The sequence below is a fragment of the Phaenicophaeus curvirostris genome, chromosome 1, assembly GCF_032191515.1.
Source record: "Phaenicophaeus curvirostris isolate KB17595 chromosome 1, BPBGC_Pcur_1.0, whole genome shotgun sequence".
In the NCBI taxonomy this organism is placed as follows: Eukaryota; Metazoa; Chordata; class Aves; order Cuculiformes; family Cuculidae; genus Phaenicophaeus; species Phaenicophaeus curvirostris.
In genome coordinates, this window is record NC_091392.1 from 110,901,314 (window position 1) to 111,020,520 (window position 119,207).

Genomic DNA, 119,207 nt, shown 5'->3' on the forward strand with positions numbered 1-119,207 from the left:
TTGAGAAGGGATTTGCAGAGACTTTGGAAAAGTTCAGTTGGTACTCAGCTACTTCTGTCAGAACTAAGTATGTACATCATATGTTTTTAGTAATCTAAGCTCTTCATTAATATATTCCTTTTCTGCCAAGAGGCAAGAGAGAAATCTGTGTTATCAACATTGTATATTACGTGATTTGTTTATCTAAATAGCTCTCCTTTTCTAGAAACCTTTTCAAGATAGCTGCTACTAATCAATAACGAAATACTTGAGGATGTCTGGTTCAGGTATGGAAAATTGAGAGAGAGCTGGAAAAGGATTCAAAGGATTCAAAAAAATTATTTACTTTTAGTTAAACTGTTAGTGTTTACTACCTGAATTGCTGACATTTCCAAAAATATCACCCATATTCCAATGTCAGTGTGACATTAGAAAAAAAAATTTGAAAAAAGGAATTTTTAGATAAACTTGATGCTAGTGAAATGTCATAAAGTCAAAAGTCAAGATATACTAAGAAAAAACATTTTAGTTTTTGTCAGGGGATGGCTGGAACAATGCAGTTGTCAGCTGCACATTTTCATGTTAAGTTCTTTCAATCTCCCTGAAAATAAGTAAAAATCTACATCTTAGCTAGTAATCCAAGATGTGCATCAAGCTGCCTGGTATACCAAAACAGTGTTGCAATCTACTCAAGATGGAGAGTGCCTATTCCTTCCCTTACTTATTCATCCACTCATTCCTCTTCTCCTAGCACCCAGCCTGGGTGACCCCTGGACGTCTTCAGCCTCTTGTCCCTTGTTATGGCAACCAACTGCCACCTCCAGCACTCATCAATGTCCCCAGCAAACAAGTCTTTAGAAGCATTAGGCTATTTTTCTGAACATCTTTTTTCTGAACATTTCTCTCCTTACCTCACCAGACTACAGGTCTTCACAATGTAAACTCACTGTTGGTTCCTGACCTTGTTTTCTCCTCCTTCCCCTCCATCACAAGACGCTATATTCACAGTAACCCCAGGCTCTTGACTAACTTCCAAACTTCTCATTTTATCTCCATAAAATCCTCTTAGACCTAGAGGAAAGACAAATCATTTGTACTTTTGTATTATGAAAATACAGTAAGGAAATTTTCAATAAAATGTTAACTTTTTAGAGAATTAAAGTATTTTTGGATACAGCTTATGTTGCATGCAAATAGTTCAAAGGGAGGGTTTATAAAGTTATATATAGTATGTGAAGAAAGATGACTCTTCTCATTAAAAAGTGCTTTTGCTGTAACAACAGTCCTTATAAAGTAACTAATTCTGATGCTTTTGCTTCTCTTCTGAAAAAAACTCCTTCGCTTGCTCCATCTGCATCTGCACAGAGCCAGAAATTACACTGGAAATAAAACATTTAATAGCTTTTTCATTTCTGTTCCTGGGATTTTTTTCCTCTCAGAATGGCAGATCTGGGGATGCTGGGAAGACATTAAGATCAATTGTTCATGGGACAAAAAATGCCTCACATCTTTTATTGGTTATCTTCCTACTTGGTTAAAATACAGCAATTCCACAACTTCTCATGCAATTTTCTTCAGTGCTGGTAGGCAATGCAGGGCCTAGGTTGGTAGAAAACTGAAATGGAAGCATGGAAGATGATGGAGTGTTCCGTGCAATTTTAGATCAACTAAGATCTTGTCTCCTTAGCAAAACTATTTACAAACATTCCAGAAGTAACGAAGGGTTAAGAGCACAATACAGCTTGGGTTTGGGACTGGGTTTTTTTTTTATATTCTAATGGGTGTCTCATTGCCACTGAGTGAAAAGCAGCCAGCTTCAGAAGACCTGCAGGGAGGTTGTCACCATCCCAGGTGGAACAGGGGCTCCATAGTGAAGCAAATCATGCCAAGCCTGGCCTCTGACTGCTACCAGTATGATGCAAAGCTGGGCTGACATTATTGAGTTTGCCGATGACGGGAAAATTAGTTTCCTTCTACCTTTCCTGATATAGAATCATAGAATAACCAGGTTGGAAGAGACCCACCGGATCATCGAGTCCAACTGGTCCTACCAAACACTAAACCATGTCCCTCAGCACCTCGTCCACCCGTGCCTTAAACACCTCCAGGGAAGGTGAATCAACCACCTCCCTGGGCAGCCTCTGCCAGTGACCAATGACACTTTCTGTGAAAAATTTTTTCCTAATGTGCAGCCTAAACCTCCCCTGGTGGAGCTTGAGGCCATTCCCCCTTGTCCTGTCCCCTGGCACTTGGGAGAAGAGGCCAGCACCCTCCTCTCCACAACCTCCTTTCAGGTAGTTATAGAGAGCAATGAGGTCACCCCTCAGCCTCCTCTTCTCCAGGCTAAACAACCCCAGCTCTCTCAGCCGCTCCTCATAAGACTTGCTCTCCAGCCCCCTCACCAGCTTTGTTGCTCTTCTCTGGACTCGCTCCAGAGCCTCAACATCCTTCTTGTGCTGAGGGGCCCAGAACTGAACACAGTATTGGAGGTGCGGTCTCACCAGTGCCGAGTACAGAGGGAGAATAACCTCCCTGGACCTGCTGGTCACACCGTTTCTGATACAAGCCAAGATGCCATATGGAGTGCTGGAGATGCTCACGGATGGATAGAGAATAAGCACCCTTGCCCAGGTATGAATTTTCATTGCAGCATTAGCAGCAGGATAAATTTCAAATTGATCTTTAAATACAATGTGTCACAGATGGATATCTATTTGTGAACAGTTTCTGGAGGGGAACACAAACTAGAACCTGCTACCTTTTCTCTTTGTACCCAGAGTGTATCTACAGTGTAACCCTAACACACCCACAGCACACCCTTGCTGCAGCCTGTTTCATTTACTGAAGAAAGGCCGTGTTTCATTTCTGCACCCCTCCATGTCTCTAAGCACCAAATGCAGGAAGTAGTCTGCAAATCAAAACCGGTATTTTTGTAAAGTATATTCCATATACCCTGTTTGAGGTGTTATGACTCTTTCCTAAAGGAAGGTAGTCTGCTCTATAGTGATCAGTCTACTTGGTCTTTAAAGCCACTAATTTGCAAAGAGAAGCATCTTTGCTTAGATAAAGGTGACTTTGCTTAAATTAATTTTACAGTCACTAGATTGCTAAAATATTCTAAGATGTCTTCTATTCAAGTTCCTGGTTTCTTGTGTCTTTATTTTTTGAAGGAAAAGGAAGTTTATCTAGATCCAAATTCAAGAGTAAACCCTTTAACACCGTGAAGTATTTATGCCTTGGATTACAGTCACAGGTTTTGTGTTATTTGTTTCCTTGGTTTTCCTGACTTGCAGGTTCAAACAGCTCTAGAAAGGAGCGTCATCTCACTTATTTTTCTTCCTCTTTGTTTCTCTATTTGGAACTCTAACAATGCTCGCAGGGCTAGGAAAGGCAACCTTGGTTTATATACCATCATCAGGAACAGGATCCTTAGCATAGAGAAGGAAAAATTATCTTCAGGAATGAACACTAACATCAGCATTAACTAGAAAAAAATTCATCTTCTAATTATAACTCCATAAATAACAGTTTTTAATGTCTTAATTAAATCACATCTTATCTCTGCCTCATAATCTCCTTCCATAAAATGCAGGTAAGTGCAAGAGTTAATTACATAACAGGAGGGTAGGGAAAAATAATTGATGAGCAATCCCCTTTCCACTCATTTTATACCTTTATAAAAGCATTGTTCTGATTTGCACCATTTCCAATGAAATGAGAATGAATGGTACTTTGAGGAATTACATCAAGGCAAAATATTGTATTTGGCATTTAAATTCATAGTAGACAGCTGTTTTAGAAATGCCTGAACCATACAGTCAATGCCAAATGCTACATATTTTGTATTGTGTAATATTCTTCAATAATTTCTCCAAGACTCGTACAGAGAAAAGAGCACACAGTGGAGGCTGTTACTAATACTTTAATCAAAGTCATATAATTTGCCTTTGGTTTTTGAAAGCTTCAAAACCTTTCTTGCTTTGTTTTCTGTTGAAAGAGCTCTCAGTGCAAAGTATCACTTAAGTATTCACCACAATTCCCGAGGTTTGTACGTGGGCTATGTAAGTAATAACAATCAAGGTGCAGTAATTTCCTGGGAGGAGATGAAGGTCAGCAGCACAGCCAAGGATCATTAACCCAAGCCGGTCATTAATCTAAAGAATTTACCTTGAGAGGTAGAGAGTTGTAATTTTAAGCTGGAAATTGAAAAAACTTGGCCATATGAATGTTTACTTGATAGATTTAACTGTAACATCTAGCATATTTTAGAAAAAAAATCCACCATCCCACCTTTCAGTGTTTGATTAGTGTTGCTTTCTTTGACACATGTACTGGACTATGACAGGCAGAAAGGATTTATAACATTTTTCTCCCATGCACAATTGCTGTGGACCTATTAAGTACTGACATTATTTATATATCTATGTACAAGTTTTTATTTCCATCCCAAATATTATCTCCTAGACCTTACTGACACCTCTCATAAAATATTTGTTTGACTGAACATCTGTTCCAGTTACTAGAGTTTTGAAAGCTATGTTTCAAAATACTGTTGCTTGTAAAGTGAGGGTATTACAGACACCTAGAGGGTGTCTACAATTTAGGGAACATTTACTCCTTTTAGAAAGCAATACTTCCTTCAGAAGAAAAAATAAAATAGAAATTCTGATATCTAACTAATAATCACATTTGCATTTATTGTCATCTAGTATTTAAATTAACACTGCCAGTTAATCCTTTCTGCAGCTATTCACCCTATTTCTAAGTCTGTACAGAGATGCTGGGCTTAAAAGACTTTAGACTCTCCCTGATTAGGAAGCACCCAGCCACTAGCTCAGCAGCACGGTTCATGAGGGCAGATTCCCCACACCCCTTCCTGAAATAAGTCTCCAAAATAACAGGTGCTGCTAGTCCTTTAGTCTAGTTACTAAATGTGCCCCAGGAGATGAAATGTTCCTCAACTCTTCTGGCACATCCCTGTTGAGTATTGAGTTAGGTGACAGCTAACGAAAACACATACAGACTTAGCAAAGGGAAAACAAACTGCAATTTATCTTATACAATACAATAAATATTTATATCTTTCTAAGGCAAGTAACATATTACTTGTTACAAGGTGAAGCTTGTCTTTCCTTTTATAATGTTTTTTCTTGCTAGGAAATTTGCCCCTGGGAGTTCCTCCTCAACTTCACAGCCTTTACCGTTTTAAATCTCCACTGTTTTATTTCCCTCTTTGCTCCAAGCTGGGGATTTGGTGCTGAAAGAAACAAAATGGATCTTTGAGTTCACATGCGACTGCAACGGATGCAAATCTACAGAGCTTTGACTGCATTTGACCCAACCCACCATAGATGAGAAAATATTTTCCAACTTTTCTTACAAACTTTAGCTCCACACTAGGAGACTAAAGCAAGAGTGTGTAGAGTGATACACAAAAAAAGCAGGAGTGACAAGGATCTGTTGCAGCAATTTTACTTGCTTGGCTATCTCCTGTCTCCAGCTGAGGTCAATATGCAATGCTTCAGAGCATGGCTCATCAAACAGGCACCTTGAAGATTTTAATGCAATTCTAAATCACCTCATTTATTCTTACTGACATGTGTTATGTCTCTACTTGTAGCATATTTTTACTACTTCCTTTAAAATATATTAACAGTTGTGCATATGAAAAATGGACATCTTAAGGAGGTTGTTGTTACTGGACAAAGACTCAATTTGAGTGTAGTCCAATGCAAATGTTACGTTATGTAACCTTACAAGCCAAAAAGAAATAAAAGTTCCCCAAACCTCACATTCTGATTGTAGATTAGGCTAACTCAGCCAGAAAGAAGGTAATTTCCAGGCTCCTTCCCATCATACATTTAGTTTCTTCTTTCAGTCATGCTTTTTGTGCATCTTTCCCTTCTTCTTTTGCTTAAAAATCCCAAGGAAACATATTTAAAGAAAAGTCTTGATGCAAAATCATTTGAAAACCTGCATAACCAATGAAATATAAGATTGCTCCAGTATTTATTAAGTGCTTGCAAATGTTTGTTGCTATGGAAGACCATAGCAAATGTGGACTCCCATCCATAGTCCCTAGCACGAAGTGAGACTATTTTCATGGCTGTCTTACCTTGACTGTCTTGTACTCTGACAAAGTCCTTCATTACAGGCCAGATTTTGCTATTCTTTTTTTGATTGAATAATGTATGATTTCAGAAATTATTCTATTAAAATAGCCATATGTGAATACCTATGACCTGAACTTTTTAAGTCATCTCATCAATCATCTACAATATATAGAGCTATAGACAACATATATTTTGTATAACATTAGTGTCTTTTTCCTAAGTCTCTCAAGGTGCTTTATTTATACAACCCTCAAGAAAATCTTTCTTCTGGGGTGCCAGATGACATACTCTATCCAGAACCTATCTAAGCTTGCTTGCTGCAACATCCAGTGTTTTGGTAGACAGCCACACGCCCTCCCTGCTTTTGTAGCATGACTGTAATGGAGTATAAAATGTCATTACAAAAGACAATTCAATCTGTTTTGAAATGAAAATCCTTTTTAATATCTCTTTATTAGTTTTTCATTCTAAAATACACAGAGGGAAACCTGCCACCCGAAACATAGTTACATGTAGATTTTGTTTAGTTTCCTAATAGTCATACTTTACTAACCATATAGACATATTAAAATTGTCCAAGAAATATTACAGATAAGAACATGCTGGCAAAATGTTCATAATATATCCAAACAAAAAGAGAAAGAGAGACATAACATTTACAAATGCAAGAATCACAGCCTGACTAGTCTAGCATCAGTCTCAATGTAATTGTATCAGCAGTGTCAGCTAGAGTATGATACACAAAACCTTCTACAGGGTGGGTGGGTGTTCTCCTGACAGTTTTATAAGCAGAACATATAATAAAGGACTCACAAGAAGCAAGTTTGCAGATGACTGGGAGAACCAGTTCCCTGGTGGAAAGACAAGAAGCAGTGGACTCAAGTTGAAACCAAAAAGGTTCAGGCTAGATAAAAACATTCTCACCCTGAGGACAGTCCAGCAGTGGAACCAGAGAGGCTGTGCAGGCTCCCTATTTGGAGAGTTTCAAGACCTGCCAGGAGAAAGGCCTGAACTGCCTAGTCTGATTCTAAAGATGGCCCTGCTTTGGGCAGAGAGTTAAGACCAAAGATCTCCTGAAGCCCTTTCCCAACCGAGTGACTTTTTGATCCTATGTTTAAATGCCTTTTAATGTAATAGAAATAGTATGATAAGAAAAATAAGCTCAAACCTTCTCACCATGTTTGGTTGTTCTTAGGGAACAGTCCCTAAAGTCACTGTGCTTAGTAAATTTCTCCTGGTACTCACGTAACCTGTTTCAGCAAGTCAACAGAAAATGACATTTTTTTTCTAACAACTCTCAGTAGGCACTCTTAATGTAGAGTAACCCCAGCAGAACTAATACTAAGTGCATAATGTTTGAATAACCTGACCATTAGGATGAGAGGAAACGGCCTCAAGTTGCACCAGGGGAGGTTTAGATTGGATATTAGGAAAAATTTCTTTACTGAAAGAGTGATGAAGCATTGAAACAGACTGCCCAGGGAAGTGCTTGAGTCACCATCCCTGGAGGTGTTTAAAATACATATAGATGTGGCACTTAGGGACATGGTTTAGCAGGCATGGTGGTACTCTGCTGACAGTTGGACTTGATGATCTTTGAGGTCTTTTCCAACCTGAACGATTCTATAATTCTACGATGTAATAAATCTTACTATAAATGCTCGTCTGTGCAAAACTGCTTTTTATTTGAAGTGAAAGTGTTAGTGTCTTCTATTGTCTGTTCCTTAAATAAATTGCTTCAAACTGTTGGCTTCATTTACATATTTTAAAATTTAGTTCAATTACTTAATTACATACTGTGAAAAACTTCATTTCTTGCCTTTAAGTTTTATGAGTTCCTAAGAACTCACTTAAAGTTTCAGTTTCTTCAGTTCATTCAATGTAGTTTTCAGCATTCACTGCTTTAAAAGCTTCAGTCACACTTTATTCTTACTCTTCCCTTCTCTAGCATCCAAATATATCCTTCAGAAGGTCAGAGTCACTCCCTAGCTTTGACAGCTTTCCCTCCTCCGTTTATGTGTGCCTTTACAAAACAAACACACAATAAATATGATCATATATGCGCATATAAAAAAATACATACACATCGTCAGGTAACATATACTACCTATACACAATACCATTTTTATATAATGCCATTATAAATATATGTATTATCATATACATCAACACCAACATATATAATAATATTATAATAGTTCCAGTTTTATTTTCTCTCCTATTCTAACCTAAACTATTCCTATGCTATCTCTAATTTGTTAAACAGATTTTCACTGATTTTCCATGACAGTGATGGATTTTCTGAAAAGTGACTACAAATTTACTCTGAAATTTATATGGACAATTATAATTGTTCTGTCCAAGTTTTTTATCTTCTGTTTATGAACACTAGAGTAGCTATGAGTCTGCTGAAGTACAGAAGGCTATAATAATTAAATGGGTGAAGATTTAATCTGCTGTATTTGTAACTACACAGATGCCTAAGATAAGACTGGTGTTTACTATAGTTTTCTCTACCACTGACTAACTTAAATAACCAAATGACTGTAGTGTTGCTGCTTCTCTATACAGTCCTGTTCAATGTCAGAACTATTTCAGATCATCTGAGCAATTTGTCAACCTGGTTTTGTCCTGAAAATTGAAAACATATTATTTTATTTCCTTGCTAAATGTTCTCTAAGACAAAGAGGAAGGTGTTATCTCTGGCTAGCTGATAGACCTTAATGTACTATCAAACAAGGAGAGAAAGATTTAGCAACCAAAGAGCTTTCTAAGAGATACACGGGAAATACTGCGTCTCCTGGGATAGCTTTTTAATTTATTCAGCCAATTCTGCTTAGCTGTTCAGTAAGTTCTGTTTCACTCCAGTTCCAGTGGACTGACACATACAGAAATTACCAATTACTCATGTAGTGAAAATGTCAGTTCAACCTGAGTTCTGAAACAGGAGAGATCTTTCATCATTTTTAAAATGTGTTTGCTGAACATGTATCCTATATTTTTTCTATTGTACACAGTCTTGGGAGAAACGCCTTTCTCCTGTGTTGCATTGCTCCTTGCAGATACATAAATGTCATTAATAGTGTAATTAAAAAACAATAAAAGCCTATATTGTGTATTGTACATTCAAAACAGCTATTTGTTTGGTAAATTCCTTGCCATCATCCTGCTGAGCTTGACTGCATTGCCATTTTGGTCTTTGTAAGAGACTGCAAATCAGCCCCTTACGTTTTCCTGTAGATGATGGTTCTAGCTAAAATGTACAAGGAATGCAGCTACATTTTAACTTATCATGAGTGCTGGTGACAGACTAACAGTGATTAGAACAACCTACATTATATTCAACCTTTTTAAAAAGGATTCCTGATCTTTTATAATTGTCAAGAAGGAATATTGCCATGTGGCTGGACGTCATTTTCCTGTTTTCTCTCTTTCTGTCTGAATTCTCCATTCAAAGTCTTTGGAGACAAAATAAGAAAGTACACTCAAAACTAGCAGTCACAATAGAGACTTCTCACTATTTGGGTAGGCAGAAAGTAAGGGAATCTTATCTTGCTAGGTTGTTGGTCAGAAACCAATGCAATAAAACATTTTTTTGCCTTATTTACCTCTAAAAACTAACAGTTTAAAATGGCAAGAAAAAGACAAAATGCCCTGAAAATAGTGGAAGGAGCTAATTTGCCTGCAGACACATGGTTGTAAGTTCTTGGGAAAACCAGGCATCATTCCTACCTACTGAAGGAGGCAATGTTGGTAACTCAGTTATAAAGGAAAGCTCTGCTATGATTCTGTTGCATTAGGTGCTGTGGGTTTAGATGTAAATATAAATTGAGGACTTGATCATTTGTGACTTAAAAACCCCAGTTCCATGCTTTGCATTAACAGTAGGTTTTTCCTAGGTTTTTGGCCTACATCCAGTTAAAACAACTACATATGACTACTTACCTAAATATTCTCTTTCTGCTCAGTTGGTTGTGATATTATTCATTTTCTCTCATGAAGTGCTGAAATACTTTTGTACACTATTAAAAAGTTCCTTGCCTTCTCCCTGAGGTAGCTGCAATTCAGTGATGAGTGATGTAATTCCTTCTGCAGAATGGTTGGTAATTGGTTTGTAAACCACTCTGGGATCTTTTCAGGAAGGGCTATAAACAAGTACCCATCATTCTTATTCTCTAATACGCCATCCCTGGACCATTGCTTAGTAGGTATAAAAATTCCTCAGCCGTGATTAAATATTACCACACCACGGTGTACTGAAGCAATGCAATGATGTAAGGGCAAGAATTTTCATCAGTCAGTAGGGAGGCAGGGAAGCAGGGAAGTGAAGAGAAAAAGATTCAATCTATTCACCTTAGAAATATAAAGAAAGAGTAGTGTGTAAAAAACAGCACTGACTCTTCCAAGAGTATGCATGAAGAACAGGGAGTGAATATGTTTTATTGGTGTATAAACTCCAAGGTTTGGCTTGTATTATGGTTAGGAAACCCAGTAATAAGATTAGAAAGGGAAATGTAATTGGCAAATGTGACACTTGGAAAAAGAAGTTAATTATCCAAAGGCTGGAAATGCGTGACATCCAAGTGTTCTTCACATCAACAGTAGCATAGTTCTTCACTTAATAGTCAGAGAAGCAGTAAAAAGATTATACTACTTTTGACTTTGCTAACTAAGGAGTATGTTACTTCAAGGATGTCATGGAAAACAACCTTACACGACTGACCACAGAATAAACGAACATAATTAAACAAAGAATAAAAAAAAAAAAGTCTGTAACTAAAACTCACTGTTCTAAAATGACATGCTTTAATAATTAAGAGAATAATTGGATGAAATAAATAAAACTATGGAAGACATTTCAAGATGTGAATGTGAAAGAGGTCTTAATTCAGATGAAAAGGGGATGAAAATGTCTGATCATGGTTAAAGGTAGAAGCACAGGAACGAATAGCTGCAGGAATAGGCTTCAAACCGAACTGGTTAAATAACGATCTCAAGCAAGAATATGAATATGCTGAGTTTCAAAAAGTAATAGAAAAAAAAGACAGATCCATAAAAAAGTCATGTTCTATAAGCTAGAAAATACAATGTAAAATGAGAATTGTTAAAATCAATTTGAAATAGTCTTAAAGTAGATATCAAAACACAGAACAAACCATCTTGCACCTGTGTTCAAAAAGACAAAACAGAAAGGAGCAGGACCACTGTACCATTAGCCTGGAATAACTATTAAAAACAACAGAGAGATGATGCTTTTGGCCATGATGGCAATGTCTGTACATCTTGCTACATTACTGCAGTGTCCATCTCCATTTTTAAACAAGAAAAATGAAGCACAGTGAATCTACTTAGACTCCCAAGGAGCTTTTGATGTGATGTCATGTGTAAAAGTATGAACTAAGCTGGAGACGATGGAATTGGCAAAGGAAACACGAGGTGAACATGAAACTGAATGAAGGTTAGGTAGTCATACATCATATTGAAAAGGAGTCGTATCAGGTTAAAAGTAACTAACTAATGGCTACTTCCTGAAAGATTTACGTTGGGGCTGATTTTACTTAATGTTTTTATCAATATCCTTGATATCATTCTGATGACAACATGAAGTGAGTAGACATCATGCAGGGGGAACAAAATGATCAGAACATCAGCAACAAGCATGCAGAGTGGACTACTGAAAAAGCAATAAAACATTACAGAATTCTCACATTATAGACAGATATTTGGAAACCATTGAGGAAAAACTGAGGAAAAACAGCTGATAAGAAAATGGTGAGAAACAATATTTGTGAGGAAAATGTAAACATGAACCTGGGATGTACCAGGAAATTTCCAGAAGAGACAATGAAGCCAGTAAATTCTGCAAAGCACCTGTAAGGCGTTACCTGGATATATTATACGAATCACATTCAGGGTGAAGTCATTCACTTAATCCATATGCAGAAAGTCTAAAAGAGTCATGAGAGAAATTAAAAGAATGTTTTATGACAGGAAACTTCTAAGAGCTTGTCTTATTTAGTCAGGCAAAACAAAGGCTGATGAAAGCCTTCCTTTGTCTCCAAATCCATCAAGTAAAACTATGAAAAGAACTGCTTAAGCTTACATACTTGTTCAAAGAATAAGTGAGTATAAAACCTATTACCACCGCATTTAGGCTGGGAATTACAAGCTTTCTAATCATTAGAGCACTACATGTAATAATAGTGTTTGATTAGAAATATTAATGGCAAGAAACCTAGCTGCTCTTAGGAAGGTAAATGCTCAGTTTAAGGAAAAGATTATATGATGCAGTTGCCCACTGGACTACACAGGCAAAGAGATTTCTTCCAGATCTCTCTTAGCAGTTCGGTCCTTGCAGTGATCCCGGTGGCTCCACTTCCCCAGATGCACCAAAAGAGGAATATTCACAGGTCCAGCACAGGCCTACATCTCTTCTAGATTGCAGAGGACCAGACACGGCCATGAAATGTTTGAGAAGTTTACAGTGGAGACCTCAGAGGGCTGACAGGCAGCTAGGAAGTTATGGGTTAAGCATCACTGGGTGAGAGCAACAGCACTCAATTCCAAATGGGACAGAGCCATACATCTTAGTTAGTGTAAACAAATGGTTATGATTCCTGTCAAGAACAATCTTTAATTTCCATAAAGCCTAGTTTTAATAACATGGCACAGGCACCACTGAAAATGGGAATATGAGCTTTCCAACAATTCCCCAAAATTGAAATAGAATCTGCTTTGGCAAAAACACTATGGTTGTCTACCAAGAAAAACATTTTAGGTAGTTATATAAGCAATAAAAATAAATGTTTTATAAAATTCACCCAGAAGGACTTATAAGCATTAAAAAAACAATAATAATTAACCAGATTTCATGAAGTAGGAAACAGCCAAAAATAACAACCAGTACAGCTGAAGATGGTGAAGTCATTTCTTCTCCTGCACTCCAAAGCCCGACCACCTGTAGAGATTAACAAAATATATCCGAAGAATTCATTTTCTTAATATGGACACAGTGCAAAAATCTGTCTCTTAACATGACTTCATTCTACCAAAGTAATGGAATTTTATGCAAACTTAATATGTTTTACAAGTACTTGTTCCTCTGGCACAGCAGCAAATCATTGGGAAGATGGATGAAATGAAGAAGTATCTACTGGGTTTCCTTTTGCTTAAATAAAAAGGTATCGTCTCCAGCTCCTGCTCACCTATCTTGCTCTACTGATGATGGAGGTAATTTTGGAAAAGTAAACATTAACCTCTATCAGAACCCATCATTCTACACAAAAGTGATAATCCTACTCTGCATCAGCCACCCACCTTCCAGTCAAGGAAACCAATAGTATCTTCTCACAGGCTAAGATCTCATCTGGTCTGTGTTCAGACACCATGCTGAGAGACAGAATAACTTCTATCAGAACAGGTTCAGGAAAGAGGAGAATAAAGATATAAATTAGGAGGCAACAATGGTTAATTTTCTTCACAAAATGAAGGTTGAGATGGGTTATAACAACACTTCATACAGGGGAATAAATTAAAAGAAAATAACTTTTTAAACTGAAACGTAATGCTAGTTCAAGATCAGGTCCGTGAATAAACTGCAGTTTTCTGAACCTCTGAGTTTCTAGAATTGCTTTACATGTGAGACAGTGGACCAAGGAACTTTAACTGTTTTAAACATTAAGGTTGATGGTTTCAATTCTGTGATCCTTGAAAATCTCCTTAAAATCTCCTCTGTGGATCTCTGATTATCAGTCTCTGGCTGATTGCACAGACTGATCCCAAAAGACTGGATGTAAAGGACACTTGCTTCCTACTGGCTGGTCATAATTATTTGCATTTATTTTTGGTATATTAATTATGATTCTCCAGAATTTCTGTTGGCTACTTGAAAAATACATTGGCTTTGAGGCTAATGAGCAGCATGTTGATTTTATTTGGAAATGCTGAAGGTGGGCCACAGCTAAGGGCAGCTGTAAGGCAGGATGAACCAAATTTTCAGCTAAGCATTCCAGACATCTGACTGGTGAGCTGGTATCCATCACTTGGGTCAGGCACACTGGGCACCATACCTGCAGTGAGAATGGAACTGTTCCCTGCTGTAAGAGTCCCAGAGATTCAATGTTTGCTGATCTTCTTTTGTCTGCAGTGTGCAGGCATAGTCCTTTCTCTAAGAATTTACCCAAACAAATTTCTTGTTACTGTAAGGACTAAGTATATTGACGACATCTTTTTTTTTCCCTCACAGGGGTATGTGGATTAGATGTTCTATGAACTTTCAGGACTAAGTATCTATTTGACAGTTCTTTCAAATCAAAGGTAAAGGGTAAGAACACTTCATGAAGCAGAAATTCTCATTCTGTGTTCTATATTCCTATGCAAAGCTGACCTACAGTGGATACAGAAATAAACAGAACAAACCTAGCTTCAAAATGAGTTAGCTGCATTTAAGAGCTATGGGCTGCTCAAAAACCAAGTTGTTCTTCTGTAGGAATGGAAGACACCTTCTGTTTTACAGAGGCCATTTACAGTCACAAGTGTAAAATGGAAACTGGTTATCTTTCCCTAGTTCCAGAGTCAAAACCAGAGGCTAGCAAACAAGAAGCACCTCAACCCGTAAGTTTACTTAAGGCAACAAAGAACAACCTACTAGATTAGTTCTGGGTTGGTTTTTTTTAATCCTTCTTTTCCCCCAAGTTGACGTTCTTTGAAATTATTATAAAAATAATGTTTTAATATTCTAACCTGTTTCTTAGCATCATTCTTTTCCTTTCATTGACCTAGACATTCATCTCCCTCTCAGAATTTGAGTGTTCCATGCATTATAATTGAACACAGACATTTCATGGGAATTAGAACACATACACATCTCACTCTCCTGCTTCTGACCAGAATCTGGTTGCTCATTCGTGTTTTGTTGTGCAGAGAAAATTATTAATCTGATCTGTACCGTGAAATTTCTCCTCAAGTGTTGGTTTTGCAGAGCCTCATTTTTGTTCAGATTCTGGAGTACACAGGGTTTGACCTACGGATGCTGTCAAGTGTTGCTGGCAAATAATCATAGGAACATGTTCTTTCATAACTGGAGGAAAAAAAAGAGCTTAATTTACTTTCAGTATCATACAATAATAGAGCAGTTTGGGTTGGAACTGGATGGACTTTAAGGTCCAAACCCCCCTGCCATGGACAGGGACACCTCCCACTGGATCTGGTCACTCAAAGCCTCATCCAAACTGGCCTTGAATACCTCCAGGGATGGGGCAGCCACAACTTCTCTCGGTAACCTGTTCCAGTGCTTCACCACCCTCACAGTAAAGTATTTTTTTCTAATATCTCATCTAAATGTCCTCTCTTTCAGCTTAAAACTGTTACCTCTCATTCTCTTCCTGCATTCCCTGATAAAGAGTCCCTCCCCAGCTTTCCTGTAGGCCCCCTTTAAATATTGGAAGGTCGCTATAAGGTCTCCCCAGAGCCTTCTCTTCTCCAGGCTGAACCACCCCAACTCTCTCAGCCTGTCCACTCAGGACAAGTGCTCCAGACCTGTGATCATCTTTGTGGCCTCCTCTGGACTCGCTCTAAAAAACCCATGTCCTTCTCATGCTGAAGACTCCAGAACTGAAGGCAGTACTCCAGGTAAGGGCTCACAAGAGCAAAGAGGTAGAATCACCTCCCCGGAATTGCTGCTTATACTTCTTCTGATGCAGCCCAGGGTATGGTCAGCTTTCAGGGCTGAGAACATAAGTCTTAGCCCTGTGTGCTTTGCTGTAGAATCACCACTTAGAAACTTCCTCGACACCTCTGTTGTCGGGCTTCCTGCGAACACGCTGTGCGAAGCTGGTACTTCTCACCGTGGAGAAGCAGTTAACTTGGGAAGCAGACGCAAAAATAATTAGCAAGAATAGCAGGTCCCTTTCACACCAGTCTTCAGGGACAGCGAGGTCACCTGCTCTGAGGATCACTATGCACACTTCATACTTGGAAAGGACCACCTCCTGTCCCTGAACAGGACAACCCCAACACTCACACCGTGTGTCTGAGGTCTTCGTCCAAATGCTCTTGGAATATAGTCAGGCTTGGTGCTATGACTGGTTCCCTGGGGAGCTGTTCCAGTGCTCGCCCACCCTCTGGGGGAAGAACCTTTTCCCAATATCCAACGTAACCCTCCCCTGGCACACCTTCCTGCCATTCCCTTGGATCCTATCATTGGTCACCAGAGAGAAGAGCTCAGCGCCTGCTCCTCCTCCTACCCTCGTGAGGAAGCTGTAAAACAGTCCCTGCCCAGGCTTCGTACTAGAAGGTCGCTATACGGCCTCCTCAGAGCCTTCTGCAGGCGCAAGAACCCCAACTCTCCCAGCCCGTCCCCACAGCAGAGCTGCTTCAGCCCTCGCACCATCACGGTAGGAGGGCACAAGTGTGTCTGTGGGCTTTGTCCTAATGCTTGGGGAATACTGTCAGGCTTGGCGCTGTGACTGCTTCCCTGGGGAGCTGTTCCAGCGCTCCCTGACCCTCTGGGTGAGGAACCTTTTCCCAGCGTCCCACCTAACCCTCCCCTGGAACACCTTCCCCCCCCCCACACACACGCTTTTGGTACCGCCCGCCCTCCCCGTGCCGCGGGGCGGGGCGGACGCTCCGCCCCCTCAGCGCCGCCAATGGCGCTGGGGGCGGGGCCACGCGGGCGCCCTCCTATTGGCGGCGCGAGTGTCGGGTCGTGTCCCGTCTCCTCCCTTCCCCCCCTCCCCGCGCTTTTGGTACCGCCCACCCCGTCCGTGTTCAGCGCGGTGGACGCGCCCACGCGGCGGGGTTGGGGGGGGGAGGGTGGGAGTTGAGGAAGCGATGGCGACGCCGGCGCTGCCCACGCCGCGCTTCGAACACGTGGGTCCGCAAGGGCCGTTCCGCGACGTGTACGAGCCGGCCGAGGACACCTTCCTGCTGCTGGATGCTCTGGAGCAGGACGCGGCCGGCCTGAGGGAGGCTCGGTAGGCTCGGCGGGGAGAGGAGGGATCTGCCCGTCCCCTCTGCCGAGAGGACAGGCTGAGAGAGCTGGCGGTGTGCGAGAAGGGAAGGCTCCGGGGAGACCTCAGAGCGGCCTCCCAGTGCCTGAAGGGGCTGCAGGAAAGGTGGGGAGGGGCTTTGTACGAGGGCATGGAGTGATAGGATGAGGGGGAATGGGTATAAATTGTGAGGGAGAAAATTTAGGTTAGACACGAGGAAGAAATTATTCCCGACGAGGGCGGTGAGGCGCTGGCACAGGTTGCCCAGGGAAGCTGTGGCTGCCCCATCCCTGGAGGTGTTCAAGGCCAGGTTGGATGGGGCCTTGGGCAGCCTAATGCAGTGGGAGGTGTCCCTGCCCATGGCAGGAGGGTAGAACTGTATCATCTTTAAGGTCGCTTCCAACCCAGACCAGTCTATGATTCTGTGAAACGTTCAAGGCCAGGCTGGATGGGGCTTTGAGCAACCTGATGTAGCCAAAGATGCCCCTGCTTCTGCCGAGGGGTTGGACTAGATGACATGTAAAGATCCCTTTCAATCTAAATCATACTATACTGGAGCACTTCCCGTAACAGGACAGGCTGAGACAGCTGGGCTTGTTCAGCCTGGAGAAGAGAAGGCTCCAAGGAGACCTCATAGCAACATTCAAGTGCCTGAAGGAGCTACAAGAAAGCTGAGGAGGGGCTGTTCACAAAGGCTTGTGGTGATAGGACAAGGGTGAATGGGTATAAACTGGAGAGGGGCAGATTTCGGCTAGAAAGAAGGAGGAATTTCTTCCCGATGAGAGTGGCGAGGCACTGGCACAGGTTGCTCAGGGAAGCTGTGGCTGCCCCATCCCTGGAGGTGTCCAAGGCCAGGTTGGATGGGGTCTTGGGCAGCCTGGTCTGGTGGGAGGTGTCCCTGCCCATGGCAGGGAGGTTGGAACTAGACGATCTTTAAGGTCCCATCCAACCCAAACTATTCTATGATCCCCACAGCTGTCACTGTAATTATAATCACCAATGCTGTTCATCCAGAGCTAGCTGAAATGCTCGAGGTATATTCTGTATTTAAGCACTGCTTTCATTGTGTGGCTTCATGGTGATAATAACACCTGTGGAGTTTAGTCTTGCTGCAATAAATGTGTAATAAATGCTGTAGAAACGTAGCCTGTACTATTGAGGTTCTGTATTTAATGTAAACTTTAATGTTAGGCACCCAAAGTGGCTTGCGATACCCAGGAATTGCCTGTATGAGCACAAGGAGACCTGGCAGCCATCATAGAATCACCAGGTTGGAAAAGACCTCTTGGATCATTAAGTCCAACCATTCCTGTCTGCCACTAAACCATGTCCCTGAGCACTTCGTCTACCCATCTTTTAAACACCTCCAGGGATGAACGTGAAACAGACAAGATTTTTTGGGACATGGTTTAGTAGGCATGGTGGCATTGGACAGATGCTTGGAGTTGATGGTCTTGGAGGTCTTTTCCAACCATTATGATTCTAACATGACTTGGGCTTTCAGGGCAATGGGAGCAGCATTTCAGCCTCTTTGGGACAAGAGCTCTTTGGCAGCAGGTTTCATAACACTGTCTTTACTAATTCTGCGTCTGTTGCAGGTGCTCTTACATTTTACCAATAAAAGTCACCCAGAGTCTTCTCTCTTTAGAGTTGAGATCTGCCTTGAAATAGGATCTGGATCCGGTGTGGTTTCAGCATTTCTAGCTTCTTCCATTATCGGACCCAGTGCACTGTACATGTAAGTACAATAGCACTTAATTAAACCATTGCATGTGACAGTATGGAGTACTTAGCCCTCACATATATGCTTCTGATTTTTACCTTTTAAAAAAACTATTCACAAAAATGATTAGCTCAATTCTACAGATATAGAAATCAAAGCAAAAAAAAGCCTGAACTACTTACTTCAAGTTCTCTATAAAATAAAGAATTGTGTGATTAAATTCCATTTTCCCGCTTCTTAGACAAATAGCTAAGCTTACACTTGTGTTTGCTGGGTTGACTTCTATATTTTAGCCACTGACTAGTCTTACTGGGTCTGATGACATAGTGTTAGTTACCTGGGTGTTGGCAGTAACTGAATTTTATTAGAGACTTGTATGCTTATATAGTTATGCACAGTTAGCACTAAAAAGAAAATCGTATACTTCTGCTTTCAAACATTTAAGTCATTAAAATTTCCAGTGTAGTGTTGAGTGGTTTAGCTGTTGATATATCATGTGTATTTTATTGGCTTTTTTTTGCTATTTAGTTGCAAAGTAAAGGATTATGGGGAGGATATTTTCATTGAGAGCACATAAATTAGCATGTGGTTCACAGGTTTAAACATCTAGATACGGCAGCCAGTAACTTAAGACTTCATAATGTTTTGCTTTTAGCTGTACAGATATCAACCCAATGGCAGCTTTCTGTACACAGGAGACAGCTCTGCTTAACAATGTTCACCTTCAGCCAGTCATTACTGACTTGGTAAGATCGATGTTTCCATAATTTCTTTATAGTTTTTGTAGTTTGTTTTATAGGGTTTTTTAAATTTTTTTAATTAGAGATACTGAGAAGTAACTTTAAAGTCTACAGCAAACATTTTCTTAATAAGCACAGATGGAAAAAAGAAAGAAAACAACAAAATCCCAAAGTGTTTCTGAAAGAAGGGAAAAACAAACTACTCATGCTCTAGAATTCAAATATAAGCTTTAAAAAATCAATTTAATTTATTTAAAAATTAAATTATGTAAATACTGTTTGGGAAATGCTGCACAAAGAACTCTGCCGTGACCTTACATTATCATAGCCTTTCCTCTAATGCTATGTAGTTCTTGGTTTTCAGCTCTTCTTGTTTCTTATAAAATCTTATATGGCACAAAGCTTAAGTTTCTCATCCCTTTAACAAGATACTTGTTTAAAGTACCCTGAATATATATGTTTATCAAGGGTGATTAAGATGAACAATAATAAATGTGATCTAAAATGGATGAACAACTGCTCATACTTGAGAACTGAAAAATTGGTTATTCACTTTGGGCAAAAAATGTTAAGTTCTTTTATATCTAACTTAAATGCTGAACTGCATAAAAATAAAGTACTGTCTTTGTGTGTGCATTTGTGTCTCTTGCTCTTCTACATCCCATATATAGTCTTAAGATTATTGAAATTATTCTGCTGTGCCCATGTACTACTTCTTGATTCTTCTCTTACATATAAAAAGTAAAGTTTAGTGTTCCTGAAATGCTTGGAATATCCAGGACTATGTTAACTGTATTTTTACAAAGTGTTTACATTCTTTATGTTTAAAAAAAACAAACACAAAAGAATCATCAACTTCATCTGTAGGTTAAAGGACTGTCTCCAAGATTAAACGGGAACGTCGACCTACTGCTATTTAATCCACCGTACGTGGTAACCTCTTCTGAAGAGGTAGGAAAAGATTGAAATACACAATAAAAATGGTATTTTTACTGCCAGAGGCAAGATGGTAAATCAAATAAGCTCTGGTATGAAAACTGCAGGTTTTTTTTAAATAGCAGAGGATGTTGTAGGACCAGCACTGTTTTAACAGCACTGATTTAGTGAAAGTGATTTACTAGAGCTGCTTAAAAAGGCTATATGGAAATAAGTGTTGGTAGCTGCTGCTTCTTAATACTCAGTTTCTCCACCAAGTGTAAGCCCTGTAATGATTTCTGTTAGGCATGCTAAGATATTCTTATAGAAGCTGTCAATGAAAAATGCATTTGTTCTTTGCAAAGTAAATATGCTCTGCTGCTGTAGGCTCTGAATCTCAAAGCTGGACCCAGGAACACTTAAAAGGCCACCTTCCATTTGGCAAACAAGCTCATGAAACATCACCAGAAAATATATACAAAGCGAATGACAAAATGTAGCTCTTTTTGTTTGAAGTTCTATCTTAAGCTGAATTAAAGTACTACGTTCACCATCTAGGCAGTAGTTTTGAAGTAATTTTGCTGCATAAACTAACCTGCTGAATCAAAGTTTGTCAGATTTCTAATGGCAGGCACGTAGAGGTAGACATTATGGTGATCTTGCCCTTTTAAGCACCACTGACACTTCTATCATTCTGTATTAAGACAACCTTTGCATTCATTCTTCCTAGGTGGGAAGCCATGGAATAGAAGCATCCTGGGCCGGTGGCAAAAAGGGCAGAGAAGTAATGGATAGAGTTTTTCCATTAGTACCAGAGCTACTTTCACCAGGAGGATTATTCTATTTGGTCACAGTTAAAGAAAATAACCCAGGTGATCACTTCCCTTGGACCATTAAGTGTGCCAAACCAGATTTAACTGTATTAAAACACTGATCACATCAGTGTTGTGTATGTTATCAGACTTCAGTAAACAAGTAGTACAAAGCATCAGTTGAATCTAACATGTGGCAATAGCCACTAATTGAAGATTAACAGCATGAATTCATATAGGTGCTCTAGGTCATTTCTCAGGATTGCTATAGACAGCTTGAGTATATCTGCATGCTTCGTACAAAACAGGGCATCTCTGTGGACTCATGCTGCTCATCTCTCAAGCTTGCCTGGGTGTTCTGATTTACAGAGCAACTTTTACATAACCTCATGCCCCTTGGAATCCTTTTTGTGAATTATGCATCCAGTGTATTGTAAGCTAGACCAAAAATAGAAGGAAATTTATCAAAACGAAAAACTCTCTGGGCTAGTTTGGATAATGATAATATGTAGATCCTTAACCCAACAGCTCTGCAAGAGTTTAATTCCAATTCTGAAGGGTGACTGTTAAATTTTCTGAACCAAGTAACAAAGCCAGGGCAACACTTTTTCTTGAAATAGAATGGTCCTGTAAAGCCAAAAGGCAAAAGCATATAGTTGGAAATGTGAGGCCTTTTGTTTTGACATGTGTAGACAAAAGATTCAGACTTGTTCCTTCAGATCTCATTCTTAATAGCTATACATTGTCAAGTAGTTTCAAGAAGATTCTTCTTTCACACTTGATTGATAAGGCAGCTTTTGGAGAAGGCCCTACAAATTTCAGTTTCTCCTACAAACTAGCTTCATAACTGCCATTGCCATTGATTCCAAAATACAGAACTTCAGTTAGTAAATTGTAAACTATTTCTTCATGGTGGAAGACTACTTTGCATAAAAAATTACTGTTTTAAACAGTAAGAGGACACAGTTTGTAGTCTTTGCTTTACAGCTTATATTTGGTAGATAGTGTAGCGTTGCCTCTTATAGCTGGTTTCTATATAAGTTTGGTTCTAACACTGCACTTTCAATTACAGATGAAATTCTGGAAACAATGAAGAAATGTGGCTTAGAAGGCAAGCAAGTACTTTCCAGGCAAGCCGGACAAGAGTTGCTTACTATTCTCAGATTTAGGAAGTGTTGATAACTCCTTTTATCCTTCAAGCTACTAGGCATGCAATTGAACACCAGAGTATTGAACTTGTCAAATCAGTTTTTACGCCAAGATTTTCACTCGTGTAACGTGTATACTCACTTCTCAATTACTGCAGTGAAACTGAACAGGACTTTTATTTATTTTTATTCTGGATGTTAACCAGCTGTTATCTGTTGTCAGAGGTACAGTGATCCTCTGGCTCTCCACAGAACAGTTGTGAGGGAACTGTGAAATACTCTACCCTGCTGCATTTGCACTTAAGCACTGAAGACTTTCCTCTGTAAATAGGTATTTGTATATTTGTTATTGTGGCTTATTAAAATAATGTACTTGGTATAATTCTTTCTGTTCTAATAGCTACTCTATACCTATTCTAGGTTTATATTTTGAATCAATGTTACTTATTTTGATATAGTATAAAGCTACCCAAAAAACTTCTCTAGGAGACTGAGAAAAGGAGTTTCTGGACAGGCAGGGTAACACATAAGAAAGGTAGGTACTGTTTGCAGAAATGTGACTGCAAACCGAGCTGGACCATTTGAAGTATATTGCCACAGTGGAATGTGAGAAGCTGCTTTTGAGTGATAGCAGTCAGAAGTCAAGTCATGCTGGTCTGGCATAAAAGTTATTCCTTATACCATCCTGTAGAAAACACAAAGAGGACTGGATAGCCAGAAGCGTACAGTGGTGATTGTTTTCCATCCAAAGAATCACCATTTCCCATCATAGAAGACTACTGAAGAGCAACACTATAATTCAATTCAACAATTCAGAGTGAATACATCTGCTTAAGTAACTTTTCTGCCACTTTGTGTTTGTATAGACAAACGTGAATGAGAACACAAACATGCAGCAGCAGGGGCTAGAGGGAAAACTCAGATGTCACGTGACATTTATGCTATATACAAGAAATTCTAGTACTTGAAACTACTGAATCTGAAAGACGTTTCATTGACCAAAATTAGGTTAGACTCGGGACTTGCCTTCTGAACAACTTGTCTAAGGAATGCCAGAGTTGGGAAAATAAGAGAAAACTTTGCGGCTACCTATGGAATAACATGTTTCCACAGTTTTCCACTGAAGAATTCAAGCAAAGTTTTGTTCTTGCAGCACAATACCAGCTCATCAGTTCTGAGAAGTCACGCTTCAGGCCAACTACTTCCCACTTCCAGCACCTTTTTGACTTGATGACAGACCCTTTGTTAAGCCTTTTTTTTTTTTTTCACTTACAAAACTGTTAAGGAGGGGACATTTTATGTTTAGCAATTTTGCTTTTATGTTAAGTCATGGGTTTTGAGGTTATAATTACAGTCGTAGGGCTGTTTGAGTAAATCAAAACGCTGTGATTCTTAGACCACTGTAGTTTTATGTTAACCACTTGTGTTTACAAAATTAGGTTGCTGAGCAAGAATCACAACATAAAAAGACAATTTTAAGATGTAATCAATATACATGATAGAATCAAACTACAAGTTTAACAAAAGGAATTTTTGGTTAATCTGTCTAGCATTCAGTTACAACTAAAGAATTCTTCAAAGAGGTAATCAGAGATAAATGGGGGACGGTCATCTGGCACAGTAGGCCACAATGCTCAACAGCGTATGCAGTGGTTTGTAATTTAATAAAGGACAAAATAACCAAAATCAGAACAGAAGATTAGAACAAAAAGTGTAATAAAACATAACATGCTTTCAACAAAACACAACTGCACTGAATTATCAAACCAAACAAATGGGTATTTGGACAAGGAACTACGTGTATCCACTTTATCCTGGCCTCACTGTAATGCTGTCTGCTGGAACTTTAGTGCAAGTACTTATCAAAATGCAATCCATGTTCGAATGTAGGGGAGTTCTGTAAGAACAGATTCCTGTTATGCTACCATCACCCTGGTGAAGACTGGGAACTAGTGACAAGCTAGGTAACTTTTTAAGATTTTGAAACTTGCCATGCATACACTGAGGTCTGCTCATACACGTTCGTGTTTGCCAGGGCACACCTATTGCCTTCTCTAAGAAGACCAAAGAATGCATCACTGTTTCTGGAGAGTTTTGGGAGACATATTGCTGCATTCAGTGCACATGAGAATAAGCTGCATAGTAGGTAGAGACTTTCTGTCATGTCAAATTTCAAAGAAGAATGCAAAAAAATTCTCTTCCCTAGACTTCTAGGCACTGCTTTCTCAGCAAGTATCACTGTCAAAAGACACACTGCTGATTTGCAAGCATGTGCAGTTCTAGCAGAATCAAGGCAAGAGCTCTCCACCAGGCTGGTAGTAGTTGACAATTTGCAAATTAGGGTCTGTGAGAAGAGGTCAAGGTGGCTCTTTTCAAGCTATACCTGGTTAACCACAATTGGCCTTCAAATCAGTTCTTGAACTTGCAGTTAACTATTTTAGAATAATTGGTCTTGTCTGAAATAAACTGATAGAACAGAGACGATCCTGGAATTTTAGTATCAGTAATTATGAAAACAATACAACTTGCTCCTTAATCTCTGTTTTGAGTTGCACCTTTTCAATACCAGTATTCTTTCTATTCTCTCTCAAAAAAAAAAGGCAAGAAATTTCTCTGGAAGCTCAGTGTTTCCTGTTAAAAATAGACTTACATTATTAACAGCTAAAAATCATTTCTAGAGCTGTCACCTCAAAAGAGACCAGCTTTGGGAAAACACAGAGAATCTAAAAAAATAGCTACTGAGGTACAGCCAATTGACTATCCTATAAACTTGGCATGTGAAATTTTATGCTCTTCTGAAAGTCCATTACATAGAGGAAGAGACAGCAATCCAGAAACTAGAGATTGACAAAATTCATTTATTCCCCCTTTATCAAAGAAATACGCCACAAATACCATCTAAGTTAGAATATATTAGTATGCTACTGCTGTTAAAAAAAAGCATGAAAAAGTGCATAGTTGAAGACTTAAATTCAGATACATGTCACGTTCACTTAAAAGTCCTTATTGTTATGGGACAGTGGAAGTACAGTGTACGCTCAATGACAGTTAACTTGCCAGTTAATGAAAATACTAACTGAAATAATAAAAGCAAGAATTGATTACTGTGTATGCCTTCTCTTTAAAAACCAGTTGTCAATAAATAGGTAGTGTTTTCCATTGTCATGCAGGAATGATTGTATTCTCTCTCTAATTACTTGGGCTTCCAAGTTTTCATGGTTTTAGGGCACTGGCTGGCTGAGGGCTTTTTTTGAAAAACGAGACTAGGAAAGGCGAATGTTCAGTTTATAAACATGTTAATGTAGAGCATGCTTTGTTTAAAATGTATGCTTTAACAGATGGTTATCACCCTAGTTCCATGCCTTAATGTCTAACAGCAACAACATTCCTTTTTCTCCAATAAGAGGAACTATTACAAACCCATTATAACCAAAAATTAAGTCTTTATGCCATATAGGTTAAATTCACCTGTTATATTAAGAGGCACGATCCGAGTTAAGTGCATAATACCATGTTAGAATATACCTAAAATAAGAGGTTTTAATCACCTATGCAGTGGCCTAAACACAACTTCTCAGATATAACTCTGCATTATGTCTGCATTTGTAACATATCTCAATGCCTTAAAAATATACAGATTAAAATAAATTACTCTTCTATATTTCTTTATATCAAAGAAAAATCTCCAAACTTACAAAAAACAGTCCAGAGGTAAATATGTGTCATATCCCACTAGTCAAGAATTTAAAGTAACTGACATTATTCCAAGTTAGCTTCTTTCAAAGTACAGTTTATTGCCTCCTCTTCATATATTACTTAGCTCACAGGAAGAAGAAAGACCATTTTATTTCAGAAAAATATCTCTCGGCAGAGTGGACAGGTGGATTTGGTGCTGGATGTGAACCATTTGTACTGAAAGAGAAATAGGATTGTTTAATATATGAATACAAGCTGAATATCAGGAACACTGGCTTATCACCAATAATAACTTATTTGCCAATGAATGTAACTATTGAAACATTAACTATACTTTGAAAAAAAAAAAGAAACAGTAAAAAAACCTTTCTACCTTCCCACTTGTGTATGTATGCATGCATATATATACAAGTATTGCATGCATATATATACAAGTATTGCATGCATATATATACAAGTATTGCATGCATACAATACTGAAGTTTTATTCTAAAAGACCTGACACAAAGGAATTCTCATCCAGTCTCATTTTAGAATAAAAATTTAGCATTTTTAAAGCAGTAATAATTCCTGTATTGTATGGCTAAACAGATGCCAGCCTATTCCAGTGTACTCTATAATCATACAGTTAGTGCCTGTGATGACTTGGATGTGGTTAAATGTTAATTATCCAGATCAGCACAGTTTATTGACGGGCATGCTGCATAAATTCAAATTTAACCCTTTCTATCCCTATATCTGAGCTGATAATAAGATGCCGTTGCTACACCCTACAAAGACGTAATTGCTTATGTCCTAAGTGAACACAAAACAGTTATCTGTGAAGTGTAGCGATCCCTTTCTCGTTACATGCCGTTACAGCTTAGCACAAAAGCTATACAAATAATTTATGAGTTGTTCAGTTAATCCCAGATACTTCAACAACATAATAAAGGACCGATAGTATTACAGCTGAAGTTCCCTGTTCAAACTATAAATGAATATTTTGCCTATTTTAAAAAAATTTAGTCTAGGTACTTACCAAGCAAGCTGAATGAAACTTCTTCTTGCATGTTCTGCAAGCTTTTTTGGGAAGAGAATAGTTGGAACCATGAATGACTGAAAAACAGATCATGCAATCTTCAACGCCCTCAAAGTGTTTATCCACATTATTCTTCCACAAAGATAAGCCTTCCATAATACTTCCGTTCTAACATAGGGAAAAGAGCTGTTAATACTGTAGAATTCCTTCAGAATATTCTTACTCATTAGCGCATGAAGGAAACAAAGCTTAAAGGCTTTATAATCTGAAACTATATACAATATATGCAGTAAATGATTTATGAAGATAACACATGAAAAATAGATGATAGACAAATCTATAGAAATGCAAGCATTCATCATGAGAAGGAGGCACTTAGGAACACTTTAAAGGGCATTTTAAAATTTTCAGTCACTGTTTTGTTCTAACCACAAATGTTGCAACTACAGCAACCACCCATGTACTGTTTTCTTCGGTTGGTTTTGTTTTGTTTCAAATTATTGTTGAGATGGCATTCCACAGAGGGCAAACACTGGCCCATGTCTTAAGAGATCTATATTTTCAACTTTGGCTATGGATTTGATTTTACCTCTCCTTTTTGGCATCTGGAGAAAAGCAGATGCTAAGTCTAACCAATTCCATGAAGTCCTCCGAGATCTACTGACAAGATTCCGTTATACAGATCTAAATAATATTATATTACGAGGAATATTTTTCTGTTATCAGGACTCTCAAGTTCAAAAAACTATGGGCTTTCTCTAAACTCACCTGATGTGTAAGATATGTGCTTAGCTGTAGCATCCAATTGCGCCATTGCTGTACAGCCACACCGACCCTCTTTCCACTCTCAACTGTTATTGAACCCAATGGGTAATTTCACAGAATCACAGAATAACCAGGTTGGAAGAGACCCACCGGATCACCGAGTCCAACCGTTCCTACCAAACACTAAACCATATCCCTCAGCACCTCGTCCACCCGTGCCTTAATTTGATGGAAGCTGTATGATTAGTTCAATAAATATATCGTCAACTGAATAGGTAGCAATAACTTCCCGTGCTGCCGACCGAGCTTTTACCTATAAAAAACCCACATGTATTAAAAAAACTCCAGAGAGATACGAACCACCTCTAGTTTCTCTTATTATATATATATATAAAACCCATAAATATTTGGCTACATACATTAAATAACTGCCTTATAAAATTATTTCTCAAAGAAAATAAAAATCAACTCATATCTCAACAAACCAAAAACTACCAGCCATTTTTCAATCTACAATTTTTAATAAACCAAGAAGTATATTGATAGCAGTATCTTCCACTTACCTCCTCAACTTCTCTAACATTATAAAATACCTTCTTTTCTACTTTTTTCAAAACACAGTATTAATAAACATCAACTGAAATGGTCAAAACCAACCTAAATTATGTTTTCATCAGGCATATAGAACAAAAATGCAATCATATAGAAGACAAATATAGTCTGGTTCTGAGAAGTAACGTTTCTTAAAACGTTTGCAAAATAATGAAGTAAATAAAAGATCAAAGTCTTACTAACCGTCATGCCATTAAATAATTGTGTGCTAGTCTGAACAGAAGATATTTCCTGTGACGAAAGCACACTGCTGACATATTTGCTTGTAAATTTATCTACAACATTGAAGATGCGTTTCTCACAGCTGTTCCACCAAAGCCTGACCATGGCCGGCAAGTCTTTCAGTGTTACATGGTAGACAGAGCAGGCCAAGTGCGGAATCTGGGATGACAGGACTCCTGTCCCTGGTAGAGAAAGAAAGGATGTTGAAATACTCTACCACATTAGTAACAAATGTTGGTTCCTCCACACCACAAACAAAAATGTGATACCAATGTAACTGTGGTAACTGGAATTTCACGTATATGGTCCTTCTATATTTGCTGCTGTAAGTGCTTGTTTGATTCTGCCTTCCTAAATCAGTCTGTCTTCTTTGTTTCTTAGAGTAACACTTCACAACAGGAAATTAATCTTTTAATTTAGAAATGAACTCCAGGTGGACTACCAAAGATCAAGGATAATTTTATATTCTAGAAATTATAAAACACTGACTTTGGAGTGGAAAAAAAAAACGTTTGGAGTACATCTGAGGTTTGCAGTGTTCTATGGCAGTGCCTAAAGAGATAAGGGAAATCTTTCTCTTGGGATGTCTTGTTAGTAATTCTTTCTTGCTGTCATCCATATAAATTGTTCTGCAACATACAGTGATGTTCGGGGAAAAAAATAAGAAATGGAAACTCACTATCTTTGCTTACATTCATATAGGTACAGAAAATAACAATTTCAATGAAGTAACTTTAAAAATTAATTATCTTTTTAATGTTTCTTAGCTAGAAAAAAACAGCATACCTTCTTTCATCATGGTTGATTAACTGGGTCTTCTGAATAGTGATGAAAGCAACACAATTTAACATCTTAAACATTTCAAAGAATATATATTTAAACATTTTTTTTTAATTTATGTATTAAAATTAAAGAAAAAAATAAAATTCCATTAAAAAATATCTAGAAGCAATGGAGATCTCAGAAGAGACATAGACTTTTAGTATTTTGACATCTTTGCATAAATTCAGGATTCAGATAGTAGCAATGTATTATTTCTGCCCTAAGTAAAGAATCTAAGCATTTCCTTATTTGTTTTCTTTTTTTTTTCCTTAATTTCTCAAGGAAAAAAACATTTGAATTTTGGTTAAGTTTCAAGTGGGGAGTGTTAGCCAAGGATTTTTAAACATACGTATGTATTTGTGTGTGTGTTTATCTATTATACAGGTAAGATTATAGAAACATGTATTTTTAAGCAGAAAAGCATATTTAAACTTCAGCAATAACAAAACTCTCTGAAATGCACAAATAGGATTTTTACTAACCTTTGACATCTAAACGAAGATCTTCTGTAAAGAAAGTTTTTGTGTCCTTATTTGGAACTTCTGAAGCTGGCCCAGAAAGGACAGGGTTTTCAGGCATAAGCCTGAACAAATGATAAAGCAGTTTATTCAAGCTTTTAGTTCTCCTAAGGTATTGCGAGTAGAGAACTCGTAACTGGTAGTGATAAAAAAAAAAAGCACAAAATACAGGTGAGACTCAGTATAGCTTACTCTGAAAAAACAAATACGTTCCTGTAGATATGAAAAGCAAGACTGGTTCAAACTATTAGCAGCAATTTAGTTCTCTGCACCACTCTGAATTATTAGAACATCATAAAATGTAGCAAGCTTCTTTGAAAATGCAAGAATCATCTATTCACAAATCTTAATTTTTTATTACTCTAATAATAACATCTTTAACCATTGCACCAAGGAAATCTAAGTCTATTGATGTTTTCAGAATTCCACTAATTCCACAAAAACAAGAGGTATGAAGATAAATAATTAAAAGAATAAAAAGAATGGATGAAACTCAGCAAGATTACAACCAAATAAATATGTTAAGAAATTCAGTTAAAAGAAAAAAGAACATATACCTGAGAAGAAGCTGCTTTGAAGAAAGCTAATGTTAACTTCCAAGTGAGAAGATATCCTAGAACAAGGCAGAACTCATCGCTCAAGGGTTGAATAACTGCAAATTCTCCAACTGGAATGCATTCCAGAATGTTTTCTAGCAAGAGTTCTTCAGTGGCCAGGACAGACATAAGAGCTGCTGGAGGTGATCTATGGAAAAATGTTATCTGACACAGTGAACTTAAGTCTTGAGCAGAGCATTGCCTTAATTTATATTCACAGCTTTCCTAGAAAAGTCATGTTAGTAAAGCCATGTATGTGGAACAAGAAAAGGGGCCTTTTATTACATGAAAACTTACTTTCAGATTCACACATTAGTGATAGATATTAAAATCCCCCTTGAGAAAGGGACAGTTGGTGTTCTTACCTCTTACAAGATATAAACTCTAGGCTGATCACTCATTCTGAAAGTATTCTGTGGCTGAGCTGATTTAAACTACATCATAGACAGCTGACTCACTTGCTCTCTTTGTCAAGTCATACCAACAAAGCAGCTACATCAACAGTGGATTTCCTATCACTGAATAGGTTTGGACTAAAAAGTCTTTTGCAGCTCTGTAGTAAGGGAAAGTATTAATCATTGAGCTGAGATAAAAAAGATTTTACAATATAAAGAATACATGTTGGTACTTACTCTAGTAACTGTACCTAGAAAACAACTGCAAATCTTGTTTCCAGTTTTGGCTCGAGGGCAGATTTAACAATTACATGGCATATTTTCAATATTTATGACTCTATCATCATAGCCATGACACTTTTTTTCTTTGAACATCTCCTGACAGACTACTACTCTGCTGCAAATCTCAACTCTTAGAACACGTTTTAAAGATATGGAACAGTCATAAAAAAGCATGAGGAAAAAATACGCACAGTGCTGACTCCTCCTCTTCATCACCATAAGATTTGAGATCTTCGTCATCAAATTTAGGCAATTCAGGCATTAATCTATAGAAGTATGGAAAGGAAATCAGATTTAATTTTTACTATTTCAATATATATGATGCATTGCTCCTTGCTTATCAATGTCAACATTAACAATTAGTGATAAACTAATAACAATTATTCCCTAATAACAACACAGAATCTTTAAGACACGTCATCACTGCAAAGATAGTTCCTGAATGACAGCCAACAAGCATGAAGCCTTGCTCTGTTCTTTTCCAGACCTTTCACACTTCCAAAGTTATATTAAAATAAAGTTCTGTATAAGAATACAGCTATTACATCTTTATGTCTCAGTATAAGTGAAAGATAATGGCCACTTCTTATGCTTAAGCCAGCTGCCTCGCAATCTGCATTTTGAGCAATCAAATAATATTATTTTTCAAATTCTGTATTCTCTCTTTTGGTATTACAGATAACCAGTAAGTGCACAAGAATGCTACACATTTTCCATTCACTTTCCTAATTTCTTATCTAAATTACTGAAAATAAAAAGGTCATACTATTTAATCATACTGTTAGACCGAGATCAAACCTGGAATCATTCAAGTTTATATTTTAGGATTCTAGGAGTATTAAAATAGGGGCTAAAAATAAATAGTTTTATAGTTATGACACAGATATCTATGTAACTATGGCACAGAAAATAAAACTATATCTTTGTATGCTGCAGTAAAATTTCTCAGTATATATTTAGTCTACATTTACAATTAAGTTTAGCATTCATAGCTTTATATAATGTCCTCCAACAAAGAACACATCGCCCAGTTAAGGATTTTCTTCCATAATGAAATGTGACTCTGCTGAACATACATCTTTAAGTGCATGTTCTACAGAACATTTTATAAAAAAAAAAAAAGGTGAGGGAAGTGAGAAATTTGTTGATTCTTACTTATACAGCATATGGTAGACAGCAATCTGTACAGGTCTAGCCCGGAAAAGCAACAATGGACATAATGTATTTAGTAGAGTCTGGAGTTTATCTGGAAGATTTGTTTTCTGGCCTGCAACAAACTTTGCTGGCAACTTATGGTTTAACAACTGGTCCTTCGAGATGTAAGTTAGAGCTTCACCCAAAGACGTTAATACAGAGTTCTTAAAAAAGCCTTCAGATGCATTTTTGGTTTCTCCTATTTAAAACAGAGAAAGACAAGCTGTGATACAAAATGTATGGATGATATAAGCAAGCATTACTAGAAACGACTCAGACTGCGCTTACCAGAATCCATCTAATCTTACGAATCACAATGTTAAGTCAAATTACTTCAATAATTAGCATGTAAGTGTTCAAAAAAAGCAAGTTTTTATATACTATGTTGACATAATATCTCTATAAATTAAAAAAACATGGCCCATCAAGTTCTATTTCAAAATAGCCTGACAGGTACCACTATTACCCTCCTTGCCACATACTCACCTGTGATTTTCACCAACAAAGGTAACAGCAAATTGTGAATTCCCTCAGAAAAGAATTCTTTCCATTCACTGATCAAGTTCACAGGAAGGCTTTCAGTAGTTTCAGGAGCTGCTAGTTCAAAGTAAGCACTAAGGGCAGATGCCAAGTCACAACTGACACAAGCAAAAATCTGCACAAGTGGGACATGGTAAAATGAACTGTTTTCACTTGTTGTCTAGGAGGAAAAAAATAAGAGGAAGATTTCTTAAACATAAATTTGCTTTTAAATACCTGTTTCACATACCCTGTCTATACCAGAAAGTAATTTCAAAAAAGATTCAACTGCAAAGACCATTTTAAAACAATCGGGGGGAAAAGAGTGAATTTACAAATGTAATCTATACTTTAGTAAGACTTACTGAAATTAATTTCCAAGTCTCACCAACAGTTAGAATCCTCAGTTGCTTCCCTAATATGTCCTTCTTTAGAATGGCAGAAAGAAACTGCCACCAAGTGGATTCAAAAAGAAATGTATGCAGCTGTAGCTTAACTGCAGCACTTGTGCAGCCAAGAAGCCAAAATCAGTATGTGAAGTGCTCTCACTTTTCTCTCACAAACATAAAAACATCAAAATTATACTTTATTTCCAAAGTGCAAAAAAAAAATTGACACTATCGTAAACTGGAAATTATTGAAGTAGCTATCAGGAAGATATTTCCTCTCCCCCAAAATAGGTTCCTTCTTTTTATTTTTATTCTAAGTAGTTTCCCCTCAAAAGGGAATATGATTAAACATTAAAAATATTTCCAAGCACTTGATCTATGCAACAGGATTTTCATACATGTTTGGTGTTTGCTTTTCTGGTTGTTTACACACAGCATAGGTAAGCAGATACATCCTGAGGCCAAGAAAAGCCACATGGAAGTTTCCTGCCTCTCCTTGTAAGTGTGCAGTGACAGAGGTCACTATAATTAAAAAAAAAAAAAAAAAAGCAAGCTAGAGGGTGAGAGATTCGGTATCTTTAATTAATTAATAGTAGTGAGCTAACTATTTTTCTAACAATGCTTTTCATTCAGTTAATTTTTATATGTCATGTTAGATTCGAGTCTTAAAGAAATATTATTTTTCAACACAGAGGCCTACAGCAGGTATATTTCACAATTATTCTCCAACTACCAATGCCATTCCTAAGCATCATATTACTTCAGAAGTCAGGTAATTTCATCTCCATATACAAATACCAACAGGAGATACAGTATTGCTTGCGCTTTTAAGCCACACATGACCTTGGTCAAATCTCAATGAAAAAAGGATTCTGTGCAATTCTTTTTAACACTGTGTCAAACATTTGCTAAACTGAGATAACTTTGTCCCTGCCATATACATGGAATAATCTAAAAAGGTAAGTACACATCAAAAGTGAGGATGTAACACAGTACTCACGCAGCCGGTAAAATTTATTTTCTTAGTCCCATATTTTGATTGAGATGTTTTTTCAAATAAGTTATCTTTGAAATCCTGGGTTGGAGGGAGAACCCAGGGAACTACAGGCCTGTCAGTTTGACCTCAGTGCCAGGGAAAGTCATGGAACAGGTGATCTTGAGTGCTATCATGAAGCACATGAAGGAGAACCAGGTGATCAGGCCCAGTCAACACAGGTTCATGAAAGGCAGGTCTTGCCAAACCTGATCACCTTCTATGACAAAGTGACTCGGCTGCTGGACGAGGGAGAGGCTGTGGATGTGGTCTTCCTGGACTTCAGTAAAGCCTTTGACACAGTTTCTCACAGCATTCTGCTTCGGAAACTGTCAGCCTCTGGCCTGGACAGGCGCACACTCTCCTGGGTGGAAAACTGGTTGGATGGCCGGGCCCAGAGAGTGGTGGGAAATGGTGTGAAATCCAGCTGGAGGCCAGTGACAAGTGGGGTTCCCCAGGGCTCAGTGCTGGGTCCAGCCCTGTTCAATGTCTTTATCAATGACCTGGATGAAGGCATCGAGTGCACCCTTAGCAAGTTTGCGGATGACACTAAGCTGGGTGGAAGTGTTGATCTGCTGGAGGGTAGGGAGGCTCTGCAAAGGGATCTGAACAGGCTGGACCGCTGGGCTGAGTCCAATGGCATGAGGTTTAACAAGGCCAAATGTAGGGTCTTGCACTTGGGGCACAACAACTCTGTGCAGTGCTACAGACTAAGAGGAGTCTGGCTACAAAGCTGCCCGGAGGAAAAGGACGTGGGGGTCTGAACATGAGCCAGCAGTGTGCCCAGGTGGCCAAGAAGGCCAGTGGCATCTTGGTTTGTACCAGAAATGGTGTGGCCAGCAGGGCCAGGGAGGTTATTCTCCCTCTGTACTTGGCACTGGTGAGATCGCTCCTCGAATACTGTGTTCAGTTCTGGGCCCCTCACCACAAGAAGGATGTTGAGGCTCTGGAGCGAGTCCAGAGAAGAGCAACAAAGCTGGTGAAGGGGCTGGAGAACAGGCCTTATGAGGAACGGCTGAGGGAACTGGGGTTGTTTAGCCTGGAGAAGAGGAGGCTGAGGGGAGACCTCATTGCTCTCTATAACTACCTGAAAGGAGGTTGTAGAGAGGAGGGTGCTGGCCTCTTCTCCCAAGTGACGGGGAGGAAAATGGCCTCAAGATCTGCCAGGGGAGGTTTAGGCTGGACATTAGGAAAAATTTTTCACCGAAAGGGTCATTGGGCACTGGCAGAGGCTGCCCAGGGAGGTGGTTGAGTCACCTTCCCTGGAGGTGTTTAATGGACGGGTGAACAAGGTGCTGAAGGGCATGGTTTAGTGGTTGATAGGAATAGTTGGACTTGTTGATCCTGTGGGTCTTTTCCAACCTAGTGATTCTGTGATTCTGTATCCAGCTATGAACATTGATCATTATTATGAAGTACTAGAAAGTTAACCCACACATTAGATGAAAGAAAACTAGACTGTTAAGGCCACTGTGTTCTAAAATCTAAGAACGAACCATCAGGAACACTAATTTCCATTCCTCTTGGCTATCCTCAAGCATCTTTGTTCAAATTTAATTGTTGTATGGCATAGCTTCTACAATGTATTACTGTATCACACCGATACCCAACTTTCCACTTTGTGGAACTTCTGGACATAAAACTTTCAAAGATTTAGAATGAAATGTCAATCAGACAGCCCAGGACAATTATAGAAATGCATTGTTTTCATAGCCTGAATTTTTAGCCTCCCCTCTCCTCAAGTAGTCCAGTAGATTCAGAGGGCATCAGAAGGATCCTGTTAAAAGTTGCAATGCAACAATTACTAACATTCTCTTTCATATTACCTCTATCCAAGCCAGCATGGAGCACATGATAAAGTCCCATTCATTGTCATCCAAAGGAGTTGTGGAATACTTCAGCAACAAGGGAAGGTAACGGATCATCTCTATGTTGAAACCAAGTAACTGAGCACTTGTTTCTTTCAGATTGCTGTAATAAAAATACAACAAAGTTTTACATCTTTCATGTTGAAGATACAAGTATTTATGTTCTTACTTTCACACTTCCTCTTAGGACAAATCAGCCTTGCAGCAGGTTGCGCCATGTGCTTTTGATACTCTGTCTTTCAAAGTTATAATACTACATCAGCTACCAAGCCTTATTAAGTCAGCCAACAAGTGCAAAACAGGCTATCAAAGCTACTTGCTCATTTGCATGTTATACAGATTCCTAAAACCGTACCATTCACGTATTTGCTCAAGTAATAGGCTTATATAAACTACAAAATGAAGTAATTTTAACTAAATCAGTGCAAGAAAAATACTAAAGTTACTAACTTTAAAAATAAAACATAAGCCCTCAAGTGGCCAAATAAGGCACATTATTTGGGGGACTCTGTCGACAGGGTTTTTCTCACTATGCTCAAGACAACTGAACTTCAATTTAATCTTGACTCCTCGCTGGAAGCTTTCCAAATTACATTTACAGGTCCAGAATTTAAAAAAAAAAAAGATACCTAAGTTTGGTATCCAGGATTTCTTTCTGCTAAGTTAAATAAGCAATCAGAATTTGGAACTGAAAATCCAACAACAACTACCAAAGCTGGCCAGTACTGAATGCTATTGAATACAGTTCACATCTGGGTGCACTACTAAAAGCTTCTAGTTTCCCAGCCTTCGATCACACAGGTAATTTTCTTCAATATAAGTTATTAAATACTTAAAGACAGGTATATTAAACTGAGTGATATGGTTCTACAAAGGCTTAAAAGTAGTAGTAGAGCCGTAGATGGTGGCTGTAACTTACAAATTGATTTTGTTGATTTTGAGTTAATAACCACCCTGTAACTTTAAACTCTTGTTTTAGCAATTAAAAAAGTCAAATTATCTCAAATTTGCACCCACCAGCTAAAGAGAAAGCTGTCCTCGTTACTGTTTTTCCAAGATATTATGATTTTTAGTATACCAGGTAGTAAGTCATCACAATCAATACTTCTATCATTCAAGCAGGAGTTCAAAATGGAAAGACATCCAAATGCTCCTGTAAAATAATAAAAATATCATACTCAATAAGTCTAAATTATCAAGACAAAACCAAACATTAGAATGTGTGTCAATTGACTGGATTGTTTTATTTGAACTTCATATTAACTTTATAAGACAGTTTGGATAATCCCTAATTTTTCCTCTTTGAACACTTAATTCAGAGACGCCATTTTTAAATCAAAAACACTATATCCAACACAAACTTTAAAAAAAACCTACAAACCAACATCCCCAAAAAAACCCAAAACAAAACCCCTCAAACCAAATAAAACATAATCATTGGTTTATACAATTAACAAAAAGGAAAAACACCTGCTAAGATTTAAATCTATTTGTGCTACCAAAAATGGAGTAAGTTGAGCAATAATTTGTACAGATAATTAAGCAAATGTAACTGCAAGCTGTGAATTGCAATATCAATCTAAGCGTGTTAATTTTTACTTTCAGAGTGAAGTACTACTGTTGGATTACTACTGTTCGCAATTTTTAAGGACAACTTCATGTATCAACGTTTATTGGACACTAAGAACACTTCTTACAAGTATGACGACAAAGAACAAGTTAATAAAAGTACCATATATGTCTGGCAAAAAAAACAAACAAAAACCCACTGTACTTAGGCAGCAGTGCAATGATTTACAAGAACATTACGAGCACTTTCCTGATCTTAAAAAAAAAAAAGAATTAAAACTTGAATGGTAAGCCTACAACTTACATCATACTTAGTGTGAAAATTTGGGTAAATGTTGTCTGCTTAGGAATCCCTAGGAAATTGTGAAGCAGCAGCATGGAAAATATGGACTGGCATTACAAACAAAAGCACTCCACAGCAGAGGAGGAGTGAGGATTCTATTTCCCATTTTCTGTTTATAGTTCCACAGACACGTTTGTTTGGTCCACCAGTTCACTCAGAAAGTCACGAAGGCTTAACTAAGTTGAAAGTGTAAGAGTTAAGGAAAGGATTACAGTAGAAAGAGCCAAGATTCCTCTCAATTGCTGCATGAAACTAACAATGAAAACTTTCACACTTTGAGGACATTCATTTGAAGAGCTTATCTGAAAACCTGAGGACAGTGCCAAGGGTCAGATGTCCACAGTTTCAAGTCACCAAAGATAGGTTTTCTCAATTAAAGAATGCACAGTCCTGTTAAAAAATACAAAACTACCTTTCAAGTTTTTACATCGATTGATCAAGAGAGTATGTGCAAGAAAGCACAAAAGCACTATTGAGAAAAAAAAGTTCCTTTTAAATGACATCTAATTCAAACACTTAGGATTGTGTGTGAGCATCTCCAAGGAATTTTCCAAAGTTTTCCAGTGCAACAAGTTTGTGAAAATTAAATGGTTTTCTAAATGATATTCAAACCAATATTATAACACATCTCAATCACCTTCTCATAATTTTTTAAAGGCTGTTAAGTGTGTACGTACAGGGGTTCTGACTCAGCACTCCACAGCCCATGCTCTGGAAGAACCAGTCACGAATTGTATATTGACTGTGAAAAAGTTCTGCTAAAGGACCCAAACACAATCATGACGCTACCTGTTGACAACGTTTATGTTTTTACATGCTGTGTGAAGCCTAAATTATATTTACAGGTGTGTTTAAATCGGAGGAAAAAAAGTACAGCAATATCAAAACTCTTTTAATAATACCTGCCTAAAATTGTTAGTTCTCATTTTGTACAAAGAGTGTAACTTCTACCTCCTTGATAAGGCAGAAAACTACTACACCGAACAGTCTAGAAGAACTATGCAAACTGAGAAGACACTTCTTTTTAGGAAAAAACATCATTATTATTGTTAACACATTTTATCTAACAGCAAACTTTATTACAAAATGATGTTCTTAAATTCTAATGAAGTGGATTGAGGTAAGAACATACACACCATCAGTGCTGGAAAGCTCCGTCTGTGTGCATGTCATAAGTTTGGCCACACAGTGGAAGACAAGTTCTTTCTTTTCCTCCTCAGTTAAAAATGGTGACAGACACTGAAGCGTGTGCAATCTGCCTTCTGTTAATGGCAGAAACCTATTCATATAAGCAAAACATCAAGAACAGAAAAAAACAGAAAGATTAACTAGTAAAAAAAAAAATCGATTGGTTTATAATGATCTAATATCCTATGACATAACTAATGCTCCACACTAATCCAAGTCTCACTTTCACACACCATATAGATATATTACCAAATTTGCAGTCTGCGGTGATCATTCATCAGAATCGGTATCATTTAACATTATCAATGTTTACAACATACTATTATAACAGTTTATAGGCAGCAGTATTAAGATACCCTTCTGTTGTCTTGAAAAGTTGTTTCATCTCATAGGATACGGTCTTTTCTGCACGAATCACTTTAGCCATGACTAAGGACCAGAGTCTTCCATGTTCCTCTGATCTTCAAAGAAGAAGAAAGACCCTAGTTAATATGTACCGATGCACAGTTCACAACCAGAGCACTGGATGAAGCTTGAATCAACACAAAATCAGAAATAGAGTGGCGCTTCATACTCTATACAACGTAAAACATGAAGACAGAGTTAAGGGTTGTTTTACTTGTTCTTACATACCTAGCAAATACTGTTTGCTGAAGGCTAGACGTATTACGAAGTGCACTGAACTTCTCATACGTGACGTGCATTTCTTCTAACATATGAAGATACTCCAGGAGCAGATAAGGAGGGTTTTCCAATTCTTCAATCCATTGTAATGAGTATAACAGTTCTGCAACTAATTAAACAAAAAATGTTGTTCACAAACAACTGCTTAATATAATCAGTGCTTAAGCAGGAAGTGTTAGGTCAAGGTTTTGTTGGGGTTTTTAGATGTGTCTTTAATGCATTAAAATGATGATACTTACACACAATCTCAGGTGATTTAGAGCATGAACTGGATATTTGCCATTGTCTCATAAAATACGAGAGTAGGAAAAGCTACAGTTATCTATTCTTGATGTTCAGAACATTTTAAAACAAATCAAGTATCACAAGAACTCCAATTCCTCTCTATTCTCTCTCTCTTTTTTTAATGTATATTATTTCATGCAGACAAGGCAATCAACATCTAAGTCCAGAAAAAAAACGAAACAAACTGGTGCTAATAATGTGGCTTCTTCACTAGCTCACAAAGACCTACATTCAACATTAAAACTTTCCATCACTGTGAGACTTTTGGAGACAGAATTGTTAATTTTATTATGCTGGCTTTAATTACAGCATTTTATAAATAAAAAGAATCAAGTTTCTACCTGGTGGAATTAAGAAACATTGCTGCCTGAAAATACCTTCACATTATGGCTAAACACTTAGGGCATTTATTTGATGTCATGGATACGGTTCCTATTGCCCATTCATGTCAATGCACCATGCATTTTGGAAATGAACAACTCTGAAGTTCATCATAAATTCAGTCTTCGCCAAATTCAAAGTTCTGTTGAGATAGCATGTATTTCTAGGAACTTTTATGATTATATACAAACACTATACTTACACACACTTATAATTTTAAAAGGAGAACTGAAGAAAAAAACAAAACCCAACAAAAGGTATAAGGATTATTTACTATACATACATGCCAAACTTTAAATATCCATTTCTAATTATCAATTCAAATTATTCTCAACTACTATACAATGAAATTTCTTTAGGTTTTACCATTGTAACTTACTTATGTTGTCAATTTTCTTTCTTTCAGCATCACCACTTTCATAGACTATACCATTTTCCAATACAAGTAGCACCATTTTACTTAATAAGGCTGAAGTACACAGATGTCCTGGAAGTTTAGTTGTGCCACAAAGCTTAACACATGATCCCAAAGCTTCGCAATTCATACTAATCCTTCCTTCCAGAAGAGGTTTGTGCATCCACTGTAATATGTGCATAAGAAAAGCATGAACAAATAACTGACATTTTAATCATGTATAGAAGAACCATGATCAGTTTAACTTATAAAATTCAGGATTATTAAAAAATAATGAAGGTACAAAATAACATCAAAAGCACAATGGTAAGAATGACCCACTCCAGCATACTAAAAAACCTAAACACACTGCAGTAACTTGAAACCGCACTGTTACCTGAAAGAAATATTAATCTTTAGAACTTTATATATTTTACAAGAATATGTGTAATATTAAATACTAAGGTTACTGAAGATTGGTGATTGAAAAGGAAATTTATGTCCTACTCCACTCTAGGTATGTCAGCATTTTGTTGGCAGTCTGCATATCATATTCCTCTGAAGATACTGTTGCCTTTCACAAAATGAAGCTTCCAGAACAATTAATTTAAAAGATAAGAATACCTTCACAACATACACTCACAGTCAGACAAAATTTTTGAATCGTAAAACAAGCTTTAAGTGTTCCATTCAGTAAAGAATAATTTCATATATTTTTATTTTCTCCAGTACTGGATGGGGCCATAAACATACAGATTTTGCCCTCTGTCATGGACAGAGGCTGAAAAGAAATTCTACACAGATATTCATAACTGCAGTGCCATGTCAAAACAAAGAATGCTTATCACCCTAAAGGACAAAGACTTTAGGCAAGATTGACTGCAGCGGGCCAGTCCATTATCATTTTCTTACCTCAGTGGATAGAGACTCATGCAATTTCTCCCACTCAGTTTTGTTCGGCGTGACTTGCTCAACGTAAGCTCCCACAAGATGTCCAGGTTGTCCGTCAGCTTCCATAAGCTCAGACAACAATTCACTAACTGCAGAAATCAAAACCTGAAGGCTGAGAAAAACAGAAAACGCTGCAAAAAAGCTTCACACTACCCAGTAAAAGCAAGCTGTTCTATTGTACAATCAATGCTATGTACATATTATACCAACGGTTTTAAGCTATGCACTACCCACAGTTCTCACATCTAACATGCTGAAAAAATCTCTCAGTACAGATGTCAATTAAATATACAAGAGTATAGCATTGATCTTAGTTTGTTTTGGAGAACAACATACTATGAAATGGACAAGCACATCACAATTACCTCTTAACATCCAAAGAGGAAGACTGAATTTGATTCTTGACCCACAGTGCAGATTTATGTAAAAAGGTACTCTGTTTCTGCGTACTCTGAAGCTGACGCACAAGTGAATTTACACCAGATATCCAAGTGTGTTTCAATTTACATACAAGTAAATCTATTGTAGGGAAAAGAAAAAAAAAAAAAAGCAACACAAAAAACCCCAAACAACAAACACACAAGCAAAACCACCACAAACAAGCAAACTCAAATTATGACCTAAAGCATACAGCAACATTCACATGTCCTAGAACAGGAAAAGAATACTCTTTTCCATGTGGTTACATGTAATAACTATGAAGGGCAAATATAAAGGTTTTGTGTGGTAGAGCAATTAATATTAACTCTAACATGCAGGTAATATTTATTTGAGAATAAGAGTAATGTTCCTGTTCCCTACTATAATAAATCTGCAGATCTTTTTAAAATACTGAAATACTGAACATTCACAGCAGAAATAGTCAATTGCAAAGTAGCAATGGTTTTCAGGACAGTGTTGTCCTACTTCACTTCTACAACACTGCAACATTTTCTCCCACGTGTCTATGTCAGTAAATCCATACACCAATTTATCACTCTAAAATTCTGCCTTCAAAGAATATAAATCAGGGTGTCAATCTGAAAATGAGACACTGGAGGAAAGAGGAATGGGTCACAATTTATCAGAACAATTTTACTGATATAAATGTATTCAGAATAAATATATGTATATTTAATGAAGTTATTGCAAATATTTTTGTATGGGGTCCCCACAGTGCAGAATGAACAGAAAAAAAATCCTCACTCTTTGTACTTCATAGATCTTAAATAATTTATGCAACACTCCAGAAAGCATGGAATATCACAGCCTCAAAGGTAGCTGAAGCACAGGGATAACAGCATCAAAAAAGTTTCAAATCCTCCTAAAGACGTACAGGACAATGTTTAGTACTAACTACTGGCATTGCAAATGAAAGCACAAATTTTGATGTCAGTTACAGCTGCAAGTGCTTAGTGTCCACGAAATCAATATTCTATTATATGCTTGAAATCATCCCGTTAAAAAGAATTTAGATGTAACCATGAACTACGAAAAAATGAGGTTGAAGTTCTTTTTCCAAATTACCTGTTAAGTGAGTAGCATCCTGCCTCTGAGCACACAACTGGAAGATGGTAAGCAGCAAGTCTTCTGAGGATGGCATCAGTAAACATCCTTTAATTGAGCTGAAAAAGCTTGAGGCTACATCGCAGATGAAAGATACTGATGGTTCAGTATTTCCAGCTTCAGAAAGGTCCTTAGCTTTAGACAGAGCTGCTTGAAGTTTATCAAGAATCCTTTCAACAAAACTTTCACCAATCAAAGATTCTATTGGGGAAAAAAAAGAGACAGCATACTTTGATTACCTGATAAACATGATCATTCAAGATATCACATTAATATGCACCGATTTGTTTATTTACTGATTTTGAATATATAAGTAAAGCACAAAGTAGTTTCAGTCTAACGCATACCTAAACTCCTTATTCCACAGTCATCTAGGATCACCTAGCCTAAGTTTCATACTGTCAAGTATGCTTTCTCTAAATCAGTTGAAGCAGCTTAGAAAAAAAGTGTATAATATAGAGCAGGTGTAGAGTTTTATGCCTTCCTAGCTTCTGGCAATCAGTTGTGAGCCAGAGATTACACCCGGACCACTGCATATAATTAAACCTAATCAGATTAGCTTTCCATGAGCATGCTTAGTCCCTTTCTCACTGGATCCAAGGAGGCTAATCCCATTTATCCTTAATCTCCACAGCATCCTGTGGCAATAAGTTCTATTATTTAATTATGAACTGTATAAAGAAGTATACTTTTCTCTTTTCTCAAGCCTGCTATCAATACACCTGTAAACAGAAGGGCCTGAAGTTGCTTAGAGAAACAATTAAAAATGCATTCCTATCTGCTTTTTCCAGACAAATTATGACTTTCTGGCTAACCATCCCTGCCATCCTTCTCTGAGCATGTTCTAATTCTATCACACCGTTTTTCAAAAGCATATAGGTGAACGACAATATTGCAGTGACCAAAACTGCAGGCATTACTCAAGATATTGACACCAATGCTATAATTTTCATTCATCCTTTTTTCTTTCCATAGCAGCTCCTAATAGCCTTATTCTTTTTTTATTACTGAGCACCATCCTGCCACTTACAGGGAGCCATCAGAATGACTGAAGATGTCTTTTCTGAGTTTTAACACCTCAGAGCCTAAAATTGAATAGATACAGTCACAATCATGTTCTTCCCATGTATGCTTTTGATATTAACCGGTTTTGAATTTCATTTGTAATTATATCAGTTAATCATTCAGTATCACAATACACTGCTATGGCTCCACTAAGTTTCAGTTTCGATTGCTCTGAATAATTTACCAGAAACAATTACCATTCTTTCAGTACTTATCCCTTTTCCCCTTTAATTCCCGATACCTGATAGGTCACTGATCCATGAAAGACCCTTCCATTTACTCCACAGAAATTTACCTTGAGAAACTTCGATGAGAGATCTCAAAAAGTCATTTTAAAAGTTCAAATACTCAATTTTGGCCTAAGCACCTACCCTGGCTCCTGAATGTCTCTTCATTCACCATGCATTTAAAACAGGTTGCACAGCACTCGGGCAAAATGTGCTTAGCAATACCTACAGCTCTAGAGCCACAAAGTGAAGTCACTGGACAATCAGCCCTACGACACCACTGATTCACAAGCAGGCAAGCTTGTTGAACTCTCTGGAGAGAAGAAACAGGTTTTCCTGATGCTACTCTACAACAAAAGCTCCAGTAAGAGAAACAGTAATGTTCCAACACCTTCAGTATGTGCTACGAACATCCACTGCACTCAAGTTGTTGTGTGCATCTTTGAAACTTCAGAGCACTACAAATGTGCCCAGCATTCAGATAAATAAGTCTACTACCCCATCAAAGCAAATGCTGAGTTTAACAAAATACAAATTGACAAATCTACATGGAAACATCAAGAAAACTGAACTCCTCTAGAATTCTACCTCACAGATACCACAAAATGCAAGGAATAAATGAAATATGATGCTTTTAATAAAAAATAGCTTAGATATACAGCATAAGAGCACACACAGTTTTTGAAATCACTGACTGAAAATGGGTCAATACATCAGTCCCATAACAAGGCATTACCAACTCACATGTGGATCCCTAACCATTGGTTTTGAAATCCTAGTTCTGAATGTAAATTTCAGATGGCATGGTTTAAAAATTAATATTATTTTAAAGCACATCAGTTAATAAATCAAGGATCCTTAAATTTTCTTCAAGTTTTCTAGAGTCGTAAATCTGAATCTGTTCTTCAAACACTGACTCCTGTTTAGCAATGCAGACAAAAAAAAATTGGAATGCCACTGCTGCAAGTTTAGTGTTTACAAAATTAGGTTGGACACAGTTAACAGTCTCAGATTAAAAAACAAACAAACCAACAAAAACCACAACAAACAAAAACCACAACAACAACAAAAAACCAAACAACAATCCACCAGAGCAACAATAGAACATAAGAAAGCCTAGATGTTTAGATGTTACAAATTGAGTAGTCTGGAAGACTGCAAATTCCTTTAAACCTTCTACACAGCATAAGTTCAGTATTTCCACTTCACAAATTCCAAGGAATAAATATGTTTACCATTTTTAACATGTTGTGACAACACCAAGCTCAGGAGGGTCCACCTTTCTGAAGAGGATAATGCCGATGAGGTTGCTACAGGTTCTAAACTCAGATGACACAGATCATCTGCCAGCATCACAAGTCTTTCTCCCAGTGTATCTCCTTTCAGCCAGTCAGAGACTAAGGAAAGTTTAGCTGTGCTTGAGCATGCCTGAGTGACAAGAAAATAATTTTAATCTTTTGACATTAATAACTTTAAATATTAACTAAGCATAAGATCAGTAGGTCAAACCTGCAGGCACAGAGCAAGAATAGGAATCATATCATCTGTCATAAAAAAATAACTCTCTTGGTGTTTAAATCTGCAACAATGCCCCCAGCTTTACTTTCTGTGAGAGGCAGCAAGCTACAGCTAGGTCAGAACTCTAGATTCAAGTGAAACAAGTCACCTTCTGAGAGCTCTTCTTTTAACTCTTCTCCAATTATTGAGCCCAAAAAATGTATACAGTAGATTTAGAAAGATGACTTCTAGGTGACCATGTTGGTTGAAATAAAATATATTTACAAGATAAAATCTATTTATAGCACCTAAATTTCTCTAGAAATAAATGGAAGGTCACAAATCAGAAAATATTGTTCTGCTAATAAACCATTATGAATTATAAACCCATAAAAACTGAAGATTCCTAAAAATACAAAGTTTATGTGAGGAAAGATATTATGGTCAATGTCAACTGCTATGAGTCCTTGCCTAAAAACTTGTAATACACTTCATATTTCATCCCAGACAATCACTTCAATGTCAGTCGCTCAAGATCATGTGTGAAAAAGTGGTATACTATCTTTGTAAGGGTGTTGATACAAATAAACATTCAATTTATTGGTCTAATACCCAACTCTATTCTCTCTAGCTTTGAAGGGGTGACCAGGAAAAAAAAAATCAGGAATCCCTCTGGCTCAACAACCAAACTGACTAAAAATAGAAGGGATAAAGATGCTTTTGTTTTCGTATCATCATTTCATTTCTAAGACTGTCTCTGCATTTATGCAGTTAAAACAAGCAACACTCATACTATTACAACAAGAGTTTCAAACTATAAAAATTATCACTACTGAAATACAAAGTCACTCAAAAATATGTAACTCTCAAAACTAAATATTCAAAACTACGCAAAACGAGAACAGAGGAGTCTTAAAAGGTACCTTCTGAATTATCTGCAGAAAAATAATCCATTTCAGATCCATCTGAAAAGAAAAATAAAATTCCACAATATTTAACAAATTCTTTTCTCAATAGGAAGCATATTTACTAACATTTTAACTGTTTGGTTTAGAATTTTATTTTCCGTAGGGGATAAGCAGAAGTTGCTAAGTTTCAGTATTAAAGTTATTGATTATATCATTTTTGGCTTTCAAGTGTTTCTGTACCATACAGATCAATAAGGAACTGTATTTATACAGAGGGCCAACAATAACCAGTATAAAAGCACACTGTATATAGAAGCATGAACAGAGTGTGCTGCTTTTTTTAAAAATTATAACCTTATAGAGAGAGACATACATCATAACCTTCCTCTCCAACACTGTCATGTCAACCTTCCCTAAGTCTACCTTCCTTATGGTGAACTCACCCAAGTTCACGTGGAATATCTTCCATTCCACAGCCCCAAAATAAAATCATTAACTAACCACAACACACAAAAAGAGCCGTCACTTCAATAAAAACTAGTAACAAAAGGTAAAAGAGTCATACCTTTGTTAAATCATCAAGAATGATTTTCCTTTCATCATTACTGTTACAACAATTAAGTACACTGTACAAAATATCAACCAGAAAATTAGTGTCTTTCCTCCAGTCTTCTTTCAGCCAAGTTATTAAATTCACATACAGAAATCGTACAGATGGACTTTCATGATGAACTTTAATTTCCTTCTGGGATTCAGCTTGAGAAGACCTTAAATCATTTCCCTGCTCTAAAAGTACTTGAAAAACTCTGTTTGAAGAAAAAGAGCTGAGTAGAGCAGAGAGAAATTTCAAATGGTTTTCTGACTTCTGTTCATTGACATACACAACACTTAGTTCAGCAAGGTTGCAGACTAAACTCTCTAAAGGTTCTTTCCTTAGAAGTGAACTACGGTGCAGGTCAGTCTGTATTTCAGAGTCACCAGTTCTCACTTCTCTGAGCTTTCCATTCTCTGTGTTTCTTTCAGATCCGTCCTCATCTGTAAACCTGATCTTCAGACACTTTTTATTGTTTGGTTTTGTAGCACTCTTTGGATTCTGAAGAATTTCTAGCATATCCGATATGGCAAACAATGACTTCTCATCAGCATCCAATGTATCAACATGAAGTACACACATTTTGAAAAGATGGTCCCAAAAATTTGACAAAAGTTTCTGGAAAACTTCATCTGTGCCATCATCATTGGAGAGTTCTGCTTTAGCTTCCCAGGAGCAAAGTGTTTCTGCTATTTGATAAAATAACGGTCCACTTTGTAACCTGTGTTCCTTAAGAACAGCATCGGTAAGAGGAATTAGCTATAAAAAACAAAAAAAAAATTATTAAACAACAGTGATCCAATTAGATGAGCGTTTTATCCTTTATAATAACAGGGAATTCCATAATTTTGAAAAATATTCTGGAAGCAATTCTAAAACCACCTGAATTACTCATAGGTGAACATTTAATAAAAATATACAGGTTGGGATGCTTCTTGTTTTGGGTTTGTTTTGTTTTAATGAAACATATAACTGCACAGTAAAAGGGCTGATTTTATAGGAAAGAAAAAATTTACTAAATTCAGTAACAATATTTTTCCATAAAACCTCGTAAACCTTTCAACAGTTAAGTAAATCCTCTTAGAAATTTATGTTTTTCTTTAACTTCGAATTCTTAGAAGTACACAAAAAATATTAACTATTTCTAATAAATACCTGGTCACATATAAGCATTTGATGAATTTGTCTTTGGTCATCTTCATCTACTTTCTGTAGTACAGCAAAGCGCAGACATTCCATAAATGCAGTTATAATTGCTGAACTTTCTGAAGAGCTGGCTATCGCTCGCTCACTTGACAACCTATTGAAAGTCAACACGGGAGGGAGGGCATGCTCAGCCACCTATGCTTCTGAGAAACCCAGTATGTATGTAATGTATGTAACCTTCATTACGTTGTTCTTATTCAGATAACACCGATATGAGAATACAGAATCACAGAATCACCAACAGGAGTCAGCTCAAAACAAATTCAAAAAGACATATTTAAAGAGTTAAAAAAATAACTCCAAGTATTTAATATGACTTATATTAAAATAACTTTTCATCTCGTTTTAGCATTCAGGAAAAAAAAAACGGTCTTTGTAACTAGAGGAAACCTATCCAGTCAACCATACAGTCTACAGTTTCAGCTGTTTGTTGAAACTCCTTCACAACATTCTACACATACCACAGAGGTTTAGAAAGTGTCACTTTCTCTCAGTACAAAAAAAAAAAAAAAAGAAAAAAAATGAAACAAAAAACCACCAAAAGACAGTTTCACCACAGCCAGTCTGAGCTTGACCAACTGTGATGTTGGCTTTTTCATGAAAATTTGACCACACAAATTACCAGACAAATATTACAACCATTTTACTACTTGTAATAAAATTTTATACACTTTTCAAAACCAACCTACACGTAACACTCTTCTCCAAGAGCTCCTCTGATGGTCACACCAACATCAATTGAGAACTGATTTTTGCTTTAAGAAGATACACTTTAACTGCTCATAAAAAAACACATATGCCTGAGTACACAATTCACATGCATCAATTAAAACTAGACTTGACAGCAAGTTGGTTTTGATGTATTCTAAAGTCAAAAAATACAGCAGTTTTAGTCCTTTAAAAATCTGTACCACAAGAATGATAGTTCTTGCATATAGGAAATTTCACAAAGACAATGCTAATCCCCAATAGCCTCTGTAATAATTACTCACTGGCAAGAAAAGTCTGATATCTTCAAAGCCACTCTTAATTTTAAAATAATTTCCCATTTTAAAACATATCATGGAATAAACACAAAGTTTTGAAAAGGAAAAATAAGAATGCTTTAGGTAAGGCAGACATAATAAAATCAAAAAGAAGGCTGAAGGTTTAAGAAGACAGGGACAGAAATGGAGGACTGACTGGAGTCTTCGATATGTAAAAGTATTTTAAAAATATGATTTTCAAATATTACAATAAAAGCAGTCTTCTCAAAGAAATTAATACATATTTAAATATTCTCAAGCCAAACAATATGCCACTCATCTTTAAGTGTTTAAAGAAGATTAGTTCTCCTATTTCCAAACGTAGACAGACAGACAGATTACTTTGTTGTTCATACCCTTGAATCATAGAGCTGAAAAAAGTTCTGAAATACTCCAGCTTTGGTTCTGCAGTGCCAGGAGGTATCCTGCTAATGAACGGCAAGAGATTTGGGTATATAACAGTAGCTAGACCTCGTCCACCCTCTCGTAGTACTGTCCATAGCTTTGGCAGAACTCCCTTTTTGGCATTTACATGACTCCAACAGTCCTACAGAAAGAAATACAACTACTGTAAATTAAAAGACACTGTGTTGACTTGTGAAAACTCCCAAGCTAGACTACCTCCCTACGTTGTAGCTGAAATAAGTCACTGTACAATTTATTTTACGTCTGTATTTTTAAAAATAACCTTCCCCCTATTTCAGCTTGTGAATTTAAGAGGTTAAACTGTTCCTGTATTGCTTAAAATCAATGGGTCTTCCTTGTTAGAAACCTACAATTAAAGGTTTCCCTTTAAGGATGCTTCATAAAGATCATTATTGTGACTGGTTCTGTATTTAATTCTGAGTTCTTACTATCAAGAATAAGGAATGACCTTAATATCCTACATTTATAGCAAGTAGAACAAAGATTCCTTCCTCCCTCATAAATTGTTACAGTTTCTATTAGCAGTTACAAAAGAGATCTGCGGCATTAAATCCTCAAAACATCCCAGTCTATAGCAACACCACTCTGTTACAGAACCAAGCATTAAATTAGAAGGGAAAACAAAAAAAACAAAAATGTACTGCATGTCATTTTTTATAACTGCCTTTAACTACAAAAAAAAAAAAGGGTTTAACTGTTATTTCACTTATTTGTAACTATATTTAATCAAAGGGATCCAGGTTAATTTAATTAAACTTACAAAATAACTCTGTTTTTCAGACATGCTGGGAACAATATATTTGAAAGTTACACTGGAATCCTAAGGAGGAAGGCCCATGTAGCATTGGTAAGTGTTATTAATCATAAAGAAAACCCGGTCAAGCTGTTCTTCCTAGTTCTGAGAGAACAATGGCACTTGTTGAAAACTTAAATTTCAGTAAAATATCTGCCCCTGAGGTTTTCCACATTACCTCGATAGTGGCAACAGCATAAAGCACAGCTTCCCATAGAGCAGGGCACACCACTGCATCACTATCATCAATGCTAAGAAGAAGAGCAGGACAAACTCTTGCTGCTTCAGCTTTCACCAGCTCAGGCAAGTACTGACAAAAAGTAGAAGTCAGCTCAAAGAAAGCTGAGCGAACCTGACGTAGGCCACAGAGAAAACAAAATTTTAGTCAAATGACAACAGCACATGTAGTTTAAAGCATTCCTTTTAAAGCCACTATATATATTACAACATCTGGTCCCATATTTTATCACATCAGCAAAAGCATAAATATTATTAAAAAATAAAGAAAAATAAAGCAATTATTTGATAAGCTTATTTAAAATACTAAAGATATCAGTTTAGTGATAAAACACTTCTCAAAAGCTCTATTTTAATGTACTTCTCAAAACGTATGTTTTGCCAAAAGCACCTTAAAACATTTTAATAAAATACAATCAATTCATCACCCTATGAACTGCTGGTCTTAGCAGACCACACCCCAGTAAAATGGCTTAAAAAATTAAAATGCAAACGCACTAAGAACAGATGCAGTAAGCTGACACAGTTTGTATCTTTTATATTAATCCGAAAAGACAGCAAATTGCCAAGGAGTAGATGATGGTGATATGGAAATAATAAATTAGTGTATTGGACAAATTTTAGACCAATACTGCCTATTAAATGGCTTAGAAATCTGAAGGCTGTCTCAAACCTAATTCAGCAGAATACAGAAGTTCATTCATGTAGAACACAAGTAATTAATAATTGCTTACGTTCAGCGTATTATCTTTAACTAAAACTAACCAAAATAAAGAAGGAATTAAAGTCACCTGTGGTATGCTGTGTTTGCTGTATTTCCAAAATTTGTTTTGGGACAGAAGTGACATTAACTTTTCCTCCAGTGAATGCATCTCTTTATTTGGCAACATGGTAAGGAACTTTTTTAAAGCTAGCAAGGAACAGGTCAAAATCCGGAAGAATTTGGCTTCCCTTTCATCCTCTGGTACAGTTCTTGGAAAACAAAACAAAACAAATTAAAGTGAACCATAAATCAATCAGTAGTCTTCTCAAGCTTTTCTAAACTGTCTAAACTAAGTTGTCTTCAGTTTTTCTGTGGTTTTTGGTTTTTTTTTACTTCAGATGCCAGCAAGGTAAATATGCAAACTTTCCACAAGTTCTAATGCCAGCAAATTACATTATAACACGTTAGAAAAGAAGAGAGTTGCGAGATATCTCATCTTCCAGATATTAAAAAATGCTACTCCTAAAAGAGCTGAAACAAGAATTAGACAACAGATAACACTTTCAAAAGCCTTTACACTTCAGACCCAAAGAAAGTTGCTGGGATCGCGACTCAAACAACTACTCTCGTCTCTTGAAACAAAACTAAATCCAGTACCACCAGGGACAGAAAACCCAATACAGAACAAGACTTAAACCATATGCAATAAAGCAGGCTAACATACTGGGGGTCACTGAATGTATCAGGCGTTTCTTTCAGAAGGTGATCGTGAAGTACCTAGGGAGAGAAAAATAGTCTTTTACACATGGAAATCTAATATTAAATGTCAATAATATAGTCTAATAAAACAGCTCTACAATTACACTTCACAACCTCTGAATCAAGTCTTCTAAACATATTTTAGACAAGCTAGTGAGCAAAAGCATAAATTAACTGACTCCTGCTGAACACAGTAGCTGTGGTACTGTTCGAATCAAGACTTCATAATGCTCCCCAAGCTGCTGTCCTACGTCAACATGTTTCTGGTTCAATCAATTCAGTATCATATATGACTGGTAAAAGAGCATTTACCTTGGTCACAACTAAACCTGTAGAGGCTCTGTGTAACACTGCTCGGCATTCTTTAATCCTTTACCACTACAGCTATACTACTCCAGTATCATTACTCCATCTGCCAACAACGATGACTGAGCATCACTACACAGAAATGCATGGAAGAAATTTCACTTCATGTTCATTCCTCTGGTTCCAGTCATTCCTATTGCAAGTCAGAAAGACAGAGGATGTGTCTTTGCCTCAGTCTTCACTTCATGTTAGCAGCAGCAAAGTTACAGGTGAGAAAAAAACTGAACCATGATAAAGAGCTGAGGGTAATAAAAGTTGACATACACCCAATGCAAAGCATTAAAGACATACAAAAGTATAAACTCACATTAAGAATTTCATCTTTACAGAATACTAAGGCTTCAGGTTGCTTGCTTGAAGGAAAAGCTTTTTCAAAAGCTACTTTTGCAGCAGAAGCAGCAGGGGAGTAAGTGTCACATTGAGCAATCAGCCAGTATCCCATGATACTTTTTAAATAAGGAGCTAAGTGTTTCTTTACTTTAAGAATCAGTTGCTCAAAAGACTGCTGAGTTGCTTCTCGAACACGGCGATCGTGATCCTGTTAAAAGGAAAAGAAAATAAAATAAAAAGTTTTATGGTTTTAAGAAATGTACTTTTGATGCCAGGTACTTCAAAGTAGAATTGATGACAAAAAGGAAAGCTTTCTCTCAGTTTAGCCATTTTCACAATGAATTGGGCCACAATGATTTAAAAAACGCAGCAACAAGAACAAAAAAAAAAAAAAAGTCTTGGTATCCTTATATAAGGGGAGAGGCCTAACTCAGCAGCATCATATTCCCAATATGTTGCACATCCAAACTCATAACCTTCTCCTGATGTCCTAAGTACAGTTTCTATTTCCATTTTATACATACACTTAACAGAAGGACAAGAGGCAAGAGAAACAGGAAGCCCTGAACACACTATTTGGATTAAAACAACTATAAAGTCTACACAAACTATGCACTGTCCACAAACTGGGCCCCTCACCACAAGAAGGATGTTGAGGCTCTGGAGACTGTGCAGAGAAGAGCAACAAAGCTGGTAAGGGGGCTGGAGAGCAGGTCTTACGAGGAGTGGCTGAGAGAGCTGGGGTTGTTTAGCCTGGAGAAGAGGAGGCTGAGGGGAGACCTCATTGCTCTCTACAACTACCTGAAAGGACGTTGTAGAGAGGAGGGTGATGGCCTCTTCTCCCAAGGGACAGGGGACAGGACAAGAGGGAATGGCCTCAAGCTCCGCCAGGGGACGTTTAGGCTGGACATTAGGAAAAAATTCTTCACGGAAAGGGTCTTTGGGCACTGGAACAGGCTGCCCAGGGAGGTGGTTGAGTCACCTTCCCTGGAGGTGTTTAAGGCACGGGTGGACGAGGTGCTAAGGGGCATGGTTTAGTGTTTGATGGGAATGGTTGGACTCGATGATCCGGTGGGTCTCTTCCAACCTGGTTATTCTATGATTCTATGATTAACAATTATTTGTGTATGAATTTAGAACATAACTTTCTATGCTTTTGGCTCCTGAAAGAAATACTGGGAATTGTTCTAACAGATCAGTACAGTGATTCATTTTGTCCAATATCACATTTCTTACAGTAGTCTTTTCATGACTGGGGATTGTGGGTTGTTTTTTTTTTTTAATATTAAGTCTGGTCAGATATTAGCTCCAGAGGAAAAAGATTAATAATTATGTTAACTGAACAGTACATTCCGCTTAGCTCTTCTGAAATCTGTCTCCAAGAACTTATCATGAGAAGAAATATCTTCTCATCTTTTTAACTATAAAATAAGTATCACCATCCAGCAAGCACCACTTAGGCATCAACAGTTCAAGAATCCACCCGCTACCAATACAGAAACACCTCCACAATAAAGAACACTGCTTTCCTTCAATTTCATGGTTTTCCTACAATGAGTCAGTAATTCAAACAAAGTTAGATATATCAATATCTAGTCTTAGAGGCTTTCATAAGAAGTAGTCAGGCATTTTTTTTTAACTTGGATACTTTATTACTTACTAATGAGATTTTGCAATAAATTCTTGGCCAGTAAGGAAGAACACCTTTAACAACTTCTGCTTCTCTTTCCTTGCACATTGTCCCAAACTCTTGCATAGCCTAAAATCAAAATATCAAGAGCATTAGTGAAGAAGTCAGCTAAATATGTTCTGCAATTTGCCGGCTTCTACACTGCAACACACTTCCATATAGAGTTAACTTTATGAATGCTCCATCAGCACAGCATGATGGATGTTTTCACAAGTCCTCCAAGATACTTTCTGGATTGCAGTTCTCGCAAATTTACCAATATGAAATTAGGATTAGCTGCCTTGATATATTCCTCTCCCATCCTTAAGAAAAATGTACTGCTTTCTGATAAAAAAAAAAAAAGTTACCAAGAACAAAGGATACACCTACTTTTAATTTTGTTGTGATATCTCTTTTAGAAAGTTTTCGCAACACCATTCGAAAATCAGCATCCACAAGGCTGTCTATTTCCTCTGCTCCTTGAACCGCAGGAACATATCCTAGATCACTCTGAGATGTTCCAAAGCCAATAAACCCAGGCACTGTTCCACGTTCCTTGGAGAGGAGTTCTGCAGCTCGGCCACTGCTAGAAGGCTGGCAAAAAACAGGGACATAAGTCAGTTATCTACTTTAGTAACTTCATTTTATTTCCCATGTAGCCAGCATTTTCAATTTTACAACACAAAGAGGATCGTTATTTAACTTCTAAGTAAAATAAAGTCTCACAAAAAAAAGGCCACCTATGCTTTAAATATAGTTGTGTGACCTAGAAAATTATAATTCCCTTTAGAATCAGCATTCCCTTTCCCCATAATCCAAAAACACTTATGGAAAACGTTATTGGTTTTATACACATACAAAAAAGCACAACAGAAGAGTTCTGTTTTTACTAGTTCATGTCATGTTATTGCATATGGACTGACATAGCTCCCAAGGAACACTCTTCATGTCATTGGAAAAAGTAAGAACATGCACGAACCAAAAGATGAGATGAGATGGGATGGGATGGGATGGGATGGGATGGGATGGGATGGGATGGGATGGGATGGGATGACCAGGTTGGAAGAGACCCACCGGATCATTCCTATCAAACACTAAACCACGCCCCTTAGCACCTCTTCCACCTGTGCCTTAAACACCTCCAGGGAAGGTGACTCAACCACCTCCCTGGGCAGCCTCTGCCAGTGCCCAATGACCCTTTCTGTGAAAAATTTTTTCCTAATGTCCAGCCTAAATCTCCCCTGGTGGAGTTTGAGGCCATTCCCTCTTGTCCTGTCCCCTGTCACTCGGGAGAAGAGGCCAGCACACTCCTCTCTACAACCTCCTTTCAGGTAGTTGTAGAGAGCAATGAGGTCTCCCTTAAGCCTCCTCTTCTCCAGGCTAAACAACCCCAGCTCTCTCAGCCATTCCTCATAAGGCCTGTTCTCCAGCCCCTTCACCAGCTTTGTTGCTCTTCTCTGCACAGTCTCCAGAGCCTCAACATCCTTCTTGTGGTGAGGGGCCCGGAACTGAACACAGGATTCGAGGAGCGGTCTCACCAGTGCCAAGTACAGAGGGAGAATAACCTCCCTGGACCTGCAGGTCATGCCGATTCTGATACAAGCCAAGATGCCATTGGCCTTCTTGGCCACCTGGGCACACTGCTGGCTCATGTTCAGTCGGCTGTCAACCAACACCCCCAGGTCCCTCTCCTCCAGGCGGCTTTCTAGACAGACTCCTCCTAGTCTGTAGCACTGCACAGGGTTGTTGTGCCCCAAGTAAAGAAAGAGGCCAAGAAAGATTGCCCCAGTTAAGTCATTGCCTTGCTCTTGGTATCAGTGGCTCCTTTATTTCAAACACAGTCTTTTAAAAAGACCATCCCAAAACTGATGTTCTAGAGTTCTTTATGATACTTGATAGTCCAAATCCTCTTATTTCCTAACAACAGTTGCAGTTTTGTGAGGTTGTTTGTTTGTTTTTTAAAGTAATGTCTATTTGCTGAAGTTCATCAAAATTTGGAAGGGACCTTAAAGATCATCTAATTCCAACGCCCCTGCCATGGGGAGGGACACCTCCCACTAGATGAGGCTGCCCACGGCTCCTTTCAACCTGGCCTTGAACACCTCCACAGATGGGGCAGCCACAACTTCCCTGGGCAACCTGATCCAGTGCCTCACCACCCTCATTGTGAAGAATTTGTTCCTAATGTCTAATCCAAATCTTTTCCCTTCCAATTTAAAGCCATTCCCCCTTATCCTATTACTACTCCCCAGCTTTCCTGTAGCCCTCTTGAGGCAGTGGAAGTCTGCTCTGAGGTCTTCCCAAAATCTTCTCCAGGCTGAACAACCTCAACTAGTCCTCATAGCATAAGTACTACAGCTCTCGGATAAGATTTGTAGTTTCCTCTGGACCCATTCCAACAGCTCCATATCCTTCTTATGTTGGAGATTCCAGAACTGGACAGGATATTCCTGGTGGGGTCTCATGAGAGTGGAGCAAAGGGGCAGAATCCCCTCCCTTGGCCTCCTGGCCACGCTTCTTTTGATGCAGCCCAAGATGCGTTTGGCCTTCTGGGCTGTGAATGCACACTGCAGGCTCACGTCGAGCTTCTCATCGACCAGCACCCCCAGGTCCTTCTGTGCAGGGCCGCTCTCAATCACATCATCCCTCATCGTGGGTTGTCCCGATGCAGGTGTCAGACCTTGCCCTTGGCCTGGTCGAACCTCATGAGGTTCCACATGACACGACCTGACCCACAGTTCCCCCCTCCTGCCACAACACTTGGGGCCCGGTGACAAGACGGAGACACAGCCGGACACCCGCAGAGCTCACACCCGCAGGGCCGCCCGGGCCCCGCTCCGGGAGCCGCACACAAACGCCGCTCGCCCCTGGCGCTCAGAGGCGACAGGACGGGACGGGCTGCCCTCACCCGCCCCCCGGTACCGGAAGCCCCAGCCCCGCCGCCCAGGGGGCGGGGCGGGACCCACGGCCGGGGCAGTTCCCCCGCTCACCCGCAGGTTGCCCTTGGTTCGCTGCTTGTTCTTGCCCCCCATGGCGGCGGCGCGCGGGCACCCGCGGAGGGGGCGCACTTCCGGAGGGGGCGGGGCCAGGCCACAGGCGGGGGCACGGCACTTCCGGTATGGGCGGGGCCAGACCATAGGCGGGGAGAAGGATCCTCACTTCCTGTGTGGGCGGGGCCAGGCGGGCGGCGGGGAGGAGGGTCCGCGCTTCCTGTGGGGGCGGTAGGACGAGGGGGAACGGGTTTAAGCTAAAAGACGGCAGATTTAGATTAGATTCTAGGTAGGTGTTTTTTCCTGGGAGGGAGGTGAGAAGAGAATGCTGCAGGGAGGCCTCATGGTGGCCTTCCAGTGCTTAAAGGGGCTACAGGGAAGCTGAGGAGGGACTTTTTACAAGGGCGGGGAGTAATTGGGTGAGGGGGACTGGCTTTAAATTGGAAGGGAGGAGATTTGGATTAGACATTAGGAAGAAATTCTTCACGATGAGGGTCGTGAGACACTGGAACAGGTTGCATAGAGGAGTCGTGGATGCCCTCTTCCTGGAGGTGTTCAGGGCCAGGCTGGATGAGGCTTTGAGCAGCCTGATCCAGTGGGAGGTGTCCCTGCCTATGGCAGAGGGGTTGGAACTGGATGATCCTTAAGATCCCTTCCCACCCAAACCATTCTGTGGTTCATTCTGTGATTTCATAGTGGCCAAGGTCCAGTTGTGAAACACAACATTGATAAGATAGACTTAAAATGTCCTTAAACTTTGTACCCGTCAATAGATCTTACAAGCACAGAGACTTCAAACATATCACGGGTCCTTTATTTATCCAAGGTATTCTTGTACCCTTACAAGGACTTAGAGTTTGGGAAAGTTTCAGACAGGCAAATCTGCACTTACTGGATTAAATCACTGGGAATCATCATATTAAAAGGTGTCCCAATCCACACCAGAGATCTGAATGTTAGGAACTGTAGTGGATCTATACAAAAACATAAATCGACATTAGAAGCAACAAATGTCTGCTTTTTATGACAGGTATGTGATTTAGATACAAAAACCAGGAGCAAAGAAACAACATTCATTGATAAAAATTTGTTGAAACCAGATTCAAAAAGGTACACAGCATAATGCACTTTAAATCACTGAACTGCAAACTTATGAACTTGGCAGGGCAGGGATCATTTCACCGGTTTGGAGTGTAGTATCAGGGGCCCCTGTTCTTGCTAAGCTTCTGCTTTTACATGAGTAAACAAACTCGGCTCCACAGCTACAGATGCCGTGGAGCCACCACAACAACTCTCGTACCTGTGTACACGCTTCTACCTACAGAAAATTCTTATGCTTTAGATTAGGCATCCTAGTCCACACTGTTGGCATGGACAAGGTTTTTGTTCCCTCCTTTTTTTTAAAAAATAAAACATTATTTTCCTGGTTTAATATACTTTCAGGTAGAAAGCAGAATAGAAGATTGTTATAAAAAAATCTTCATGTAGTGTATGTAAACAGTAAAAAATAACATAAAAAATCACATTTACCTTCCTGAGATAATCACGCTTCATTTTTGTCTCCTCTTATTCATACATTCATTCACTATAATTCTGTAACTGCCCATAGATTATCGAATGTATTTTCTTTCACTGTAGTTCAGCATGTAACCTAAACATCCTTAAAACCAGGAAGTGCAATGAAGGATTTGTTTACTCGTTTTCATTATTCAAGATTGCACTGAATTGGTTTTTTTTCATTGTATAAACTGTAAATTATTAATTCCCTCTTTGATCAACTGTTGCAGAACAGCTAAGGAATCTGTTACAAGCATTAACTTACAAACACAGGCACTTCAATTTGCAGTGGTCTTCGACCCCTTCAATGCCCTTCAACCCCAAAGTACATTTGAAAAATGTCGGCACATCCTTTTTCTTCTAGGAAATGATACAGCTGCCCTAAATCCATATGATTTCCTCTGGCACCATGTGCATCAAAACATTTTTCTTCCAAAGTGGAGAATTTTCTTTGTTTCTGAATCTCAGCATCTCCTCCACCTTCCAAAGAAACATCTTCTCTGTGCCGAATGAGAATTCTTTTCCACGTTAATCTTCTTACTCTGAAAGCAATTGGAGAAATATGATTCTATCTATACAATAAAGACTGCTTTAGAAATACTATGAAATAGCTGTTATCACAGAAGTCAGTAAATTCCTTTTGTACGTATATCTTGACAAAGAAAATGATTTTCTAGCCAGTCACAGAAATATCACACTGGTACAAACACTCCCATAAGCAGGAGATTCTTTCTTTATATCTTCCCAAGATTCAAAAACCTTGATGTTATTACTCATCAAATAATTGATGAAGATGTGGTTTCAATTTCAGTGGTCATTTTTTCCTCACCTGTGCTAAGAATTGTCATATTCTCATACTCTCCTAGCTGTTGCATCAAATAGCAATGTTCATTTCAGTCTGCAACACCCAGAAGTATAAACCATGGGCGCAGAATGAAACACAAATATCAAGTGATACAACAGCACATATATCTAACATGACCAGAGTACTGTAGTCCATCACTATACAAGTGAAACACAGAGGAAGATAAAACAGGACTAAATGTGCATCCCATGGTTCTAGCAGCTTTGCTTGCTGTAATCAGCAGTACAGTGGATATTCAGAGCTGTGAACACGTTATGATAAACACAAATACTTTGCAGACCTGTACAGACTGGAAGGAGGTTTGATTTCCCACCTTCTGTCCACATGCACAACATCAAAAAAGTAAGATTCTAATCTACTAACGGCATTTAAGTACAAAGGAAAACTAACCTTGACCAGAACTCTTCACAACTGCTTTGTAGACCTTCTACACAAACAACACCTGGTTTCCCTGGCATACAAAACCCTGACAGAGAGAGCTCCTTAGCCCATTCAATAATATTCTTTCTTTTTTGCTTGTTGTAAATGTGATGACTATAGATCCACAATCGAGTGAATGTGACATCTTCTGCCTGCAAGGCATTTGATGTTGTCACTGAGGACGATGAAACCTCTTTGTCAATGTAAGCAACCGCATGGTCTTTAACCCATTCCCTTGCACTCAACATGCAGGGCTCACCACTGCAGTTTTGCATCAAATATGTTTTTAGATCAGAGTTCAGGTGAATCTGCTGAGAGCGGCTTAATAATGATGACCTAAAGGAAAAGAAAAATATAGATGCAGTTGTAATAAGATACAATTTATCATGTTTTTCAAACAGTTGTATTTTAAGCAGCAAAAAAATTATATTTAGATAGTATCCACTTGCTATTGATATTTATGTCATTTTCGTTATGAAAATACCTTAGTAAGTATTTAATTGGTGTGCTAACTTATGAGTTCACATATAGTACTAACAATCTGCAAATCAAAATCAAGAAAAAGTAACCTCAAAAGCAAGTATGGTGACTGAACTAATTTCCTGTAATACACAAATCTACATCTTTAAACAGAAATGTTCAAAAAAAAAAATTCACAGAAGCCTGTGAATAACAGCATTTTGACAAAGGAAGAATAAAACCATTGACTAACTTTTCACTTCTTTAGTTAGTGTTAAGCCTTGCCAAAATGGATAACAGTCTTTCTTCTTGAGCATCACACCTATGAACAGTATCTACATGTTGCCCCATCTGAACAGAAGATGGCACTCCTCCATGTTTTTCCCATTTTTCTTGCTTATTTGCTGAGGACAGCAGAGAAATCACAAATTCGTGGATTTGTTTTTCTTGAACATTTTTAGCCATCGGGCTTAATTTGAAAGTAAGCTGTCAAAAAAGGACAGTTTTTTCCTATTATAACTGTATTTATGTAGTACATCATAGCTTCCAAACTCTTTTATTACCTCTACTTCTAATGCCATACCTCACAGTAATTTCTGGTAGAACAGTTGGATACTTAAATGGTAAAGCACAGGCCATAGAAAATTCCATCTAAAAACAAATGAGAAATGTTCAGTTCAAGTAAACCTTTAAATCCCACAGAAAATAAAAATAAAGGTGTTTACAATACCATAGAGGTGTTAGAGTCCTCTGGCTTTACATTCAGTATAAACTGAACTTTTGAAGATGGCATCTCTGCAGATTCATTTTCAACATAGTGCTTCAGTTCTGCTACTGCCAGCTGGTCAGTTACAATGAACTCTTCCTCATAAGGAAACATGCTGGAGAGTAAATCTAATTCTGAAACTTGTATCTCTGCTTCTTCTCGGTTAGTCATTTCTGTCACTTCCTGAACAAACAAGAAATTTGGGAAGGAAAAGAAAGGGGTTGAATATGGGATAAAGTTCATTAACTACCCCCACATAAACCATAGCAATCTTATAACCAAGCCCACCAAAACTAGCTCATACACGTTGGGCAGACAGGAGCACAAAGATACTCTGATGGTGCTGGCCACCTGAGACCAGCCAGCCCCAGGAGTCATTTTGCAAATACCGTCAGCTACTAGTTCTGCTCCTGAACATGTGAGATTATCAGCTCTCTGTAGGTAGTACTCAAAAAAAAAAAAATTCCTAACTTCTATGGGCAGGAAAGTGTTCTCCCAAAGTAAACAATGATAACTCCTGCTCCCTCTTACGTTTGCTTTATACACGACACAAACTGAAACACAAGCAGCTCTGCCTGAACATCAGGAAACATTTTCTTACTGGAACAGGGCACTGAAACAGGGTGCTGAAGGAAGTTATGGTTTCTCCACCCTTGGGGACACCCGAAAGCCGTCTGGACAGGGTCCTCGGCAACCAGCTCTGGGTAGCTTTACTTGAACAGAGGGGTTGGACCAGATGCCTTTCCAACCCCAGCCATTCTGTCATTCTGTGACTGACCCCAGATGGCACAAGATGCATCAACCAAGCAGATTTCTGTCCCACTGATACAAAAAACGCTGCACATAAGCTCTCTGTGACCCATTTTGGAGTTTTAGACAGCAGCATCCTTTATCAGGGCTGGGCAACACACAGGAGCGATCTCCATCCATCGTGTGCAGCCTCAAGCTCCTCCAGGGGAGGTTTAGGCTGGACATTAGGAAAAAATTTTTCACAGAAAGGGTCATTGGGCACTGGAACAGGCTGCCCAGGGAGATGGTTGAGTCACCTTCCCTGGAGGTGTTTAAGGCACGGGTGGACGAGGTGCTAAGGGGCATGGTTTAGTGTTTGATAGGAATGGTTGGACTCGATGATCTGGTGGGTCTCTTCCAACCTGGTTATTCTGTGATTCTATGAGACAAGAGCTGAGACAGGATGGATTTCCCACTCACATGCACATGGAGCAATGCTCCCAGAAACCTTATACCTACTCTGTTACTTTCCAAGGGCCGATTTTAATGTTGTTATGAACTTCACAGCACTCAGATCTCTCGCTGCTTTGAAGCTGCCAGGAGCTTCGAGCCGCCCCGGTCCTGCTCCCGCCCCCAGGCCTAGGGGGAGGCACGAGGGGAGGCGTGAGTTGCGCATGCGCAGACACATCCCTCCAAGCCCCCCCCACCGCCGCTCCCGGCCCCACAATGCACCGCGCCGGTCCCGGCCCCACAATGCACCGCGCCGGTCCCGGCCCACAATGCACCGCGCCGGAAGCGCGCATGGCACCCGCAGGCCACCGCCGCCCCGCCGCCTGGCGATAAAGGGTGACACCGCCGCGCCGCCCCTGACAGGGAGCCATGCGCCGCCGAGCCGGCCGCCCCGCAGCCCCGGCAGGTGAGGGGTGGAAGTCTGCCTTCCCCCGGTACCGTCGCCGCCGCGCTCCTACCGTTGTCGCCGTCTTCCTTTCCGCGCTCCGCAGGCTGCCTGGGCGCTGCCCATTGGCCGCGGCGCCCGTCAGCCAAGGCGCGCGCGTCGGGTTGGGGGGGTGGGGGGGGGGAATGGGAGCGCGCGCAGAGGCACGTGGGCGGCGCCGGGAACGGGGCGAGGCGGGGCGAGCGCCCGGGCGGCGGGGGCTGAGGGACCCAAACTGCCCCGAGGGGCTTTTCTGGAGTTTAGAGAGAGCGGGCATCCTTCGTCAGGGCTGGGCAACGCCGGGGAGCGATCTGCATCCATCGTGTGCAGCGAGACAAGAGCACGTGGAATAATTCTCCTAGGAACGTTATGCCTGTTCTGTTACTTTCTAAGAGCTGATGTGAGTGTTGTTACGAACTTCACGTCAGTCGTATCCCTCGCTGCTTTGGAGCCGGCTGCAGCCCTGCCTGACCCTGCACTGGGAGTGAGAAAGGCTGCAGACAGAGGGGATGCAGCAGCTCCAGCTGCTCAGCACAGATCCCACTGCGCACAGGACATTATTGGCCCCAAAGAATGAACAGCATCTGGAAAAACTGTTTGAAAGAAAACATCTTATCAGAGAAAGAAAAGATGCTCTCAGAGGGGCATTCTGTCTGAATTTCAGAAAATACAATTACTTAGATGAAACTTTAGCTTAAATTAAAATATTTCACTTTCTGTAATAGTAATTTTTTCTTCTTGTATCAGCTGTGGGGCAGGCTCCCACCATGCCCCAGTAGTTTCCCAGGCTTCCATCTGCTGGTGTTTTTCCCTGGGTCTCCATCCCATGCAGGTGCACTTATAGTCATTTGCAGACTGCTTTTTCTGTACTGAAAGAAGTAAAAGTCAATTACCATGGTGTTTTATTGCTGTAGCTGTTGAGTTCTCCAGCACTTTTCCTCATATGGGCTGTTCTGTGGAGAGGGCTGGTGGAGAGCCTAATGGACAAGTCTATGCAGACAGACATCCACAGTTAGTTCTGGGTGTCTGTGCTGTAGTGGAAAAGACTTTAATGGTTTAGAGTTGTTCATATAAAATCAAGTGTAGCTTTTTTTTTTTTTTCCCCTCCTCTAAATGTGCTAGAAGGAGTTTGTTGGATGGACTGTCCTTTCCTTTCGTAGAATCACAGAATGGTTTGCGTTGGAAGGGACCTTAGAATCATAGAATAACCAGGTTGGAAGAGACCCACCGGATCATCGAGTCCAACCATTCCTATCAAACACTAAACCATGCCCCTTAGCACCTCGTGCACCCGTGCCTTAAACACCTCCAGGGAAGGTGAATCAACCACCTCCCTGGGCAGCCTGTTCCAGTGCCCAATGACCCTTTCTGTGAAGAATTTTTTCCTAATGTCCAGCCTAAACGTCCCCTGGCGGAGCTTGAGGCCATTCCCTCTTGTCCTGTCCCCTGTCACTTGGGAGAAGAGGCCAGCACCCTCCTCTCTACAGCCTCCTTTCTGGTAGTTATAGAGAGCAATGAGCAGTTAAAGCAGTTCCAGATCCCCTGCCAGAGGCAGGGACACCTCCCACTAGATCAGTTTGCTCAAAGCTTCATCCAGCCTGGCCTTGAACACCTGGAGAAACTGCATGCTAACTTGTAAAAGGTGACAATTCTACTCCTGATGAAGTGGCTGCCTACCTGTTAATTAACGGCTGGGTAATCCACCCTACAAGAGTGCTTCAGAATGGTTTTTCCATACAAAAAGGCCTCTGTGGGTATCATGCCTCAATTCTTTCTAGCTTAATTTCTCTCAGATTCTCTTGGGCTGGCCTCATGTTTTGACTGTGGCAGGTCCATGCAGGCAGGTGTTCTCTGTGGCTGATGTGCTGCTCAGTACGTGCTAAGAAATGTTTTTGAGAGGACGGATGTTACAGGTTAGGTCTAGTGCTATACTGACTTGTTTATTTGAAGGGTGGACAGCAGGGTTAGGCCAGCCTGCAAAGTATGTGTAAGACTGCAAAGACTTGATTTTGAAGCCTTTTAGCTTGCATGTTTTCATTGTACCTCGTGTCAGTTTCTTAAGTTTATCTGATCACTTTGTGAGATAAGGCACAGGGGCCACAGACTAGAAGCTAAAAATACTGCACATATGACTATATGTGCAGTAGCCAATTTTTTAAAGGCAAGCACTTGGCTTATGAGTCCGTAGTAGTAGATCGCTCTTGTCTAGAAGGTTTTACAGGCATACCAAATAATAGACCCATCTGAGTTATTTGCTCAGTATGTTGGGAAGTCTATGATAAATATCCTGCACTGAAGAAACTGACAAATCGTGTCTGTCACTATTTTACAGTATTTATAACCTGTGTCAAACTTCATCAAAGATGCAAAGAATTTGCAGTAAGGAAAACTGAAAGAGTGTAATTGCAAAAATACTGGAGTTGTAATTCAGACAAACCCAATTGTTTTTCCTAAAATCTCTATATTATTAGTTGAAGTACAAGTCCTAAAGGCTTATAAGTTTTTTTGGTACTTAAGTTTCTCGCCATGTTCTTTTGTGCAGTGCTTGTGATATAAGGTTTTAAATTATTCTTGTTTTATAATTCACTCTGTGGTCTTGTTTTCTCAACAGTTACACTTGTTTCATGTTAAAGAAGAATTAATTTATTTTCTTTTGAAAATGTCAAATTAAGACAAGTTAATTCATCTCAAGGGACATCTTGGCCTTAAGAATAGTTTATGGCTTAGCAATGAACATATACAACCCACACCTACCTTCTAATTTACTGTTTTTCTTTGCTAGGTGGCTGTTCCATGTAAGAAAAATTACAGACTACAAATATGGGAAAGAAACGCATCAAAGGCAAAACTGTGCAGTCTGAGTGTCTGGATACGCTGGGTATGTGTCCTTAGGGAAGTCTATGGTCCTGATGTTTGTTTTAAGCTCAGAGAGGGCTTGAAAACTCATTAATATTAGAAGGCATTTACTCTAGCTTATGGCTTTGTCTCATTTATAAAGCATGGGTTTCTGTAATCAAAACTGAAGCCTTCCAAGAAGCATTACTTTTTAACTATGCTAGGATATAATAATCCTGTCCTGAAGATCAGAATTGTTTTCTGGTTTACAAGGAACTCGGATATATAGTTCTTTGCTTATACGCAGATTGTATGAAATCATATGAAATTCCTCAGATTATAGAGGGCTTCTAGAGTCAGCTGCTAAGTTTGTCATGATGATTCTAAGTAGCTTTTTCCTACTGAACACTGTGTTACAGAAGGTTCTCACTTCAGAAAAAAAAAAAAAGATTAGCAGCTACCTTAGTACTGGCCTTGGACATCTCAGCTCTCTAGTCACAGTGCTTTTTTTTTTTTTTTTTAAACCCCTGTTCTCTTCTTCACCTTTGGTTCCTTTAGAGAAAATCCCGAATTATAATGTTATCCTTCTGCCTGGATCCATCCACCACCGCTGCCCCCCATGTTGAGATTTTATTTATTTTGCTTACCCTGTTTATTCTAGCACTTGTTTTTCCTTGTGCTGTGTATTATTCTCTTCTACCACCTTGTTGGTATAGATTGTGTCTTGCCCATCTTTTTTTGTTGAGCCTGACTTGGCAAACAAGTTGAGTCATGCTAATTTAACTGGGAGAGAATGCACTTAAATTTTAGTGAAGAAAGTCAGTATGATGGCCTGTTTATTTTAAATTCAAGTCTGCTTTGGTTTCCTGCTTGTCCTGATCTTGTGGTAGCTTGTGTGTCCTATGGCTTTCTAGCTTCTGTTGTCTTTTTTTTTTTTCCCCCCCACCTCTGGAATCAAAACCAATGTCTACTATGACTGCTCATTTTTCTTCAGGGGAAAAAAAATAAATCAATTTTGGTGCAGTTGCTGATGGCATCTTACTGCTTTGGCTAAAAATAGGCTAGCTTACCCTGACCAAGTCTGTAAAGCCACAAAAATAAACTGCAACTGATCATTGTAACTGTACTTTACAGTAGCAGCCTATATACAAAAGGTTTAAACAATGCAATTTTGAATTTGTACATGAAGCTTGTGTTTTTTAAAAGTATTAAAGAATGCATCTAAATATCTATATTTGGCTCTTATTGGCTGTAGCATTTTTACTGTGGTAAAATCCTATCAATTTGGGCAGAGATAGAATGGTAGGAACAAAACTTTTCACCAGTTTCATGCCAAGAAAAGTTTTCTATCTGGAGGCTGTAATCTTGCATATGGTCCTCAAGAAAGATATGTTCAGACCTGTGGTGCTATGAGAGTAGTAACAATAACTTCATAGCAAATAACTTGAGAGTTGAAGTATGTAAACCACTACGTACTTCTTCTCAACAGTAGTTTCACAAAAAGGTGATTTATTTTTTTTACATATTAAAAAGAAATTAAAGAACGCTAAAAGAAAAATGCTGTTTACCGGGTTGTTTGACTTTTCATGTAACTCTGTAGTCAGATATTTAGCCCAGTAGTTGCGAATTTAGACATTTGTAACTATGAACAGTGAAGAATTGTAGGATGATGATGATAATGTCTTAGAAGCCTACCCTGTAAAAAAAAAAAAACAAAACCCAACCCCAAACTTGAATCTTGAAACTTAGTAACTTGAATCAATTCGCATATTCATTGTCTGTCAATCCAACAACCCTATAAGTGAAACAAAAAAAAGAAGTAAGATAATTAAACTCCTAATAGTAGCTCATAGCAACATATGCCTGTTCTCAGTGTAACCATTCTTAATAGAGTTTGCTGAAATACGTGAGATTCGCACCAGGCCCAGAAGGTACAGCTCCAGGTAGGACGTAGTATTGTAATGCGGGGTGATAACGATATAGGTAGGATGACCCTGCCATTCTTTTTTTACCATAGTCTGCTGCACAAGGCAGCTCAGCTGGAAGCATAACCTTCATAATCTCCACTTGTGTAGGACAGCTGAGTGCTGCCTTGGTGATGGGAAGCTGTGACAGTGAGCTGTGGCTGCTTCCTGGGAGGTGTAGGAATCGTAATACCACAACAATAGAAGCTCACAGACTAGCACAGTAGGTAAAAAAAAGTTTTGTCAAATCATCTGGCTAGATGTAGATTTGAAAGAGAGGTTTTTTTAGTAATGCAATAGTTTAGGATGCAGCAACTGTATCCCTGGATTGCAGATAGGGGAAACAAAGGGTTTCTTTCTGATACATCTGCTAATTTGTCAATATTTCTTTGGCTCTAGAAAGGCTATCCTAGCTTCTTGATTGCTGTCTGTGTCTTTGAAGCCCAAAAACTTTCACATTTGTTAAAACACCTACATCCTGTTTGTGCTTTTTATTTTGTAGAACCAGTGTGCAAGCATATTCGTAAAGGACTGGAACAAAGTCATTTGAAAAAAGCACTGCTGAATGTGGAATGGCACGTTTGCCAGGACTGCAAGACGGACAATAAAACACAAGAGAAATCTGAGGAGGAGACTGATGAAAGCCCTTCAATATGGTTATGTCTAAAATGTGGCCATAGGGTATCTCTTGTTTTGTTGTTAATTTGTCTTAATATCTGTCAATGCCTCATAATATAGAGGAACAAGAGAGCTTCTAATTAAATTATATCTTCTATTTTTTTGTATTTTCAATGTGGTGTTTCATGAATTATTTGATGTGCTTTAGTGTGATAAAAATGATGTCTGCTCTGAATTGCAAATGAAGTACTTAGAAGCTTGGCACAAAGGCATTTAGCAGACTTAAGGCTAAAACACCATCAGTAGGACTTACTTTCTAGAAAGTCTGAATTATTTTGCTAAGAAAAATAAAATTTCTGTTAGTGTTACTAATTTGTGATTTTTTACAGTAATATATTGTGTTAATATTAGTTAAACTTAAAACTATGCATGCTGAGGAGGTTTTGGGTTTCTCCCGTTTCATTCTTCAAGCTCTTCAAACTTGAATTTACAAACTGTTTGGTACCCAAGCAACTTTATAATTATTCTGCTCCCAGTAAGTTACTTTTTTGTCTGCAGGAGTGTCTTATAATAGAGAACCATCTGGTCATCCTACTTATTTTAACATAATTAATCAGTTTTCATTTTAATGTTTTGTTTATACTCTGAATTTATGTATGTTTCATTGATAGTCAACTGGATTTTGTGACACTTCTGGTTATCAACATTATAGGGCTGTGGCAGAAATTCTCCAGAACAGCATGCTTTAAAGCATTTTACCACGCCGAGATCAGATCCCCATTGTTTGGTTCTCAGTTTGGACAACTGGAGTGTGTGGTGAGTTTGTCAGGCAACACTTCTAAGACATAGCTAGAGGGCAACAGAGACTGGGGGTATAACTGGCATTTTCTTTGTGATTTCTAGGTCTTACCTCAAGTGTAAAGCATTTCCACACAATTCCCAGCAGTCTGAGATTTACTGGATAAATTTTACTTGTAATACATATAACTAGAAAATTTTCATAATTGAAGTTGAAATAAACCAACTACTAAATGCTGTTGACTTCATACTTTACTGCTTTTGCTGGATCACAGTAGTGACGTGTAGAAACTTAGGTCCTTATGTACCTCTAAATCTTAACTTCTGGCCTTGGGAGAAGCTACTTGCTGATGCAGAGTTAGCAACAAGTTTATTTTCCCAATAAATGTGTGCTTCTTAACTATGCATACGGTATTAAGTAGTCAACTGTAGAATTCCAAGATGTTACTGGATCAATCCATGCAAATACCATCTCTCTGGGAGTATTTAATTTTCTTAAATTCTCCTGAAAGGAATATTCGTAAAAGGAATAGCACGTTACTGTTTAAAGGGAAACCTTACTTTTCCAAACTGTGCCATACAGAAATACTGTGCCTTGAATAGAGTTTTCAGTTTGCTTTGTAACCTTTCTTTAGGCTTATTACTTGTCATTATGTTAATTTTATATAACATAATTTTTTTACTTAATAATATCTAACATTTATGTGCAATAATAAGTGTTTTTATTGAACTCTAAAATGGAAATAGACGTTAATAGCATGTATTGCTAATGAACTACTGAACTTATTTTTGTTAATTAAAGCCAAAAGCCTTTTTTATAAGGAACTATTAATGCTATGAATAAATGAGTAAATTTCTCTGTCTGAAATTGGCCTTGAATAATACCTTTAAATGGTTAAAATAAAAAGTTTTAAACATGGAGAGACAAGGGAGACTTGTAGGAATTCATTAAGTTCTGCTCTTTTGGGGTTACAAGTGCTGTTGTGCCAGTGTTACTTACCAGTTGGATCTACTTAATGTTTCCCCCACAACTGGTTTTACAGCCATCATTGTAAAAGCTTCTTTCCATTCCCTTGATTCCTTCAGGGCTTCCCATAAAAATTTTTGATGGATGAAAGGTTATGGTGTTAAAAATTGCCAATGAAGTAACCATCATTTGCTATTCCAGGAGTAAGAATACCTACTTTTTATTATAAAACAAACAGATGATGAATACATACTCAGAGATCCAAAGATTGGGCAGTTTTTTCCCATGAGACGTGAATAAATTTGAAAATCGCAGCTAAATTGAAGAGTGCTAGAGATTTAGGGAAGCACTTTGCTGCAGGTTTCTGCCACTTGTAGTATCAACAAATAGGGTCTCATTTAGGGTAATCCTGAAATCTGCTAAATGCATTTGTGCCTAAGAACTGTAATTGGTATGTTTCAAAGTGCAGAATTATTTGCATTCTCTTCAATGCTTTTTGTCACCTCTTCAGGGAATTGATTGGGCAGAACTACAGAATTGGTACATACAACTCTCCTTCAGCTGGATGCGTTCGAGCAGAATTTTACTCTTACTTGCACCTTTGTCACAGTAGCTTCTCTCACAGTTTCATTTAAAACAGATTTTGGCCTAACCACACGCTTCTTTGTTCAGAAAGAGAATATAGAGATTTACATCAGCAATAGAAGAGCAAATCAAATTGTGTGGGTTTGATGGAGAACACCAATTTATTTCTTAAGCAATTTGATTGTAATGAAGTACTTGATTGGCTAAAATGCTCAGCGCGAAATTCACAAGTTGTTTCCTTTAGGGCCTGATTTCTTAGTTTCTTGGCTTTGGCAAAATTTTTCCTGCATTTATTTTTCTTGCAGACCAGGTTTCTAAGCACATCTTCTAAAGGTCTAATTTAAATTTGTAAATTGCAGCCTCCAGTCACTGAAATAATTTGGTAAAGATAGTTTTAAAATGTTTTGTTTTCTTGATCAGAAAAATGATTGAAGTCTAAGACTTCTAAATCTTAAAATGAAACTCATATATGGATTGCATGAAATGAGCAAATAGTTAAGGATTTTTAAACAACAGAGAAAACAGAGGATTAATTGTTTTTCTTGGGGGGGGTGGGGCTTGGCGGAGACAGGTGCTACATATGCGATAATGAGGTCCCATACACCACTTCAACCCGACTGGGTCAGACTGTGGATTATATTAGAAAACAAGTTTGTACTGACTCATCACATACAGGTAAGTAACTTTAATATACATACAGTAAATCAGAAAGTCTCTTAAATGTAGGAGACAGTTCTGTAAATCAAGAATGTACATTGAATTATATTGGGATTTTTGAAGCATCTTATGATAAATTTAAAAAAATAAATCCTTCCCCTTTTTTCTTTGTCGGGATTCTGATAGTGTAAGTAACATCCTAGCCCATGGGCCTAACTTTTTCCTCAATGTAAAGCTTTAAAGAAATACAGGAAGAAGAGGGAAAAAAGCCAATGTTACTGTCACTTTTTTTTTTTAAATTGTGATGTATGCTTGTTCTATAAGTAAGGAATTGACTTTCAGTACTTAGTGCTGTGTTTATTCATCAGTATTGCTCAGTCTGTCTGAGTTTGGGTTTTTTGTAAAATATTTTTGTAGGTATTTGTGAACGTGTCAGTTGGAATGACTAAGTCTCCAGCTGTTACAGCACATTTCCCAGTGGAAGGAGTGTAGAAGAGGATTTGTCTGCTGGTTCTGTACGCTTAGTATAGGTAGACGTACTACATTCAGAACTCTCTAAAATAGTGTGTTCACCTGCAGAAAGTGGTTGTTTAAAAGGAAACAAACCCTGCAAAATGCCCCAGTTTCCACAAGGGCAAAAGTGTTCCTGTACAAGGCATTTCTGCTGGAAAATTTGGAAGAATTTGCCTATCAATGTAAATGCTATAACGTACAACTATGAAAAACTCCACCATTTGACTCAAGTCAAATCCTAGGCGCCTTGGAAAATAGATCAAAAACATCCGGCAGTGGCAAGGGGCTGTCTGTGAGTGTTTGTTCAGGAAGCAGCTGAGGCTTTCACACAGGGGCCAGGAACTTCCAGGGGTTTTGGTCTGTCGTTGCCTAGTACATACTTTGTCTAATGTTTGAACTTCACATTAGTTTCCAGAATGTTCTTCTTGGGTTTGAGCTGGAAAATGGATGAATACCTGGGTGCAGTTGTTGTCTGTTTCAGGTGTTCCATCTGTGTGTCTATCCAGCTGTTTCTTGTCCATCTGTAAAGATTGTATTGCCTGGTTTCTTTGCTTTATATGAGCTGACATTACTTTAAAATTAATCTTGGCCCACAGCCATATTATCAGACACCTTATCAATAGTAGACTGCTGAACTGGCAGAACCAGTGTGAACGTTTTTCTGAATACTACCTGGAATTCCCTTGCAGCTTTATTAAATAGGTCATTGATATTTTCAACTATACACCAAAGTAATTTTGGGGAAAAATCTCTTGAAAAATGTAAGTCTTCCAGTTTTGTCTCTTTAAGTTCATGAAATGAACGTGAGAATGCTTTGTCAATGGGAGGCTTCTGCATTTCATTTCAGACAACAGTGCTGTGTCAAAAGGGGTATTATCTTAGATGCCATCTTTTTGGACGGTATATGAAGCCCTGACATAAGCGATTTGCAACAGGAATGAAATTTCAGACAACACATACAGAGTTTCAGAGATTGTTGGCATGAATGGCTTGTGGGCCAAGTGGCATGTTTGAATTGTATGCTGATCTGAAATGGCATTTCAGGAGTTTCTTGGGTTTTGTTGTTGTTACTGGAGTATTTTTGTTGATTTGTTTTGTTTCTTTAACTCCTGTTACCCAGACAGTTTATGAACATAAACCAGAAGTATTAAGTTTATATGATTATATAATTAGCATATGTTTGCTTTAAGTTTTGTAGATTGCTGCTGCCTATAGTAACTGTTTCCTAGCCTATTCCCTGTTACAGTGTTAATATGTGGTATGTTTGGTTTTATTATTTCAGTAACAAAACAACAAGAGAACAAAGAATTTGAAAATAAAAAAGTAGAGAAAGACAGTAAAAATGAGCAAGAAAAAGAAGTCTCGCTTAAAGAAGAGAATTCTCATTCAAGTGCTAACTTGGAAGTGACTGTGAAAGGACTTAGTAACTTGGGGAACACATGTTTCTTTAATGCAGTGATGCAGGTATGTTAGTTATTGCTGCTCTTTAAAAATTTGGAATCGAAACGGGGTGGGGTGGGAGAGACTAACCCACAACAACCCCCTCCAGTGTTGTACAATGACACAATTAGAATGTGTTTGGGTTTTTTCTACCAAGAACAATGCGTTCATTCTAAAAATAGTCTCTTAGCCCAGAAAAGTATGAAGGAATAGAGCTGCAGGTTCAGACTTGCTCTAATGGAAGACATAACAAACTGCCCTGTCTTTGAGGGACAGCAGCTTTCACTGATACAGATTAAGCAATCTCAACACCCTAGTTTAGTCAAAAAAGATAAAATAGTCTGGTGTATCACCCTTGCTGAGTGCTTTGAATATAAGATTAATAGCCAAAGATAATGGATTCTTACTGAAACAGATGTCCCTTTCAGCAACAGGAAATCAAATAAAAGTAAATATTAACAGGGCAAGCCTATTGCATTGCTGTTTTATAGGTCATGCTCAGCTGAGAGGTGTTTGGATAGAATAAACTTGCTATTTCGTGTGTATTAAAACTTGCCTGCGATCTTGTGCTCTTTGAAGCTCTTGATACTGAAGCTTTACTCACACAAAACTTCTACTGGACTTGCAAGTTTTAGTAAACTGATCTTTGTTTTAAACCAAACAAATACGCATACTGCATTTTGATTTTTTTTTAGAAATACTGTAGCAAATAGACTGTCAAAAGACGAGTCTTTTGTCAGAAGATCTGTAATGTGTATAGAGGACACTTGGAAGTCCTATTAGCTGAATGGAATGTACCTTTAACTGTTAAACACTGATAGAATTTTCAGAGTGGTAGTTATTGTTCTATTTCTGTGTTGGGAGAAATAAATTACTACTAATCTGTCCTCTTGCTCCCCAGTTACCAATCAATTTTTTATGTTCTACAGAATTTATCACAAACTCCAGTCCTGAGGGAGCTGCTTAAAGAAGCTAAAATGCCTGGCATGACAGTTAAAATTGAGTCACCTGAGTTATTCATGGTATGTATGCTTTGATCTCCATAGTGTTTCCATCCTTCCAATCCTTAAAAGAAACAAGCAGTACTCATGTCTGGATTTTTAAGCTGTTTCAGCTAAATGCTAACAAGGTTAAGTTGTAAATTCAGTGGGAACTTCACCACTGACCTCAGTATGGCTGCTTCTGAAGTCAGCAGAGGTCTTTTATTCAAACTGTGATTCAGTAGTCTTAAGCATTAGTTGTCATCAAAGGAGTACTTACATTATAATTAAGTTATTTAAAGGATGAAAATGTATAACTTTTGTTATAGTGTCACTTGTTTAAATGCAAAATAGGAAACTAGAGAATGTCTGCAGTGCTGGCTTAAATAATGCACCTGTTGTTGCAGTTAAGTATTTGGATGGGAAAGGTGGGTTGTGCATTTTAAGAAACTGATTTTTTTTCCTAAAAAAGCAAGATATCCAGAGTTGCAACAAAGCAATAAATAAATTATTTTTAGCCTAGTGGTTTAGTACCATCTCATTGGAAAGCATGTATTGCTTGTTTTGGTCAAGTTAGCTTATTGCCAGTATGGAATTTTCTGTGTCCCTTTTATAATAATGTTTTCAAGAATTGAAGTGTATCCATAAAGAAGAAACTTAATCCAGAAGGATCTTTCACCAAAATAAGGCAAAACAACTTTGTTGCTTTTGTTTAAAACAGGAGCCTCAGCTGATAAAACTGGATCAGCCAGGTCCTTTGACATTAGCCATGTATCAGTTCCTGACAGAAATGCAAGAGACAAATAAAAGGGTAGTCACTCCTAAGGAACTCTTTGCTCAGGTTTGTAAAAAGTGAGTATCAGTACAACAGCATGTCTTAGTATGAAAAAGATGTCCGTTCTTTAAAAAGGTCATTTTTTCCCTTTTTTCTTAAGTTCACATCACAGCATATAAAATTTGTGTAATAATTAAGTTTTGAAAGATGAGGATAAAAACCAAAATACAAATTAATAGAAGTTAAAAGATTTAGTGATGTATTATGATTAGCTAGGTTCATGTTTTTAGAAAATACCATCTGTAGACACTTGTTACTTCGATATACATACGTACTCAAGTCTTTGTCCTTTTGTCTAGAATGAATAGTTTTTACTTCGTCTATCTTCAGGTTCAGTTACAGTTTATAATTGTTGTTTCACTTAACAGGGCAATAAGATTTAAAGGTTATCAGCAGCAAGACAGTCATGAATTGCTTCGTTACTTACTTGATGGAATGAGAGCAGAAGAAATCCAGGTGAGTGTGAACTTCATAGTTGTGCATACATTTCTTTGTCATACCCCAGACCAAGACTTGCTCCTCTGTTGAGGGGAGAAAGAATGTTCACTGTGAAATGAGTTGGTCCCTGTAGAGTGGTTTGTGCTACCCATGGCCCTTAGTTGAAGCAGATTAGCAAAAGAACTGTAGAACCAGGCAGCCTCTAGGCAGTAGGGTTGTGAAGGAGCGACTATGGCTATTGCTGTTTTCATTTAACAAACTCTTCAAGGAGAGAAGTTTTTTTCCAGCCTGTATCTCTTACATATGTTGCATGCATTGTTTAAGTTTCTAAAATAATCAAGTAGAAAAGTTGAGTTTTGCCTGTGCTGAAGTTTTTTTTGTTAATTCAGCACTTCCAGTAGAAGTGTTGTTTGTACTTCAGAAATAGATTGACTTATCCAAATCTGAATAAATAAAAATAATAAATAAATAAATAATAAAATTTCTGAAATGTGTGAGACTTCAGTTGAAGGAAGTCCGTGATTTTTTTTGCTGCTTTTAATTAGGGAAAGTGTCATCCTTAGACTGGTTTTCTTACACTGGCATGAGGTTTAACAAGGCCAAACGCCGGGTCCTGCACTTGGGGCACAACAACCCTGTGCAGTGCTACAGAGTAGAAGAAGAGTGGCTAGAAAGCTGCCCGAAGGAGAAGGAGCTGGGGGTGTTGGTTGACAGCAACTGAGCATGAGCCAGCAGTATGCCCAGGTGGCCAAGAAGGCCAATGGCATCTTGGCTTGTATCAGAAACGGCGTGACCAGCAGGGCCAGGGAGGTTATTCTCCCTCTGTACTCGGCACTGGTGAGACCGCTCCTTGAATACTGTGTTCAGTTCTGGGCCCCTCACCGCAAGAAGGTTGTTGAGGCTCTGGAGACTGTGCAGAGAAGAGCAACGGGGCTGGTGAAGGGGCTGGAGAGCAGGTCTTATGAGGAATAGCTGAGAGAGCTGGGGTTGTTTAGTCTGAAGAACAGGAGGCTGAGAGGAGACCTCATTGCTTTCTACAACTACCTGAAAGAAGTTGTGGAGAGGGGGGAGCTGGCCTCTTCTCCCAAGTGACAGGGGACAGGACGAGAGGGAATGGCCTCAAGCTCCGTGAGGGGAGGTTCAGGCTGAACATTAGGAAAAAATTTTTCATGGAAAGGGTCATTGGGCACTGGCAGAGGCTACCCAGGGAGGTTGATTCACCTTCCGTGGAGATGTTTAAGGGACTGGTGGATGAGGTGCTGAGGGGCATGGTTTAGTGTTTGATAGGAATGGTTGGACTCAATGATCTGGTGGATCTTTTCCAACCTGGTGGTTATATGATTCTGTGAAATACTAATTGCAACTTTATGGTTGCAGGCTTGTTTCTCCGCTGGTTATTTGTTTAATATCTGCAGGAACTACCTTGTGTCTCAACAGGCATTTGTGGTATTTGTATTGATTCTTTTAAATGGTGAAGAATAAACTTTTTTACTCCACCTGAAATATTATGTAAAATGAACTAATTAACTGAATTAGCTTAGGAAATTGTACAGTGTGGATTTGTTTTAAAAATTTCAGCAAATCAGTGTTGGAATACTGAAGACGCTGACTGACTCTAATGAACAAAATGAAGAAGAAATTAAAAAGAAAATTAAAGGTAAATAAATTACATTTTACTGCTGTGATAATTTAAAATTCTTTGTTTTATTGAAGTACACAAAGTAATACTAATAATATAAACTAAAAGAAATATGCTGAATTGTACAATGTTATGCCTTCCTTGAAGATGTGTGTCTAAAATATAAAGCTCAGTAGCATTAGTTTATTTATTTAAATGTTTTAATGAGCATGGTGGCATTTCTTTCTTAAAAGCGTAAGAGACTTCATTCTACAGAGAGTATACTTTAAAATGTTTGTGTAGTGTTTAATGATTCAATTGTTATTGAAGAAATTAAAGTATTAGCACATGACTGTAATGACTCATTCAGTCCTAATAGTCCATTGTTAATTAACAGTGGTATAAAAATACCAAACAGTGATCAGAAGAACTTTTAAACTTTTTGGGCATTATTTAGGTTAGAAGATAAAAAGCAATTTATATGCAGACTGTGCTACCCTGAAAATAAAACTTGAGGAAATGGGTTTTGTTTGTAGGGCACCTATACAGACAAAATTCATGCTTGTTTTTTAGGTTCAGACAGTTGTTGGGTTAAGTCCTGAGAGAAAACAGGAACTTTTACTGGGATGCAGTGCTTCTGAGAAAACAGGGAACGCGTTTGAGTTGAGAAATGTGGTAAAAGGGTGGGTTTAGTCAAACTGTCTTCTGCAAATGCTTTTTCACCCCCATTCTTCTGATACATGAGGAAAAATCTTAATTTAAGAATCTTTCTGTACTTCCTGTGGAAACTAGAATAGGACAACATGTTCCATCATGCATCTTTTCTGTACTGTATTCCCTTTTTTCATTTGGTATGCCAGAACTGAACTTCTTGCTGGTATATTATGTGTAATATCATTAACTTGAGTATATGCTTTGTCAATTCTCAGAATATGAAAAGAAAAAGGGAGTTCTAAGTTTTGTAGATCGAGTCTTTGGTGGAGAATTAACCAGTACGATAATGTGTGAGGAATGCAGAACCGTAAGTAAACTGTCTGCTTTGATACTGCCTTAATGTATCATTTTATACAATATGCAGGAGAACCCAGAAGTAACTGTTAAGAAATTAGTTAAACTGGAGAGGCTTGCTTCAGTTAATACAATCTTAAGAGCTGACTAGGTGCACACTTCTCAGAGGGGCATGGTTTGGCTTGAGTCTTTCTTTCCTTGTGTTATAAAGCTAATCTTTCAGTCGCTTTCAAAAGACTTAAAGAAAAAGAGGCCAGCAACAGAAAGCTGCCTCTGCCAGAATAATTAACTGTCAGATTCCTGGTAAACACCTTCCATTGGTGCAGATCTGTTCTGCTGCCAGCAGTCTGCTGCCAAGGGCCTTTTCCTTTTTCATCAGATGATTAAGTTTTTCTCTTTCCCACAATGGATTGACTATGGCATTGCCAGAAGAATAGTTAAGCAAGAAGGCCTATTGGGATGATGCATCGTGGGAATGAAGTAATTAGTGGTATTAGTGAGAGGACTGGATGAATGTCACAACAGATCGTAGGTATCAATCTCATAAGGCCCGAAGTTGAGTTCTTGCATTCCAGGCCACTAGAAAACTGAAATTTGTAAAAGTGTTTTTTGTTTATTTCTATGGTAATATCTGCTGGATTTTGATCATGCCTAGCTGTTTGTGAAGGTAGATTAGCTGTGTTACATTTGTATGCACATTTATATGCACAAGTGAAAGCATGCATTGAACGCAAGCAAGGCTACATAAAAATAAGCCTTTTGACAGCAAGCCAGACATTTTGAAAAAAATTAAATTGGACTCTTATTCTTTTAAAGGTGTCCTTGGTCCATGAGTCTTTCCTCGATTTGTCGCTTCCCTTATTAGATGATCAGGTAAGATAATTGTACATGCTTGCTTTTCTAGCTTGTTTTTTGTGTACTTACATGAAAACCTGTATCATACAATCATTAGGGAATTAATTTATGCATCTTTATAAATGTGTGTTTTGGAATTTAGAAGTGTAAATTGCCTGAAAGATAGAAGATAAGATTTTCGTGAGTCATTCCTGTAAGTTGCAGCTTATAATTTTTTTCTGAAAAATCACTGGGGAATAATCTACTATGTTCCAATGTTCACTTGCTATTGTAGAAGACTTGAGTTGCAAAGAACAGTGTTACCCAATTCATCTTCAGTGTTGTAAAAATGAGCTAAATTGCATGACAGTGGTAGATGCCTAGTGGTGCTTGAATGGTCTTGGGTTTGAGGATTTTTTTTTTTCCGTTTTACTCCATTTTTCTGCATTGAGTGCAAGATGACTACTCATAATATTCCATTTATTCAATAAAATTAAGCATCGTTAGGGTAGTATGTGAATACTTACTTGATCAGATTTTATTTGAGCTCTTAGACTTTCAAAGTACTTGACTTGTTTTGTGGTTCATATTCTTTATTTGTATGTGTAATACTTGAGACTTGTTATGTAGCAGTGTTCACACAAGCTAATAAGTGAGGGATTATGTTCTTTGCAATAAACACATTTCCTTTTGGCAGAAGCAAACAAATTCTGTGGCAGCAGTTCAACTGAAAATGTCTGTCTTTGTATAAAATGTTACTTTTCAGTGCATGTAATGAGATTTACATTTGTTGGAGCCAAAGGGTCAAGTTGCCCGTTTACATGTTCAGAATTTGGCCCTTGATAGCCTTACTTTTTCATACTGTTTTGTTCTGCAAGTCGTTGTTTCACATGGATTTCCTTTGTTTTGTAAACATGAATGAGTTAGTTGTAAGTTATAGTCACAAAATTTTGTGTCTTGAGCTGAAAACTCAGAAAACATCTCATCCTAACAGTTTTCTTTGGAATACTATTTTGTTATTCAGGACAGTAACATCTCTACTTCTTTGGTTCTGTGGCTTTTTCTTTTTTAGAAAGTAAAAATTACAAATGAGAGAAATGTTAAAAAAAACAAAGAGAAGGAATCTGAAGAGGATAAAAACAATGACTGTTATCTTAAGGAAAGTGATGAGCCTCCTGGTACAAGTAAGCACCTTCAGAAAAAAGCAAAGAAACAGGCCAGAAAACAAGCAAAGGTTGGTTTTGCTAAGTATTTCACTTTTATTAATGAAGTCTTTGCAACTTCTGGTAAAACAAATTTTTTGCTTCCTTGGCTTAAATGGAGAAGGAAGCAAACTGGAATTTCTCCTCACTCAAGTGCATAACTGAAAAAGATCAATTGTAGATACATCTTTGTTATTAAAAAGTTACATATTGTGTTAAAGTTGCTGTGCTTGGAATAAGCTAATATCCAGAGGCACGTGGAATTCTTGTTGCCTGTCTGAAGTAGCATTAATTTGCATCAGACAGCTGTTCTCCAGTCACTGACTATAAGAATATTCACACATCTTTAGAATACAGACATAAGAAACAACCAAGAAAATATAAAATCAATCACTACTTGTATTTTGGAGATGCTGTGTGACAAGGAGCAGTGGGAATGGTATCTGAGTGAGGATATATTCAGTATTGGTTGAATTGATGATCTCTGATTGTTAAATCATAGATTTCCTCCCCCCGCCCCTTCCCACCCTTTGTAGCTGTGGCATGCTATGAAAATTTTGATCAAGAAATGGTAAAAATTGTAAATATTTTAAATTGCCATTTTCTGTGTTCTTATATATTATGTATTCTAATTTGCAGAGCCAGCGCCGCCAGCAAAAACTTCAAGGAAAAGTGCTTCATTTGACAGATATTTGTGCGGCTGAAGAGTCAGAAAAAGATCTCAAGTGTAACCAAGAATCAGAGGCAGATATTAACTCTGAAACTCCTGATACAAAGGAAGAAGAGGAATCGTCAAATGATAGCTGCTTAACTGAAAAAGGCTTAAGTATACAGGGAAATAGTATAGAAGTTCAGAGCATGCATGAAAATCTAGGAGAGACAGAACAAGAGTGTATGGAAAAGGAGGATGTCGTGGATCTCCCAGTGGAAGGCTTAGATTCTCCTATAAAGGTTGTCAATGGCCTTGACAACTTGTCTTTGAAAGATGAGGATGATGAAGATGAAGAGCTTGCTGCTGACTTCTCAAAATTACACTTGGATGCCAATGCTGAATCTGTTAAGAGTACCTTAGGTGACCTTCAAAGTGTTCCCTTCAAGACCCGTGAAGTATCAACTGAAGATCCAGAAACAGCATTTTGTACTCTTGCAAACAGGGAAGATCTGAACCCAGAAGAAGGTTCAATCCATCACTGTCTGTATCAGTTCACCCGTAATGAAAAACTTACCGAGAGCAATAAACTACTCTGTGATGTATGTACACAAAGACATTATGGACCAAAGAACAACATAAAAAGTATGACAAATTATCTTTTAAAACTTTGAATATGTCCTTGTCTGCTGCTTGGGTGGGTAAGGGAGGGAGGGGCTATGTTTCTAAAGTGGTATTTGCAGAAGTTTAGCTTGGATCAGTTGAATTAGTATTCCATTGGTAAATTGCAAGAACCTCTTTCAACACAGATTAATACAAGTTAAGTTCTTAATTGAGCAGAATAGTGGCCCACAAGCTTGGGTAAAGAGTACTGCAGGACTGAAAAAGAGTGAGTAAAGAGGATTGGCTTTGGGTTTGTGGGGAGGGAAAAGGCATTTCAATCTAAAAATTCATTATGTGGATGAACATAGAGAATAGGTGTTTATCAGGTGACTTGCATTTCCTCAAATGTGAAAAGTCTGCTGTGACAGTTCTGTAACAGAAGTTATATTGGTGCTTGCTGAAAAGACCAATAAAAGCTGCATGCAGTTTCTGATTGTGAGTGTTGTAGAGAAGAAGCAAGAAGTCATGCTGCTTGTGCATGACGCTGCTCAGACATGGCGTGAGCAGTTGGTTTTGTGATATGGGATCTGCAAGATGGCAGCTGTTTTACAGTTCATGTTAAAGGGGAATGTTCGGTTGTCACTTGTAGTGAGTGATGTAACAGCCGTAAAAGTGAAAATACAGAAACCCTTAATGTAACACTTGTTTAGATGTTAATCATTGTGTTTTTTCTTTTCTGCAGGTGAAAATAAGTATGTTTATACTAATGCCAAAAAGCAGATGCTAATCTCTCTTGCTCCTCCAGTTTTAACTCTTCACTTAAAGAGGTTTCAACAGGTAAGTAGCAGCCCGTTACTGCAAAATTGTGCATGTATTTAGTGTCAGATGAATATATGGATATGCTCGTAGTACTAGCTCAACTTAAAACTAATGTTAGTGTATTTTCATTTCCTGTAAGCCTATTTTGGTCTGGGATTTTTCCAGAGTTAGAAGGCATCAATGCGCAGTGCTTTTTGTGGTCTTTGAGGAGTTGGGGGGTGTTTTCCTGAAAGAGTATTTCATTAGTTATCTGGAAAACACTGTTTTGTGAGCTCATTTGCAATATATTCTCCCACTATTATTACTGGTTACTGTATTAAGCTGTATCCTAGCATTAATTAACTTCCTGCTGTTACAACGAGTCGTGTACTTCCACATTTCAGCCCAGATAGGATAAGATTCCTTACTAAACAAATAGATCAGTAGAATTGGAAGACAGAGTATTGAGCCTTACTGAGGTGGAGGGGAAGAAAGGAATGGAAAGGAATGCAACTTCAGTCTTATTTATAAATGATACCAAAATGAAGTGGCTTGCCTATTTGTGAGTTGTAGAAAAAAAAATATCACTTAGGGCTTTAGGGTTTCAGTAGAGAAAGAGCAAGGGACAGGGAGTCTTCGAAATTAAAATCTGTTCAATATTTTAGGCAAAATACTTGAAAAATATGGAAGGTGACTTGAAATGAAAAACAATTTCACAGAGAAAACAAATGTATAGCTTGTTCCAAGAGACTAACAAGATGAAGTAACATTTGTCACTTTCTCCTTGTTTTTCCAGTTTGATTATTTGAATAAGGTGGGAATAGAAGTTACATCAGTTACGACAGTATAAGATTAGATCCACAAGCATACTACAGTATCTGAGAAGCAAGAGATGTCCTCATAGTTACATAAGTACATTAGAGCTTATTATTTTTCCACTTTTGCTACCATTAAGTTACCTTAAGAGCAAGTTGAAGAGTCATCTTAATTTGTGCTGCTGTGCAGCCTGTGGGAGCAAAGGGGCCATGCTGGGAAACCTTGGATAGTGCAGAAAAATGTAATGTAAAATGTGTAATGTAAAACTAATTTTCTGCTGCTGAGACTCAAATTGAAACATTTAGTAAGTAAGCATGGTTTTAAGTTTTAATATGCTACATTTTAACATTATGGGGTTTTCTTCTGCTTTGTCTGTTTAAGGCTGGATTTAATCTGCGGAAGGTTAACAGGCATATCAAGTTTCCAGAAGTGATAGACTTGGCTCCTTTCTGTACAGCTAAATGTAAAGTAAGTGGGAAATCAATCAGATTCTCCTTTCACCTGTTACAGTGTGCTTTCACAATTAGGCTCCTTTGCAGAATCTTTGTAGAAACGCTTGTCAAGTGTCAGTTGTTTTGTATGGTATTACAGGATAACTTGTAATTGAGTCAGTGTACTTCTGCTGATAGGTTGATGGAAGCAACTACAAGTGTTAACTACCAGCTTCCCTTTCATCAGCAAGTAAATCAAATCAAAGTGAAGAGTTGATATTCTAGCCTTGTGTTTAAAACCCAGGACCTGACTGATGTAGCTGAACTTGTGCTTTTATAGAACGTGGCTGAAGGGGACACAAAAGTACTGTACTCTCTCTATGGAGTTGTTGAACATAGTGGAACAATGAGGTCTGGGCACTATACTGCTTATGCTAAAATGAGAAGTATGAACAACTGTCTTTCTGATCTTGTCCTTCGAGGGCAATTTCCTCAAGGTAAATTAGAAATACTTTACAAATTTATTTCTTACTTTAGAACAGTACCGGGTTCGATTGTTTCAATTATCTGTAGTAACTTTTACTCCTAAATTCTTCCTTTCACAGCTTTAGAAACTGAACCAGTGAAAGGACAGTGGTTCCACATCAGTGATACCTATGTGCAAGCTGTGCCTGCAGCGAAAGTGCTGAGCTCACAAGCCTATCTCCTGTTCTATGAGCGACTGCTCTAACTCCTCTGAGAAGCCACTTTGTATGTGGTGTAGCCATCTTCAAGGGGTCTAAGAGAAGGCAGAGACTTGCAAATCATGTTTCTAACGTGTTGGAGCTCCTGTATACCACTGCAGGAATACACTATGCTTCTTAGGCACACTGACATGTGGTTAACTTATACTTTTTCCAATGTTTTCACTACTTTTAAATAAAAGTATTTTCAAAATTACAACTTCAAGCTTTTATTGAGTAACTTGAGCAGTGGCACAGACACGCAGCTACTCCCTTTCATTTCCTAGAAGTGTTCTGGATCTTAGTCAGCAACACTTTTGCTTTAAAGGGCCCAGCTATAATTCTGAACTACAGTTATTTATCTCAGCTGTCATCTGTTCCATGTGTATTTTAGAGCTGGCTTCCACACTTAAGAAGCTGTTTCTTCCTATGTGTCTCAGAGCTGAGACAAATTCAGCATCAGCTCTTTCCACCTTTGATTTATGTCCAATAGAGGAGCCCACTGTTTGCACACTCTAGGACTTTGCATGAGAACCTTACTCTAGTATTGTGGCAAGGCTGAGAGATCAGGTCTCTTTCCCTTTCACTTCAAGCACTACAGCTCAGCCTTCCTCCATCAGAAGACTAAGAAAACTAGTCCTGTAAGGACTTGTAACTTTTAAGTTCTCTGCAGGCTCAGTTTCACATAAATAAAATCTTGGCTCCTCCATGCTGGAGCAGCAGCTGATACATTCAGTGCATTTTTCACAGCAACCTTGCCCAGTTTCTCGGTAAGTCTTGTGTGTTCTCATTCCCTTTGCAGGCGGCGGTGGCAGCAGCACTTCTGCAGCTGCCTGCATCAGTATGCCAGTCCTTCTGAAAACTTGCTGAGTTTATTTTTCAGCCACACCAGCAACTGCCTGTAAAGCGAGTATTAGCGTAGCTGTTGCGCAGCAGCCTTATTTAGTCATAAGTTAGTTCCAGACTTGATTTAGCCTTCCACTCCCTTCTGGCTGTGAAATAGAGTAGCACTGGCAAGAGTAATAGAAGGATTAATTATTGAAGGGGTTTGAATTTCAATTGCTGTTCTGCTTTCAAGCTGTTTACTTTCCAAGAAGAACAAGAGGGGGCTTCAGCTGAAAGATTCCAGGGCTCTGCATCATGCTAGTTCTTTCTACTTGGTGTTTATTTTTAAGGTCATTAGAATGAGCTGTAGTTTGCTGCTGTCAGGCTGCTGTTTTGAGAGCATAGAGGCTCTTAAAAGATGAGGAAATTGATGCATGTAACAAAACTGAGTGTAGACATGGACCACAGACCTGCCACCAAAATGATTTCAATACTTATTTGACTACCCTGCTGGAGGTAGGGAGGCTCCAAAGGGATCTGAACAGGCTGGACTCCTGGGCTGAGACCAATGGCATGAGATTTAACAAGGCCAAAGGCCAGGTCCTGCACTTGGGGCACAACAACCCTGTGCAGTGCTACAGACTAGGAGAAGTCTGGCTGGAAAGCTGCCTGGAGGAGAAGACCTGCTGGTGCTGGTTGTCAGTGACTGAACATGAGCCAGCAGTGTGCCCAGGTGGCCAAGAAGGCCAATGGCATCTTGGCTTGTATCAGAAACGGCGTGACCAGCAGGTCCAGGGAGGTTATTCTCCCTCTGTACTCGGCACTGGTGAGACCGCTCCTCGAATCCTGTGTTCAGTTCTGGGCCCCTCACCACAAGAAGGATGTTGAGGCTCTGGAGCGAGTCCAGAGAAGAGCAACAAAGCTGGTGAAGGGGCTGGAGAACAGGCCTTATGAGGAGCGGCTGAGGGAGCTGGGGTTGTTTAGCCTGGAGAAGAGGAGGCTGAGGGGAGACCTCATTGCTCTCTACAACTATCTGAAAGGAGGTTGTGGAGAGGAGGGTGCTGGCCTCTTCTCCCAAGTGACGGGGGACAGGACAAGAGGGAATGGCCTCAAGCTCCGCCAGGGGAGGTTTAGGCTGGACATTAGGAAAAAATTCTTTACAGAAAGGGTCATTGGGCACTGGCAGAGGCTGCCCAGAGAGGTGGTTGATTCACCTTCCCTGGAGGTGTTTAAGGCACAGTGGATGAGGTGCTGAGGGGCATGGTTTAGTGTTTGATGGGAAGGGTTGGACTCGATGATCCAGTGGGTCTCTTCCAACCTGGTGATTCTATGATTCTATGACTTTACACTCAAATAGTGGGTAAAGAGCACAAAGAGCTTCAACAATTATAAATGATGCCTTCCTGAAGTTACAAGAGACTTACAACAGACTCATGGTCAGTGTCCCTTACCTAGGTGTCAAGATGGTGGGGTGGGCTGCAGGTATGGCCTCGGGGAGGAGTGGCTGGGCCTACCTGGCTCCGACAGACCCACCCCAGGGCCTTGGAGGAAGCTGGACCCTGCAGTGAGGAGCCCTGAGTTTCTCACCCTCCAACTCTATTTTTAATTGGTAATAAATTACTTTTCCACGCATTCACTCTGTTTTGCCTCAAGACAGTAACAGGTTAGCGATCTCCCTCTCTTTACCTCAGCCCCTGAGCTTTCTCTACTGCTTTTCCATCTCTGTCCTGGTCTGCAAGGGGCATCTGGCAGCCAGCCCGGGTCAGCCCACCACCCCGCTACCCTGCCATCTCCTGAAACATGCCTACCTGTTCCCCATAAGTCCAAATAAAATAACAGTTCACATTTTAACAGTGAGTAGGTTTATTAAGTGTTTGAAGTTCTGCACTCCAGGGGACACCGTTCATAACTTAAAGGCAACAGAGCAAAACATGATGACAGCCTCCAACTGGAATATTAAAAAAACATACATAATCATGTCACTGAAGAAGTACAGTTATATTGTTCAATCATTTTGGTCTTCATCCCAGTCTTTCTTTCCTGATGGAGGTTTAGGGCCACCCGCTGGTTTTGCCATGATGATCTTGAAGAAAATACGGAATGAGAAAAAGACAAGATTATAATCAGGGTCACATTGCAGCTCTTACTTACAGCATACGAAGACATAACATTCACTAAAATTCATGCAGTTTCCCTACTCTGAACCTAAGCCAGTGAATATTATTATCCATCTAATTGAGATATTCAAAAATTAATTATTTTTTCTTGAAAATGGCAGAAGCTGAGCCCTGATACACCAAGAAGGGCTTTGATCTCATTGCTGCATGCAAATTAAAGACTCCAGTTAGTCAACAGAAAGCGAGTGCTTAAATAGGCTAATGAGTGACTGGTTTATAGGATGCACACTACAGAAAGTGGAATTATCTGAGCTAATCGTGTCTAAACATCATACTTTAAAAGCATAAAGTCCACTAGTCTAACCCTGCTAGAGGCTCATTTTCTGTATCTGCTACAGTGACAACTAAAAACTGCACTTCTCGTCCTTTAAATAAAAATTTAGTTATAGGAGACAAATACAAAACAGCCATCAGCACATATAAGACAGCAGTGTTAAGTGTCCTCAAGAAAGACACCATTTCTCATGTGCTTGTCAATATATCCATGCATGCGCTCACACACATGTACCTCCCTGCTACAGAAACAGAGCTTACTGCATACTATTTTTCAGGCTCATCTTTCCAGTCATCCTTATCCCAATGTCCTTGTTGCTTAGGGGCTTTTGGACCGCCTGCTGTTTTTGCCATAATAATCTACAGAAATTTTACACGCAAACATATTTTTGCCAAAGTTTCACAAAATATATAAAGTTAAGATTTTGTCTTGTAGGTTATAACCTCCTTTTTCCCCAAAAGGTGGATTTTAATGCAAAAACAAAATCTGAGAAAAGTGATGCTAGTTGATGAGAAACTTGACATGAGCCAGCAATGTGTGCTCGCAACCCAGAAGGCCAACTGTGTCCTGGGCTGCACCAGAAGTGTGGCCAGCAGAGCAAGGGAGGGGATTCTGCCTCCCTCCACTCTGCTCTTGTGAAACCCCACCTGGAATATTGTGCCCAGTTCTGGAATCTCCAACACAAGGATATGGAGCTGTTGGAACAGGAGCACAGGAGGGCTACAAAGCTGACCAGAGGGCTGGAGCACCTCTGTTATGAGGACAGGCTGAGAGAGTTGAGGCTGTTCAGCCTGGAGCAGAGAAGGCTGAAGGAAGACCTCAGAGCAGCCTTCCAGTACCTGAAGGGGCTACAACAAAGCTGGGGAGGCACTTTTTACAGGGGCATGGATAGGACAAAGGGGAATAGCTTTAAATCAGAGGGGGGAAGATTTAGATTAGACATTAGCAAGAAATTCTTCCCAATGAGGGCAGTGAGGCACTGGCACAGGTCGCTCAGGGAAGGTGTGGCTGCCCCATCCCTGGAGGTGTTCAAGGCCAGGTTGGATGGGGCCTTGGGCAGCCTGGTCCAGAGGGAGGTGTCCCTGCCCATGGCAAGGAGGGTGGAACTGGATGATCTTTAAGGTCCCTTCCAACCCAAACCATTCTATAAGTTAACTTTCTAGATACAAGTATCAACTGTGAAATCTTTATAAAAGAAATATTCACAGCACTCCTATGGAAGCAGCAACACTGCAACATTTCAAATTATGAGCTCTTGAACAAACTGCTTCCTGGCTTCCAGGCTTCCAGAAATACACAAATCACATTTGCAAGTATCACATTTCCACATGTTTTTCATTAATTTGGTCTACAGAACGCTAAAGGTTTTAATTCAGCAGCCAAAATTACTTGTAAGCTTACCTGATCTACCCTTAAGACAGTTACAGCTGCGTTAGTAGCTAGCTTGATACCCCAGGATTTTCCAAGGTATGTATCTAATACACCAGCTTCCAACATATCCTTCACAACAGCAGCTTCGGCCTATCAGACAGGGAGAAAAACATAATTCAACTTTCTCAGGCTCCTACTGAGCAAGTTTACTGGGTTTTCAAGGTAACAAGGCTTAGAACAAATGATCACTTTTCTGATCTCATCTTTTCTCTTCAGAAAACCTTAATTCCTAATCTACTAGCATTGACTTTAACTTCTGCTTGACGAAAAATAAACAATTCAATGTATTACAATTGTTATTCTTCTAGACTATGCAATGCAGAGCTTCAATAAATTGATCTATAAATACTTCACACTGACAGAAGTACATTCAATTATAGCCCTGTACTGCAAAGCACCAAGTAACGCGAGAGACTATTTACCTCAATATCAAATCCAACATTTTTGTTCCCTTCCTGATGCACAGCATAAAGCTTAGAGATGACCTCATTAGCCTTTATTCCAGAGTTTTCTGCCAGAGCTCGAGGAATGGCTTCAAATGCTTCAGCAAACTTCTTGATGGCATACTGGTCAAGCCCAGGACAAGTCTAAAGTGAGGTTGAAAGCTACATCAGCACTTAAAAAAAACTTGTAAGGTGGGGGGGGTACTTTCCCCCATATTTTTTTTATTGATTTATAGGCATTAATACACATTTATACACTGGTATAAAATAATACATAAATATATATGCAACATACAAAAATATGTAAGTACATATATGTGTGTGTATGCGTATATAAAAATAAAAATGAAAGCCCATTTGCTGTACCTCTCCATAGGATGTGATCTGCTTGGCTAATTCAATCTCTGTTGCACCACCTCCAGGAACAAGACGTTTATCCTGTAAACATACCAAGCCAAAAAGTAAAGTTCTGCTTAAAGCATCATGTTAATTTTTATGTTTTAGAACCTACATACTCTTATGAAGAAAAAGACAATAGAACAGGCTAAGAATTCACTTCAGAACAAACAAGCACGATAAGAGAAATCTACCAGAATATACTCATTCATTACAAATGTCTTTGAATAAAAATACTTCCTTTTGTAAAAAGGAAAACAGCACAGTGGGTTTTGTGTCTAGGGTTTTCTGTTTGCTTGTTTTTAAAAAAGTAATTTCAACTCTTTGCTTACTAATAACAAGTCCTAGATTTTCTCATCTTTTCCATTAGCTTGTTAGGAAATACACAGGAAGACAATCTACTGCATACAAAAGTTTACTATGTCAACAGGTAACACAGAGCGTTACGCATTTTTGGTTTGGGTTTTTTTGGGTCTTTTTTTTTTTTTTTTTAATTCAAGCATTTTGTATATCCTTTGGCAAACCAGCATCCGCTTAAGAACCCCCAGTCCTTTCCACAGAAAGGTGATCATCATGAATCAGAAGTTAGGGCAACTCCTGGAGACCATCATAAACGCACAGTCTGTGGCTGTTTCTGTACTCTAAATTAACGGCATGTGTTGGTGTGTACAGGACGTTGCATCAAACAGAACCTTAATATTTTTGCAAACCACCTTCCAACTAAATACACAAACATTTCCTCTTGCATTAAAAAATAAATAAATAAAAAGAGGAAAGACTATAAAATTTAAGCCCACAAAAACTGCTCAGAAAAAGAACTGAATCTGTGAAGGAAGCATGTCTGCTCAGCAACACAGTTTGCCACCAACCAGACATTTATTTCCTCCTGATCCCCAGTGACAAACAAAGCTGTCCCACTTTTCTTCTGTGCCTGGTGTCCAAGAAATGTTACAAAATGTTTAGGGAAGTAGTCAACAAAAATGCTGACTGCCATTACAAAGTGGCACAACTGATCTATCTTTATGAACTTGCCTCGTTACTGGAAATAAGTGCAGTATGTGCTGACCACCATTTCTTATGTACTCTGTATTCACACAAATGTCAGCAGCAATCTTCCCTATGCAGCTTCTACACCTCAATAATATACAGCCTCAAGAAGGCTCCTAAGCTGATAATGTAAATACCTGCTGGAGACTTTGTAGCAAATGAGCACTAAGCAAGCACTAGTCTTGCCCCAAACTGATCCATAGCTCAATTCTGGTAACTAAAGTGTTCTGGTCACTTACCCTTGTGAGTACTTTGAAAGTATTTACACCATCATCCACTGCTCTCTCTATGTCATCCATCAGGTTGTCTGTAGATCCACGAATGAGTATAGTAGAAATGGCACCATCCTCCTTTTCTGTTCAGATAAACATGCACATGCATTAGATATGAAACACAAGAACATGGCTATTCTAGAAAAGTAGCATTAGTTCTGTGGAACATACATACCATGCTTAAACACAACAACTTGAGTATCCCCAACCTCTGATAAATACACGCTATCACAGTGACCCATTTCTTCTGGAGTAGGGGCAGTCTGGAAAGAAAAACACGAGTTAAGAAGTGAACCTGTTCATCAGTTCTCTCCCTTCTGTTTCTCACATGAAAAATCCATACCAGTCTGGGTAGCGCTGTTGCGCCAACAGTTTTGCACAGTCTTCTCAGATCCCACTTAGAGTTCAACCTTTAAAAATAAGAACAGTTTTTCTAATAACCAGTTTCCAGAACAAAGGTTAATACATATACGTTTAAGTATTCTCTGAACTCAGCCTCGCTTTGTAAACCAGTGACATCTATCAAAATCTACTGCAACAAGTTATAAAACCCACTCATCTTTTTTTTTTTTTCTTTGAGTTATAATTATGTATTTTCAGAGATGCCAAGCAGAGACTATTTTCTAAGAGCCTAAAACCAAATAAGTAATTTCAATAGATGGAAACTATCAAAACTTTATCTTCTAGCATATAAGACTTGAACTGATCTTTACAACAGCTCTATAGTAATCCTTCTTTGTTATGCAAGAGATTATAGTATCATGCTCCATTTCCAGGAGTTCAAACTTTTCGGACACCACCAATAAACTATAGCTTTCAACAAAGGACCACTTTTTTTTTTTTTTTGGTGAGATGCAATTACCACTGCTAGCCATCTGACTTTGTTTTGCAGACTGTTATTTCAAGGACGTACAAACATGCATTCCTTAGAGGTAAGGAAATTTAAGGCCCACAAAAATCACAGAAAAGTACTAAGAATTAGTTCTGCCATCCATCAATCCCTTAGCAATACAGAGGTGTATCTCATCATTCCTAAAGCATCACATGGGGACTATGACTAGGAAGAACCACTATGGTATAGTCTTACATGCCTTTGAGGCCACATCCCGCTTTACTAGATCCAGAAATGTTGGTATTATTGATTTCAGTTGTGCTATAAAGTCACTTAAACCAGAATAACAGTACCATACACACAAGTAATCCCCCAATTTGCTGTCATACAGAGGTGAAATACTATCAAGAAACATAAGCTACTAAACAATCAAATTGCAGCTCAGGTTTCGATCCACCAGAAAACCAAACAGTCTTCAATATTTTGTTTCCAATTCATTTGACAAGCGAGAGACAACACAGCAAGTACATTTAATAAACCTGGAAGATCAAATGCCTTTATGCTTTTCTAGTACTTACCTGACTATCATAAGATTGTACTTGTTGGCATAATGAAGTGCCATGTCTGCCACTTTGCCACCGGTTACTACTACATTTGCCCCACTATCAGCAATAGCTTTGACCTGCAAATCCATTAGACTTTCTTCTCCTTTACTGAAATTCATCAGTTCTTCAGCATTCTTTATAAGTACGGTGCCCTAGTAAAAGACATCGTCTGTTATCAATTCAGCATTAACAACATGCCTAGAAGTTTTTGACAAACTGTTGTCTCCCAACCTATCCATATACCTCAAGTCATCCTATTTTATAACACTGCTACCCTTCCCATACAGTGGGATAAAACAAGTAAAAAAAACGGAAACTAGTATTTCTAGACAACCCCAAGGTTCAGACATCCCAGCACATAAGTTTGGCTCAAATAACCCAACAAAACCAACACCAACTCCCCAACCCTAAAAACCCTGTAAAGCAAAATTAGGTTCAGGCATTTTCTATCAACATTTTTAAACCAATGAACTCAATATTAACAAAAATATCTCAATCACCAAGTGTCAAGAATATTTATAGTTAGATCTAAAAATAGGAGCCCATGAGCATAAATACATATATAACTCATTTTGAGCTTCTACATACCTTAGTTTCAGCTATCATACCATCAAAAGGGCAGGAATACACAGCTATTTTTGCATCTTTGACAGAAGTGACATCTCCTTCAGTTTCTTTTTTAAAAACCATTCCATGCAGTACTGAGGAAGCAGAGATACCAGCACCCTGAAAGGAAAGAAATGGAATGAAGGAAAGGCAAATTATTGATCATTTCTTGTCAGAAAGCCACGCTACCCTTTATGAAAAGCAGTCTTTACTTTCAATTGAATGCAGTAACTTACATTTTCATCGCAGCACAGAGAAATAAGACTTAAGTTGATTCAACAACATATAACACTGCCTTGAAAGTTCCCATGTTAATATTAGTTGGTGGACAAGGTTAAGGCTCTTGGCATTCACTTTCTGTGCTAAATTTGTTATGTATTTATTAGCAGGGAAAAAAACGGGGAATTTCATAGCAGATATAAACTTGTTCCAATCATACATTCCATACTGAGGCCTGACAAAAAGAACACAAAATCAGACCTCTACATTTCTGCCACCTTGCATCTTAGCCCAATCTTGTGACTGCTTCAAACAATAAAGATGCAATCGACATTCCTGTGTGTCAATGAGTTATTGTATCTAATTGAGGATAAACTTTACATTTTAATGTTTTTTGTTTCTGAAAGCTGCTACTAAGCACTAGAGACAGAATGGAAAGGCTTATTAGGCATGCCACAATACAGAGATTAGAATAGAAAAGGCACTTTGAAAGTTCAAAGACCTAAAAATTAGCGTCCATTATAATTTGTCTACCTTAATAATACAGTAAAGCTAGCTACTTTCAACTTACCACGATTTTGCACACTCTGATATTATCAACATTGAAATGACCGGAATCAGGAAGAATAGAAACTGTTTGGAAAAGGAAGGGAAAAAAAAGAGAAAAAAAGAGAAAAAGAGAAAAAAAGTAATTAATTTCTTTTGTTTCATGAATAAAGCAGAATGACACCACAAATAATGCTGAAGTTTTTCTGAAGTACTAAAATTCAACTGTTTGGAGATGCCTGCCTACATTTAAGGCAATTATAAGCTGCTAATAACCTGCACTAAGAGAAACAGAAATTTTGTTTTTACTGTGCCATAATAGGAAAGCAACATCTATTTGGAATATCCATTTACACACGCACATTTAAGAGTGAAGTCTGATCCTGAATATTTTGAGAAAACACAAACTAGATATGAAAGTTTTTTTTGGAAATCTAAAGACAGAAAACAACAATTCAAAACAACTAAAGCCTTGCTTCCATTGTTCTGTGGCTAAGACTAGTAACAGGTTCTCTTAAGGGTAAGACATCATCCTAATGACAAAAAAACACAAGAGCTTTTGCAAGCCACAACACTAATGAAGAGTTCCACACAAGAATCATAAAATTGTTTAAGTTGGAAGGGACATTAAAGATCATCCAGTTCCAACCACCCTGCCATGGGCAGGGACACCTCCCACTAGACCAGGCTGCCCAAGGCCCCATTCAACCTTGGCTTGAACACCTGCAGGGATGGGGCAGCCACAGCTTCCCTGAGCAACATGTTCAGTGCCTCACCACTCTCATGGTGAAGAAATTCCTCCTTAGTTCTAGTCTAAATCTGCCCCTCTCCAATTTATAGCCATTAAAAAGAAAGAAAGTTATATTCATTTCAGAGGATAAAGCATTTTATGCAATTGAATCTGATAAACTAATCATACCTTTTATCTTAGATGAAGACAGAAGTAACGCTCATAAGCAAACCTACTCAGGTTTTTTTTAGACACACACACACATATATGTTCTTGTCCACTTACCACAGGCCTGAGCAATAAGCTTTGCCAAAAAATGCTCATTGCCATATTGTTTGCTCATTACCGAAGTGCGCAACAAAGATGCCACTTCTTCAGTGTCTCGGAGGTTCTTTGCAGAACAGCACACCAAGTCTGGAAGAATTTCTAGGGCTTTCTTGCAAGCCTTTTCATATCCTTCAATCACCTGTGCAGCAAACAATAAATATTCATCACACCACTTCACTATGTATTCATACTGCTTACATCTCCTTTCCAAGGGCCCTACAACATTAACAAATGCAAACGCTTACAAGGGAAGTAAACAATCACAAGCAGCAAAACACACGCTGTCCTTCATACATCTCTACCTAAAATATTAGTTTAGAAGGAAGCAGATAATTCACAACATTATGACCCAAGAATACTAACCAATGGCAATCTGAATTAGAGCTGTGAACTGTAATAACATAACTTGCCTCTGACACTGATAACCCCATCCTCAGAAGGTCTTCTGCTAACTCCAAAAGAACTCCAGCAAAAACAAGGACAAAGTTTGTTCCATCTCCAACTTCTTGCTCTTGCATGTGGGACGCCATCACAAGCATTTTTGCAGCAGGATGCTGGACCTTTAAAAGAAGTACACAGCTTAGTTACTAACAACCTTCCTAGACTACAGCTCCAGGTTTTTCTGTGTATCCAGTACAAGCACTTTTAATTCAAAATGTATCTAAAGATACTAAGAATAAACAAAACGGGAAAAGAAATGAGGTTGTCTTAACTGGCTAACTTCCTTAACAAGCAAAAGCACAAGCATACGTGGAAAAAACCCCAAACAACTAAAGAACTTAATAGTCCCCTTACTAACTGAATTAAGACATCCTCGACATTGGTTCTATGCTATTTTTACAGAGTACAGTGGCTGCACAATCAAGCGCTGCAACAGGAAAGCAGCCTGAAGTTTGATCTTCAAGATGAATTTATATGTGCAGCACAAAAAGTAGATGCCTAGAGTTAAGTGGTAGTGTTTTTTCTGCTAAAAGACCACACTGCTTTCCCTTTCTTTCCAAGAAATAAAAACGTTTTATTCTTGAATATCATTAGAGCTGCTGTCATTTTATCCCAGAGAGTAATATCCAAGACTCATTAGATTAAGTAATAATCTGCAAATTGTTTTTTTAAAAACAGAAATGAGTCTTCAACAGTTATTTTGCTTATATCAAACAGTTTCACAATACTTTAAGTAAGGAAATACTTAATTCTTACACTGTTTCTATTAGTAAGTACAGAATTCAGTAAAATATTATTTGTGTTGTGATACAAACATGAACTTGGTAGTAAAAGAAAACTTTAGGAAAGGTCAGTCTTTCCACACTTTTGCTGTATTCACAGGAGGGGGATGCTACATCCTCATTTTCTTAAATCCAATTAACGTATTCTAAGCAGACAGAAGAACGTGGCAAACACTGACACTGGAAGATTAACGAAATTGCCATTTCTTTCAGTTTTCTGAACACTGTATTGTCTAAGACATATCCTCTTCCAAATCTACACTGGTTTTGGGGGAAAAGCTGGGCAATTATTAACCATCTCCTGCAACTACTTAAAGCAGCTTTACAAAGGAGCTCTATTTTTCACTGTGCACACAGCTCACTGATTTAGTCAAATCCAGAGAAAAATGTAAATGATTTACAAGACAACATATGTAAGTAATTTGTCAGATTATTTTATGTGTCTCCTTATTAACATTCAGACCTACAGTAGCACATGAACAGAAACACTACTTCACAAGTAACAGCCTTCTGAAGCAAGAGAACTTACCTCCAGCTCTCTCAAGATAGTAGCAGCATCATTGGTAACGAAAAGCTTCTCCAGATGATTGATAACCATCTTGTTCATTCCTAACAGGGAAAAAAAATAATTAAATCATCCATTAGGTAAACATCATTTGGAACATGGATACTTTCAGGTCTACCTCACACATTAAAATGTTAGTCCTACTGATAATTTAAGAACCTAAAAGATTTTTGTGAAATAACACTTAGGAATGAATTACGTTAAGGAGAAATCAATAATTTCTAAATAAGCACAGATCTCTTCAGAGCTATTAGTGCATCCTTTAATCAATTGATCCTGGAGAACACCTTTCGTTTTAGTATATCTGACCAGATATGATATATTCATGATGACTACCTACGAAGTTATTGTCCTTCCTTTAATTTTTTTAAGTCTTCCATAGAGCAGTAAGATGATAAAAAAGGCATAGTAACTAGTACAAACACCTAATAAAGGCAGGTACATTGTGCATAACTTAAGAGCTAACCAAGTCTGATCTGTATAACCATAAAAACTACATTTAGAGTTTTCCAGCAAGTCCAATCTGTTCTCTCAAGAAACAAGCAGTTGTGTATCTGGCAATGTAGGTTTAGCCTTCAAATATAACCTTTTGGGAAAAAAAAATTTTTTTTATTTTGCTCAAAAATTATTCGCTACAATAATTTTAGGATTTACCTACCATTTGGTCCATAAGCTGTACGGGTGGTTTGAGCAAGTTCTTTGCATGCCTGGATGTTCCTATAGACAGCTTCTTCTAGTCCTGAATAATGCTAAAAAGAAAAATCTTCTGCTTAGAATTAGGCCTTCTGATAAAAAAACAAAGGCATGAACTAGTCATTTCTCAAAGCAGCAATAACCTACTGAGTTCATAAAAGCTGTTGATTAATTTAGATTTTTTGTTTCACTTAGAAGTTTAAACAGAAACTAAACCTTACCAAAGTCAGGACCTACTGTTTATTCCCTCTCAATCAGGCAACTAGGCAGACACAGTAAGTTTCCAAACAGAAAATTCAAACAGTAACTCAATTTTCAAAACAATTTGCATCTCTTAGTTCTTCCAAGAAAAAAAAAAAAGTCAGTGGCATGACAGAGGGAAATAGAATAACCAACACCAGGCTGGAGAAGGGCAAGTGATTTGTAAGCATGGGGGGGGGGCTTGTACACGCTTCCTTACTCACAACTTTGTATTCCACAAAAATAATTTAACTCAATTCTGCATTGAAACACGTGGTTTGAAAATTCAGAAGTAGAACGATTCACAAAATACTTATGTTTGAGAAGCCCATTAGCCTGGCTTCAGTTTGGAAGCCTTAAGAAAAGGAGAAGTACCCAGAGAGGGCCTCAAGAAAGAGCAGGGTAAAATACATCGTGTGGCCCATGAGAGAAGGGAGAAAAGTACTCTAATATTTGCTCTCCAAATACAAAACAGAAATCTCAGAACGCCAGCTGCCTCCCTGTTTTGTAAAACAGAGCTCCTGCTATTATGGCCTCGATTTCTCTACTAGAGAATCAGCATCTAAGCCACTTTGTTTCTCTGCTCACCCCCTGCCCTTGACATATGTCATTCTTTGTCTCCATAGAAGATTGCAACAAGAAAAATAGAGGACTTTAGTAGAAAGGAAAGGGAATCTAACAGCTCAAACAGCAACAATCAGAATTTTTTTATTATTATTTTCCTCTGCAATAATACTTTCCTGCTGAAAAAATCCTACTTGCTGTCCACTCTTTCAAAGAACAGCTTCTGCTTTATCAGGCACAATCCGCGACCACTACCGACATCCATTCTATGTTAAGTACAATGAAAATGGAAAGGGAATATATAGGAAAGTATTATGTTCCTCTAATATACTAGGATAAGTACTTTCCTTACGGGCACAATAAGAGAAAAAGAGTCAAGGAATGTACCTAACAAGCGGGAAGGGCTAAAATCTACAGGGCCCGCTGTCATTTCGCTGACCACTGCCTACAAATCCTCTCTGAAGACAACGCCCGCTGGGCATCGTTTCCACAGCCAAGGCACCAGTCAGGCTCGAAAAGGACATGGGCGCCCAGGAAGCCGCTGGGAACCCATCGAGGGCTCGGAAAGCAGGGGGAACAGAGGGGAGAAGGGAGAGAAAGGGGGGGAAGGGAAGGGGAAAAGAAGGGAAAGGGGGGAAGGGAAAGGTGGGGGGGAGAGGGGGAGGGAAGTGCTGCTCCGCCAGAGCTTTCTCGAAGGCCACGTGCGGCAAGCACCGCCCCGCTCTCCTCTTCCCGGCTCCCGTGGGGGCGCGGCCCGATCCCCCCCGCGGCCGAGGGGCTCCGAGCTGGACGCGAACGGAGGCGCGAGCCCTCCCCGCCCCCCACCCCCGGCCCTCGCCGCCGCCGCCGCCCTTCCAGAACCTTCCCCGCGCCGGCCCGCTGAGATCCCACAGACAGCACTCCCGAATCCTCGCTCGGGAGCGGCGCCCGCCCCGCCCCGCCCTCACCTTGGCTCCCTCCTTGAGCATCTGGGCGAAGCCCGGGGCCTTGGGGACGTGCAGCGCCATGGCGGCTCCGCTCCGGCCGCGCCACGCGGGGTCGGGACTGAGCAGGCGCAGGGCGCGCGCCAGGCAGCGCGAGTTGCGCGCGGGGCGGGGCGGGGCGAGGGGTGGGGCCGGGGAGGGGCGCCGCCGCCAGACAGCACGAGTTGCGCCCGGGGAGGTGATGGGAGGGAGCTGGGCGGGGCGGGGATGGGAGTGGGTGGGAGGCGGTGGGAAGGAGTGGGAAGTAGTGGATGGCGGTGGGCAGTGAAGAATCATAGAATCACAGAATAACCAGGTTGGAAGAGACCCACCGGATCATCGAGTCCAACCGTTCCCATCAAACACTAAACCATATCCCTCAGCACCTCATCCACCCGTGCCTTAAACACCTCCAGGGAAGGTGACTCAACCACCTCTCTGGGCAGCCTGTTCCAGTGCCCAATGACCCTTTCTGTAAAGAATTTTTTCCTAACGTCCAGCCTAAACCTCCCCTGACGGAGCTTGAGGCCATTCCCTCTTGTCCTGTCCCCTGTCACTTGGGAGAAGAGGCCAGCACCCTCCTCTCTACAACCTCCTTTCAGGTAGTTGTAGAGAGCAATGAGGTCTCCCCTCAGCCTCCTCTTCTCCAGGCTAAACACCCCCAGCTCTCTCAGCCGCTCCTCATAAGACCTGCTCTCCAGCCCCCTCACCAGCTTTGTTGCTCTTCTCTGGACTCGCTCCAGAGCCTCAACATCCTTCTTGTGGTGAGGGGCCCAGAACTGAACACAGGATTCAAGAAGCGGTCTCACCAGTGCCGAGTATAGAGGGAGAATAACCTCCCTGGACCTGCAGGTCACGCCGTTTCTGATACAAGCCAAGAGTGGTGATGGGAAGCAGTGGGAAGCGATGGGCAGTGATGGGAGGCAATGGGAGCGGATGGGCGGTGATGGGCAGTGATGGGAGGCGATGGGAAGCAATGAGAAACAATGGAAGGCAATAGGCAGTGATGAGAGGCAATGGGAAGCAATGGGCGGTGATGGGGAACAGTAGGAGGTGATGGGAGTGGATAGGAGGCGATGGACAGTAATGGGAGTGCATGGGAGGTGCTGGGCAGTGATGGGAAGCAGTGGGAAGCGATGGGCGGTGATGGGAGTGGATGGGAAGTGATGAGAAACAGTAAGAGGCAATGAGAGTGGATAGGAGGTGATGGACAGTAATGGGAGTGGATGGGAGTTGCTGGGCAGTGACGGGGAGCGATGGGAAGCAGTGGGAAGCAATGGAAGGCAATGGGCAGTAAATGGGAGACAATGGGCAGTGAAGAGTAGGCAATGGACCATGATGGGAGGCAGTGGGAAGCAATGGAAGGCAATGGGCAGTGATGGGAGACGATGGACAGTGAAGAGTGGTAAGGGGAAGCAGTGGGAAGCGATGGGTGGTGATAGGAGGCAATGGGAGTAGATGGGAGGCAATGGGAGTGGATGGGCAGTGATGAGTAGGCGATGGGCAGTGATGGGAGTCAACAGGAAGCAATGAAAGGTGATGGGCAGCGGTAGGAGGTGATGGGAAGCAGTGGGAAGCAATGAGAATGGATAGGAGGTGATGGACAGTAATGGGAGTGGATGGGAGGTGATGAGAGGCGATGGGAAGTAGTGGGAAGTGATGGAGCAGTGATGGGAAGTGATGGGAGTGGATGGGCAGTGGAGGCAGTGGGTGGGAGGCAGTGGGCTGTGATGGGAGGCGATGGTAAGCAATGGAAGACGATGGGAAGCCATGGAAGGCGATGGGAGTGGATGGGAAGTGACAGGCAGTGACGGGAGGCAGTGGTCAATGATGGGAGTAGATGGAAGGCAATGGCATCTCGCCTGGCATCTTCCTCTCCTCGCATACTGGGAGCCCACCCAGCCAGCAGCCTGGCCACCAGGACAAGGTCTCTGGGTTTCAGAGAGAGAGCTTGGTAGAATGGGTAGCATTTAGAGAGAGAGCTGAGTGATTTAGAGGGATAGCAAGCTTGAGGGATGGCTGGCTAGTTCTGTGGCCATGCATTTTGCCTTAGGTAAATGAAACTAATCAAAGTCAATGGTTCCCCTCACTGTCACTTATTTCAAAGGAAAAGAGCCCAGTCCATATTGTGGGTTGTTTTATTTTTCTGAAACAGATAAAGTAGTAATAGCAAAAATGTTGGTAAATAAACTCTGTAAGACTCTTCTTGGAGTTTTGGAAAGCAAGCAACTGTTATCAGGCCTGGGCAACACAAGGGAGTGATCTACATGAATCGTGTGCAGTAAGACAAGAGCTGGAACACAATGTATTTCCCATTTGCATGCCGATACATACATTTTCCCAGAGATCTTATGTATATTCTGTTACTTTCCAAAGACTAATTTTAATGTTATGTACTTCACAACAGTCAAATCTCTTGCTAATTTGGAGCTTTGAAGCCAGCTCTGTCTGACTTTGCCTTTGAGATAGAGAGAGACTGCAAACAGAGGTGATTACAGAAGACACATCTATTCAGTACAGATCGGACTTAATACAAGATGTCAGGAAAAACACTACTTAAAAAGACATGCTATAAAAAAAACATGCTATCAGAGGGACAGTCTGCCTAACTTTCAAAAAATATAGTTACTTGGATGTACTTAACTCTAGCTTAAATCAAACTATTCTACTTTTTACAATAGTACCTACTTTTTGTATAAGTAGCATTGCTTGATTCATTGTCCCACATGCAACTTGCTGCCTCTTTTTGTCAGGGGTACTGAATGGTGGTTGTTCTTTCCTAGGAATCATCATCGTCAGTGTAGTAGCGTGAGGTGCAGTACTGTGGCAGTGGCAGATGTTGGCTCCTTTGGAGTCTTTTTTTTCACTGTCAAGTTCAGCAGAACTGCCTCTCAGGTGTTGCTCAGAGTACATTTAGAATCATAGGATATTTTGGGTTGGAAGGGACCTTAAAGATCATCCATTTGAAACCCTCCTGCCACAGCCACCTTCTACTGGATCAATTGGCCTTGAACACTTCCAGGGAGGGGGCATCCATGACTTCTCTGGGCAGCCTGTGCCAGTGCATCACCACTCTCATTTCTTACTAATTTCTAATCTAAATCTCCCCTCTTTCACCTTAAAACCATTACCTATCATCCTATCACTGTACTCCCTGGTAAAGAGCCCCTCCATAGCTTTCCTGCAGTCCCCCTTTAATGACACGTGTTCCAGAAACGGTTAAGAGTTTTCATTGCTTCTGATAGCAAAATCTGGTCATCAAACTGTGCAGACTCCAGTCAAGTATTCCGCTTAGTACATACCCAACCTGTTCAAGTTGAAGTGAAATGTATTGTAGGAAGACTTAAGAGTCAAGTCCTTGTTATCTAGGAGAATCCCAAGTAATACACATGCTACAGGACATGCTGAAATGTATTTCAGAGACTCACCTTGACAGGTCTATAAGCAGCTGTAGTCCAGCCAATAGACAATGGAACTGCTTTACGTTTGAGAAGTATTATTAACTTTGCTTCTCTGCCACACGAAGTCAAACGTAGTGTCTCAGGAAAGAACTTCAAGGCCTTAGAAATAACATTGCTGTGTCTAGGCAACACAGTATCTGAACCTGTCACCCAACAGAGACTGAGTTGCTCTGCCTCTGCAGCACAGATAGACTGCCTGCAAGGTTTATTAAATCACTTGGTATGTGTTGTTTAAGAAACTCCAGGAGGGCACACTTGATTTGGTTGTACTGTCCTATAATTCTTTAAATTTAATCAGTTTTAACCTGTAACGCACGATGGCAGTAGAAAAAGGAGCCCCCATGAATGAACTTCAAAAAATCTGTGCCATTTTGCTAGAAGTACTTAGAGGGAGATCACTTGAGGCAGAAGAGGGAACCTACTCAGTCCTGACTATTGTGACCAAGAAGTGCGGACACTTCCAAATGGAACTGCTGGGATTTGGCATAAGGGGCATAACCCTGTTTATCCCTCTCCCCTCTTACAATATATCTGCACTACAGTGCAGCTAGGAAAGAAAGAAATGTCCGTCCTGTTCTACAGGCAAGATACCAGAAACTATTTTGTAAAGCAGCTTCTGTAACCTATTTTTAACCACAAAGATCAGAGGAGGTACTTGCTTCTCAGTCAATGGAGAAGATTTTCATAATCATGAGTATTAAGTCATGGGCGTTATATCAATGACCGAACTCATTCTAGTCAGAAATGTTCGTTTTGGGGGCAGAGAGGTAGGATGGTTCAATTGATTGGACTGCTGATCAGTAACTGCAGGATGTATTTCAGCTCTCTATAGCTAATATCTTACATGACCTCAGGCAAATCTCTAATGATTCATCAACACTTAAAAGTTTTGTCACTTTTAAATTGCGTATTCTACATTCTCAGTGCCATCATCCGCATGTAGCTATCTCATTGTTACAGGACTTAACATGAGTAAATTTTTTCCACATATGGAATAGATTGTTTAAATGATGGAAATTTTGCAGTCTTCAGTCAGGAAGTCCATGGCTCTTTTCCTGTAGGATCCTATCAGTTGTCTAGGTGGATTGCTAACCTGGGTTTAAATTATGATGGCCCAAACGGTATTAATTTATATTAAAAAATTGGTTCTGAGCTCATTGGTATACACTGGTATAATTCTCTTTCCTTGCTTTTCACTAAGACAAGTATCAGAGGAATCAAGGCAATAGCATGTAGGATGCTAAAGAAATGGGATTTCACTATTAAAAACACTTCTCAAGTTTACATTTACTATAACCTTTCCCTAACAAGAAAGGCTGAATATTTATCTTTGCGTAACTTCTGAACTATGTTCTCTGATTTTTCAGGGATAGCCTCTCCAAAGCACTCACTTCATCAGAACCTTAGTAAATGCTAGTTCAGAAATTAAATCAAGGGTTGTTATTGCCTCGCAATGTGGCATGTTAACCTTGTGAGCATTGATCCTTCTGAGAGGTTGACATTCCCTTTCTGAGTCTTCAGTAATTAAAATGCTGTTATTTAATTAGTTTCTTAACTAAGAATATACAGGAAACAGCTTGCATAATGTTGGAAATGCAGTAAAAAGCAAAGACAGCTCACGCAGGCCAACAGTAACCATCGCAGCATTACATGGTGCTTCTTGTTAGATAAGTCTGCTTAGATAAAAGAAGCAACTTGAGGGGGAAAGACTGAACTCTTCTTATTCAGCACTTCAGCTGTCCAGTTCACTCCAGTTTAGGCTTCTTCCCAAGTGCTGCTTTTGCTTGGAAAAGTAAATTTGCCCATGTTTGTTTCTACTCGTAATATTGCAGACTCATAAAGTTCAGTGTTACTCTACAATTCCACACTGGAGGTCCAGTATTTCAAGTAAGAACAGTGGCCACAAAGGCAGTCCCATCTCTGGCTGCTTGTTTCACCTCTGCATTCTCCTTCCCCTTCATTTAAATCGTCTTTTGCCAAACATTGATGCACCTGTGAGAGAAGAGATTTGGGAACTGATTTGCGCTAAGGCTAACCCAAGAGAAGCCTGGCCAGCTTTCAGCAGGGCAGCAGTCTCTCTGTGGCAGTGCTGCTTAATGCTGCCTTCAAATATTTCTGGAACTACCCTGTTGGTAGAGTGCCTTTATTGAAACTTACGCTAGCTACATTTTTAATAGCCAGAATGCTGCTGAAGTTAATATATATAGGTATGTTTGTGATTATGAATATATACAATATGCATATCTGTATTAAATTATCACTGAAACATCTCTTTCTGGTTTAATCCAGAGTTATTTGGGACTTGCTGTCTAATCACGACTTTGACTTGGCCTTGATCTTTTTTTAGCTACTCATCTACGCCATTTATACTCTTCACAGACATTGCCATGCTAAAAGACCATCCAAAGGTCAGAGGGCTGGCTATTGGCAGCTGGCTGCCCTTTCATCAGCCAAAATCTATTGCTGTACACATGGAAATCCCCAGCTTATCTGTAGGTACATGTTTGTCAAATTTGAGAATAGTAAAATTTCGACAAGATCTCGGGAAGTTCATAAAAAGGACAGAATGTTAACTTCTATCTGCTTTTTCAGCAGTGGGAACCTGAGCAATTGGGAAACAAGAGATGGAAAAGTATTTGCAGAATTTATGAGTACAACATCTGACTGTGTTTGTCCAACAACAGTGACATCTGGCCCATGAAAACAACATGAGAGGCATGTTGAGGAAAGCCCAAGGACCATACTTAGTTTGCAGAAAATCCTGCTTATACCTGAAACGGAGCACTGTGAACCACAGGAGGCTGAACGTTAAGGGTGAACTTAATTCTCTTAGTAGCAGCAGCAGTTACATCAGCTTTTCCCAGGTTGTGCTTATCTCACTTGTGACATAATGAGAAGGGGCACTCTAATTAACTAGCGTACTTCTAATCAACTATGTATTACTTAGGACATTGGTCCACAGCTCCTGGGTTAAACACTACCCTGATCCTGGGCTTATCTCACTTGCTGGTACAGAGGATTGCAAGCTAGATAGGAAAGCAAGATTTCCTTACCATTTGTGTATTCTTACCTCAGTGTATGTGCTTTCTGCAGTAGCTAATACAGTCAGCTTGAGTCACTGGAAAGCACTTCTGGGGATTTTAGAGTATTATAAATAAATAGACTATTATAATTATACTATTATATTATATATATTCTGTATTGTAATACATTATAATATATTAAATGTACTCTATATTACACATTCTCTCTATATAGAGCATATTGTAATATATTATAATATATTAAATACACTCTAGATTATACTCTCTATAGAGTACTGATAGAGTAGCAGTAGGTTAAATTGTTTGAAAATGTTGACATATTAAAACAGTGATGTCAGTCCCCATCTGAGTTAAGGATCCAGTGGCTCTGATTCTACCTGCACAAGCAGCAAGAATTCAGAGGTTCCTCTAAACAAATGAGTTTGGGAAGGATGATAGTCTCAGAAAGAATTGATGCAGTTTGTATTGATCTTATATTGTAGGTACATTCAAAGTATAAAATCATGCTGGGGCACACACCGAAATACAATCCAAGAGTGTCTGCTTAATAAGAGAAATGAAAATTGTTGAGTTCTTTCTGGTTTTGATGTTGTAGGAAAACAAGCATCATTGGGCAAAAATGACATATCTTCTAGATGATGCTGCTGCTTTGCATGAGGAGGTCAAATCCAGGATCAGATAAGCGATAGAGAAATATCTCACTTTGTTTTTCATAGTGGTCATATGGGAACCTTTTTCTAGCAGACTACACAGGACCCTGGAAATAGTTGGAAATACAGGCTGACTGCTACTGAAAGTTCAGCAGTTCTTGTTAGGATAGGAAGAATTTATCTTCCTGTGAATGTTGAAACTTGGAAAATATCAAACTGAGGAGTGAGGGAAATAAGAATTTTAGGCTGTAATTAGAAAATATCAGAAACAGAGGAACAGAATGATGCGCTTGGCATTGAATAGATGAAGACTTCTGCAGAAATAGCACCCAAAAGTAAAATAGTAAAATAAAAAATAAGAAAGAGTAAAAAAGAGTAAAATAAAAAAGAGTAAAATAAATAGCAACTGTCTGCAGACTCCTGAAAACAACCTTCTATCACACCCAAATTACACTTCTTTCAGATCTGCAGACACTAAACAGAAAAAGAAGCAGCTAAAAGGTAGGACTTTCAGATCAAGACCACAACTGATGTTGGTTGGTGCCTGGGTCACAGGTATCTGTGATCTTTCTTCACTGTGTCATGCCTTGACTTGGATGCCCAGTTTGGAATTTTCTAAGAATCATCTAAAACAGTACCAGCTTTTCAGGACAAAGAAAGAGGATTTTCCAATTTTTGCTTTGTTTCTCTACTCAAATAATTTTACAGACCTTGTCGAAGTAACTACACATTTTATTTCTCATATTGTCCCCATTCTTCTTTGAGGGTTAATTTTAAAGTTCTTCATCATTTGTCATCTGAATGTACTTGCTGAGGAATCCATTAATCCTCCAGAACTCAAGTCAATGGGAGTCTCCTGGTCCACCTGCCTCTCAGTCAAGCCCAGGGTATGCAGAGCATTCTCTTTCTTGCTGCCAACATAAAGCATGACCCACTAGCACAAGCTGGGGAACTTCTTTGTGTCCCATTATTTCCTGGCTACTCTGTCAGGCCTGTCTATTTGCCAGCGGCTCAGAAACTGGCTGGAATCCATGCTGGCTGTGAATCAAAAGAATCCAAAGGACAACTTCGCAGCCCTCATTTCTGCACTGCATAATCTTCCTAGCTGTGACTAAGAATTATAGCATCGCAGTAATGCATATTCTTTCCTATATAATTCTTGATGTATTTAGAAAAATGTTAATGAATAAATGCTGTGCACTTCTGCATCATGCTGTAGTGTAGTAGGGGCTAAAGGCCACAGAATAGATTCATGCCAAAAGTTGGGACTATCACACAGGATTCGTTCCCAGTACTGCATGCTAAAAATCCCAAAAGTGTGATCTTCTGTCTGAAAAGTAGATACATCAACTACTGCCTAAAAAAATGTTAAACTGAAGGATATACCATTGCTATTTAAGTTACCCAGTAGAGAAAAATAAAGTAACATGTATATGTATAAAATAATTATGGACAGTTACCAAAGTATCATCTAAGCAGCGCAATATGATTTACATATAAAGAATAAGCAGAGACCATTTTATAATAACTTCAAAACAGGTAAGCGTGAATGCACCGATGTTGTAATATGTTAAAAAGAAAAGTTAATGTCCTGAAGGTTTATTTAATAAGCAAATCACCCTAATGTACATCTAATCAACACGAACTAATGTTTGTATGCTGCTATGACAATATGTAAAGCTACTGAAATGCTGCGTTTTTACTTTGTTCGCTCAGATTTGCATGTATTTGCTAAGTATTTGATCCAGATGCCTTGCCTACAATGCACTGAATGCATGAAATAAGAACAAGACAACTAGGCTGAGGGAAGCAAAAGGATGTTACCAGACATTGAAGTTTCAAGGTGAAAGTGGCAACACCACATCCTTGACTTAGCAGTATCAGTAGTTGTTGGCAATCAGCCACACTTAATTCTGAACTCTGTATCATGGTTAAGATTCTTGAAATAGTAATGAAGCGGTGAAGAAATCTCTACCTTTTTTGCTTTTGAAGGATAGTTGTTCCAACTGTTTTTGATTGTCAGTATTGCATATCTGCAGGCCAGGTGTTCCTTGTGCTTAGCAAGGAATAGATTTTATCTGTGATTAATTTGATCTTCTTAATTTCTATAATTTTGTTGTTTTTAACAAAGAACAGTGAAGTGAATATCTAAATGTTTGTTATGCATATTTATGGTCCAGTTACTGAGTTCTAATGACTAAAATTCTTGGCAATGGATGCAGCTGCAGCAACGGTAAGTTCTGTGGCTGAGTGCTAGATCAAGGCGTACTGATGGGTTCCCAGTGCCAGGAAAACATGAGGCCCATCAGTCTTACTTCAGTCCCTGGGAAAGTTCTGGAGAGAATCCTCCTGGGAGCTGGCACAACTCAAATAAAGTACATGATTGGGGTAAGCCACCACAGATTCACCAAGGGCAGATTGTGGTTGACAAACCTGATAGCTTTCTATGACAAGTGACCTGCTTGAGTGATATCAGGTGAGCAGTGAACATTGTCTACCTGGATTTCCCCAAGACTTTTGATAGAGTTTCCCACAGCCGCCTCCTAGAGACACTGGTGCGTCATGGTCTATACAACTGGTCTGTGCGATGGGTGGGAAACTGGCTGACAGGCAGCACCCAGAGTGCAGTGGTAAATAGTTCCTTCTCAAACAGGCAACCTGTCACAAGTTGGGTTGCCCGGGTATCAATATTAGGCCCACCACTGTGTAATATCCTTATAAGTGATCTGCATGATGGGATCGAGTGTACCCTGATAAGCTTTGCTGATGATGCCAAACTAGGTGGGGAAGTGGACACTTTGGAAGGGAAGTGCAGGAAGACCTGGATAGGCTGGAAGAGGGCTAACAAGAACCTTAGGAAGTTCAACAAGGACAAATGTGAAGTCTTGCACCTGAGAAAACATAATCCAGGAGTGCCGCACAGGATGGAATCTACTCAGCTAGGGAGCAGCTCTGTGGAAAGGGGGAGCTGGTGGACAAAAGCTCAGTATAAGTGAACAGTGTGCTGCTGCAGCAAAGAAAGCCAGCAGGATACTTGGTTGCATCAACGAGGGCATCTCCAGCAGAGATAAAGAAGTCATTATCCCACTCTACTCGGTGCTTGTCGGGCCACACCTGAAATACCATGTCTAGTTTTGGTCCTTGCTAGACAAAAAAGATGTGGACAGGCTGGAGAGGATCTAGAGAAGGACCATAAAGATGATCAAAGGACTGGGAAGCCTGCCACGTGAGGAAAGGCTGAAAGAACTCAGTTTATGAGAACTCAGTTCTAAGAAAAGAAGACTTAAGAGACATCTTATCACCATGTGCCAGTATTTAAAGGGTGGTTACAAGGAAGATGGAGACCCCCTTTAAATAAGGAGCCATGTGGAAAAGATGAAGGGTAGTGGGTACAAGTTACTCCTGGGGAGATACCGATTGGACACAAGAAATATTTTTCATAATGAGAACAATCAGACATTGGCGTAATCTCCTCAGGGAACTGGCAGATTCCCCAGCACTGGACACATTTAAGATTCATCTGGATCTGTTGCTGGACCATCTTACCTAGACTGATCTTCTGCCAAGAAAGGCTGGACCAGATGTCGTTGACGTCCCTTCCAACCTAGTATTCTATGAAAATATGGGCATTAGTAAGCCATTTGTGAGATTCACAACAGATTTTCTGCTAATCATTCTCTTGCATGAAAATGATCCAAAGCATCACATCGATTATTTTGGTCCAGTAACAGATGTCCTTGTTGTCAGCCAGCTGGCAAAGAGACAGCAGAAGACATTAAACCAGCGCTTGATATGGGACAATATGTGGCAGCAAGCTGTATCACCATTCTCTTACTTTGAACATCAGGATGTCATGGGTTTAAGGGGGAATCATCTATGTTCCTAACACCTGCAGAAACTCTGAGAGAGCAATTGTCTTGGTTGATTACTTAAGAAGGCTTTGGACAGGTTGGCCCAGAAGACACCACCTTCACGGAAAGGAGTGTGGGAAGCAGAGTGTACAGGATACCAAATCATGCTGCTGTGGTTTTGCTTCATTTGAACTTAATTTGATTTATTAATAAAAGATGACATTTGACAGTTAGACTTGCTTTGCGCTTGGACTCAGGAAAATACAGTAGAGCAGGGTATCTTTGGGAAGGATGGGAAACCCAAAGCAGTCATTCAGCAGTATGTGATTCCTTTTATGATCTTTTGAAAACACCAGTGCAACTCCCTTTTCTCTCATCAGCAGTTTGATGCCCGCTTTTCAAGCCTTCAGAGTCCCTGAAATTTGAACTGTGGCACCTTGTGGGGTGCTTCATTGCGCCTCTATGTACAGGAGAACTACAAAAGAAATCTGTTCTAATGAGACTTATAAAGGATTATGAATTTGAGAGCTAAGAATTAATTTTACATACTAGAAACACAGTCCAAACTGAAAAAGTGAAATGCGAATTGTGTGCTTTTAAGAATGCCAAGTACAGTATATTTAATGAAAATAGAAAAACCCTAAAAAAACCACAAAGGAAAAAAAATCTCATGATTTTCCCCACTAATGATGTAGGTTTAAGTTACTAGTAATGGTGTGGCTTATTCAGTTAATCTATGGTCAGACTTAGTAGCTGTAATTATCCCAGGACTTTCAACAGGATGAAAATATGGGAACTCTTAGAACAAGCGTGATTAGGTTTTTTTCCTGTTGTATGATATGTGGTTCTAAAAGGTTCCAAACGCCCCAGGAGCCCTACTGCAGACATCTCAGCAGCTCTAAATAAAAGGTTGGGTTCAGTTGTTCATCTTTCTCTAGTTGCCTGTGCTAAAGGGCTCCAGATATGTGCTTTCAATGTTTCTTCCTGGAGAAAAAAAAATAAATCCTCTGCATAACATCTTACAGTCTCATAGAAACCTACTGCTTTAACTTTTTATATCTATTTCTTGGTTTAAGGAGTCTTAAGTGAGGATATGGTGAAATCTGTGAGTGGTAGTGTGAAGATCAAGAGCAAAAGCCTAGTAATATTTGGATTCTGAGAACTTTTTAAAAAAGGGGTTTCATCGGCAAGTGAAATTAGGCAGTGTTTCTCCATTTTCATTATTTTGTAATCATGGCAAATCATCGCTTGAAAGATGTTTTGAGAAAACAAATACATGAAACAGTTTGTCTTACTTCTTTGCACATTTAAAATTCACAAGCAGTTTCTCATGTCTAATGCCAAGTTTTTTGTAACTTCTGAAAGCAATGCTTTAAAATTGAAATGTTAAGCTGCGGTATTACAAACTATCTAATTCTAGTAAGCAGCACTATGTCTGGATTTAACATTTCAAGAATTGTGGGCTTTATTAATAGCTAGTTTTGTTCATTTTATATCACTGTTGTTTTACTTATGGCTGTAAAACTAGAAAATAAGTGAATAGAATGGGAGTATTTTCAATTTAGGTATCTAAATAGTAATTTTCTAATTTGCACTGTATTTGAAGACTTCTAATACTCAAATGGCAAATTGGTGATCTAAACTGTAACCTGAAACATACAATTTCCCCCACAAAAGGTATGTGCTACCCCACATTTCTTACAGCTTTTCTTGCGATGCTGTTGATAACTGCTTGAGACTGCAGTCCTGTGTTCCATAAAGTTTCATCTGAAATGAACCAGAAATTAAGATCTAACTGCTCATCTAAGGGAAAGGCATTCAAGATATGATAGAGCTGAACATGTAGTTAGAGATGTTGTGTTTTACAAGATAAGAATCTTAAACATTTTTATCAGGAGCCCCTAATTCAGATAATTTAATTCCTTGCTGCGTCCTTGTGAAGATGGTATTCCTGTCACTTTCACGTGGGAACCAGGATTTAGAGAGCTCAAGCAAATGAGTATTAAAACAATGGTATTAAAACAATTAGCTGGTATTGCCAACAGAGGTTTTTTTTGTTTTTTTTTTTTTAAAAAGACATTTAAAAAGATTCAGTACAGGTTTAGTTTGGAGATATTTTGTCGTTCGATTGCTGTCAATGATCACATGAAGAAAATTGTAAAATCTAAACTAGGAGGTCTCATGAACATGCTATGGGGAATCAAAGTTGGTTTTTGACAAATTACTGTAGGAAAGGCAATTTCTTATTAAAAAAAAATTACCTGATTAACTCTGATTAAGGAGTTTTACATTAATACACTATACTGGTGAAGAGTAAATATTGAAATAGTTAATAGGTTTCAAATGGTGCAGCATTATACTGTCCTGATCTAGTTCTCCTTGTCCTGTGTTCGAGGGCTCTTTGAGATGAGATAGACGGATGGATTTCTCGAATGTGTCCTCTAAGGGGCAGCATTGAAGAGCAGGTCTCTGTAAACGGCTGTTTCTATTCGTAATACGGAGTACATGGAAGCGAGTGACTAACAAATTCGTGCTTATTTTCTGTTGTCTGGAATTATTGGTTTTCAAAGGTAATAAATATGTGTGGTAGTCATTACTGCTAATCTGCCAACAAATGTGTAGCAGACATGTTTCAGGTTCTTCAGTGACAAAACCATTGGAATTCTCCCTGGTAGAGTACTCAAAATGATACAAAAATTTGGGTGTTTTGTTATTTCTTTTTTTTTTTTTTTCCAGTGAGAAACTGATCGTGGAGCCTATTTGAATTTATTTCTTGTGAGAAATATCAATATTATGTCATTTCTAGAAGCAGTATGTCATCTTGACTAATGTTAATTCGATAATGTTAAGTCTCTCCTGTTGCTACCGCACTTAAACAGTATTGTGTGGGTGACTTAATATGGGAATATTCTGGAGGATGAATATCACTGGCTTAATACTATACATTAGATAACAAGAACACCTTGTGCTCGTGCTTGTAAGATAACATCTTGTTATATTGTGCTACAGACTAGGAGAAGTCTGTCTAGAAAGCTGCCTGGAGGAGAGGGACCTGGGGGTGTTGGTTGACAGCGACTGAATATGAGCCAGCAGTGTGCCCAGGTGGCCAAGAAGGCCAATGGCATCTTGGCTTGTATCAGAAACGGCGTGACCAGCAGGGCCAGGGAGGTTATTCTCCCTCTGTACTCGGCACTGGTGAGACCGCTCCTCGAATCCTGTGTTCAGTTCTGGGCCCCTCACCACAAGAAGGATGTTGAGGCTCTGGGGCGAGTCCAGAGAAGAGCAACAAAGCTGGTGAGGGGGCTGGAGAACAGGCCTTATGAGGAGCAGCTGAGAGAGCTGGGGTTGTTTAGCCTGGAGAAGAGGAGGCTGAGGGGAGACCTCATTGCTCTCTATAACTACCAGAAAGGAGGTTGTAGAGAGGAGGGTGCTGGCCTCTTCTCCCAAGTGACGGGGGACAGGACAAGAGGGAATGGCCTCAAGCTCCACCAGGGGAGGTTTAGGCTGGACATTAGGAAAAAATTCTTCACAGAAAGGGTCATTGGGCACTGGCAGAGGCTGCCCGGAGAGGTGGTTGAGTCACCTTCCCTGGAGGTGTTTAAGGCACGGGTGGACGAGGTGCTGAGGGGCATGGTTTAGTGTTTGATAGGAATGGTTGGACTCGATGATCCGGTGGGTCTCTTCCAACCTGGTTATTCTATTAATCCATGATCTTCTTCTGAAATAGAATGACTAATCTGCTTTTACAGGTATGAGAGAGCTATCTTTTTATCCTAGGACATCCTTGGATGTGGTTTAGTGGCATAGTTGGCAAACAAAATTGATGTGTTTAAGTGCTTGCGAGAAAGTGCTGGTGTTTCCTGTTAGCCAGTGCTAGCTGATGCTAGCCTTGAACATTCGACTGTTGACCTCCCAGTGAATTGTTGCACACTGTAACCCCTAACCTACTTCGTCATTCCCTATTGAGATGACATGCCACCATTCTTCCTGTAATTAGTTTCTAATGGTTATTTACATCTCCATGCTTATGTGGGCAAAGCATATAAGTTTGCACCTGCTGGTTTCTCACAACAGTGAGTCTTTTCTAGTAAGTACTTCTGACTTCAGCTTTCATCTCATTTTACATGCAAAAGATATGCAAGGGTCTTTGGAAGCATCATATCTCAAAGGCTTCAGTTTTCTTTCTCTCCATGGAATTAGCTTCCCACAGCTTCTGGCTAGAGTTTGCTGTGGAAGTGGAGTTTTTCCCCAGTCAGACTTTTAAGTCATTCAAGATGCAGTTATTTCCAGATGGTTTTAAGGCAAGTGTAAAAACTGTTGATTCAACACCAGTGATTCCACTTCATGTTGACTGAGCCAATTTTTTTATTTCTTTGCACCGATCTCCTTCATTAGATCTGTATGATCCTGTATAAGTGAATTCAGCTGTTGCATATCAATTTGTCAAAAGTTTCTTATGTGGTATTTTTTAAGTCAGTGCTCAATATATGTTTCATATTGGTTTTAATGTGTTTTCATTGAAAAAATATACTGATAGGTTCCTCTGACAGGGTTCAGCCATTTGTGAGTGTAGAGCTTGGAGGAAAGTATGTTATTTTGCTTGTTTTAAAATACTACACAGTCAAGGAGAATGGAGGTCATATCTAAGAACAGAGTTGGTTGCTCGAGTTGTCAGGACTTGGCATGTTAGCTTGTGAGTGAGGTGCAACAAGACTGAATAGTGTATATTTGATCTCTACCTTTCCGTTATGCGAAAGAGAAGAAAGAAGTATTCTTCTCTGGTTCTGGATTTCTGGCTGGGAATATTATGATATAATTACATCATATTGGATGTTCTGATCTCTCCAAGGATAACTGCTGAAAAACACTTCTCTACCCAGTTCCACACAGTCTTGAAATGGTTATCCTTATGGACTATAAGTAGAGAGAAGGTCAACAAAGCAACTCTGGTTTTGTGGATGCTATGAAGGCATTTATTCAATTACCACAGCAAACAAATGGAATATACTATCTGACATTTAATGTTTAGCAGATTCTGAGACATACAATCCAAGTGTTAGTGGAAATTCTACAGGTAATGTGGAGTTAAATGATGTGACTCACCAACATTTATGCTTTCAAAGTCATTTTTCCATTGCCTGGACCAGCTTCACCCTAATCATCCCCAATGTCAGTAAGGAGGACCAAATCCCTCACAGTGAGCTCTTTTTTTTTTTTTCTGCAGAAATTATTTCATCAGAAATTGTCAAAAATGGGATTCTGTTTGTACTCAGGAGAGTGTGTACAATGAAGATTTGACTCTGTGTGCATTTTTAGGCAAAGCATTTTTATATTTTTTTTAAATTGCTCTTTCGAACATCTTCCATATGCTAGAATATTTAAAGTGTATTTTTAAATAGTGACTGGCAACCTGTGAAACACCATTTTGGCATGAATGAGGTCATAAGTTGCTAAATACTACTTATACTAGGAAACTGAGATGAATTGAAAGTAGCACAGCTAAAGAAAAGGAAGGCAACAGGTGTTTTATTAGATAGCAGATATGAGCATCTTTTTTTACATCTGCAGAATAACTGATACTTCATCCTAAAAATTGTTACATATTTGCACATTTCCACTACTGAATATCAGTAAATCCCAGTGTTCCTAATGTAGAGTGCCTCTTTATGATGTTTTTGGTGAATAAAACACAATATCCTCCTCTAGCACGTCACCAGTTTCATAATGTTATACAGAAATGAAAGAAATTTGCTTGGGCACCACGTGTCTGCTGACTAAGAATATACTGGAAATGAAACAGGGCAGGCTGTGCTCCTGCACAGAAAAACCTGGAGTTATCAGCACTGTGTAATTTTCACAGAGAAGACTCTAAGATGTACGTGCAGCTTGTTAGAAAGGAGTATTTTGTGTGTGTTCTGTAAACGGGAGAGGAATTTTCATAGATAAGCAGATTTTAGTCACCTACTTAGTCAATAGGAGGAGTGGGATTTATCTCTACCCCAAATTTAAAATGCTTTTGACTGTAATTTGAGACAATCAAGGAAGTGCAGCATCCCAGACTTCGATTTCCCCATTGTTTAAAGCTGAAATCTTCCCTAGTTTATTGTCACACAGTAACTTAGAGAACTTTTAAACTGTGCTGTTTCAATCCATATTCTTGGGGGTTTGGGCTTCATAGCCTCAATAATAAATACATGATAAAATGGTTACAGTCAAATCTTTCATCCTGATGCCTCAAATTTAATGTTCTGTATACAGAATGCTGTAATATTACCACATTTGAAAAATACACTACCTTCCATAAAACAATACTTTCAGGTGACTAATCATAGTGTAAAGCACAGAGCTGATATTTAAATGCAAATCAGGGGCCTTTTGGTTTGTGCAGTTTTGGTATCTCAGCATGATTTGTAGCATTCGGGAGCAGCACGCCCCTTAGAAGATGAGTGTGTGTATTAAGTGAAGTATGGGTGATTTCACCTTCTGTTGTAAAGTCTATATAATAATAATGATTTAACTAGAAGCACTGACATTTAAAAAACAAGTATGCAATGTATACAAACTATAAACCTATTATGAGATCAATTTGTAAATGCATGTACTATTTAAAATGAGTACAACTGAAGTGTCAGTCTAGAAATCCAGTGTCAGAGCCACCTGGAAAAACCACCCCTGGGCTATTCCCCCATTATTTCTGTCCAAAACCTTTGCTGTCATGGCTATTGAAGATTTTGCACGTCTTAAGATTTTACATAGAGAGTCTTTTTTTAGGCTTTATTGTAATGGCATATAGTGAATGTGCTCATACCATCTAAATATCTCTGTCCTTACAAAGCAGAAGAGGATCTTGCAGTTTGGGAGAAACCCTGGTTCTGTAAGAACTGAAGCAGAATATTTTTTGTGACTTCACTGGAGCCACAATTTTCCGTATCTTCAAATACTTTCACAGTAATTGAACCTGGAGCTGGAGATCGATATCAGCTGCTGATGGTATTGAGCTGTAGAATGTTGTTCGCAATAATGCTTGTGATCAGAGACAAATCTTTCTCCCTCCCCAAGGAAACATGTAGGAAGGAACCCCAATCTTTTCTGAAACACATCAAGAGAAGAGAAAATGGTTAGTGTAGTCAGAGGCACAGTCCTGCTTTTCACTAGCTTTTGGGGCAGAGCCTGTAGTCTACTTTGAAATCACACTTCATTCAAAAATACAGCCTCACCCAATACTTAACTAATGGTGTAGATGTCTGATACCCTCCTGGGTCATTGCTGGGGGAAAGGAAGTGTGGGGAGAATATCTTTGCAGTTTAGTCATTTCAAAGTATGAAAAAGGTCTTTTGAGGCCACAGGGGTGACTGCTGGCTTCCTGAGATTTACACTGATTAGATCAATGCTGGACGAGGGCCAGAAGGTGAGAGGGTGAGGAAGGGTGAAAATTTGAGTTCAGACCTTCACATTTCTATTTGTCCTGCAACTTCTCTATATCTCAACTGAACCAAGAGAATCTAGCATGTGCCTGTAAGAGGAGACCTGGATTAGATATTTTCTATTTGGAATTTAAAAATATATGATATACCTTCAAAATGCATTTTAAAATATAGAAGAAGGAGAACCTCCTTTTCAAGCACAGAACGATACAGATACTCTGTATAATTTTGTACTTTTTCTCCATTTTTCTCTATTGTGACTGATAGCAGTGAATC

General features: G+C 39.1%; 5 protein-coding genes across 12 annotated transcripts; 2 read left to right on the top strand and 3 right to left on the bottom strand.

The window, feature by feature from the left end:
• The first annotated feature begins 16,898 nt into the window (after positions 1-16,898).
• N6AMT1 (N-6 adenine-specific DNA methyltransferase 1) lies at positions 16,899-22,904 on the top strand. The gene is made up of 6 exons (XM_069870922.1): positions 16,899-17,065; positions 18,729-18,818; positions 19,459-19,549; positions 20,411-20,494; positions 21,189-21,330; positions 22,343-22,904. The coding sequence occupies exons 1-6, from the start codon at positions 16,923-16,925 to the stop codon at positions 22,447-22,449; spliced, it is 657 nt and encodes a 218-aa protein (XP_069727023.1). The 5' UTR covers positions 16,899-16,922; the 3' UTR covers positions 22,450-22,904.
• Positions 22,905-25,256: 2,352 nt separating this feature from the next.
• On the bottom strand, positions 25,257-58,561 carry LTN1 (listerin E3 ubiquitin protein ligase 1). Of its 2 annotated transcripts, XM_069870909.1 has the most exons (31): positions 58,484-58,561; positions 55,884-56,087; positions 55,485-55,583; positions 53,802-54,032; positions 53,094-53,146; positions 52,458-52,638; positions 51,608-51,781; positions 50,567-50,757; positions 49,135-49,279; positions 47,953-48,738; positions 47,403-47,444; positions 46,218-46,410; positions 43,652-43,891; positions 42,511-42,664; positions 42,107-42,257; positions 41,180-41,381; positions 40,084-40,243; positions 39,807-39,911; positions 39,399-39,541; positions 37,368-37,503; positions 36,309-36,453; positions 33,028-33,241; positions 32,503-32,740; positions 31,539-31,613; positions 30,632-30,818; positions 30,039-30,210; positions 28,696-28,916; positions 28,128-28,213; positions 27,904-28,012; positions 27,136-27,303; positions 25,257-26,330 (listed from the first exon to the last, which is right to left on the bottom strand). In XM_069870909.1, exons 1-31 carry the CDS (start codon positions 58,523-58,525, stop codon positions 26,268-26,270), a joined length of 5,310 nt encoding a protein of 1,769 aa, XP_069727010.1. In that variant the 5' UTR covers positions 58,526-58,561; the 3' UTR covers positions 25,257-26,267. The 2 variants fall into 2 exon arrangements, with proteins under 2 accessions (XP_069727010.1, XP_069727001.1); XM_069870900.1 differs by lacking the exons at positions 27,904-28,012; positions 28,128-28,213.
• Positions 58,562-59,275: 714 nt separating this feature from the next.
• On the bottom strand, positions 59,276-64,323 carry RWDD2B (RWD domain containing 2B). 4 transcript variants are annotated; one of them, XM_069870812.1, is made up of 6 exons: positions 64,248-64,323; positions 62,515-62,733; positions 62,368-62,435; positions 61,585-61,661; positions 61,296-61,500; positions 59,276-60,582 (listed from the first exon to the last, which is right to left on the bottom strand). In XM_069870812.1, the coding sequence occupies exons 2-6, from the start codon at positions 62,719-62,721 to the stop codon at positions 60,345-60,347; spliced, it is 795 nt and encodes a 264-aa protein (XP_069726913.1). In that variant the 5' UTR covers positions 62,722-62,733; positions 64,248-64,323; the 3' UTR covers positions 59,276-60,344. The 4 variants fall into 4 exon arrangements, with proteins under 4 accessions (XP_069726913.1, XP_069726904.1, XP_069726895.1 ...); XM_069870803.1 differs by adding an exon at positions 63,799-63,918 and having other exon boundaries at positions 61,296-61,661; positions 64,248-64,291; XM_069870794.1 differs by having other exon boundaries at positions 61,296-61,661.
• USP16 (ubiquitin specific peptidase 16) lies at positions 64,057-85,744 on the top strand. Its single transcript, XM_069870781.1, has 18 exons — positions 64,057-64,195; positions 66,996-67,091; positions 69,515-69,693; positions 70,343-70,446; positions 72,552-72,655; positions 74,433-74,614; positions 75,520-75,612; positions 76,292-76,422; positions 76,774-76,861; positions 78,422-78,500; positions 79,391-79,482; positions 80,286-80,342; positions 81,376-81,537; positions 82,145-82,799; positions 83,500-83,594; positions 84,753-84,839; positions 85,143-85,299; positions 85,408-85,744. The coding sequence occupies exons 2-18, from the start codon at positions 67,034-67,036 to the stop codon at positions 85,530-85,532; spliced, it is 2,448 nt and encodes an 815-aa protein (XP_069726882.1). The 5' UTR covers positions 64,057-64,195; positions 66,996-67,033; the 3' UTR covers positions 85,533-85,744.
• Positions 85,745-88,194: 2,450 nt separating this feature from the next.
• CCT8 (chaperonin containing TCP1 subunit 8) lies at positions 88,195-100,632 on the bottom strand. 4 transcript variants are annotated; one of them, XM_069870848.1, is made up of 16 exons: positions 100,487-100,632; positions 98,701-98,791; positions 98,007-98,086; positions 96,665-96,814; positions 96,213-96,393; positions 95,223-95,284; positions 94,415-94,552; positions 93,800-93,978; positions 92,733-92,799; positions 92,565-92,652; positions 92,357-92,472; positions 91,041-91,112; positions 90,654-90,818; positions 90,202-90,321; positions 89,068-89,159; positions 88,195-88,432 (listed from the first exon to the last, which is right to left on the bottom strand). In XM_069870848.1, coding segments are annotated over exons 1-16 (1,662 nt in total). In that variant the 5' UTR covers positions 100,547-100,632; the 3' UTR covers positions 88,195-88,431. The 4 variants fall into 4 exon arrangements, with proteins under 4 accessions (XP_069726949.1, XP_069726933.1, XP_069726939.1 ...); XM_069870832.1 differs by having other exon boundaries at positions 89,061-89,159; XM_069870838.1 differs by having other exon boundaries at positions 89,035-89,159.
• Positions 100,633-119,207: the final 18,575 nt, after the last annotated feature.

Excerpts from the sequence above, each read along its gene's own strand:
- N6AMT1 (XM_069870922.1), top strand. The coding sequence starts at position 16,923 with ATGGCGACGCCGGCGCTGCCCACGCCGCGCTTCGAACACGTGGGTCCG. Across the intron at positions 20,495-21,188 it reads TGGTAACCTCTTCTGAAGAG|GTGGGAAGCCATGGAATAGA; the intron begins GTAGGAAAAGAT and ends CATTCTTCCTAG. Across the intron at positions 21,331-22,342 it reads AGTTAAAGAAAATAACCCAG|ATGAAATTCTGGAAACAATG; the intron begins GTGATCACTTCC and ends TTTCAATTACAG.
- LTN1 (XM_069870909.1), bottom strand. The coding sequence starts at position 58,525 with ATGGGGGGCAAGAACAAGCAGCGAACCAAGGGCAACCTGCGG. Across the intron at positions 42,258-42,510 it reads TCCTCTTTGGATGTTAAGAG|CCTTCAGGTTTTGATTTCTG; the intron begins GTAATTGTGATG and ends TGTTTTTCTCAG. Across the intron at positions 40,244-41,179 it reads AAAGAAAATTGACAACATAA|TTGCAGAACTGTTATACTCA; the intron begins GTAAGTTACAAT and ends TTGTTTAATTAG.
- RWDD2B (XM_069870794.1), bottom strand. The coding sequence starts at position 62,721 with ATGACTAACCGAGAAGAAGCAGAGATACAAGTTTCAGAATTAGATTTA. Across the intron at positions 61,662-62,367 it reads CTACCAGAAATTACTGTGAG|GTCATCATTATTAAGCCGCT; the intron begins GTATGGCATTAG and ends CTTTTCCTTTAG. Across the intron at positions 60,583-61,295 it reads TGTGAAGAGTTCTGGTCAAG|AGTAAGAAGATTAACGTGGA; the intron begins GTTAGTTTTCCT and ends AATTGCTTTCAG.
- USP16 (XM_069870781.1), top strand. The coding sequence starts at position 67,034 with ATGGGAAAGAAACGCATCAAAGGCAAAACTGTGCAGTCTGAGTGTCTG. Across the intron at positions 67,092-69,514 it reads TGAGTGTCTGGATACGCTGG|AACCAGTGTGCAAGCATATT; the intron begins GTATGTGTCCTT and ends TTTATTTTGTAG. Across the intron at positions 78,501-79,390 it reads AATTAAAAAGAAAATTAAAG|AATATGAAAAGAAAAAGGGA; the intron begins GTAAATAAATTA and ends GTCAATTCTCAG.
- CCT8 (XM_069870848.1), bottom strand. The coding sequence starts at position 100,546 with ATGGCGCTGCACGTCCCCAAGGCCCCGGGCTTCGCCCAGATGCTCAAG. Across the intron at positions 90,322-90,653 it reads ATGTTGGATTTGATATTGAG|GCCGAAGCTGCTGTTGTGAA; the intron begins GTAAATAGTCTC and ends CCTGTCTGATAG. Across the intron at positions 89,160-90,201 it reads CTGTCTTAAGGGTAGATCAG|ATTATTATGGCAAAAACAGC; the intron begins GTAAGCTTACAA and ends AAATTTCTGTAG.